The following is a 138,911-nucleotide window of genomic DNA, read 5'->3' as shown; positions in this document are numbered from 1 at the left end:
GTAACTTGAGCACAATTTTTGTTTTTGTTTCAGATAATTGAAACCATTAGCGTTGGATTGAAGATATTTTTCCTCTCGAGGTACGCTGTCTGTAGTTAGAGGATGGTGTTTTGTACATTTTGTATGAGCGAGTGCTGTAGCCTATCCTGATGGTGTTACATCTACACACTTCCTGTCAGCTGACACACACTGTTTTACATCACATCCAGTCAGGTGACTTTGCCCGTTTGATCACCATCTTGCCCCGACCCAGTCTGAAAAAAAAAATAATAATATAGAAACAATATTGATGTTGTTGTTCTGTGATGTTTGTCATTTGTACAGAAGAAAAAGGGTGAAAAAAATCCTTTTTATTATTATTTCCTGTACATAAACTGACCGTGTCAGGTCGTATTTTGTAAAGATGTTTTTGTTAATCTGTAGGATTGTTACGATCCGTTTGGACCTGTTTGCCTGCTGTAAAACCTGGATATGTTTTGGTATCAGTTTAAGTGTTTCAGGGGATTACCCCGCTCCCCCTCTTCCCCTTCAGAGGAAACGACAGGGAGAGTCGGCGACATCAACAGAGGTGGAACGTGGGGTATTGTGACTGCGCTGTGCCATTTTCATGTTCACGTCATGTGGAAATGTGATGATAAATGTGAAAACCCACTTGCTGAGTGTGTAATGTGTCTGTCCCTGCTTCCCTGTTATGTTACATGGTCACTTCTCTGCAGTACGGTCAACAGTATACAGTATACGCACTGTATAGACAGTATATATTGTTTATATATTATACAAACAAATCTTATTTGGGAAATCAGAGTGACATACTGTACCTGGTTAGCCCTGTAGAAAGCAGACTTATGACTCCCTTTGTGTGCGTACGTGCACACAAACACACCTGCGCACACACACACATGCACACCCCTCTGCTCCTCAACCCACCAGTGAATTGTGACAAAATGTTGTGATTCCATTTCTTTCTTCGTCCCTATTGGACGATAAATCCCCCAGCATGAAGAGAGAACTCCATAATGTTTTATATAGCCATGATTTGTATTATATTCTTGTTATTATCATTGTGATTATGATTGTCCTTTGGTTTACAAAGCAAACAAAAAGAAGGAATTGCGTTTCATTTGAAATGCGGAATTTAATTTTATGTTTTTCTCGGTTTGTCCACAAAATAAATAGTAGCAAAACTTAAGGACATATGGTTTCATTCTTGCTGCAGTCTTTGGTTTACAATACAGAAATACATGTACAACAGAAATACATGTGCACCGCTGCTGTACATGTAGCGCTCGGGTGTCGCAGTGGTACCAGCCTAGTGGTTCGAATCCACTGTGTCCGAACACAATTGACCCGTGTTCGGGGTAGGGAAGCCGGGTACAACAGCAGTGACTACACACAGAAATGTGTGTGGGGAGGTATCAATTAGCATAACTACATTGGAGAGAAAACAGTGGAGAGAAAAAATGAGAGAAAGAAATACATGCACAGTACGCCACTATATAAACTCCTGAGTGCTAAATGAATTGTTGAAGTGCACTAATTTGCAACGCACCTATAGTACTACCCACAATAGTAAAAGGTAAAATCCTCAGTAAATGTATCCATTTGTAACTCGGAGAATGTACAGTACAAATGTACTGTAACCAAATGAACCCGGTTGGGTACATTTGATTACATTTCTTAATCAGCTGAGTAACAGTTACACTTCTGTGTTTCCTTATACAGTATATCACATGAATGCACAAGCATCGCTTTCATCGACTGAGCGCTTTTGACCACAATTTCGGACCCCATTTACTGACGTCTGTCCTGTAGTTTGAAATGCAGATGCCTTTTGAAACACCAGCCTCTTGAGCAGTGTTATTGACTGAAGCTCCTGCCACCCGTGTCCCAATAATGAACCCTCTTTCATAGTCACTTGGATCTTTTAATCTTGCCATCTTGATCCAAACATTGATGACAACTGAGCCTGCTCAGCATCACCATATTTATGCATGCCACTGAGCATGATAGGATATTAATAGCTTAATTATCTCTCCCAGGCCGGAATTGCCGGAGGTGGAGGTTATGTTTTCGCCCCTATGTGTATCTGTGGATCTGGAGCTAATCCCGGAAACTACTTAACCGTGGAGTGGCAAATGTATCGTGCAGGCAGCCAGTAGGCCAAGGAAGCCACTCCACCATCTACTACTTACTTGAACTGTTGATAGTGCAATACACAAACAGACAATTTAGAACTAGTTAGGTGGACTAACTAGTTTTACTATGAAACGTTTGAACTGTTTGTCATAGAAATGCTATATCCCCCATAGCTTCCTCGGGTTCAGATGGCTGCAACCCACAATTTACAAAGTGGAGATACAGTATGTGCTCCACTGAGTGCATCTTTCTAGTTGTATCATGCAGTCCACCTGTATGGAAGCAGATGCATCCGTTACTGTAAGTTTCTCCACTCCGTTATTAGGTTTTTACTTACATTTGTAACCTGTGTGTGTGTATATGTACATATATACAGTAAATATTTTGACAATAGGAACTAATGCATCCTCCTACATTAGGAGCCTACAGGGTCAACCGGCGGTGGACGGTGGGTGGACACCACAAACGTAACATGTGGACCTGCGAGGCGTACCGTTGCTCCGATCCGCACCAAACTTGGCACCAACACTGGTCAGGGGTCTGCCATCAGAATAGCCACACCAGGGACCACATGTGGCGGGGCTCCTGGGTGCCACAGGCGCACCATTGCTCCGGCCCCTCTGTGTTCCTATTGGCTGGGCTTTAAACGGCCATGACTACAGTTCCCGGCATGCTAAGCTTCCCAAACTTGGTAGGTGCTCTTAGACGGCCGATAGGGACAGACTGTAATTGCTTAAGCCCCGCCCCCTCTGTGTTCCTATTGGCTGGGCTTTAAACAGCCATAACGCCAGTTCCCAGCATGCTAAAGGACCCAAACTTGATGGGTGCTCTTGGTGACTATTGCTCTTATCAGCGCAACATAGGACTAGTTTTGAAGGCTGCATGAGAGGCCTGAAAATGTTGTAATTTGAAAAGGGCATGAAAGTAATATACCTTTTATAATTTGTTAAAATTATTGGTACTACAGCAGATTCAAAACATGGCAAGCTAGTAAGCAACGTAGGCATAGCTGCAGCTAAGATTTAAAATAGGTGTCTTAGATTTAGGCGTTTATAGAGCTTGTTGAACGCTATATAAAAAATATCTATAAAAACAATTGATACTATATAAAACAAACATTTAGCCTGTATTTTAACGATTGCTCTTCTCTACATACCGCAAATAAAGCACTTATACATAAGGAGTCTTCGGTAGGATATTCAGTATTTGAGCCAGGGGTGAGCTGAGATGGAAGCTTTACTCCGATCACCATAGTCATACAGCAGCTGCTCTTCTGCCTCAATGTCTCTGGAGGCCATCAGTATCAAATGAGGTCTTCCGTTGATGTCATGAAGCTTTGTCTGGCAATTACCAATTTTACTGTGGTTGATCAGTCGTCCCACACCCATTATTAATTTGTTTAGCTGCAGCTATGTTGCTTACATCATGGTGTACTATAAGGTCAGCATTAAGCAGCCTACCGTGTTTACCCTGCTGTAGTTTTTAAACTGAACTGGAAAACGAACTACAAAATACACGTAGGGATATATCCCCCTTTAAATAATCCTGTACACGTTACCGCTTAAAAAACTCTGATTTAATTAAACGTGCACGCATTCTGTCACAAATACTGAAAATAGATTTAACTGAATTTGTTTATTTGTTTTTCAGTCTATTGCATAGCTCTCACAAAACAGAACGCTTTTTGTATTGTACATCTGAATCAATAGGGTGTGCACTGTAAGGAACTGAAGGTTTTCTCAGTGACATTTTAGATGAAAGAATGACCGTGCATAGAATGCATTGTGATCGCTCGCCTGTGCTGCATCAGCAGCACTCTCGAGCGACGGCTGCTTGCCCTTATAATCCATGATTTCTCTTAAACCTTGCAACACACCTGCGTTATGCTTTTGGAAAGTCATTGGAATGTCCTTACTTTACTCACCCAGTGACCACTTGTAGTGACTTACAACCCCCCTATAATGCATAACAGTGATTATAATGCATTATATAATTATGGTGTGTTACAATTATGAGAATTATAATACACTATGAATGAGTGTCCAGCAATTATGAAGTAATGTGATACTTATTTTTTAGCAAAACTAAACAATAAAAGCCTGGAGATCGAGGCTATGTGATACTTGACCTTATAAGTCATGCTTTATGTGTTATGAGTGCTTATAACTAGAATGATACAGTGTAATAAGCAGAATATAATGCATTCTAAGTATACTGTATATTTAAAATGCATCATAGACACATTCTTGAGGTTCTGTGTGTACAAAGTGTCTCAGCCTATCAGAGGGAGGGTTTTACTACGCTCTCCGCACTTCTGTCCAAACACAAGCAAGTTGTGTCAGACAACAGATTTGACAGAGCAGTTGCTATTCCCGTTGCTATTCAGTTTCACTGTCGATTCATCCTCTTAAAACTACAATCGGCTTTGGCAGTGTTTACTGTATGTCACCCACCAGGAAACACACACACACACACACACACACACACACACACACACACACACACACACACACACACAGAAAGCTGACTACACAGTGTACTTGTGCTCCCATGCTATGTCAGGTATTCATTTCAGCTGTGGCAGCCGGTGCTTACCTTGCAGACAAACACTATGGAAATGGATAAGAATGTGTGTGTGTGTGTGTGCGTGCGTTTCTGGGTGTGAGTGTGTCATGAAATGTGCTCCTTGACATGTTGTTATGCCTGCGAACCAAGGGCCCAGCATCCGGCTTTGAAATTGAGTCTACATAGGAAGTGACAGTTCATATGAATGGCCTGTAGTTTAGACTTTAGACTTGATTTTATTACCTTAATAAACATTGTCATAAATACTATATGCTGCCAGTCGCTAGGTTAAAATCTTCTTTCAATCACCATGATATGCGTTTTGGTAAATGATGGTCCTATATATTTTTAAATTGATGATAAAGTAGGGTATGCTCTAGGAGGGGCGGAATAATTTGATTGACAAGCTACATAACCAATAGCATTCATTCCCCCGCTCTTGATTGACAAGCTACCCAACCAATAGCATTAATTTCCGGTTGCCCAGGATATGACGCGATATGATGCAATATAGAAAGATAGCGGATTTGAAATCGTTGTAAAATAGGCTTCATTTACGGTCTGTAGAAACCAATGGCGTCACTCTGTCCATTCTTTTTTACGGTCTATACTGCGTCACGGTAAGCCATTGGTTCTCAACGTCGGGTCCGGGGACCACCAGGGGTCCGCATGGGCCCTTAAAGGTCTGTAAAGCCTAAGAATGTACAAGTGGAACCAAATGGACCCTCGTTGAGAACCAGTACCCTAAGCCAGTGTTTCTCAACCAGTGGCCCACTGGTGGGCTGTGAGGGTATTGCACATGGGCCCCCAAATAATTGGCAAAACCCATAAGATTTTAACGATAATATAACATTAATATAAAGAAATTACACCAGTAAATAAGAACCTAAAGTATACTGTGTTAGTTCCATTGATCCAAGGTGGAACACAGTCGATTGAACATGCGCTGGCCCGTACAGCTGGAGTAGCGGTCCGGGCACCTAGGCTCAATGTAGCCTGACAGCGTGCTGTGGGTTCGAGTGCCGATCCCGACGGCCTTTGCTGCGTGTCACTCCCCATCTCTCTCTGCCCGTTTCCTGTCAAACTACTGTACTATCAATAAAGACATAAAAGCCCAAAAACAAATCTTTAAAAAACATATAAATAAACATGCTCTGAAAATGCACGAGTCCCACCCATCTGATGATCTGACCAGCAATGGGCTGTGAACATTTTCATGATTTTCAAGTGGGCCCTGATCCAGAAAAGGTTGACAACACTGCCCTAAGCAATATGAGTAAAGGATGCTGCATGGACCAAATATTGATTCTTGGTGAGGAGCACAAAGGTCCCCTGTGAGTGTTGGTTATGTAGACGCCTTCAGGCTGTTTTAGACTAATGGATGTACTTTAGATCAGCCTTGGGCAAGTTGGGCAACCATCTCTTTTTGGTCTTCCAGGTGATCCGGTTGGGCTATTTAGGCGATCAATTGAGACGATCAGAAGCGACCGTTATTAACCATTATTATTTGATGTGCATAAATCTTTTTCTCCCCAGCTAGACAGAATTAGCTTACCTTTATTGTTCATATTAACCACATGAACCCTAGTGTCCCTATTTTGGGCATAGGCAAACATTTTCAAGGATTTTCAAAAATAGTCGATCTACACGATTATAGATTGGCTATTTTTGAATAGGGCTTAAGTGGTTAAATTATTGAGTCGTTCTTTGTTAGTTGTTGTTATTACATTATTTACTTGCTGGTATTCTATTTAGCAGCTTATAATAACGTAAATACAATGGTGCATGGTTTCACTGTCTGGACCTCGGTCATTACGCCAGCCTCGCAAAACATAGAGTAAGTGATCAAAAAAGGTTGCGCACTCCTTTAGATGATAAAACCTGGGCAATCACAGGTGAAGCTTCGTAACCACCTTCTGGAAATATTCCAACAAAGTACATCAAGGTTTACTGTAGCTGCTGATCTGTCTATCGATTGCCTTTCTCTGGTATCAGAAACGCAGTATCAGCACTTGTCTCACTTGATCACAAAGGGTTGCAAGCTCGTTACCAGTCGAGGAGCAAATCTTTCACATCCTTGAGCTTGTCCAAAGATTTTATGATAATCCATGAGAGTGAGTGAGTAAGGGGTTTTGAATGTAGCATAAGCATAGCATGTGAAATACAACGGTAGAGATGTGATTGTGCAACAGCTACAGTATGGTATCATAAAGTTTGGATGTACACCAGAAATAACAAGATTTTAAAAGTAATTCACTCAAGGTCTTAGTAGCAGTTTTTACCAAATGTGGCCCAGGACCCCTGGCACAGCTTGGTTTCAATCCTACTAGGAACTTAATTACATTCACTGCAGGTGGGTGGAATTAACTGCTTGCTAGAGGAGAAACCCAGCGGTACCAGGGGTTCCTGAGAACTAAGGCTGAGAAAGCACTTCCTTGGAGAAATATACTGTTGGAATAGAATTACCCAAATTGTAGAGGTTTAACCACCCTATTTTGGGTGGACATTTGACAAACAAATTAAAATAAATAAATTACATGAATGATGATGATGATAATAATAGTTTTTATTTGTATTATTCAAAAACATTCCAAAATTGCAGATGTACAACCTCACAATGTACAATGTACAACCTCACAATGCATCACATCACAACGCATTGTGAGCTTATAGATCGGCTATTTTGGAAAAATAATTAATAGGGCTTAAAGGTAATGACATCTGGACTGATTTTGAAGTTTGTTTTCCGGTTCCGAATATTACAGAAGGCTGAAAACATTCCAGGCCGCTTAAGACTGATCTTAAACAGCACACCATGATGTGAGCAAAACGGCAGCTAATCAAATTAATAAGAGGTGTGTAAGATTTACGCATGCAAATGTGCAAATACTGTTGTCTGTCTGTTTGCACATTGGCACACCTAGATCTACACACATTTACTTATTCTTTCTTCTGTAGTCGCGTGGCCAGACTGGGGGGACTCGAAAGCTCTGATCATGATGAAAATATAAAGTGGAAGTGAAGCCTGCTCCCCACTTCCGTTTCGTCTTTACAGTCGTGCATATTTATCCTAATATAAATCAAAATCATCTAAGTATATATAGCTTGATGCTAAGCAGAAATAGAAATTAAAAAATCAGATGTAAAGATATTTTTTTAGAAAGGTCATCCTTTCAGAAAAAGGCAGAGCAAGGAATTTTTGCTCTCGCCATCTTATTTTTGAAAGAAAGTCTTTTTGGGATCCTGCTACTCTTTAATTTTAAGGTCCATATAATTTCACATTCTGTTTAATTAAGTATTCCTTTAGACTACATTCTAAATCTTTGCCCTAAGTTCTTTTTGGCTGTTTCCCCTTTCCTAGAGGGAGGGGGGGGGGGGAAGATTCCCAATTAGGGTTAACCATTTTACCTTTCTTTAAGGTTTAGGTTTTTGGGCATGTTTACAAACTATAACATGAAATAGAAATGCCAGTGAACTTTGTGAGAAATGTTCACTGGGGACTGTGCATGGCAGGTAAGTCCAGTCATCCTGAGTCCCACCTGGACCGCATACCAAAAAATCATCCATAATCTCATTATAAGAATGGTACAGGATTAGGACTCAATAAAAGATTTAAGAAAACAAATATAGTTTTGGACCATGACGGAGGCGCGCCGACTCAGCAGACCTTGAGGCTGAGGAGTCGCGCCCGAGCGCCTCCAGGCGCGAGTGCCCGCGACGACCAGCCGATGGGCTGCTAGTCGACTCAGCGCCGTCCGAGTTATGTACCGATAGGCACAGAATCGTAAATGATGTTTGTGGGGACTGCGTGTACCCCAACTAACCTTCCCTGTGACTACTGGTCAATAGTGTGTCTTTGCTGGGACTGATACAATTCTCCATTTCTGCTACAGGGGTTGGGGTTAGAGTAATGAGGGCCTTAAACCCTTTTAATTTTAAGGTCCTTATTATTTCACATTTGTTCATCTAAGTCTTCCTAGGTCCATTGTTTGATTGTGTGTGTCTTAGCCCACTTAGTCCTTTTAAAGGCTTGAGTGGGCATTTGGGTTGATTACCCTCACACCTATTTGGGTCTTTAAGCTATGGGTCAGGAAGAAGCCCCTTGCCTTCGACTAGGGTCGTTGACGTGTCTGTGATTGTCCTTAATGGTCGGGTGTTACTCCTCCTTTCTCTGGTGGGTCTTTGTTCTTTTAGTTCTCTAAGTACCTGGTGGTCTCTTTGTGTGTTTCTGTGAGTTAATTTGAGTGAATTAAGAAGGGTTGGTTTGTGTGTTTCTGGTGTTTGTCATATTCAGTCCTTCTGGAAAAATTGTGTCCAATCTTTTTATCCATTGTCTTTCGTTATATTGTCTCTGTCCTGTTGTCCAATTTGGGTTATGCTCTAAGCCAGTGACTTTTAGGGAGTTTATTCCATGTGTCATAAAGTGAACAATTATCAAATTGGTCTTCTTGCCATTGTTTATATTATATCTATGTTGGTTTAATCTGGTGGCGATTGTGTTTTGTGTTTCACCCACATATTGAAGGCCACACTTGGTGCAGGTGATTAAGTAAATACAGTTTTTAGTGTTAGCCTGCATTCTTTGTTTAATGCCAAACACCCTTTTGTTGTGTCTGTTGGTTACCATTTGGGCTGTTTTAAAGTAATCTGGTCTCTTGTTAGTTGGTCTATTCGTTCCTTTAAGAGTGCTGTGGACTAGGTAATCTTTGACGTTCTTGTTTTTCCTATAGGCTGAAATGATTTTACACCCATTTAAAAGTGTGTTTCCTCTGTTCTGTTGACTTGCGTGGAATTTGTCTGAAAGATTATATAAAGGTAAAAGCCCCAGGTAAAAGTTAGAAAGATGTCCTTGCGAGATTTGAACTCAGGACCTTCAGTGTGTAAGGCCTGAATCTTAACCACTGCTCCATCATGGTACATACTTTCTATGGTGTCTTGCATGCTGTTCAGTGAAAGATCAGATAAAGGTGCAAGAGTCAGGTATTTGTTGGAAACCTGTCCTGGTTGGATTTGAACCGGTAACCTTCTGGTTGCAGGTCCTGTATCTAAACCACTGCACCACAGAGGTTCTGCCTTGTTCTGTTAACTTAGCCTTGACAACTTTGTACCCTTTTCCCTTTAAATATCCATTGCCATTGACAATGCATTAGGCGCTTAAAGTTAAATATTTCAAAAACTACAAATCATTTCAAAGTAAAACATCTCAAGGATGCATGTCCACAGTAAGGGGGAATGTTTGAACTGTGAATGGAGTTTCTAGGTGAAAGTGTTTTTTTGAGGTCCCAAAACCTTCCATCCGCCTCCATTCTAAATCTCTGAACTTTTAAAGGAGTACAATTCTAAAACTATGCAACATTTCAAAGATTCCTTTTCAGGCAAACATGTCCAGAGTAAGACGAACATTTTAAAGTATGAATGAGGTTACTAGGCGTAAGTATGTAGTTGTAAGCCTGCCTTTAAATGTCCATTGCCGCATCGACAATGAATGGGGCGCTTAAAGTTAAATATCTCCAAAACTACAAATGATTTCAAAAGAAAAAATCTCAAGCATGCATGTCCACAGTAAGGTGGAATTTTTGAACTGTGAATGGAGTTTCTAGGTGAACGTGTTTTTTTGAGGTCCCTATAGCCTAACCCTAACCTTCCATCCGCCTCCATTCTAAATCTCTGAACTTTTAAAGGAGTACAATTCTAAAACTATGCAACATTTCAAAGATTCCTTTTCAGGCAAACATGTCCAGAGTAAGACGAACATTTTAAAGTATGAATGAGGTTACTAGGCGTAAGTATGTAGTTGTAAGCCTGCCTTTAAATGTCCATTGCCGCATCGACAATGAATGGGGCGCTTAAAGTTAAATATCTCCAAAACTACAAATGATTTCAAAAGAAAAAATCTCAAGCATGCATGTCCACAGTAAGGTGGGATTTTTGAACTGTGAATGGAGTTTCTAGGTGAACGTGTTTTTTTGAGGTCCCTATAGCCTAACCCTAACCTTCCATCCGCCTCCATTCTAAATCTCTGAACTTTTAAAGGAGTACAATTCTAAAACTCTGCAACATTTCAAAGATTCCTTTTCAGGCAAACATGTCCAGAGTAAGACGAACATTTTAAAGTATGAATGAGGTTACTAGGCGTAAGTATGTAGTTGTAAGCCTGCCTTTAAATGTCCATTGCCGCATCGACAATGAATGGGGCGCTTAAAGTTAAATATCTCCAAAACTACAAATGATTTCAAAAGAAAAAATCTCAAGCATGCATGTCCACAGTAAGGTGGAATTTTTGAACTGTGAATGGAGTTTCTAGGTGAACGTGTTTTTTTGAGGTCCCTATAGCCTAACCCTAACCTTCCATCCGCCTCCATTCTAAATCTCTGAACTTTTAAAGGAGTACAATTCTAAAACTATGCAACATTTCAAAGATTCCTTTTCAGGCAAACATGTCCAGAGTAAGACGAACATTTTAAAGTATGAATGAGGTTACTAGGCGTAAGTATGTAGTTGTAAGCCTGCCTTTAAATGTCCATTGCCGCATCGACAATGAATGGGGCGCTTAAAGTTAAATATCTCCAAAACTACAAATGATTTCAAAAGAAAAAATCTCAAGCATGCATGTCCACAGTAAGGTGGAATTTTTGAACTGTGAATGGAGTTTCTAGGTGAACGTGTTTTTTTGAGGTCCCTATAGCCTAACCCTAACCTTCCATCCGCCTCCATTCTAAATCTCTGAACTTTTAAAGGAGTACAATTCTAAAACTATGCAACATTTCAAAGATTCCTTTTCAGGCAAACATGTCCAGAGTAAGACGAACATTTTAAAGTATGAATGAGGTTACTAGGCGTAAGTATGTAGTTGTAAGCCTGCCTTTAAATGTCCATTGCCGCATCGACAATGAATGGGGCGCTTAAAGTTAAATATCTCCAAAACTACAAATGATTTCAAAAGAAAAAATCTCAAGCATGCATGTCCACAGTAAGGTGGAATTTTTGAACTGTGAATGGAGTTTCTAGGTGAACGTGTTTTTTTGAGGTCCCTATAGCCTAACCCTAACCTTCCATCCGCCTCCATTCTAAATCTCTGAACTTTTAAAGGAGTACAATTCTAAAACTATGCAACATTTCAAAGATTCCTTTTCAGGCAAACATGTCCAGAGTAAGACGAACATTTTAAAGTATGAATGAGGTTACTAGGCGTAAGTATGTAGTTGTAAGCCTGCCTTTAAATGTCCATTGCCGCATCGACAATGAATGGGGCGCTTAAAGTTAAATATCTCCAAAACTACAAATGATTTCAAAAGAAAAAATCTCAAGCATGCATGTCCACAGTAAGGTGGAATTTTTGAACTGTGAATGGAGTTTCTAGGTGAACGTGTTTTTTTGAGGTCCCTATAGCCTAACCCTAACCTTCCATCCGCCTCCATTCTAAATCTCTGAACTTTTAAAGGAGTACAATTCTAAAACTATGCAACATTTCAAAGATTCCTTTTCAGGCAAACATGTCCAGAGTAAGACGAACATTTTAAAGTATGAATGAGGTTACTAGGCGTAAGTATGTAGTTGTAAGCCTGCCTTTAAATGTCCATTGCCGCATCGACAATGAATGGGGCGCTTAAAGTTAAATATCTCCAAAACTACAAATGATTTCAAAAGAAAAAATCTCAAGCATGCATGTCCACAGTAAGGTGGAATTTTTGAACTGTGAATGGAGTTTCTAGGTGAACGTGTTTTTTTGAGGTCCCTATAGCCTAACCCTAACCTTCCATCCGCCTCCATTCTAAATCTCTGAACTTTTAAAGGAGTACAATTCTAAAACTATGCAACATTTCAAAGATTCCTTTTCAGGCAAACATGTCCAGAGTAAGACGAACATTTTAAAGTATGAATGAGGTTACTAGGCGTAAGTATGTAGTTGTAAGCCTGCCTTCAAATGTCCATTGCCGCATCGACAATGAATGGGGCGCTTAAAGTTAAATATCTCCAAAACTACAAATGATTTCAAAAGAAAAAATCTCAAGCATGCATGTCCACAGTAAGGTGGAATTTTTGAACTGTGAATGGAGTTTCTAGGTGAAAGTGTTTTTTTGAGGTCCCAAATTCGTCCATCGACCTCCATTCTAAATCTCTGAACTTTTAAAGGAGTACAATTCTAAAACTATTAAACATTTCAAAGATTCCCTTTCAGGCAAACATGTCCACAGTAAGATGAACATTTTTAAGTTTGAATGGGGTTTCTATTCTATATATGACATTTTGAATCATTACAGTCAGTTCACCTTCTTTTGGGTCTTGAGTCGAACCAATTACTCCCGCGGAGACATCAAATTTCTCTTTTGGGCCTTGAGTCTTGGGACTCATGGCCCAAAAGAGAAATTTGATGTCTCCGCGGGAGTAATTGGTTCGACTCAAGACTCTTTTGGGTCTTGAGTCTTGGGAAAGAAAAAAAAGTGTGCCAGTTGGATTTGAACCAGGAATCTTCTGGTTGCAAGTCCTGTATCTAAACCACTGCACCACAGAGGTCCTTACATGTTTTGTTGACTTGCGTGGAATTTGTCTGAAAGATTATATAAAGGTAAAAGCCCCAGGTAAAAGTTAGAAAGATGTCCTTGCGAGATTTGAACTCAGGACCTTCAGTGTGTAAGGCCTGAATCTTAACCACTGCTCCATCATGGTACATACTTTCTATGGTGTCTTACACGGTGTTCAGTGAAAGATCAGATAAAGGTGCAAGAGTCAGGTATTTGTTGGAGACCTGTCCTGGTTGGATTTGAACCGGTAACCTTCTGGTTGCAGGTCCTGTATCTAAACCACTGCACCACAGAGGTTCTGACTTATTCTGTTAACTTAGCCTTGAAAAATTTGTACCCTTTTCCCTTTAAATATCCATTGCCATTGACAATGCATTAGGCGCTTAAAGTTAAATATTTCAAAAACTACAAATCATTTCAAAGTAAAACATCTCAAGGATGCATGTCCACAGAAGGGGGAATTTTTGAACTGTGAATGGAGTTTCTAGGTGAAAGTGTTTTTTTGAGGTCCCAAAACCTTCCATCCGCCTCCATTCTAAATCTCTGAACTTTTAAAGGAGTACAATTCTAAAACTATGCAACATTTCAAAGATTCCTTTTCAGGCAAACATGTCCAGAGTAAGACGAACATTTTAAAGTATGAATGAGGTTACTAGGCGTAAGTATGTAGTTGTAAGCCTGCCTTTAAATGTCCATTGCCGCATCGACAATGAATGGGGCGCTTAAAGTTAAATATCTCCAAAACTACAAATGATTTCAAAAGAAAAAATCTCAAGCATGCATGTCCACAGTAAGGTGGAATTTTTGAACTGTGAATGGAGTTTCTAGGTGAAAGTGTTTTTTTGAGGTCCCAAATTCGTCCATCGACCTCCATTCTAAATCTCTGAACTTTTAAAGGAGTACAATTCTAAAACTATTAAACATTTCAAAGATTCCCTTTCAGGCAAACATGTCCACAGTAAGATGAACATTTTAAAGTTTGAATGGGGTTTCTAATCTATATATGACATTTTGAATCATTACAGTCAGTTCACCTTCTTTTGGGTCTTGAGTCGAACCAATTACTCCCGCGGAGACATCAAATTTCTCTTTTGGGCCTTGAGTCTTGGGACTCATGGCCCAAAAGAGAAATTTGATGTCTCCGCGGGAGTAATTGGTTCGACTCAAGACTCTTTTGGGTCTTGAGTCTTGGGAAAGAAAAAAAAGTGTGCCAGTTGGATTTGAACCAGGAATCTTCTGGTTGCAAGTCCTGTATCTAAACCACTGCACCACAGAGGTCCTTACATGTTCTGTTGACTTGCGTGGAATTTGTCTGAAAGATTATATAAAGGTAAAAGCCCCAGGTAAAAGTTAGAAAGATGTCCTTGCGAGATTTGAACTCAGGACCTTCAGTGTGTAAGGCCTGAATCTTAACCACTGCTCCATCATGGTACATACTTTCTATGGTGTCTTACACGGTGTTCAGTGAAAGATCAGATAAAGGTGCAAGAGTCAGGTATTTGTTGGAGACCTGTCCTGGTTGGATTTGAACCGGTAACCTTCTGGTTGCAGGTCCTGTATCTAAACCACTGCACCACAGAGGTTCTGACTTATTCTGTTAACTTAGCCTTGAAAAATTTGTACCCTTTTCCCTTTAAATATCCATTGCCATTGACAATGCATTAGGCGCTTAAAGTTAAATATTTCAAAAACTACAAATCATTTCAAAGTAAAACATCTCAAGGATGCATGTCCACAGAAGGGGGAATTTTTGAACTGTGAATGGAGTTTCTAGGTGAAAGTGTTTTTTTGAGGTCCCAAAACCTTCCATCCGCCTCCATTCTAAATCTCTGAACTTTTAAAGGAGTACAATTCTAAAACTATGCAACATTTCAAAGATTCCTTTTCAGGCAAACATGTCCAGAGTAAGACGAACATTTTAAAGTATGAATGAGGTTACTAGGCGTAAGTATGTAGTTGTAAGCCTGCCTTTAAATGTCCATTGCCGCATCGACAATGAATGGGGCGCTTAAAGTTAAATATCTCCAAAACTACAAATGATTTCAAAAGAAAAAATCTCAAGCATGCATGTCCACAGTAAGGTGGAATTTTTGAACTGTGAATGGAGTTTCTAGGTGAACGTGTTTTTTTGAGGTCCCTATAGCCTAACCCTAACCTTCCATCCGCCTCCATTCTAAATCTCTGAACTTTTAAAGGAGTACAATTCTAAAACTATGCAACATTTCAAAGATTCCTTTTCAGGCAAACATGTCCAGAGTAAGACGAACATTTTAAAGTATGAATGAGGTTACTAGGCGTAAGTATGTAGTTGTAAGCCTGCCTTTAAATGTCCATTGCCGCATCGACAATGAATGGGGCGCTTAAAGTTAAATATCTCCAAAACTACAAATGATTTCAAAAGAAAAAATCTCAAGCATGCATGTCCACAGTAAGGTGGAATTTTTGAACTGTGAATGGAGTTTCTAGGTGAACGTGTTTTTTTGAGGTCCCTATAGCCTAACCCTAACCTTCCATCCGCCTCCATTCTAAATCTCTGAACTTTTAAAGGAGTACAATTCTAAAACTCTGCAACATTTCAAAGATTCCTTTTCAGGCAAACATGTCCAGAGTAAGACGAACATTTTAAAGTATGAATGAGGTTACTAGGCGTAAGTATGTAGTTGTAAGCCTGCCTTTAAATGTCCATTGCCGCATCGACAATGAATGGGGCGCTTAAAGTTAAATATCTCCAAAACTACAAATGATTTCAAAAGAAAAAAACTCAAGCATGCATGTCCACAGTAAGGTGGAATTTTTGAACTGTGAATGGAGTTTCTAGGTGAACGTGTTTTTTTGAGGTCCCTATAGCCTAACCCTAACCATCCATCCGCCTCCATTCTAAATCTCTGAACTTTTAAAGGAGTACAATTCTAAAACTATGCAACATTTCAAAGATTCCTTTTCAGGCAAACATGTCCAGAGTAAGACGAACATTTTAAAGTATGAATGAGGTTACTAGGCGTAAGTATGTAGTTGTAAGCCTGCCTTTAAATGTCCATTGCCGCATCGACAATGAATGGGGCGCTTAAAGTTAAATATCTCCAAAACTACAAATGATTTCAAAAGAAAAAATCTCAAGCATGCATGTCCACAGTAAGGTGGAATTTTTGAACTGTGAATGGAGTTTCTAGGTGAAAGTGTTTTTTTGAGGTCCCAAATTCGTCCATCGACCTCCATTCTAAATCTCTGAACTTTTAAAGGAGTACAATTCTAAAACTATTAAACATTTCAAAGATTCCCTTTCAGGCAAACATGTCCACAGTAAGATGAACATTTTAAAGTTTGAATGGGGTTTCTATTCTATATATGACATTTTGAATCATTACAGTCAGTTCACCTTCTTTTGGGTCTTGAGTCGAACCAATTACTCCCGCGGAGACATCAAATTTCTCTTTTGGGCCTTGAGTCTTGGGACTCATGGCCCAAAAGAGAAATTTGATGTCTCCGCGGGAGTAATTGGTTCGACTCAAGACTCTTTTGGGTCTTGAGTCTTGGGAAAGAAAAAAAAGTGTGGCAGTTGGATTTGAACCAGGAATCTTCTGGTTGCAAGTCCTGTATCTAAACCACTGCACCACAGAGGTCCTTACATGTTCTGTTGACTTGCGTGGAATTTGTCTGAAAGATTATATAAAGGTAAAAGCCCCAGGTAAAAGTTAGAAAGATGTCCTTGCGAGATTTGAACTCAGGACCTTCAGTGTGTAAGGCCTGAATCTTAACCACTGCTCCATCATGGTACATACTTTCTATGGTGTCTTGCATGCTGTTCAGTGAAAGATCAGATAAAGGTGCAAGAGTCAGGTATTTGTTGGAAACCTGTCCTGGTTGGATTTGAACCGGTAACCTTCTGGTTGCAGGTCCTGTATCTAAACCACTGCACCACAGAGGTTCTGCCTTGTTCTGTTAACTTAGCCTTGACAACTTTGTACCCTTTTCCCTTTAAATATCCATTGCCATTGACAATGCATTAGGCGCTTAAAGTTAAATATTTCAAAAACTACAAATCATTTCAAAGTAAAACATCTCAAGGATGCATGTCCACAGTAAAGGGGAATTTTTGAACTGTGAATGGAGTTTCTAGGTGAAAGTGTTTTTTTGAGGTCCCAAAACCTTCCATCCGCCTCCATTCTAAATCTCTGAACTTTTAAAGGAGTACAATTCTAAAACTATGCAACATTTCAAAGATTCCTTTTCAGGCAAACATGTCCAGAGTAAGACGAACATTTTAAAGTATGAATGAGGTTACTAGGCGTAAGTATGTAGTTGTAAGCCTGCCTTTAAATGTCCATTGCCGCATCGACAATGAATGGGGCGCTTAAAGTTAAATATCTCCAAAACTACAAATGATTTCAAAAGAAAAAATCTCAAGCATGCATGTCCACAGTAAGGTGGAATTTTTGAACTGTGAATGGAGTTTCTAGGTGAACGTGTTTTTTTGAGGTCCCTATAGCCTAACCCTAACCTTCCATCCGCCTCCATTCTAAATCTCTGAACTTTTAAAGGAGTACAATTCTAAAACTATGCAACATTTCAAAGATTCCTTTTCAGGCAAACATGTCCAGAGTAAGACGAACATTTTAAAGTATGAATGAGGTTACTAGGCGTAAGTATGTAGTTGTAAGCCTGCCTTTAAATGTCCATTGCCGCATCGACAATGAATGGGGCGCTTAAAGTTAAATATCTCCAAAACTACAAATGATTTCAAAAGAAAAAATCTCAAGCATGCATGTCCACAGTAAGGTGGAATTTTTGAACTGTGAATGGAGTTTCTAGGTGAACGTGTTTTTTTGAGGTCCCTATAGCCTAACCCTAACCTTCCATCCGCCTCCATTCTAAATCTCTGAACTTTTAAAGGAGTACAATTCTAAAACTATGCAACATTTCAAAGATTCCTTTTCAGGCAAACATGTCCAGAGTAAGACGAACATTTTAAAGTATGAATGAGGTTACTAGGCGTAAGTATGTAGTTGTAAGCCTGCCTTTAAATGTCCATTGCCGCATCGACAATGAATGGGGCGCTTAAAGTTAAATATCTCCAAAACTACAAATGATTTCAAAAGAAAAAATCTCAAGCATGCATGTCCACAGTAAGGTGGAATTTTTGAACTGTGAATGGAGTTTCTAGGTGAACGTGTTTTTTTGAGGTCCCTATAGCCTAACCCTAACCTTCCATACGCCTCCATTCTAAATCTCTGAACTTTTAAAGGAGTACAATTCTAAAACTATGCAACATTTCAAAGATTCCTTTTCAGGCAAACATGTCCAGAGTAAGACGAACATTTTAAAGTATGAATGAGGTTACTAGGCGTAAGTATGTAGTTGTAAGCCTGCCTTTAAATGTCCATTGCCGCATCGACAATGAATGGGGCGCTTAAAGTTAAATATCTCCAAAACTACAAATGATTTCAAAAGAAAAAATCTCAAGCATGCATGTCCACAGTAAGGTGGAATTTTTGAACTGTGAATGGAGTTTCTAGGTGAAAGTGTTTTTTTGAGGTCCCAAATTCGTCCATCGACCTCCATTCTAAATCTCTGAACTTTTAAAGGAGTACAATTCTAAAACTATTAAACATTTCAAAGATTCCCTTTCAGGCAAACATGTCCACAGTAAGATGAACATTTTAAAGTTTGAATGGGGTTTCTATTCTATATATGACATTTTGAATCATTACAGTCAGTTCACCTTCTTTTGGGTCTTGAGTCGAACCAATTACTCCCGCGGAGACATCAAATTTCTCTTTTGGGCCTTGAGTCTTGGGACTCATGGCCCAAAAGAGAAATTTGATGTCTCCGCGGGAGTAATTGGTTCGACTCAAGACTCTTTTGGGTCTTGAGTCTTGGGAAAGAAAAAAAAGTGTGCCAGTTGGATTTGAACCAGGAATCTTCTGGTTGCAAGTCCTGTATCTAATCCACTGCACCACAGAGGTCCTTACATGTTCTGTTGACTTGCGTGGAATTTGTCTGAAAGATTATATAAAGGTAAAAGCCCCAGGTAAAAGTTAGAAAGATGTCCTTGCGAGATTTGAACTCAGGACCTTCAGTGTGTAAGGCCTGAATCTTAACCACTGCTCCATCATGGTACATACTTTCTATGGTGTCTTACACGGTGTTCAGTGAAAGATCAGATAAAGGTGCAAGAGTCAGGTATTTGTTGGAGACCTGTCCTGGTTGGATTTGAACCGGTAACCTTCTGGTTGCAGGTCCTGTATCTAAACCACTGCACCACAGAGGTTCTGACTTATTCTGTTAACTTAGCCTTGAAAAATTTGTACCCTTTTCCCTTTAAATATCCATTGCCATTGACAATGCATTAGGCGCTTAAAGTTAAATATTTCAAAAACTACAAATCATTTCAAAGTAAAACATCTCAAGGATGCATGTCCACAGAAGGGGGAATTTTTGAACTGTGAATGGAGTTTCTAGGTGAAAGTGTTTTTTTGAGGTCCCAAAACCTTCCATCCGCCTCCATTCTAAATCTCTGAACTTTTAAAGGAGTACAATTCTAAAACTATGCAACATTTCAAAGATTCCTTTTCAGGCAAACATGTCCAGAGTAAGACGAACATTTTAAAGTATGAATGAGGTTACTAGGCGTAAGTATGTAGTTGTAAGCCTGCCTTTAAATGTCCATTGCCGCATCGACAATGAATGGGGCGCTTAAAGTTAAATATCTCCAAAACTACAAATGATTTCAAAAGAAAAAATCTCAAGCATGCATGTCCACAGTAAGGTGGAATTTTTGAACTGTGAATGGAGTTTCTAGGTGAACGTGTTTTTTTGAGGTCCCTATAGCCTAACCCTAACCTTCCATCCGCCTCCATTCTAAATCTCTGAACTTTTAAAGGAGTACAATTCTAAAACTATGCAACATTTCAAAGATTCCTTTTCAGGCAAACATGTCCAGAGTAAGACGAACATTTTAAAGTATGAATGAGGTTACTAGGCGTAAGTATGTAGTTGTAAGCCTGCCTTTAAATGTCCATTGCCGCATTGACAATGAATGGGGCGCTTAAAGTTAAATATCTCCAAAACTACAAATGATTTCAAAAGTAAAAATCTCAAGCATGCATGTCCACAGTAAGGTAGAATTTTTGAACTGTGAATGGAGTTTCTAGGTGAACGTGTTTTTTTGAGGTCCCTATAGCCTAACCCTAACCTTCCATCCGCCTCCATTCTAAATCTCTGAACTTTTAAAGGAGTACAATTCTAAAACTATGCAACATTTCAAAGATTCCTTTTCAGGCAAACATGTCCAGAGTAAGACGAACATTTTAAAGTATGAATGAGGTTACTAGGCGTAAGTATGTAGTTGTAAGCCTGCCTTTAAATGTCCATTGCCGCATCGACAATGAATGGGGCGCTTAAAGTTAAATATCTCCAAAACTACAAATGATTTCAAAAGAAAAAATCTCAAGCATGCATGTCCACAGTAAGGTGGAATTTTTGAACTGTGAATGGAGTTTCTAGGTGAACGTGTTTTTTTGAGGTCCCTATAGCCTAACCCTAACCTTCCATCCGCCTCCATTCTAAATCTCTGAACTTTTAAAGGAGTACAATTCTAAAACTATGCAACATTTCAAAGATTCCTTTTCAGGCAAACATGTCCAGAGTAAGACGAACATTTTAAAGTATGAATGAGGTTACTAGGCGTAAGTATGTAGTTGTAAGCCTGCCTTTAAATGTCCATTGCCGCATCGACAATGAATGGGGCGCTTAAAGTTAAATATCTCCAAAACTACAAATGATTTCAAAAGAAAAAATCTCAAGCATGCATGTCCACAGTAAGGTGGAATTTTTGAACTGTGAATGGAGTTTCTAGGTGAACGTGTTTTTTTGAGGTCCCTATAGCCTAACCCTAACCTTCCATCCGCCTCCATTCTAAATCTCTGAAATTTTAAAGGAGTACAATTCTAAAACTATGCAACATTTCAAAGATTCCTTTTCAGGCAAACATGTCCAGAGTAAGACGAACATTTTAAAGTATGAATGAGGTTACTAGGCGTAAGTATGTAGTTGTAAGCCTGCCTTTAAATGTCCATTGCCGCATCGACAATGAATGGGGCGCTTAAAGTTAAATATCTCCAAAACTACAAATGATTTCAAAAGAAAAAATCTCAAGCATGCATGTCCACAGTAAGGTGGAATTTTTGAACTGTGAATGGAGTTTCTAGGTGAAAGTGTTTTTTTGAGGTCCCAAATTCGTCCATCGACCTCCATTCTAAATCTCTGAACTTTTAAAGGAGTACAATTCTAAAACTATTAAACATTTCAAAGATTCCCTTTCAGGCAAACATGTCCACAGTAAGATGAACATTTTAAAGTTTGAATGGGGTTTCTATTCTATATATGACATTTTGAATCATTACAGTCAGTTCACCTTCTTTTGGGTCTTGAGTCGAACCAATTACTCCCGCGGAGACATCAAATTTCTCTTTTGGGCCTTGAGTCTTGGGACTCATGGCCCAAAAGAGAAATTTGATGTCTCCGCGGGAGTAATTGGTTCGACTCAAGACTCTTTTGGGTCTTGAGTCTTGGGAAAGAAAAAAAAGTGTGGCAGTTGGATTTGAACCAGGAATCTTCTGGTTGCAAGTCCTGTATCTAAACCACTGCACCACAGAGGTCCTTACATGTTCTGTTGACTTGCGTGGAATTTGTCTGAAAGATTATATAAAGGTAAAAGCCCCAGGTAAAAGTTAGAAAGATGTCCTTGCGAGATTTGAACTCAGGACCTTCAGTGTGTAAGGCCTGAATCTTAACCACTGCTCCATCATGGTACATACTTTCTATGGTGTCTTACACGGTGTTCAGTGAAAGATCAGATAAAGGTGCAAGAGTCAGGTATTTGTTGGAAACCTGTCCTGGTTGGATTTGAACCGGTAACCTTCTGGTTGCAGGTCCTGTATCTAAACCACTGCACCACAGAGGTTCTGCCTTGTTCTGTTAACTTAGCCTTGACAACTTTGTACCCTTTTCCCTTTAAATATCCATTGCCATTGACAATGCATTAGGCGCTTAAAGTTAAATATTTCAAAAACTACAAATCATTTCAAAGTAAAACATCTCAAGGATGCATGTCCACAGTAAAGGGGAATTTTTGAACTGTGAATGGAGTTTCTAGGTGAAAGTGTTTTTTTGAGGTCCCAAAACCTTCCATCCGCCTCCATTCTAAATCTCTGAACTTTTAAAGGAGTACAATTCTAAAACTATGCAACATTTCAAAGATTCCTTTTCAGGCAAACATGTCCAGAGTAAGACGAACATTTTAAAGTATGAATGAGGTTACTAGGCGTAAGTATGTAGTTGTAAGCCTGCCTTTAAATGTCCATTGCCGCATCGACAATGAATGGGGCGCTTAAAGTTAAATATCTCCAAAACTACAAATGATTTCAAAAGAAAAAATCTCAAGCATGCATGTCCACAGTAAGGTGGAATTTTTGAACTGTGAATGGAGTTTCTAGGTGAACGTGTTTTTTTGAGGTCCCTATAGCCTAACCCTAACCTTCCATCCGCCTCCATTCTAAATCTCTGAACTTTTAAAGGAGTACAATTCTAAAACTATGCAACATTTCAAAGATTCCTTTTCAGGCAAACATGTCCAGAGTAAGACGAACATTTTAAAGTATGAATGAGGTTACTAGGCGTAAGTATGTAGTTGTAAGCCTGCCTTTAAATGTCCATTGCCGCATCGACAATGAATGGGGCGCTTAAAGTTAAATATCTCCAAAACTACAAATGATTTCAAAAGAAAAAATCTCAAGCATGCATGTCCACAGTAAGGTGGAATTTTTGAACTGTGAATGGAGTTTCTAGGTGAACGTGTTTTTTTGAGGTCCCTATAGCCTAACCCTAACCTTCCATCCGCCTCCATTCTAAATCTCTGAACTTTTAAAGGAGTACAATTCTAAAACTATGCAACATTTCAAAGATTCCTTTTCAGGCAAACATGTCCAGAGTAAGACGAACATTTTAAAGTATGAATGAGGTTACTAGGCGTAAGTATGTAGTTGTAAGCCTGCCTTTAAATGTCCATTGCCGCATCGACAATGAATGGGGCGCTTAAAGTTAAATATCTCCAAAACTACAAATGATTTCAAAAGAAAAAATCTCAAGCATACATGTCCACAGTAAGGTGGAATTTTTGAACTGTGAATGGAGTTTCTAGGTGAACGTGTTTTTTTGAGGTCCCTATAGCCTAACCCTAACCTTCCATCCGCCTCCATTCTAAATCTCTGAAATTTTAAAGGAGTACAATTCTAAAACTATGCAACATTTCAAAGATTCCTTTTCAGGCAAACATGTCCAGAGTAAGACGAACATTTTAAAGTATGAATGAGGTTACTAGGCGTAAGTATGTAGTTGTAAGCCTGCCTTTAAATGTCCATTGCCGCATCGACAATGAATGGGGCGCTTAAAGTTAAATATCTCCAAAACTACAAATGATTTCAAAAGAAAAAATCTCAAGCATGCATGTCCACAGTAAGGTGGAATTTTTGAACTGTGAATGGAGTTTCTAGGTGAAAGTGTTTTTTTGAGGTCCCAAATTCGTCCATCGACCTCCATTCTAAATCTCTGAACTTTTAAAGGAGTACAATTCTAAAACTATTAAACATTTCAAAGATTCCCTTTCAGGCAAACATGTCCACAGTAAGATGAACATTTTAAAGTTTGAATGGGGTTTCTATTCTATATATGACATTTTGAATCATTACAGTCAGTTCACCTTCTTTTGGGTCTTGAGTCGAACCAATTACTCCCGCGGAGACATCAAATTTCTCTTTTGGGCCTTGAGTCTTGGGACTCATGGCCCAAAAGAGAAATTTGATGTCTCCGCGGGAGTAATTGGTTCGACTCAAGACTCTTTTGGGTCTTGAGTCTTGGGAAAGAAAAAAAAGTGTGGCAGTTGGATTTGAACCAGGAATCTTCTGGTTGCAAGTCCTGTATCTAAACCACTGCACCACAGAGGTCCTTACATGTTCTGTTGACTTGCGTGGAATTTGTCTGAAAGATTATATAAAGGTAAAAGCCCCAGGTAAAAGTTAGAAAGATGTCCTTGCGAGATTTGAACTCAGGACCTTCAGTGTGTAAGGCCTGAATCTTAACCACTGCTCCATCATGGTACATACTTTCTATGGTGTCTTACACGGTGTTCAGTGAAAGATCAGATAAAGGTGCAAGAGTCAGGTATTTGTTGGAAACCTGTCCTGGTTGGATTTGAACCGGTAACCTTCTGGTTGCAGGTCCTGTATCTAAACCACTGCACCACAGAGGTTCTGCCTTGTTCTGTTAACTTAGCCTTGACAACTTTGTACCCTTTTCCCTTTAAATATCCATTGCCATTGACAATGCATTAGGCGCTTAAAGTTAAATATTTCAAAAACTACAAATCATTTCAAAGTAAAACATCTCAAGGATGCATGTCCACAGTAAAGGGGAATTTTTGAACTGTGAATGGAGTTTCTAGGTGAAAGTGTTTTTTTGAGGTCCCAAAACCTTCCATCCGCCTCCATTCTAAATCTCTGAACTTTTAAAGGAGTACAATTCTAAAACTATGCAACATTTCAAAGATTCCTTTTCAGGCAAACATGTCCAGAGTAAGACGAACATTTTAAAGTATGAATGAGGTTACTAGGCGTAAGTATGTAGTTGTAAGCCTGCCTTTAAATGTCCATTGCCGCATCGACAATGAATGGGGCGCTTAAAGTTAAATATCTCCAAAACTACAAATGATTTCAAAAGAAAAAATCTCAAGCATGCATGTCCACAGTAAGGTGGAATTTTTGAACTGTGAATGGAGTTTCTAGGTGAACGTGTTTTTTTGAGGTCCCTATAGCCTAACCCTAACCTTCCATCCGCCTCCATTCTAAATCTCTGAACTTTTAAAGGAGTACAATTCTAAAACTATGCAACATTTCAAAGATTCCTTTTCAGGCAAACATGTCCAGAGTAAGACGAACATTTTAAAGTATGAATGAGGTTACTAGGCGTAAGTATGTAGTTGTAAGCCTGCCTTTAAATGTCCATTGCCGCATCGACAATGAATGGGGCGCTTAAAGTTAAATATCTCCAAAACTACAAATGATTTCAAAAGAAAATATAGCTGCAAGCAGCAATGAGCGGTTTCGAGAATAATGGCAGACTGGCAGACTGTGACAGAGTGGCAGACTGGCAGACTGGCAGACTTTGACAGAGTGGCAGACTGGCAGACTGTGACAGAGTGGCAGACTGGCAGACTGGCAGACTGTGACAGACTGTGGCAGACTGGCAGACTGGCAGACAGACAGACTGTGGCAGACTGGCAGACAGACAGACAGTGACAGAGTGGCAGACTGGCAGACTGTGACAGACTGGCAGACTGGCAGACTGTGACAGAGTGGCAGACAGACAAACAGACAGACTGTGACAGAGTGGCAGAGTGGCAGACTGGCAGACAGACAGACAGTGACAGAGTGGCAGACTGGCAGACAGACAGACTGTGGCAGACTGGCAGACAGACAGACAGTGACAGAGTGGCAGACTGGCAGACAGACAGACAGTGACAGAGTGGCAGACTGGCAGACAGACAGACAGTGACAGAGTGGCAGACTGGCAGACAGACAGACTGTGACAGAGTGACAGAGTGGCAGACTGGCAGACAGACAGACAGACAGACAGTGACAGAGTGGCAGACTGGCAGACAGACAGACAGTGACAGAGTGGCAGACTGGCAGACAGACAGACAGTGACAGAGAGAGAGAGAGAGAGAGAGAGAGGGAGAGGGAGAGGGAGAGGGAGAGGGAGAAGGTGAGAGAGAGAGAGAGAGAGAGAGAGAGAGAGAGAGAGAGAGAGAGAGAGAGAGAGAAAAGAAAGAGAGAGAGAGAGAGAGAGAGAGGGAGAGAGAGAGAGAGGCAGTGAGAAAGAGAGGCAGTAAGAGAGAGAGCGAGAGAGAAGAAGTGAACATGCATTAATTAACAAAGTCATGATTTTTGTTCAGTAAATTATATTTGGACCGGTTAAATTGAGGTTTGAACCAGGGACCTATAGACTTGTGGGTAGACAGTGTAAAGGATAAGGATAATTCCAGGTCCGTTCATGAAAGTCCTTGCGGTCTTGTTTCCAATGAGGGCCTGTGAGCAATTAGGGGTTAAGAGTCTTGCTCAGGGACAAATTTCATTTCATCGACACATTTGCTGGCCTGGCCTGGAATCGTACCTGGGGCAACCAGGGCCTCTGGCTCCCTAGGTGGGCTCACTAACCACTCAGCTATGGCCACAGTACAGACTGAGCCATTGGATAGACAGAATTGGATTTCATATGTGGTAAGTTATCATACAGCATGGGTTGCTTATTATATACATACAAGCTCATAACGAGTCACATTGTAGATCGGCTGTATGTGGTTACTGTAGGTATTGTATTAATAATTACATCTGCAAAGTAACAAGTAACTAAAGCTGTCATCTGCTGTAATTGCAGTAGAGTAGAGTAGTAAAGTAAAAGTACCTAAAAATTGTACTGTGCATGTGGCAGGTGTGATTGGTGATGAGTGAGAGGGGTGGATCCAATCCATGGGAATAGGGGGAATTCCAAATGATGATCACCTCAACGCATTGTTGGGGACAGGGATCGAACCAGCGACCTATGGATTCACAGGCTGCCTCTCTTCTCATTGAGCTAGAGATATGGCCTCCCTGATGGTGTCTGTTGACACTCTCACACTCTACTGGTGGAGCTATTGAATCGACAGCATCAGATAGTGAGAAAGGAGAATCCAACAACACAAAACAAAAGGGCAAATGAATTACGTCATACATTGAAAATAACTACTTTCAAGTATGCATTTCTCGTTATCTTTAACAATTGCACATGCATTGATACAGTCATGTTGTGTGCAATGCAATTGAGTTGAGGTCTGCATGAGGTGAGATTTGAACCAGCGACCCTGTGGTATCAAGGCAGATGATTAAGCCATTGAGCCAACAGACCCGAACTGATGAAAAAGGAGTTCACACACATGACACACTTTCACGCAAATTGCTCAGAAATGCTGGATTTAAATGTTTTTCAAACTGCTCAAAATTGCAGACAATCTAAGGGCGGAGCTTACTGGTCAAAGTGATAGATATGTTCCTCATTGATACAGTCATGTTGTGTGCAATGCAATTATAATGAAGTCTACCTGAGGTGGGATTCGAACCAGCAACCTTGTGGTTTCAAGGCAGATGATTAAGCTATCAAGCTATTGAACCTACACACCTGAACTAGTGAAAAAGGAGTTCAAACACATGACACACTTTCACGCAAATTGCTCAGAAATCCTGGATTTAAATGTTTTTCAAACTGCTCAAAATTGCAGACAATCTAAGGGCAGAGCTTACTGGTCAAAGTGATACATGTGTTCCTCATGAGTCAAGGCACATGTGTAAGCAGGTTTAACGGCTGTCGGCCAAACGAGGCATGACTTTTGCCTGTTTAAAGTTTGCATTTTCAAAAAATTGCTATAGCGCCCCCCTTTGACCAATTGGAGTAAGATTGGTTTCAGTGATACTTGGAATGACCTTCTACAATATTGCAAAGTGTCAAACAAATGCAAGTCTGCATGTATGTTTTAGGGGCAGATGAATAATTGTCATAAAACTGCAATTTTCATTGGCTTATAAAAAGCTTAACGTTTTCACTTATGGAAAATCTGCTTGCTCACGTCTGTCGGCATTGGTCATTCATTGATACAGTCATGTTGTGTGCAATGCAATTGAGTTGAGGTCTGCATGAGGTGAGATTTGAACCGGCGACCCTCTGGTATCAAGGCAGATGATTAAGCCATTGGGCCAACAGACCCGAACTGATGAAAAGGGAGTTCACACACATGACACACTTTCACGCAAATTGCTCAGAAATAGTGGATTTAAATGTTTTTCAAACTGCTCAAAATTGCAGACAATCTAAGGGCGGAGTTTACTGGTTAACAATTGCACATGTATTCATTGATACAGTCATGTTGTGTGCAATGCAATTATAATGAATTCTACATGACGTGGGATTCGAACCAGGAACCCTGTGGTTTCAAGGCAGATGATTAAGCCATTGGGCCAACAGACCTGTACTAGTGAAAAGGGAGTTTACACACATGACACACTTTCACGCAAATTGCTCAGAAATCCTTGGTTTAAATGTTTTTCAAACTGCTCAATATATTTCGGAATGGAAACTAGTGGAAAATAGTCGATCTACAAGCTCACAACGCGTTGCTATCTAAAAAGGTGTGAGATTGTAGATCGTCTATTTTCACAAGAAAGTATGTCATACATAAAAAACAACTACTCTCAAAAGCATTTCGTGTTATTGTCTAAACATTGCACATGTCTGAATTAACAGGGTCATGTTTTGTACAATGCAATTTAAATGTGAACTGTAATAAGTGGGATTCGAACCAGGGACCTTTGGCACATGAGACTCACACTCTACTGGTGGAGCTATCCAATACACAGCCTTAGACAGTGAAAAGGGAGAATCCAACAAAACAAAACAAAAGCGCGAATGAAGTACGTCATACATTGAAAATAACTACTTTCAAGTATTCATTTCTCGTCATCTTTAACAATTGCACATGTATTCATTGATATAGTCATGTTGTGTGCAATGCAATTATAATTAAGTCTACCTGAGGTGGGATTCGAACCGGCTACCCTATGGTTTCAAGGCAGATGATTAGGCGATCAAGCTATTGAACCAACACACCTGAACCTGTGAAAAAGGGCCTCAAACATGTATTTGACACAGTTTCATGCAAATTGCTCAGAAATCCTGGATTTAAATGTTTTTCAAACTGCTCAAAATTGCAGACAATCTAAGGGCAGAGCTTACTGGTCAAAGTGATACATGTGTTCCTCATGAGTCAAGGCACATGTGTAAGCAGGTTTAACGGCTGTCGGCCAAACGAGGCATGACTTTTGCCTGTTTAAAGTTTGCATTTTCAAAAAATTGCTATAGCGCCCCCCTTTGACCAATTGGAGTAAGATTGGTTTCAGTGATACTTGGAAGGACCCTCTACAATATTGCAAAGTGTCAAACAAATGTGAGTCTGCATGTATGTGTTAGGGGCAGATGAATAATTTAAAAAAAGCTGCAATTTTCATTGGCTTATAAAAGCTTAACGTTTTCACTTATGGAAAATCCGCTAAGTTACGTTTGTCGGCATTGGTCCAAAGTTCATGTGTATACAGTTTCGTACAGATTGCTCATAAATCCCAGGAGGAGTAGGCTTTTTACTGCTTTTTACTGCTTTTCATAGAATTCGAAATGGTGGGAGATCTAAAGGTCAGAGGTCAAAAGTCAAACAGCGAAAGTTGTTAGGCATGAGGAGACGCATGTGTGTATCGAAGTTTCATGGCTGTAGGTCGAACAGGGCATGAGCTGTACCTGTTCAAAGTTGGCATGTTCAATTGAGTGCTACAGCGCCACCCTTTGGCCAATGGTTGTGAGTTTCGGGTTTTCGCCGTTTGGCATAGCCCTCTACCATATTGCCGAATTTCATAAGAAGTGACCAGGCGGTTAGGCCAGAACTGGCAAAAACGGCGGAAGAATAATAATAATAAATATAGCTGCAAGCAGCAATTAGCGGTTTCGAGAATAATGGCAGACTGGCAGACTGTGACAAGAGTGGCAGACTGGCAGACTGGCAGACTTTGACAGAGTGGCAGACTGGCAGACTGGCAGACTTTGACAGAGTGGCAGACTGGCAGACTGTGACAGAGTGGCAGACTGGCAGACTGGCAGACTGTGACAGACTGTGGCAGACTGGCAGACTGGCAGACAGACAGACTGTGGCAGACTGGCAGACTGGCAGACAGACAGACAGACAGTGACAGAGTGGCAGACTGGCAGACTGTGACAGACTGGCAGACTGGCAGACTGTGACAGAGTGGCAGACAGACAAACAGACAGACTGTGACAGAGTGGCAGAGTGGCAGACTGGCAGACAGACAGACAGTGACAGAGTGGCAGACTGGCAGACTGGCAGACAGACAGACTGTGGCAGACTGGCAGACTGGCAGACAGACAGACAGTGACAGAGTGGCAGACTGGCAGACAGACAGACAGACTGTGACAGAGTGGCAGACTGGCAGACAGACAGACAGACAGTGACAGAGTGGCAGACTGGCAGACAGACAGACAGTGACAGAGTGGCAGACAGGCAGACAGACAGACTGTGACAGAGTGACAGAGTGACAGAGTGGCAGACTGGCAGACAGACAGACAGACAGACAGTGACAGAGTGGCAGACTGGCAGACAGACAGACAGACAGTGACAGAGTGGCAGACAGGCAGACAGACAGACTGTGACAGAGTGAGAGAGAGAGAGAGAGAGAGAGAGAGAGAGAGAGAGAGAGAGAGAGAGAGAGAGAGAGAGAGAGAGAGAGAGAGAAGAGAGAGAGAGAGCAAAGTGCACATGTCTGAATTAACAGGGTCATGTTTTGCATAATGCAATTTAAATGTAAACTGTGACAAGTGGGGTTTGAGCCGTGGACCTTTGGCACATGAGACTAACACTGTATTGATCAAGCTATTCAATCCACAGCCTTGGTCAGTGAGAAGGGAGAATCCAACAAAACAAAACAAAACAAAAGAGGGAATGAAGTACATCATACATTGAAAACAACTACTCTCAATAAGCGTTTCATTTAACAATTGCATGTTTATTCATTGATACAGTCATGTTGTGTGTAATGCAATTGAGTTGAGGTCTGCATGAGGTGAGATTTGAACCGGCGACGCTCTGGTATCAAGGCAGATGATTAAGCCATTGGGCCAACAGACCCGAACTGATGAAAAGGGAGTTCACACACATGACACACTTTCACGCAAATTGCTCAGAAATACTGGATTTAAATGTTTTTCAAAATGCTCAAAATTGCAGACAATCTAAGGGCGGAGTTTACTGGTTAACAATTGCACATGCATTCATTGATACAGTCATGTTGTGTGCAATGCAATTATAATGAATTCTACATGACGTGGGATTCGAACCAGGAACCCTGTGGTTTCAAGGCAGATGATTAAGCCATTGGGCCAACAGACCTGTACTAGTGAAAAGGGAGTTCAAACACATGACACAATTTCACGCAAATTGCTCAGAAATCCTTGGTTTAAATGTTTTTCAAACTGCTCAATATATTTCGGAATGGAAACTAGTGGAAAATAGTCGATCTACAAGCTCACAACGCGTTGCTATCTAAAAAGGTGTGAGATTGTAGATCGGCTATTTTCACAAGAAAGTATGTCATACATAAAAAAAAACTACTCTCAAAAGCATTTCGTGTTATTGTCTAAACATTGCACTTGTCTGAATTAACAGGGTCATGTTTTGTACAATGCAATTTAAATGTGAACTGTAATAAGTGGGATTCGAACCGGGGACCTTCGGCACATGAGACTCACACTCTACTGGTGGAGCTATCCAATACACAGCCTTAGACAGTGAAAAGGGAGAATCCAACAAAACAAAACAAAAGCGCGAATGAAGTACGTCATACATTGAAAATAACTACTTTCAAGTATGCATTTCTCGTCATCTTTAACAATTGCACATGTATTCATTGATATAGTCATGTTGTGTGCAATGCAATTATAATTAAGTCTACCTGAGGTGGGATTCGAACCGGCTACCCTATGGTTTCAAGGCAGATGATTAAGCGATCAAGCTATTGAACCAACACACCTGAACCTGTGAAAAAGGGCCTCAAACATGTATTTGACACAGTTTCATGCAAATTGCTCAGAAATCCTGGATTTAAATGTTTTTCAAACTGCTCAAAATTGCAGACAATCTAAGGGCAGAGCTTACTGGTCAAAGTGATACATGTGTTCCTCATGAGTCAAGGCACATGTGTAAGCAGGTTTAACGGCTGTCGGCCAAACGAGGCATGACTTTTGCCTGTTTAAAGTTTGCATTTTCAAAAAATTGCTATAGCGCCCCCCTTTGACCAATTGGAGTAAGATTGGTTTCAGTGATACTTGGAAGGACCCTCTACAATATTGCAAAGTGTCAAACAAATGTGAGTCTGCATGTATGTGTTAGGGGCAGATGAATAATTTAAAAAAAGCTGCAATTTTCATTGGCTTATAAAAGCTTAACGTTTTCACTTATGGAAAATCCGCTAAGTTACGTCTGTCGGCATTGGTCCAAAGTTCATGTGTATACAGTTTCGTACAGATTGCTCATAAATCCCAGGAGGAGTAGGCTTTTTACTGCTTTTTACTGCTTTTCATAGAATTCGAAATGGTGGGAGATCTAAAGGTCAGAGGTCAAAAGTCAAACAGTGAAAGTTGTTAGGCATGAGGAGACGCATGTGTGTATCGAAGTTTCATGGCTGTAGGTCGAACAGGGCATGAGCTGTACCTGTTCAAAGTTGGCATGTTCAATTGAGTGCTACAGCGCCACCCTTTGGCCAATGGTTGTGAGTTTCGGGTTTTCGCCGTTTGGCATAGCCCTCTACCATATTGCCGAATTTCATAAGAAGTGACCAGGCGGTTAGGCCAGAACTGGCAAAACCGGCGGAAGAATAATAATAATAATAATGAAAGCCAAGGAATGTAATAGGGTTCGAAGCCTTACAGGCTCTCGAAACCTAATAATAATGAAAGCCAAGGAATGTAATAGGGTTCGAAGCCTTACAGGCTCTCGAAACCTAAAAATCTCAAGCATGCATGTCCACAGTAAGGTGGAATTTTTGAACTGTGAATGGAGTTTCTAGGTGAACGTGTTTTTTTGAGGTCCCTATAGCCTAACCCTAACCTTCCATCCGCCTCCATTCTAAATCTCTGAACTTTTAAAGGAGTACAATTCTAAAACTCTGCAACATTTCAAAGATTCCTTTTCAGGCAAACATGTCCAGAGTAAGACGAACATTTTAAAGTATGAATGAGGTTACTAGGCGTAAGTATGTAGTTGTAAGCCTGCCTTTAAATGTCCATTGCCGCATCGACAATGAATGGGGCGCTTAAAGTTAAATATCTCCAAAACTACAAATGATTTCAAAAGAAAAAATCTCAAGCATGCATGTCCACAGTAAGGTGGAATTTTTGAACTGTGAATGGAGTTTCTAGGTGAACGTGTTTTTTTGAGGTCCCTATAGCCTAACCCTAACCTTCCATCCGCCTCCATTCTAAATCTCTGAACTTTTAAAGGAGTACAATTCTAAAACTCTGCAACATTTCAAAGATTCCTTTTCAGGCAAACATGTCCAGAGTAAGACGAACATTTTAAAGTATGAATGAGGTTACTAGGCGTAAGTATGTAGTTGTAAGCCTGCCTTTAAATGTCCATTGCCGCATCGACAATGAATGGGGCGCTTAAAGTTAAATATCTCCAAAACTACAAATGATTTCAAAAGAAAAAATCTCAAGCATGCATGTCCACAGTAAGGTGGAATTTTTGAACTGTGAATGGAGTTTCTAGGTGAACGTGGTTTTTTGAGGTCCCTATAGCCTAACCCTAACCTTCCATCCGCCTCCATTCTAAATCTCTGAACTTTTAAAGGAGTACAATTCTAAAACTATGCAACATTTCAAAGATTCCTTTTCAGGCAAACATGTCCAGAGTAAGACGAACATTTTAAAGTATGAATGAGGTTACTAGGCGTAAGTATGTAGTTGTAAGCCTGCCTTTAAATGTCCATTGCCGCATCGACAATGAATGGGGCGCTTAAAGTTAAATATCTCCAAAACTACAAATGATTTCAAAAGAAAAAATCTCAAGCATGCATGTCCACAGTAAGGTGGAATTTTTGAACTGTGAATGGAGTTTCTAGGTGAAAGTGTTTTTTTGAGGTCCCAAATTCGTCCATCGACCTCCATTCTAAATCTCTGAACTTTTAAAGGAGTACAATTCTAAAACTATTAAACATTTCAAAGATTCCCTTTCAGGCAAACATGTCCACAGTAAGATGAACATTTTAAAGTTTGAATGGGGTTTCTATTCTATATATGACATTTTGAATCATTACAGTCAGTTCACCTTCTTTTGGGTCTTGAGTCGAACCAATTACTCCCGCGGAGACATCAAATTTCTCTTTTGGGCCTTGAGTCTTGGGACTCATGGCCCAAAAGAGAAATTTGATGTCTCCGCGGGAGTAATTGGTTCGACTCAAGACTCTTTTGGGTCTTGAGTCTTGGGAAAGAAAAAAAAGTGTGCCAGTTGGATTTGAACCAGGAATCTTCTGGTTGCAAGTCCTGTATCTAAACCACTGCACCACAGAGGTCCTTACATGTTCTGTTGACTTGCGTGGAATTTGTCTGAAAGATTATATAAAGGTAAAAGCCCCAGGTAAAAGTTAGAAAGATGTCCTTGCGAGATTTGAACTCAGGACCTTCAGTGTGTAAGGCCTGAATCTTAACCACTGCTCCATCATGGTACATACTTTCTATGGTGTCTTACACGGTGTTCAGTGAAAGATCAGATAAAGGTGCAAGAGTCAGGTATTTGTTGGAGACCTGTCCTGGTTGGATTTGAACCGGTAACCTTCTGGTTGCAGGTCCTGTATCTAAACCACTGCACCACAGAGGTTCTGACTTATTCTGTTAACTTAGCCTTGAAAAATGTGTACCCTTTTCCCTTTAAATATCCATTGCCATTGACAATGCATTAGGCGCTTAAAGTTAAATATTTCAAAAACTACAAATCATTTCAAAGTAAAACATCTCAAGGATGCATGTCCACAGAAGGGGGAATTTTTGAACTGTGAATGGAGTTTCTAGGTGAAAGTGTTTTTTTGAGGTCCCAAAACCTTCCATCCGCCTCCATTCTAAATCTCTGAACTTTTAAAGGAGTACAATTCTAAAACTATGCAACATTTCAAAGATTCCTTTTCAGGCAAACATGTCCAGAGTAAGACGAACATTTTAAAGTATGAATGAGGTTACTAGGCGTAAGTATGTAGTTGTAAGCCTGCCTTTAAATGTCCATTGCCGCATCGACAATGAATGGGGCGCTTAAAGTTAAATATCTCCAAAACTACAAATGATTTCAAAAGAAAAAATCTCAAGCATGCATGTCCACAGTAAGGTGGAATTTTTGAACTGTGAATGGAGTTTCTAGGTGAACGTGTTTTTTTGAGGTCCCTATAGCCTAACCCTAACCTTCCATCCGCCTCCATTCTAAATCTCTGAACTTTTAAAGGAGTACAATTCTAAAACTATGCAACATTTCAAAGATTCCTTTTCAGGCAAACATGTCCAGAGTAAGACGAACATTTTAAAGTATGAATGAGGTTACTAGGCGTAAGTATGTAGTTGTAAGCCTGCCTTTAAATGTCCATTGCCGCATCGACAATGAATGGGGCGCTTAAAGTTAAATATCTCCAAAACTACAAATGATTTCAAAAGAAAAAATCTCAAGCATGCATGTCCACAGTAAGGTGGAATTTTTGAACTGTGAATGGAGTTTCTAGGTGAACGTGTTTTTTTGAGGTCCCTATAGCCTAACCCTAACCTTCCATCCGCCTCCATTCTAAATCTCTGAACTTTTAAAGGAGTACAATTCTAAAACTATGCAACATTTCAAAGATTCCTTTTCAGGCAAACATGTCCAGAGTAAGACGAACATTTTAAAGTATGAATGAGGTTACTAGGCGTAAGTATGTAGTTGTAAGCCTGCCTTTAAATGTCCATTGCCGCATCGACAATGAATGGGGCGCTTAAAGTTAAATATCTCCAAAACTACAAATGATTTCAAAAGAAAAAATCTCAAGCATGCATGTCCACAGTAAGGTGGAATTTTTGAACTGTGAATGGAGTTTCTAGGTGAAAGTGTTTTTTTGAGGTCCCAAATTCGTCCATCGACCTCCATTCTAAATCTCTGAACTTTTAAAGGAGTACAATTCTAAAACTATGCAACATTTCAAAGATTCCTTTTCAGGCAAACATGTCCAGAGTAAGACGAACATTTTAAAGTATGAATGAGGTTACTAGGCGTAAGTATGTAGTTGTAAGCCTGCCTTTAAATGTCCATTGCCGCATCGACAATGAATGGGGCGCTTAAAGTTAAATATCTCCAAAACTACAAATGATTTCAAAAGAAAAAATCTCAAGCATGCATGTCCACAGTAAGGTGGAATTTTTGAACTGTGAATGGAGTTTCTAGGTGAACGTGTTTTTTTGAGGTCCCTATAGCCTAACCCTAACCTTCCATCCGCCTCCATTCTAAATCTCTGAACTTTTAAAGGAGTACAATTCTAAAACTCTGCAACATTTCAAAGATTCCTTTTCAGGCAAACATGTCCAGAGTAAGACGAACATTTTAAAGTATGAATGAGGTTACTAGGCGTAAGTATGTAGTTGTAAGCCTGCCTTTAAATGTCCATTGCCGCATCGACAATGAATGGGGCGCTTAAAGTTAAATATCTCCAAAACTACAAATGATTTCAAAAGAAAAAATCTCAAGCATGCATGTCCACAGTAAGGTGGAATTTTTGAACTGTGAATGGAGTTTCTAGGTGAAAGTGTTTTTTTGAGGTCCCAAATTCGTCCATCGACCTCCATTCTAAATCTCTGAACTTTTAAAGGAGTACAATTCTAAAACTATTAAACATTTCAAAGATTCCCTTTCAGGCAAACATGTCCACAGTAAGATGAACATTTTAAAGTTTGAATGGGGTTTCTATTCTATATATGACATTTTGAATCATTACAGTCAGTTCACCTTCTTTTGGGTCTTGAGTCGAACCAATTACTCCCGCGGAGACATCAAATTTCTCTTTTGGGCCTTGAGTCTTGGGACTCATGGCCCAAAAGAGAAATTTGATGTCTCCGCGGGAGTAATTGGTTCGACTCAAGACTCTTTTGGGTCTTGAGTCTTGGGAAAGAAAAAAAAGTGTGGCAGTTGGATTTGAACCAGGAATCTTCTGGTTGCAAGTCCTGTATCTAAACCACTGCACCACAGAGGTCCTTACATGTTCTGTTGACTTGCGTGGAATTTGTCTGAAAGATTATATAAAGGTAAAAGCCCCAGGTAAAAGTTAGAAAGATGTCCTTGCGAGATTTGAACTCAGGACCTTCAGTGTGTAAGGCCTGAATCTTAACCACTGCTCCATCATGGTACATACTTTCTATGGTGTCTTGCATGCTGTTCAGTGAAAGATCAGATAAAGGTGCAAGAGTCAGGTATTTGTTGGAAACCTGTCCTGGTTGGATTTGAACCGGTAACCTTCTGGTTGCAGGTCCTGTATCTAAACCACTGCATCACAGAGGTTCTGCCTTGTTCTGTTAACTTAGCCTTGACAACTTTGTACCCTTTTCCCTTTAAATATCCATTGCCATTGACAATGCATTAGGCGCTTAAAGTTAAATATTTCAAAAACTACAAATCATTTCAAAGTAAAACATCTCAAGGATGCATGTCCACAGTAAAGGGGAATTTTTGAACTGTGAATGGAGTTTCTAGGTGAAAGTGTTTTTTTGAGGTCCCAAAACCTTCCATCCGCCTCCATTCTAAATCTCTGAACTTTTAAAGGAGTACAATTCTAAAACTATGCAACATTTCAAAGATTCCTTTTCAGGCAAACATGTCCAGAGTAAGACGAACATTTTAAAGTATGAATGAGGTTACTAGGCGTAAGTATGTAGTTGTAAGCCTGCCTTTAAATGTCCATTGCCGCATCGACAATGAATGGGGCGCTTAAAGTTAAATATCTCCAAAACTACAAATGATTTCAAAAGAAAAAATCTCAAGCATATATGTCCACAGTAAGGTGGAATTTTTGAACTGTGAATGGAGTTTCTAGGTGAACGTGTTTTTTTGAGGTCCCTATAGCCTAACCCTAACCTTCCATCCACCTCCATTCTAAATCTCTGAACTTTTAAAGGAGTACAATTCTAAAACTATGCAACATTTCAAAGATTCCTTTTCAGGCAAACATGTCCAGAGTAAGACGAACATTTTAAAGTATGAATGAGGTTACTAGGCGTAAGTATGTAGTTGTAAACCTGCCTTTAAATGTCCATTGCCGCATCGACAATGAATGGGGCGCTTAAAGTTAAATATCTCCAAAACTACAAATGATTTCAAAAGAAAAAATCTCAAGCATGCATGTCCACAGTAAGGTGGAATTTTTGAACTGTGAATGGAGTTTCTAGGTGAACGTGTTTTTTTGAGGTCCCTATAGCCTAACCCTAACCTTCCATCCGCCTCCATTCTAAATCTCTGAACTTTTAAAGGAGTACAATTCTAAAACTCTGCAACATTTCAAAGATTCCTTTTCAGGCAAACATGTCCAGAGTAAGACGAACATTTTAAAGTATGAATGAGGTTACTAGGCGTAAGTATGTAGTTGTAAGCCTGCCTTTAAATGTCCATTGCCGCATCGACAATGAATGGGGCGCTTAAAGTTAAATATCTCCAAAACTACAAATGATTTCAAAAGAAAAAATCTCAAGCATGCATGTCCACAGTAAGGTGGAATTTTTGAACTGTGAATGGAGTTTCTAGGTGAACGTGGTTTTTTGAGGTCCCTATAGCCTAACCCTAACCTTCCATCCGCCTCCATTCTAAATCTCTGAACTTTTAAAGGAGTACAATTCTAAAACTATGCAACATTTCAAAGATTCCTTTTCAGGCAAACATGTCCAGAGTAAGACGAACATTTTAAAGTATGAATGAGGTTACTAGGCGTAAGTATGTAGTTGTAAGCCTGCCTTTAAATGTCCATTGCCGCATCGACAATGAATGGGGCGCTTAAAGTTAAATATCTCCAAAACTACAAATGATTTCAAAAGAAAAAATCTCAAGCATGCATGTCCACAGTAAGGTGGAATTTTTGAACTGTGAATGGAGTTTCTAGGTGAAAGTGTTTTTTTGAGGTCCCAAATTCGTCCATCGACCTCCATTCCAAATCTCTGAACTTTTAAAGGAGTACAATTCTAAAACTATGCAACATTTCAAAGATTCCTTTTCAGGCAAACATGTCCAGAGTAAGACGAACATTTTAAAGTATGAATGAGGTTACTAGGCGTAAGTATGTAGTTGTAAGCCTGCCTTTAAATGTCCATTGCCGCATCGACAATGAATGGGGCGCTTAAAGTTAAATATCTCCAAAACTACAAATGATTTCAAAAGAAAAAATCTCAAGCATGCATGTCCACAGTAAGGTGGAATTTTTGAACTGTGAATGGAGTTTCTAGGTGAAAGTGTTTTTTTGAGGTCCCAAATTCGTCCATCGACCTCCATTCTAAATCTCTGAACTTTTAAAGGAGTACAATTCTAAAACTATTAAACATTTCAAAGATTCCCTTTCAGGCAAACATGTCCACAGTAAGATGAACATTTTAAAGTTTGAATGGGGTTTCTATTCTATATATGACATTTTGAATCATTACAGTCAGTTCACCTTCTTTTGGGTCTTGAGTCGAACCAATTACTCCCGCGGAGACATCAAATTTCTCTTTTGGGCCTTGAGTCTTGGGACTCATGGCCCAAAAGAGAAATTTGATGTCTCCGCGGGAGTAATTGGTTCGACTCAAGACTCTTTTGGGTCTTGAGTCTTGGGAAAGAAAAAAAAGTGTGGCAGTTGGATTTGAACCAGGAATCTTCTGGTTGCAAGTCCTGTATCTAAACCACTGCACCACAGAGGTCCTTACATGTTCTGTTGACTTGCGTGGAATTTGTCTGAAAGATTATATAAAGGTAAAAGCCCCAGGTAAAAGTTAGAAAGATGTCCTTGCGAGATTTGAACTCAGGACCTTCAGTGTGTAAGGCCTGAATCTTAACCACTGCTCCATCATGGTACATACTTTCTATGGTGTCTTACACGGTGTTCAGTGAAAGATCAGATAAAGGTGCAAGAGTCAGGTATTTGTTGGAGACCTGTCCTGGTTGGATTTGAACCGGTAACCTTCTGGTTGCAGGTCCTGTATCTAAACCACTGCACCACAGAGGTTCTGACTTATTCTGTTAACTTAGCCTTGAAAAATGTGTACCCTTTTCCCTTTAAATATCCATTGCCATTGACAATGCATTAGGCGCTTAAAGTTAAATATTTCAAAAACTACAAATCATTTCAAAGTAAAACATCTCAAGGATGCATGTCCACAGAAGGGGGAATTTTTGAACTGTGAATGGAGTTTCTAGGTGAAAGTGTTTTTTTGAGGTCCCAAAACCTTCCATCCGCCTCCATTCTAAATCTCTGAACTTTTAAAGGAGTACAATTCTAAAACTATGCAACATTTCAAAGATTCCTTTTCAGGCAAACATGTCCAGAGTAAGACGAACATTTTAAAGTATGAATGAGGTTACTAGGCGTAAGTATGTAGTTGTAAGCCTGCCTTTAAATGTCCATTGCCGCATCGACAATGAATGGGGCGCTTAAAGTTAAATATCTCCAAAACTACAAATGATTTCAAAAGAAAAAATCTCAAGCATGCATGTCCACAGTAAGGTGGAATTTTTGAACTGTGAATGGAGTTTCTAGGTGAACGTGTTTTTTTGAGGTCCCTATAGCCTAACCCTAACCTTCCATCCGCCTCCATTCTAAATCTCTGAACTTTTAAAGGAGTACAATTCTAAAACTATGCAACATTTCAAAGATTCCTTTTCAGGCAAACATGTCCAGAGTAAGACGAACATTTTAAAGTATGAATGAGGTTACTAGGCGTAAGTATGTAGTTGTAAGCCTGCCTTTAAATGTCCATTGCCGCATCGACAATGAATGGGGCGCTTAAAGTTAAATATCTCCAAAACTACAAATGATTTCAAAAGAAAAAATCTCAAGCATGCATGTCCACAGTAAGGTGGAATTTTTGAACTGTGAATGGAGTTTCTAGGTGAACGTGTTTTTTTGAGGTCCCTATAGCCTAACCCTAACCTTCCATCCGCCTCCATTCTAAATCTCTGAACTTTTAAAGGAGTACAATTCTAAAACTATGCAACATTTCAAAGATTCCTTTTCAGGCAAACATGTCCAGAGTAAGACGAACATTTTAAAGTATGAATGAGGTTACTAGGCGTAAGTATGTAGTTGTAAGCCTGCCTTTAAATGTCCATTGCCGCATCGACAATGAATGGGGCGCTTAAAGTTAAATATCTCCAAAACTACAAATGATTTCAAAAGAAAAAATCTCAAGCATGCATGTCCACAGTAAGGTGGAATTTTTGAACTGTGAATGGAGTTTCTAGGTGAAAGTGTTTTTTTGAGGTCCCAAATTCGTCCATCGACCTCCATTCTAAATCTCTGAACTTTTAAAGGAGTACAATTCTAAAACTATGCAACATTTCAAAGATTCCTTTTCAGGCAAACATGTCCAGAGTAAGACGAACATTTTAAAGTATGAATGAGGTTACTAGGCGTAAGTATGTAGTTGTAAGCCTGCCTTTAAATGTCCATTGCCGCATCGACAATGAATGGGGCGCTTAAAGTTAAATATCTCCAAAACTACAAATGATTTCAAAAGAAAAAATCTCAAGCATGCATGTCCACAGTAAGGTGGAATTTTTGAACTGTGAATGGAGTTTCTAGGTGAACGTGTTTTTTTGAGGTCCCTATAGCCTAACCCTAACCTTCCATCCGCCTCCATTCTAAATCTCTGAACTTTTAAAGGAGTACAATTCTAAAACTATGCAACATTTCAAAGATTCCTTTTCAGGCAAACATGTCCAGAGTAAGACGAACATTTTAAAGTATGAATGAGGTTACTAGGCGTAAGTATGTAGTTGTAAGCCTGCCTTTAAATGTCCATTGCCGCATCGACAATGAATGGGGCGCTTAAAGTTAGATATCTCCAAAACTACAAATGATTTCAAAAGAAAAAATCTCAAGCATGCATGTCCACAGTAAGGTGGAATTTTTGAACTGTGAATGGAGTTTCTAGGTGAACGTGTTTTTTTGAGGTCCCTATAGCCTAACCCTAACCTTCCATCCGCCTCCATTCTAAATCTCTGAACTTTTAAAGGAGTACAATTCTAAAACTATGCAACATTTCAAAGATTCCTTTTCAGGCAAACATGTCCAGAGTAAGACGAACATTTTAAAGTATGAATGAGGTTACTAGGCGTAAGTATGTAGTTGTAAGCCTGCCTTTAAATGTCCATTGCCGCATCGACAATGAATGGGGCGCTTAAAGTTAAATATCTCCAAAACTACAAATGATTTCAAAAGAAAAAATCTCAAGCATGCATGTCCACAGTAAGGTGGAATTTTTGAACTGTGAATGGAGTTTCTAGGTGAAAGTGTATTTTTGAGGTCCCAAATTCGTCCATCGACCTCCATTCTAAATCTCTGAACTTTTAAAGGAGTACAATTCTAAAACTATTAAACATTTCAAAGATTCCCTTTCAGGCAAACATGTCCACAGTAAGATGAACATTTTAAAGTTTGAATGGGGTTTCTATTCTATATATGACATTTTGAATCATTACAGTCAGTTCACCTTCTTTTGGGTCTTGAGTCGAACCAATTACTCCCGCGGAGACATCAAATTTCTCTTTTGGGCCTTGAGTCTTGGGACTCATGGCCCAAAAGAGAAATTTGATGTCTCCGCGGGAGTAATTGGTTCGACTCAAGACTCTTTTGGGTCTTGAGTCTTGGGAAAGAAAAAAAAGTGTGCCAGTTGGATTTGAACCAGGAATCTTCTGGTTGCAAGTCCTGTATCTAAACCACTGCACCACAGAGGTCCTTACATGTTCTGTTGACTTGCGTGGAATTTGTCTGAAAGATTATATAAAGGTAAAAGCCCCAGGTAAAAGTTAGAAAGATGTCCTTGCGAGATTTGAACTCAGGACCTTCAGTGTGTAAGGCCTGAATCTTAACCACTGCTCCATCATGGTACATACTTTCTATGGTGTCTTACACGGTGTTCAGTGAAAGATCAGATAAAGGTGCAAGAGTCAGGTATTTGTTGGAGACCTGTCCTGGTTGGATTTGAACCGGTAACCTTCTGGTTGCAGGTCCTGTATCTAAACCACTGCACCACAGAGGTTCTGACTTATTCTGTTAACTTAGCCTTGAAAAATTTGTACCCTTTTCCCTTTAAATATCCATTACCATTGACAATGCATTAGGCGCTTAAAGTTAAATATTTCAAAAACTACAAATCATTTCAAAGTAAAACATCTCAAGGATGCATGTCCACAGAAGGGGGAATTTTTGAACTGTGAATGGAGTTTCTAGGTGAAAGTGTTTTTTTGAGGTCCCAAAACCTTCCATCCGCCTCCATTCTAAATCTCTGAACTTTTAAAGGAGTACAATTCTAAAACTATGCAACATTTCAAAGATTCCTTTTCAGGCAAACATGTCCAGAGTAAGACGAACATTTTAAAGTATGAATGAGGTTACTAGGCGTAAGTATGTAGTTGTAAGCCTGCCTTTAAATGTCCATTGCCGCATCGACAATGAATGGGGCGCTTAAAGTTAAATATCTCCAAAACTACAAATGATTTCAAAAGAAAAAATCTCAAGCATGCATGTCCACAGTAAGGTGGAATTTTTGAACTGTGAATGGAGTTTCTAGGTGAACGTGTTTTTTTGAGGTCCCTATAGCCTAACCCTAACCTTCCATCCGCCTCCATTCTAAATCTCTGAACTTTTAAAGGAGTACAATTCTAAAACTATGCAACATTTCAAAGATTCCTTTTCAGGCAAACATGTCCAGAGTAAGACGAACATTTTAAAGTATGAATGAGGTTACTAGGCGTAAGTATGTAGTTGTAAGCCTGCCTTTAAATGTCCATTGCCGCATCGACAATGAATGGGGCGCTTAAAGTTAAATATCTCCAAAACTACAAATGATTTCAAAAGAAAAAATCTCAAGCATGCATGTCCACAGTAAGGTGGAATTTTTGAACTGTGAATGGAGTTTCTAGGTGAAAGTGTTTTTTTGAGGTCCCAAATTCGTCCATCGACCTCCATTCTAAATCTCTGAACTTTTAAAGGAGTACAATTCTAAAACTATTAAACATTTCAAAGATTCCCTTTCAGTTAAACATGTCCACAGTAAGATGAACATTTTAAAGTTTGAATGGGGTTTCTATTCTATATATGACATTTTGAATCATTACAGTCAGTTCACCTTCTTTTGGGTCTTGAGTCGAACCAGTTACTCCCGCGGAGACATCAAATTTCTCTTTTGGGCCTTGAGTCTTGGGACTCATGGCCCAAAAGAGAAATTTGATGTCTCCGCGGGAGTAATTGGTTCGACTCAAGACTCTTTTGGGTCTTGAGTCTTGGGAAAGAAAAAAAAGTGTGCCAGTTGAACCAGGAATCTTCTGGTTGCAAGTCCTGTATCTAAACCACTGCACCACAGAGGTCCTTACATGTTCTGTTGACTTGCGTGGGATTTGTCTGAAAGATTATATAAAGGTAAAAGCCCCAGGTAAAAGTTAGAAAGATGTCCTTGCGAGATTTGAACTCAGGACCTTCAGTGTGTAAGGCCTGAATCTTAACCACTGCTCCATCATGGTACATACTTTTTATGGTGTCTTACACGCTCTTCAGTGAAATATCAGATAAAGGTGCAAGAGTCAGGTATTTGTTGGAAACCTGTCCTGGTTGAATTTGAACCGGTAACCTTCTGGTTGCAGGTCCTGTATCTAAACCACTGCACCACAGAGGTTCTGACTTGTTCTGTTAACTTAGCCTTGAAAAGTTTGTCCATGTCCACAGGAACGTGATAACTTACCTGAATTTTGATGCATGGATAATGTATAAAATAGGGCTAAACTGGTTAATGTATGTTTAATAATATCATAATTTATATCTGAAAACTTTTTTTTACCACACTCTTGGCTGACTTATGTGCTTTCATCCATCTGGACTAGTGTTCAATTATGACAAAACATGTACTGTATGTGTTGCTTTTTCCTGGTTCCAATGTTTCAGTAAGGTCAATCTGTATTCATGAGTAGATTTAAACATGGACTGTGAGGGGGTTGCTTATTTTTACATACAGTTTTTGGCTACTGGTTGACTGGGTTGTGTTCTGGCATACTATACAATTATTCCCACAATCTTGTGTGGCATGATCAAATCCAAAATTAAGTGGTTTGTTTGATATTCGAGGAAGCCAGTGTATTAAATGAATGTCATTACAGTATGGAAATCTACTAGCAACATTTTTGAGATGTGTAACCATGTTATAATACCTATAGCATGTTCTGTATGCACAAGACATCACATGTTTTGGTTGAAGAGTAATATAAGGATGGCTCAATAACATGAAGTTCAAACAAGAGAGGTAATTTTCTTTTTTAATAACAGAAAACATCTCATGAACAGAATTGATGCAAGAAAGCAACAGAACAGGTTCCGTTCATGATAGCAGGTCCAGTTCTAGTTTTTGTGACATCTCAGAAAGGTCTTTGGACCCATTCACAAAATAATATAATTATGGATCCCTTTGCAGCTATATTCTGTGTTTTTCCCAGCATGTTTTTCTTAAACTATCAGTTGGTACTTCAAAGATTTGTGGGCATACTTACTGTGGGGTCCCCTTGTGACCAGAGCACCGACATCAATTTAATTCAAGAGGCTGAACCCCAAGGAAAGAGCCTATACTGTAGCTTTCTCAGGTGGGTCCTGGGTTGAAAAGTTGAAGGCCTGTGGTTTAATTTTCATTTCATTGTGTAACTTGCATGTATTTCAGTTCAAGAGGTGTTAAACATTGAACTGTCAATCATTATGAACAGAAGAATACAAAACAGGGATCATACATGAGAGTCGTACCCTGATACGTCATATTATGAATAGGTTTCGGTACAAAACCTTTGAGTGCAGGATTGAAGTGCAGGAGAAAAGTAGTACAGACTGAGGTCCATAAAAACAGAGTGGTTTTTGGCATTTTCCAACAATCCACCATAGATGCCAATGAGCCATTCTTGCAGAATATAGTTGTCTTGCTAAAGCATATTATCTCAGATTATCCCCCTGTTAATCTTAGCCAACATTACAACTCCCATAGAAAAAAACAGTATGACCTTAAGACCAAGCCAAACAATTGGTAATGCACTGTCAAATATCCAAAAATACTGTGGCATCAGTGGTGAAATTAACCAGCAATGCATATTTTTTTGTCTTTTTCTTTTTTAGATTCTCACGGTGCTGACACTGTTTCTTCAGTACGCAAACAATACAGAGGTGTAGCTGGCTGGGTTTATACACTGAGAATACATGGAAGTCATACTCAAGTGAGTTAGCCCATCAAGCTTAAATACTAAGGTGCCTTTATGTCTAGGTGTCTTCATGTTCATGGAAAGATCAATACTCCTGGAGAGCAATGTGTGGAGGACATTGCAGGGAGAGGACACACAGGAAGCAACAGAAAAGAATGGGAGGACTGAAAAAGAAAAAAGAAAAAACAAAACATGTAGAGATAGAATGGGAAGAAGTATAGAGATGGAGGAAAAGGAGAAGAATGTCGAGATGAAGGGATGTAGAGGAGCGAAAGCACAGCTCTTCCATAGGAGGAAGTGACCAGCTCAGTGAGGGTCTCGGAAGGGTCTGAGTTCAGGTTCCCTGGCTTGCTCTTTCCCAAACATGCCGAAACCCTCTAACAGTCTAGAAAATGCTTAGTTCCAGACGCATTGGGAGTGGTCCGTTGGAAATCCTTGTGTCTGAGATAACTCTATTCCCTGGAGAACGTTTCATTCCAACATTCAGTCGGGAGCATTCTAAGTTCCAGAGCCCTGAGGAGATTCTGATTCTAGAACTCTGGGGAGAATCTAACATCAGTACTCCTTTTCTTTTAGGACCTTGTTGCGGTCTGTAGTTAACCAAGCTCCTCTAGAACAGAGGAGTTTTTTCAACTCAAGGAGTGTTGGTGTGTGGGTTTGTCTGCTGGTGGGGTTGGCTATACTGAGCAAACTGGTTAGCTTGGTTGGACTGGTTCGCTATGGGCTGGATGGCCTGGGTCGTTGGCTGGTTCGCCGACTGATATTGTTCCATCTCTAGTTCCCTCTTCCTCCTCATGGCCGACTGCAGCTGCTGCTTGATTATGAGAATCTGTCCTTCCAGTTCCGACAGCTCCTGAACGAGTGGGTTGCGGCCCACCGTGACCCCGAGGCCAGGGCCACAGTCTCCAACACCCAGACCCAGACATTGTCCCGGGGCTAGGCCCTGCCCAGAGACCCCCTGACCTAGTCCAGGACAAGACCCCGGTCCCTGCCCCAAACCCAGCCCCAGCAGGTCAGAGCGACCGTTGGAAGTGGTCACCAGGGGCAGGTGTTTGTCCAGCTTGGTTAGGGAGCGGGAGTGAGACAGTGGCGAAGGAGGAGGAGGAGGAGGGAGGTCCTGGGAAGGAAGACGCTCCAGGTCATTCTGCTGCACTTCCTGTGGGAGGATCCTCCGCCTGTTGCAGTGGGAGGACTCTGAGCGATTCCAGGATGCTGATTGGTTGTTACCTTCGTTGCACCTGGAGATCAGATAGACAGAAAAACATGTTCATGTATGGTTGTCTTTATTGCCTTCTCTTACTTAGTAGCATTCTGCTTCTCCAAGCAGAATTCCAAGAAACCCATTGGTGTATCCCACTCTTTCTGTTGAAGAAATATGCTGATGATCTAGTCCTGGTGTTCAAACAACTTGTAAGTGCTCTTATTGTATAGGTTCTAGAGATGCGCGGATGTTTTTTTTGTCACCCTAATCCGCGTTAACAAATTCATTATCCATCCGCCATCCACCCGCGGTAATTATATCATCCTATTTATAGATCCGCACCAACCGCACCAAATAATTGTTATTTTCCTGACGTTAGTTTTCTTATAAACAATGTCACTCACCACTGTCGCGATGCAGTGACTGTATACAATCCACAACCATGGTAACAAGCGCACGTCTTCATGAGTTACTTTCGCTTTCAACCACTTTGTTGCCATGTCGGCTTTTTATAAGCTTTTTATTAGCGACTTTTGGGCTTGTTTGGCACATAGACTGTAAAGGTTTGGCACGTGTTTTGGGCTTGTTTTCATAGACCTGGCTGATTATTTCTCTCGCAACCTGGCAACACCGGCTGGCTGCAAAGCAACATGTAGTGAGCGGCTATTTTGTGCCTGGTGTAAAATGACGTAATATTAAAATACTACAAACGCAGTTAACTCACACACGGTGAAATTTAGTGCTTTTTAAAAGCTATTATAGCCCTATAGATTGATATCATTAATTTAATTCCCACATTATTTCACCCGCGGTTTATCCAATATTAATTAATAATTATATTTGATTGACCCAAATCCACCCAAACTGCGCTTAACTGCGGAAACCGCGGCTAAAACCGCGATCTGCACATCTCTAATAGGTTCTCTAGTTTGGGTATGAGAGTAGACCACTAAACCCAGCCAGAGAGGGGAATAGACCCTCATTTCGTGTATTAATCCTAATAACGTCACATCTGCATGGGAAAGATCCAAGAAAACCTCATGCTAAGGAAAATGTCCTGAAGATTGTAAAACCAGGCTCACAACACGCCGAAATGTGACGCATTGTGAGCTTGTAGATTGTCTATTTTCACTATTTTAAATGTTTTTTAAATAACAATAAAATAATACAATTATATTGTGCCAACATAATGTATAATATTATATTATATACAGTGTGCCATTATAGTTGCATCGCAACGCTTTGAGAGCTAATAGATTGGTTATTTTCTAAATATTTTAGATTTATTTGTGCTTAAAGGGGAATACCACTCATTTTCAAAATTGAACTATGTCTTTAATACACCTTAGAGCTGTTGTGTGGAAATAAGAAAAAAGTCCCCCCCCTTTATGTTGCCTAGAACTGGATAATTTATTGAGGTCATGTGATAGTTCAATGTTGAAAATGAGTGGTATTCCCCTTTAAATCTTTGAAGCAAATTGAGTGCTCCAGTGCCTTTGTGAAGTGGCCCATAGTACTATTTTTCATATTACAAGATTATCTACTGTGCCGTACTCTACTCCCAACAAGGCCTCTCAACATGGGGAATATCTGGAAGAAAATAATCAGTGAGTAGCAATCATCGTAAAAGCATGCTTATTGATGGGGAAAATAAATTAAATCAATAATGTGCCTGCTGGGAACCCTCCTTAACCATTCTTAGCCCAGGTGAACACACTGTGTTGAAAAGCTAAACGTATAATTTGACAGAATAATTTAGAATACTTCGATCTCCCCTGCTTATATTTGTGTTACGTGTATCTTAGTCTGGGAGTATTCGGCTTGGAGCCTGGACAACAGGGGCGCGGCCACTGCGTTGTGATTCAAATCAACAGCCAATGAAGAAAAGGGGGCGGGATCCACATGCAGTGGGTGTTGCATCTAAATAGAATCGACGGGAACGAATTTCCCCTTGAGAAATTTCGGCCGCCATTGTTGTGTATTGCTGTTTGCCTCTCGTCTGACTTTTTAGACGAGTTGCACAGCTCTCAGACCAGTAAGAGGCGTGTCCGCTCAGATTCTGAGCGTAAATTACATCCCGCCCACAAATACCAGGGCTCTGGCCCAGAAGTTCCTCGCCAGAGCTGGCGAAAACTTCTGGGAACTCAGATTACGTGTATCTATGATTGTTCTGTTCATTGTCTTCTGGCTTCTGAATAAATTTACATCTGTACGAGTAACTTTAAGGCTAGAAACATTTTAGACTTTGTACTAGATTTGATAGCTGGAAAAAAATACTCTCCAATATTACTAACGGCATTGAGAGATTTATCTGAAAAGTGAATTCTTCACAAATAAGACATAACATGGCGAGCTGCATGAGATGAGACCATCAGCATTTTCAACATAGTGGATAATTCTGAAATGAATTACCTACAATACAAATAAAATGTTTGCTCCTGTTCTTATACAGCAATTGCTAAGGTAACCATGTTATGAATACTTCACTGCCAGCTGTCAAAAGACCGTTTGCAATCCTCTGTGCTTTTTTGAAATCATGATTAATGCTACGGTATTTGAGTTTTCTTTCTTTCTTTGAAAGAAATCATTGAAATGAAGCCCTTCAGATACAATCTCACCTCTTCTGTATCTCTCCCTACATTCAACCAGCAGTACTATTGCGTTTTGTGTATATTGTGTCACAACATACACAGTTTGATGAATGCATATGTTCAAAGCGCAATTAGTCTTTCAGAACAAATGAACAAACAAGCAAACAAACAAACGAAAAACATGTATCTACAGTTCAAATTGGTCTTGTCACTGTAATTTATGAGTTATTTTGTCTCACATGAGAACACATGGTTTCATTACCAAGCAGCAACCAAGCCAACCGGTTGACAATTTAGTGTAAAAATTGATTTGAGCGGAGATACCAGGTTCTTGCAGGACAATATGACAGTAATCGTTTCCGACTCTCTGACCGAGTGTGAGGTAGGATTCTGCAGAGTTCAACTGACTGGGCATAATTATACCAGAGTAGGTAATCTATCCTCGTTACCACAGGCATCCCTCGCATGGCCCTGCCTTCCTAATTATAACACATATTTTACTAATTCCAATTCCGGCCACAGTGCAAAAGCATAAATTCAGTATTTCGCAGTATGTGGCATTTCATATGGCAGTGATATAGTATATGTAATAGAGTAGAAGGGAAGGCAATTCATTAAAATAAAGTAAAGGAGTTACTTTGCTTAACAAAGGCTAACACAGGCTAATATACTCAGCAGTAAACTCACTTGGGTCAGTAATTTCCCTTCAGGCACATAATAACTGACAGTTAGGATTCTTCATCTGTTCCTACTTTGTCAGTCCTACTTCTGGCATCGTATCTAATTTGAAAACCAATATTTCCCTTCAGGCACATAATAACTGACAGTTAAGATTCTTCATCTGTTCCTACTTTGTCGGTCCTACTGCTGGCATCGTATCTAATATGAAAACCAATAGGAACCTTCCACTTGATGCTGTATTAATGCCATGTGAGAAATGGCCATTTGTGAATTTCGGCTGCTACAGAGAAGCGTAAAAAGAAAAAAAAAACATAATTAACACTGCTGTCATTCTTGAAATGCCCTTGGATGAGGCAACGCATATTGGGCTTAAAGTGCCGTATGGTTCTGAAACACTATTTCACTCAATGCAGTTCTTGGAAAAACACTGAAAGAAAATGAGAAAATAGCTCTTAGGGTTTACTAATAGAAATCTATCTCTCTGTCTCTCATACACACTCTGTTTATTTATTTCTCTAATTCTCTCAATGTCTCTCTCTCCCTCCCACATCGTCGGACTTTCTCACACTCTCCCTTTCTCTATCTCGTTTTCTCAGTTTAAACAGTTTGAGGTTATGTCAATGTGCGATTATTCACCCAATTTTCTGAGCTGATAATTGCTCTCCAACAGACTCTGACCATTTAATTTAGCTCCAGATTAAAAGCTGCTCCGTTAACTGCTACTTACTTGGATGTTAATTGATGTCACTAACTCCCAACCCGCTAATTTTCACAAGTGCTCCAAAAATATGTAGCCTACCCAATGTTAGAGAGTGCCTGTGTGCATTTTAAGTGAAGCAGTGTGTGTGTGTGTGTGTGTGTGTGTGTGTGTGTGTGTGTGTGTGTGTGTGTGTGTGTGTGTGTGTGTGTGTGTGTGTGTGTGTGTGTGTGTGAGTGTGTGCATGTGTGTGCGTGCGCGTCTGTGTGCGTGTATGTATTTTCGTTGTGTTCAATTCCATCGTAGGTGTCACCCAGTAATGTAACAATCTCCTTTGGTGTTTTATGTGTAATTGAAGCTAAAAGCATGTGCATATATCTGCATATTGGTATGTGTGTGTGTGTGTGTGTGTGTGTGTGTGTGTGTGTGTGTGTGTGTGTGTGTGTGTGTGTGTGTGTGTGTGTGTGTGTGTGCTTGCATATGCATGTGTGTGAGGACCGAGGTGCAAGATACAGAGCATAAGGTCCTACATCTTCTGATGATAATGTAATACTGTACATATGAGGAGGCAACCCATCGGCGCACTGTGGGTGCACGGTAGGAGAAATTGAACTTTATTTAAGGGATCACTGCTAGTGCTGATGTGACCCCAGCTGTTGTTGACCATCGGCCTGGTCTAACTTGGCTTAACTCTCTGGCATCCACATTTTGTTTTAAAACACAAAATTACTATTTTTGTCAGGGCTGGTATGGTAGACTTGAATGGTTTAAGGGAAACTCTTGGCATGCACTGTTCTCACAGTAATGGTGAAATCAAGGTATACTAAGGTAATGCTTTTCATACTTTTTTCATTGTAATTTCAAACCCACCAGAATCCACTTCAAATAAAGAAATGCATAATGGTGGAGTGATCAAAAGCAACAGATGTCCATACGAACAATTATTTTTACCTTCCCATAACAATCCCCATATTAGAACGAAACAAGCTTGGATCCAGAATCCCTTAATTGGGATAAACAAAATGATGATACATTTTACTAATCTATCGTTCACTCTTCACATGAGACTAATCAAGGGCGATGTGCATGAATGTGTGAGGTAGCACCCGCTGATTTTAGAATTACTACATTCAGGATGCAGCATCTGCATGTGGTACTACACACACCGAGTTTAATTACACTCCTGTCAGTTTAGTCAATTGAGCAAGTAGACTTTTTCAAAATAGATTATCCATGCTACTACTGAAAGCCTAATATATATTGCACAGAGTGAAGCAAGAGAGAATAGAATAGGAAAAGAAGAGAGAAAAGACAGACAGACAGACAGACAGACAGACAGACAGACAGACAGACAGACAGACAGACAGACAGACAGACAGACAGCCCTCAGGGGCCAGGACATGAGATTGTTGTCATAACTATGTATTTTAAATAACTAATAATTAATGCTCTGCAATTCATTTAAATCATTTGCATGTCATATCTAATTGACTGAATTGGAAGTATAGATGATACCTTTTTTCTGGCTTGGTTATGGTTGGTAGCTTGTCATCGGTGAAGACAGAGTTGAGGGCTCGGTGTAACCTCTGCAAAAGAAGCCACACATTATATTACATGTTATAATAAAAAGGTAACAGAACAAAACAAAATGTCACTTTTTAAAATGTATTATTTAATGCATGTCCTTTTAAATGTGCAACATGTCTCAGTATGCAACATACTTTTCTTCGTGTACGCGTGTGTGTCATAGACTGTATAAATGAGATGGACAAACCCCCTCCGCTGCTTTCTACAGACCGAAAATGAAGCCGATTGCTGCAAGACTGTAGGTCCGCCATCTTTCAATACGCGTCAGAATGAGTTCAGACCATTATTGGTTGGGTAACTTGTCAATCAAGAGCGGGGGGCGGGGAATGAATGCTATTGGTTGTGTAGCGTGTCAATCAAATCATCCCGCCCCTCCTAGAGAATAGCCTACTTTATCGTCAATTTTATAATAAATAGAACCATAATTTAGCAAAACGCATATCCTGATGATTGAAAGGAGACTTTAAACTAGCGACTGGAAGCATATAGAATTTATGACAATTTTTATTACAGTAAGAAAATCTAGTCTAAAGTTTGTCAAAAAACCCATTCACTTGCGCTAAAATAAATTCTTTCTGAACTCACAGGTCGGCGCAGGGTAAAACTGCGCCACTCTGGCCATTTTGTCGGCCTCATCGTAAATATCTCAGCCTTGCCCCTTGGTGTGTGTGTGTGTGTGTGCGTGCGTGCGTGCGTGCGTGCGTGCGTGCGTGCGTGCGTGCGTGCGTGCGTTCAGTGTTTTAATGAATGAGAGATGAGGTAAGAGAAGAGTTCAGCTGAGGTCCCCAGTTGCAATCTCTTTCCATGGTGCATTGATCCGTCCTTCCTCAAAACAATCAGAGATAGCGCAGACATCACGTGTGTGTGTGTGTGTGTGTGTGTGTGTGTGTGTGTGTGTGTGTGTGTGTGTGTGTGTGTGTGTGTGTGTGTGTGTGTGTGTGTGTGTGTGTGTGTGTGTGCGTGCGCGTTCGTGCATACCTGGCTGGTGTGCAGCCAGTATCTGAAGCGTGGTTCCTTGACCCTCGGGATGACAAATCTATAGACGATGTGTTCGGCTACGGTGGTCACCAGTGACAAGGCTACGCCCACACACAGCATCACGAACAGGCCGGAAAAGTGCTTTATACCCATCTGTAACGTCTGTGGAGAGAAAGAGAGGGTGGGGGGGGGGCAGGAGGAGGGAGAGGAATGATGATGAAGGAGAGAAAGAGATGGAAAGATGGAGGAAGACAGCGAAGAGGCAGAGAGAGAGAGATTGAGACAAGGCAAAAGACACGAGGGATGGAGTCAGATGAGGAGATGCAGGGGAGAGAGAGAGAGAGAGAGAGAGAGAGAGAGAGAGAGAGAGAGAGATGGACAGATAGAAAGCATCATAGATAGACAGGAACGGAGGAGATGCAGGGGTGCACGAGTCAGACAGAATGACGGAGATAGAGGGAGAGTGAGGACAGAAGGGCAGAGGGGTAGAAGGGCAATCATGAAAGAGATGAAGGGTGAGATTGTAGGGACAGAGGTAAAAACAGAAGAGAAAGAAATAAGATGAGATGCATAATTACCACTTAAAATAAAACATTTTCTAGTTCACTATGCATTCTACATAATGCCTAACAGGCGAGTGCTCTCATCGGAAGAACAGTCACATTACGCTACTAACCAATAATCATCGGCTATGGAGCGCATTCGCCAATTGACATTATGCTTTCTGAGTGCGATACACAGCATCCAGAACATTACTAACAACAGTAACAACTACAACCAAACTTTTCAGAAAACCTCGGAGGCTACTTTTGCTACTATTTCAGATTTTGTCCAAACCTACCAAGTGCTCCAAGGAAGGAGCACACTTTTCTAGTATTTGTAGTTAGAAAGTAAAAGTGGTGTTTGAACTCTTAACCTTGGGAGCATCAAACATTAAAGACAAGTGTCCAAGATGGGGATTTGAACCCATGTTTCTCTTATCCCTGGCAGCTGCACTAACCTAGTTGGCTAAAGTGTTGGTTCTCAAAGTGGGGTTCGGGGACCCCTACCGGTCCTTGGGGGGGTACCAGGGGGTCCCCAGCAAAATTTGTCAATATAGCGTCACAATTGTTTTAACCACTTTAACCATAATTTATACTTTGGCTATATAAAAGCAGATATATGCTTTTTTTTTTTTTTTAAATCTGCAGGCAAATACATATCATTTTGGGGGTCCTTGACATGAAAACGTTTGAGAACCACTGGGCTAAAGCACCAGCCCAGAGCTGACATTTTCTGAGAGGGGGTGGGACTGGGACTTAAAAAAAGGAGGAAGGGAAACAGAGTGAGAGAAACAGGTGAAAACAGAGACGTTTAAGTGCTGGTTATAAACTCAATAATCTGGTTAATGTTGTCACCAAATTAAGAGCCAAGGATCAATGCAGAGCCCTCACATGAATATCAATGCAATGCTACTAGTGTCAGCCCATAGCAGTCACTTCAATTCTCTAATGATGTCAGAGAGGGAGAGAGAGAGAGAGAGAGAGAGAGAGAGAGAGAGAGAGAGAGAGAGAGAGAGAGAGAGAGAGAGAGAGAGAGAGAGAGAGAGGAATGACGGTGCCAATGTGTTGCTTAATTCAGTAGTTCTTAAACCTTTTCGTGCCAAGGACCCCCAAATTGTATGTATTTGGCCACAGACCACCCATCTGAATTGTTTTTGTGCCAGGGACCCCCCCCCCCCCAGAAGAGATGATTTATGTAAAAACAATAAAAAATAGCAGATGTACAAGCTCGCAGCGCAGCACAAAGTGCTCGCTTGGAGCTTCACTCAGTATTTCTACCAAAAAAAAAAATGTTCTACAGCGGACATTTACAACTACAAGGTGGGCTGTGGCTGGTCAACTAACACGCCTGGAGGAGAAGAGTGTGTGTGAGACAGTTCAACCAGATTCTGAGTAAGTATGGACGCTACCTGAGAACTGTAATGATATGGACATTAATAGTTGAAGGACAGGACGTTTAATCCATTCATTTTAAGATTTCTTTGGCTATTAAAAAATAGCAGATATAAAGCTCATAGCACAGAACAGAGTGCCGTGCTATGAGCTTGTAGATCTTCTATTTATGTATGTATATACATGTATATATTTTGAGATGGGGGGGTATAAATGAGAACCTCTGATATTATAGCAACACAAAAAACTGTAAGGATTTAGAAGACATTTGTAGAATCCCCAGGAGCGAAGCAAAACAAATTAAACAATATATTCAAAGATTTGCACAAATATTCACGATTTAAAAAAAAAAAAATCTGCTATCCAGCTTGTATATCTGCTATTTTTGAATAGCTAAAGTATAAAATAATGGTTAAAGTGGTTACACAGATGCGTTCCCGGTTTTGAATGGGTTAATAGTTGAAGGATAAGACGTTTAATAGTGTTGTGTGTGTTTTGGATAGTGTGCTTCAGGGCCTATAGCTGCTCCCAAAGCTGTTGCAGTAGAGGTGATACAGGTCACTGCATACCAGAGGATCCAGGTGCACACGTAGGATAAGATTTTGGCGCTGTATCTTGCAATACAAAAGTATTTCTTTCATTTTTGGCCAGGCGCCTGGTACACCCCAGAGCTTGGTGACCAGGGCTGTAGCCCCTGAAGACATGTGCATTAAGCTGGGGCTGCCTGAGCACTGTAACAACTTTTATGTTCAATCAAAAAAATCTACTAAAACAAACAAATCAACTAAAAAAAGACATCAATATGAATACAGGCACACAGTTTACTGCTATACTGAATTACTATATGAGCATGTGGGTTCTATACCTTTCCAACACACTGTGTTCTCTGTTGCTGTGGCAAGCTAATTGAGTGCACGGGGAAAGTTGGGAAAGTCCCGGAAAAGACGTGCTGTGATTGGCCAGTAGTCACTTTGAGTGGCAGTTGGGGCAAACTCTCACCCCAAAACATGATTTACGATTCTGTGCCTATGGGTACATAACTCGGACGGCGCTGAGTCGGCTCAAGGCGGCGCGCCCCCGTCGCGGTCCAAAACTATACTTTATTGGCGAAAAAATGTGTCTGCGGTTGTTGGAAAAATAGTGGTGGCAGCAGGATTTGATCCCAGGAAGATGAGGTTGGCAGTCTAATGATCAGCGAGCCACACTACCCAGGCAGGTGCTATAATGTGTTTTTTGGGCTGTATTAGAATGTGACAATGCCCCCACAGAAGGAGCTTCCCTAGTCCAGTATAGGGCAAAAGCCCTGCCCAGTGGCAAGGAAGCCCCGTCCGCGTATAGTTCCATATATAGCGTTGCTGTGGGGTGGTCTCATGATAACTCCAGAAAGCAGGATGTAATCAGATTGATTGAGAACATGCAGGCTCAGACATTACTGGCACAACAAGCATGACTGGGAATGACACACTTAACCTTTTAGAACTTAGGTGGAGAGTGAAAGACAGAAAATGTTCCTTAATGGTATTGAACCACCAACCTCCTTTTAACAAACCGGTGACATTTCCTCTGTGCTACGGAAACATGGAACACTCTGGGGACATCAACGTTTTAAGCTCATAGGAAAAATGTTCTGTGCGGACATAAAATGTTCCTTATTGGTCTTGAATCACAATCCTTCTGTTAACAAACCACTGACATTTCCTCTGTGCTACAGAGACATGGACGATACTGGGGACAACAAAATTCTTAAGCTCATAGGATTTAGAAGCAGAACATGTTCCGTGACCATGTGCATTTCCGGAAGTCCTTCCTTTCAAATGAGAGTTCACACTCAATCAGCACTCTTGCACGCTCTTCAGTTAAAGATTAGAGCCAAATACAAACTGGGAAAACATTGTTGGTTTTTAACCAAGAACCGTCTGTTAACAAAGCACTGACTTAGACTAATTACTTAGTCTAATAGGGATTTGGAGTGAAAATGTTCAAAATAGTGGATTAAAACCAGGGACCCTGTGTTTATAAGAGACTGAAATAAAACACAGACAATGTATGCTGGCTGAGCCGGCAGGAACTACTTCATGTCTTGTTTGCCAACAAGACCTGCAGCCACATCATGATTTTAAAACATGCACCTTAACCATCAAGCCATACATCAAGCCACAATTCTTGATGTGTCTCTCTCAAGCGTGGAGATGGGGAATGCACCTCTCATACAGACTGGGTCCATTTTTACTAACTAGATTTTCTGTGCATGGCCTATATGGGGAGTCTCGGTTTGATCCAAGGAATGCAGGGGAAAACATTTGCTTGTACGACCTATATATATATATATATATATATATATATATATATATATATATATATTCTCTCCAGATATCCTGGCAGGTAAAACAAATATACTGTATATATATATACACAATATACAGTATATATATTATTATTATTATCAGCGCAAATCATGGTCTGTTGGGGTTCCTCAGGCCCTCTGCGTCATCAACAACTGCCAAAAGAATCAGGCTACGTGATCATTAATCACTTGTCAACAGTGCTTTTAGTTTAATGACTGAAGTTCAGTGAACATGAATGGATATAAAACACAAATGAAGCTCCAAAAACGGAAAGAAACAAAAAAGCATTCAAGTCTCAATTAATATTCTGGTGCCATGTCATTAAAAAGAAAACTAAAGCCTGATTTATAGCTAGTTGCACGTCGTGTCGTGCACCGTAAATAGCAGATCTACAAGCTACACAACACGCTGTGAGCTTTAGATTTCCGTGTGCCCAACACTGTGCACAACCGAGGATAAATCAGGCTTAACAGCACTGTAGTTGCTGTTTCATGCTGCCTGACAACAGCTTTCACTCTTCACTCCCAGAGAATCGAAACCTGTCGCCCTCCTCGTGTGAACACACAGAACCAAAGCTTAGCCACAACAGAAGCTGAGGACACAAGACATTTATATAATTTGTATAATGCCCAACTGCCTGACATCCAAAACCAAAGAAGCTAGGTCAGCTTTTTTCTCTGTCCAAAAAAATCCCCACCATGGGGTTTCCTCCGTGGATCAGCAGATTAACCCATTAAAACCGGTAAAGCGTCCCGTGTCATTTTAGATTTAAGCATTGGCTATTCAAAAATCGCAGATATCTACAAGCTCACACCACAGCTTGTACATCTGCATTTTCTTTTTAACATTTTTGTGTTTGAAAAATGTTGAATAATAAAAACAATACTGTATATATATATACAAATCTTCTCTTCTGGTGGTCCCTGGCACAAAACATTTTCAGAGGGGGGGGGGGGGGTCCGTGGCCAAATACATATACATTTGGGGGTCCTTGGCAGGAAAAAGTTTGAGAACTACTGATTTAGAAGGCATGTGTAGAATCTGCCTCAGGTCTTAATGGGTTAAAGCAATGTGCACCATAACTGTACACACAGCATATTTGGTTCATGGCCGGCTCATGACCTGTGTTTTGTGTAATATTGAAACGTGCATGCACGCAACACACACACACACACACACACACACACACACACACACACACACACACACACACACACACACACACACACACACACACACACACACACACACACACACACACACACACACACACACACACACACACACACACACCACACACCACACAATCCCCCCAGCTTTCATGTCGTTCTTTCTAGTATGTGCTGTATGACGTAATAAGGCAATTCCATAAATCTTCTTTTTGGTCTCTCTCGGTCTCTCTCACTTGATGGTAACCAAATCAATAGGGGATGGTTTATTCTGCATGTTAATATGCAGACAATACACAAACACAAAATAATAATAATAATAATAAGAATAATAAGGGTAATAATAATAAGGGTAATAATAAGGGTAATAATAATAATAATAATAATAATAATAATAATAATAATAATAATAATAATAATAATAATAATAATAATAAATGAATAATCCCATAAAGAAATTATTTGTTATGTAAGAGTACGTATGACCTTAAAAATGTTAATGGAGTAATGAATCATTTATCTGCACTAGTTCATTACTTCACCTCCTGGGGTTTGATAGAGCTGGTTGTGTGGCAGTAGATATATCTTTGTCAGTGAAGACAATCCATCAGATTGCTTTCATATCTCCATATTTGGGGTTTTATTTTTTCCCCCTATTATTCTGGTGTGAACATTCGGCGAAAATAGTACAAGCTCACAGGTGTCACATTGCAACACTATTTATTATACTACATAGATAGTTTATTAATTACATTAGCTCTTCTCTAGACAACGTTTCCCGAACTGAACACAAAACTTAACTGTTAGCTCAATTTCATTGTAATTAAGATATCCGATAGCAAGTCCCAAGGCAAACTGCTAGCCTAGCCACTTACCCGGCTCTGCTATGATCCTGACAATGATCCTGACATGATACTGACCATGACTAAACATGATACTGACATGATATTGACAGGATGCTGGCCCTGCTACTGACCATGATGATGACCATGACCATGATAGCCCCTCCACCCACTCAGCTACAACCGCCCCGGTATAGACCTGGCCAGTAAGGTTCCACCGTCATTTCCCCCATAGTAACCGCCCATCACACTATCTGTTTACAGACAAACCGTATCGTGTACGTTCATAATCTTTGACAGTGGTATAGATTATTTGAATTATTTTGCTGTTACAACTAATAAAGGTGCATGTCTGAACTTAATTTGTTAGAAAGTATGTGTTATATCATACTTGTATCAATACCATCTACTACACAATACATACTGTACTGTAAAAACCCTGCCAATTTTCTGAAAATCACAAGAGCACAACAATTGACATTTTCAGTTGAATGCCATAGCTGCGGCACCAGTTCAAGCTGTCAAGGATAAAAGTATATACTAGTTGGCTCAACAGAAACAAAACACTGCAGCATCACATGTGCTACTTGCTCTTTCTATCAGCATTCAACCATGAAGTCTATGCTAGAAAGTGGTCTCGAAATTAATGATGTTAAGTGTAGCTTCTGCATTGTGTTACATTCATGCCATAAGATATAGAGGTAATATTCTACAGTCATGACATGAGAGGGGTGGGGTGGTGGTGGGGGCTATTCTATCAAGCAGGAGGGATAAGAACTAAGGCCAGGTGAAGTGTCAGCCATTTTGCCATGGAGAAAGACAGCCGTAGTGCCTGGCAGGACCACAGAAACATAGGTTAGAGTGCAAGGTTGGAGCATGGCCTGGAGCTGTTGCCATTCAGCTTCCTTGTAGCCTTGTTCACCAGTGAGTGGGTTTTCAATTCCATATGAGCAGCCAGATTGAGCCGGTGCAGTGATAGATAGGAAGACGAATGGCATGGAATAATTTAGACAGGTTGGAAACTCAGGGGACAGGCTGCAGCATTCTCTCTTTTTTTTTTTAAAGATTATGTTTAAGGAATGAACATTTTATTGGCCAGCACAGGAGAAAAACAGACAGGAAAGATATGACAGAGAGAGCGGGGATGTCATGTGACGCAGAGGTAGATTTGCAGGATATCATGATAATATCGAGAGGGAAGGCTGAAGGCTGAAAAATAAGGTATACTGTATTGTGCTGAAGAAAGTCGAACAGCGAGGAGAGAGTTGGCTGGGCGACTTGACTTTCATTTTGTGGGTTTTCCACACATTCTGTTGAAAGAAACATGGGCCCGATTCGCTAAGCTGTTTACGCCCAATCGCCCATATTTTCATAATTTTGGAATGTACCAGCATTTACGCTACGTGTCTGATTCATCAATCTATTTCTGTCGGTCTATTTTGCGGGAGATTAGAACGCCTCATCTTCATACAAAATCAATTGCAATCGTGCCAAAACTCAAATTTATATGCCCAAATTAAACCAATTTTTTTTCTTTTCAGTTGACGTATTTAGAGCTGAATTATTAGGCGTGTTTGCCGCTTTTGCAAGTGTGGCCTCAGTTTCGCCTATTGGACAGATTACCCTCAGTAATCAATAAAGATTAAAGCTGATAAAAAATATCGGATTTTGGCAGAGTCCAGAATAATCTTTTTTAACTCAGTAAAGGTGATGTTCAGTAGAAAGGCCATATATAATATCCATTCCAAGTTGTATTAGCCTTTGCTCGTGAGGTTGAAGTTTATCAATTAACTTCTTATTCTCATTACACACTATAACTTTATTAACGTGCAGTGGATCCATCGCGTGAGGGACTCACTTGCCAAAATAAGCTGATCTACAAGTTGTCAAGGCGGTGCGTACAGATGCGTTGTCAGCTTGTAGATCTGTCCATTTTGAAGCGTGATGACGTTTATGGTCTCACGTTAGAGTTCCCGGTTGCTTTTTATGATGTTAAAGTAGGACGTGGATGATCTACACAGGAGCGTGCTCCTGACTGTCAGGCTAAAATGAGCTACACACGTGATACACACAAATGAAGGCAGTACACAGCGTTTGGTGGATTGCACGTTAGACTGTGATTATCGAAAATACACCCTTCTTTAGAAACTTTATTTACACATTATTTACGACCAGCTTAGTGAATCGGGCCAATGGTTAATAAAAATGTCTCATAATTATTTTTTACACTTCCTTAGTTAAACAATCCAAACGTGTACCTCCGTATGTGTGTGTGTGTGTGTGTGTGTGTGTGTGTAAAAGTCCATGGCCGCTGATAAAAACGACGCTGCCGTAAAGCTCAGCAACATCAAGCAGACAGCTGCAATGGACAAACGTACTCGTCGAAAGGCTGACAAATCCTCCCAGACCTCTACCGCAGCCACATCAGGCCAGGAGTTCAAGTGCACCGGTTGCCAGAAAATCTGTCGGTCAAGGATCGGCTTATATGGTCATCAACGTGCCTGCCTCAAAGCAAAGCAAAAGGACTCCAAACTCCTCCTAAGAACCAGCCATCGTGTGTGTGTGTGTGTGTGTGTGTGTGTATGTAGGGACACATATTAGATGGTGAGGTGTATTGTACAGTATGTAAGTGTCCGCTTTATTTTGGACGGAAGAACGCAGAGAGACAGGAAACCAAGGGCAGAGAGAGACACGCAAGACAAGACAGGGGTCACATTCAAACCCAGGTTCTCATGCTCACTGGGAGCATATGACCTTGCATTTTCACACGGCGCAAAGCCTGGTTTTCGTTTCAAACTGACGAGTGTGATCTGGTCTCGACCACAGCTACTCCCCAACTAGTATCCGGTTATATATTCGGTTGAGCATCGCAATGTTATTGTTCCCCCACATGAATGCCGAATCATAGCTTGTTCTTGCCAGTTAGAACAGTACACTCACATTTATAGTTATTTTTGTATTTCTATAAGATGATATAACGTGCACTGCATCACAGGTTTATGGGTGGGCGGAGTGGGTCTTGTTTCCGCTCTTGTTTCAGCCCGCCTGGTGCCGCACATTTATATCCTTTCTATACCAGATCAGAAAACTGCTAAACGAGTTGATCCCAGTCTACTAGGAGCAAAGGGTCTGTGCACTATCTGCCTGAGCCAGTCTCCTCTACTGTTCCTGACCTGAAATGCAAATGTCCTTCGTGTGCTCATTAAGCAAAGCTTGTTTATTGTTATGAAGCATTTTAAGTTTTGTTTTTTTGTGAACATAATTCTCATTAAGTTTCATGTCCCTACAGGGCTGGAGATAGCCCTTTGAAAATCTGTTGTAAAACGATATGAGCGTTGAATAGGAAATGCAGGACACACGCACACGCACACACACACACACACACACACACACACACACACACACACACACACACACACACACCCACACACACAGTCACACATCCCCCACAATTTTTATTATTATTTATTTTGAGTGCTGTTTTTATTATGTATACTGCAAGAGCAGGGTGTTAATTACCTCAGTTACAGCGAAGCTGCGTTTTCCACAGGGTACCACCTTGTACCACTTATCATGCAGCGTGTCCATGAAGCCGTCTGATTTGTACTGACTGACCAGCTCTGAGATGTTGGAGGTGAAAGGAGAGTTCTGGGGAAGGCCAATGCCATAGCCTGGGTGAAAGGACACAGACAGACAAGACAGACAGACAGACAGACAGACAGACAGACAGACAGACAGACAGACAGACAGACAGACAGACAGACAGACAGACAGACAGACAGACAGACGGATGTAGACACAAACACACAAGACACACAGTTGTACAGTATTGTTTAGCAATTATTCTTTGGTATCAACAGTAAGCTTATTTTCTACAGACTCACATAAGACAGACACACAATTGTACATGATGTCATGTAATGCCATTCCTATATCAACGGTTAAAGGAGTAGTTCACCCCAAAAATGACGTATTTTCTATCAATTACACACCCCATGAAGCCTTAAATTCATGGAGATTTTTTGTCTCTGTCATTGAATTATTGGCTCAGTAATGCATTCGTGGTAATGCCATGAATTTAAGGTTTCTTGGGCTGTGTAATTGATAGAAAATAAGTAACTTTTTACGTGTGTCCATTCCAAAGTGTCCATTTCAATATCCCAGCCTCGCACGGTGTCCTTTTTCAATGGCTCTTAGCTGTTGTGTGTAAGAGTAAAGAGAATCCTTGTCAGGAGCAGGGTGACCATTAGCAAGGCTGTCGCTGCTAATAACCAAACATCACGGTTAGGAAAGACACAGCCATTTAATTAGAAATGTCAGAGGGTATCTCAGGACCTGTTAGCATGTTCGCTAAGTGTGACAGATTTAGCAAATCCTTCCCTGTTTGGTAATGGGACGGAACCACTCACAGATGCATCTCCGTTCTGTCCCAAAGATTCCATCTGCACTAAAGTTTTGTTGTCTTGGCTTGTAAATCTTTCTTTCTTTCTCTCTTTTTAACTATTTTTAATTCAAAAAGTTCAAATAGCCAATCTACAAGCTCACAACGTGTCGATGTAGATCGGCTAGTTGAACAACAGTACTTAGTACAGTAAATAGTTAAACATGGCAAAGAAGTTTAGGGATAATGGGGCACGGGCGAAAATAGGGCCCTTGGTGTAGATGGGAAAAAGCGGTATACAGTAGATGCGCTCCCCCACTTCTAAAGGTACAGTAGCACTACACACCTGTATTATCCCCCCCTATGTAGGCCTACATTAGTAATTGATTTCCCTCTAATGTTCCTTTTTTTGTTGTTGGTACTGCAGTACATAAATTCAAAATTTGACATAAAAAAAAAGTAAAGTTAATTCAAAATGGTCTCATGTTGGCACCTAGTTTGGAATATAAAATGTACAGCACCTACAGTACAGTTACTTAATGCTTCCCTAAACTCAGTAATGTGTGTTAATGTTCTTCAATGGCAAATGATTCACTTAAGTCAGTAAGTGTGTTAAAGTTCTATAGTAAATATTTAGCTAAAGTCAGTAAGTGTATTAATGTTCTATAGTAAATTATTCTATAAAGTCAGTAATGTGCGTTAATGTTCTTCAATAGCAAATGATTTCATAGTCAGTAATGTGCGTTAATGTTCAATGGCAAAAGTTTCCCGCAACAACTCAGTAATTTGTTCTGTTGTATGGCAAAGGCTTCCATAGACTCAGTAATGTGTGTTAATCTTCTGTGTTGATTTACCTTCAATAGCAAAGGGCTTTCCAACGGTGAGTGTCTTACAGTCTGCATCAATGGAGACCTCATAGTCCAGCAGAGCTTTATCCATGATGAAAGCATCCAGTTTCTGAGGGTCAGCTCTGGAAATGATACAAGAACTCACACTAAGTATTTTGTTGGCATGTCCACTGTATTAGGTCAGTGAAGCGAGACAATAATGGCAGAGAGGGGGGATAACAGCCAATACAAGGATATTGTTATTATAGTATATGGGACAATAAGTGATTCCAAGCTGACACATGAATCAAACTTAAAGTACTGCATGTAACCACTCAAATTTGGATTGGAGATAGGGTTATGTTTTCAGCTTGTTTTCGTCTGTCTGTAAGTCTCTAAGCACAATTACTTGAGAAGGGAAGGACATAATGTCCATGAAACTGGAATTGGAAACTTGGAATTATCATTCAGCAGAGTTGATTAACTTTGGTGTTGAAAAGGTAAAGGTCACAATGAAGATCAACGTTAAAATCAAGAACGCATGGTCACATTTCTCTGAAACTGTGAGAATCATCAATAGGCTGCCCTGCAAGAGATAACCTTTGGGTCAAACCGGTCAAAGTTCAAGGTCACAACTAAGGTCACGGTTTCAGCTGGAAATGACATATTTTGACAAATGCATATAGTGTTGGTGGAGGTACTCTATGCCCTCTACTGAGTACAACAATTGCACTTCAATTAGCGTTCTAGTTTTTTAAGACATTGATCTTTTTGAGCTCCTGAATGAATGCTGCTTCTTTTTGGGCTTTCTAGAAACCCCTAGTTGTGTAAACAATAAGAGAAGGCAAAGGAAATGTTTGTCTGATAGTGAAGAAAGACAGATTTCTTATTAGATTTGAAAACCCCTTTCAGATGGCTACAGCCAGTCTAGACATAATCAATCTCACAGCTCTTTCTTTCATAAGCAACATACTAGATGCTGGTCTAAAGCTGCTTCAACTTTGATTCTACTATACTGTCAAAATATTTAAAGTTAAGGACCAACGATGTGCTATAAACTAGCCAAGTCTGAGACCTCAGTGGACAGACAAAAATGCTGACGTCCAGAGCATTAGTCAAAAGTCAGCCCCAGACTACAGTCTGCTTTTTGTAAATGTATTGCTAATGAGTCTCTATTGGTTTAAAATTACAATTATCATTGGACAGCCCTGTTGTTGTTGTTTTTTAACAACTGGTTATTTATTTTCTTTTTCTCCCCAATTTTCTAATTGCCAATTCTCCCGTTGTGTACTGTGATCTGTGTTGCATCACATGCCTCCACTGATACACATTGGGTCACTAGGGGTGCAGCAGTTAATTTAGTAGCAACAATAACAAAAAAAGCAGAACTACAAGCTTACAACATGTCACAATGTGACGCATTGTGAGCTTGTTGATCGGCTATTTTTGCACGACACCATCGTACAATTAGGCTAATTGATCAGATTTTTCACATTGATTTCTCACCTGACAGTATTTTGTTCTGACAGAGTTTCAACATTGGGGTGTAATATGTGTTACGGGCGCAGCAGTTAATTAAACTAATCAATTTAATTGAAAATAAAATAATAATTGATAATTTAATAAAATAATGTTGGGCCTGAGTGGGCATTTTTGGGACAATTATAGGTGAAAAAAAAAGTTCAAATAGTTAAAATATTTTTTGCACGACAGCTTTCTGTGGCGAAGTATAAGATAAGGGTAATCGTTTTGTTGATTTAAAAATAAATAAAAAATACACAAAACACACCTCTCTAATATTCACTTAATCAAAAAAGTAATCGATAGAATAATAGCTAAGAAAATATTCGATACTTGCAGCGATAATGGTTGTTGAGGTTCAAACTATCTTCCCCAGATCCCCTCCCCACTGAAGAGGCACCATGGCCAAGTGCAATGACAAGGACACAATGCCCTTCCAACTTCCTTAACACTGCCAATTATGTTTGTTGGAGGACCCGGCCAAGCCAGATTAAATTAAAATTAAGATGCATGAATAGGGAAAGTCTATAATGGCTATCACTTAATACAATTTCAGCACTGCCAGATGCTTCCATAAGTAGTCAGTAGTCAGAGGTTTGCAAACTGTTTCAGCTCTAGACCCAAAAGAGAAATTTGGTGTCTTACAGTAGATACATTATGAATTAAATACATATTAAGCCCTTGTTAAAAAATAGAAGAAGGGTTAAAAAAGAAGAAGGAAATATTTACTTGTGAATCACGACCCATAACAATGTGTCGGTGACCCAAAATGGGTCGCTACCCTATATTTGGGAAACAGTAGTACCATCCCTGTAGTATCAGGGCATATAGGGTAGTGTTTAGAGTCAGATCATAGCCTGGAGGTGTGGACATACTGTATAACTCCCATAGCATCAGACACTTGTAGCCGTTTTGAATTTGATATCAGCATCCACAGCCCGGCAAACAAAGTCTGTTTATCTCCGTGTCTCTCTCCACTAGCTTGAATCATGAAGAATGACATAAGCTACAAACGACTGCTCCTGGTGTGCAACCGCAGACTAGACTTAAGAGTGACCTTCCTCAGGATGTTATGCTGTTACATCATGCTGAAAAAATATATTTAAAATTATTCCTAACTCACCGCTTTGATGTAAGGATGTTTTGTTGCCACATACACCTAACATATTACAGCAGCCACATCAAGACAGACTTAGATGCTACAGTACCAGCAGGCTGTTTCAGTTTCTTTTAATCACGTCAAGCAAAGAGATACAGTAAGTAGTTTAAAGGTAACTAGCAATTAAACTAATTAGCAAAAATAACCGATCCACAAGCTTATACATTTTCACACAGCTCTACCTCCCCTCCTCAATAATCACTGCTACCACCCCCTCCACCCTCACCTGACATACACAAATGGATGCAAATAAACTCACTAAAAACTCAACGGCAATAACCAATGAAGTCCCCATAATTGATCCAGACTCTCTCACACGCTCCACTCAAAATGTCTCCCTCGACATTGATGGCTCCATCGTCACCCTAGCCACCAAAGTCCGTAACCTTGGAGCCATTCTCGACCCCACATCACATTATGCTGTAACGCCTCAATTTCCCATTGGAAATTAATAAAGTATATCTCATCTCATCTCACCCTCTCCTTCCAGCCCCATATCAAGCAGATCACCAAAACAGACTTTTTCCACCTCTGCAACATTGCCCGCCTTCGACCCAAACTGTCACACACTGCTGCAGAAACACTCATTCACGCCTTCATCACATCCAGACTTGAACACTGAAATAGCCTCAGGGCCTCAGTGACAGGGCCTTCTCAGTTGCTGCCCTCTCCCTATGGACCTCACTCCCAACTCGCATCAAAGCTGTGCCCCACCATCTTTAAAACCACCCTCAAAACCCACCTCTTCAGACTTGCCTTCCCCGCCAAATCTATTTCCCTTTTTTTTCTCCATTCCAATTAAATGTACTGTTTTTTGTTTTTTTACCCTTATTTTCTCTTTCTAACCATCACACACATTCATAGGAACCAAACGATCTGTAACAAATAAAACACAGCAGGCCACGCTGAGTAGACACTACATTATTGGCATACTAATGTGTACGTTTCTGTCATGTTGCAGTGCCGTTTTGACAGCAACAAGGGCAGAATGACGTGTTTGGCATTTGAGGAATATACATTATGCTTCCGTTGTCCCGTCGTGATGTGATGAGATGTGAGTTTGTGAAACAAAACACATTTGAAAAATTCTAGAAAATCTTTGAAAACTTTTGAAAGTTTTTGCCTATGAACAAAATAGGGATGCCAGCGTTAATGTGTACGAACACGGAAAGGATTAGATTTCCCATGACTCCTCTAGTCAGCACAATGCGAGTTAAATAAGAATTCCTGTCAAGACTCCATGCTTTCCGGCCCTAAGCCTACCACACCCCAGTCCTGTATCCCCCCACATTCTGCTGTGCTCCACAAGGATGTGAGGTGAATGCGGAAGCGGGTTTAGATGACAGCATACACAGGGGGGGGGAAATCATGGTGCCATTAGGACGGGAACAGCTGTAGTGATAGATGACAACGGGGGTGGGGGGGACATATTTATTTATTTATTTACCAATACTTGTTTTTGGAAAAATGCCTTAGTTTGAACTCTAGTTATGTTTTTCTTTTATGTTTTTTTTATAGAATTCACTCATCTATTGCTGAGTGTTGCGTGGACCTTGGTTCTATACAGCTGCTGGGAACTGTTTGTTTGTGTGTGCGTGTGTGTGTGTGCGTGTGTGTGGGCGTGCGTGCGTGCAAGCAAGCGTGTGTGTGTGTGTGTGTGTGTGTGTGTGTGTGTGTGAGAGAGAGAGATAGATTTGTGTTCATGAATACATCCACAGTAGCAGGGAAAAGTAGATTTTCGGTGAGAGATTAAAGCGAGGGTATATAGGTATCAGAGGAGGTGGCAGTACCGTAGGAGAAAAAGCAGTGGTGTACTATAGGGGTGTGTGTGTGTGTGTGTGTGTGTGTGTGTGTGTGTGTGTGTGTGTGTGTGTGTGTGTGTGTGTGTGTGTGTGTGTGTGTGTGTGTGTGTGTGTGTGAATGCACTTAAGGATTATTCTAGAGATTCCTTTAATTGAATTAAACTATTATCTTAAACTTTCATCTACAATGACATGCCCAACATTGGGATACATTATTCAATAATTGTATTGAACTATCAATATTTCTTATATTATTTATATTGCATCAATTAAAAAAATGCAATGTCACACTAACTTGTATTTAACCATTTAATCTGTCTTTGTATACTCTCTTTGTATTATTTGAATCATTATACAGTAGAAGATCATAAATATACACTGTTTCTACAGTACCGGTACCTGAAATCCAGAGAATACCAGGAGTGGCAGCCCTGGTCTCTCATTCATAAGCATTGCTTATTCCCTTTGATACCACATTCTACACAATGAAAGTGAAAAGGCACAGGTAGTGCTGTTCACTGCCTATATGCCTAAAAGTCTTGGTAATGAATTCACTTGTTATATTTACATAAGCGTCTGCGCAAATGTAAATCTGATACTGAACATAATATCCCACGGTATACGTTCCCTCTGATTCACTTGCTACAAGATAGTTTTATTTAGCTAGCTACCCCGATAGTAGAATTGGAATAAACCAATTGAAACGTCAAAACTAGATTTTCAAATGGAAAGGGAAAGTTGTGGGAGACAGGGAGATAAGGCCGTTGCAGTGATCGTGAAAAGAATATAATATCTGCACACCATCCTGGCTGCTCCCAAAGTTATCAATCCTCTGACTTGGGCCCTGCCCATGTACTGATCGTTTATATACGCCCATCCCCCACATGTTCACATTTATGATTAACCCGTTAAAACCGGGAAAGCATCCGTGTCATTTTTGATTTTAGCTATTCAAAAATAGCAGATCTACTGTACAAGCTCATAGTGTGTCACTTCGTGCCGTGCTATGAGTTTGTAGATCTGACATTTTTGAAAAATCTTGAAAAGTTGAGCAAATCTTAGAATATATATATATATTTTAAAGCAAACATTTTTAACTCAAATCTTTGCTTCTGGGGGTCCCTGGAACACAATATTTTGAGATGGGGGTATGCAGCCACATTTATACAGTATAATTGTGGGGGTCCTTGACATGACACCACTGATAGAGCAACATACATTTTTCAGAAAACTGTTAGGATTTAGAAGACTTTTTTTTCCCTGCCTCAGGTCTTAATGGGTTACGAACACACCAAATGTTCTACTAATGAAATTCACTTTGGGAGCGGCAAGAACGGGTGTGCAGATTTTCTATTCTTTGCTTGAACTCTATTCTTTTATCCTGCGCCCTTTGAAATCATTCATTTGGACGTGCGAGTGCTCCTGGACTGCATCTGTCACAGTAATTGTACCACCGCAAAATTGCAGCAGTGTCATAAAACCTGCGAGGAATGGAAAACAGCCTACACAACCGCTACAGCACGTCACATTTTCATTACATATTGGCCTACTTGTATACTTTATAGGTGTTATACTTTATGAATGTTAAAGGGACAGAGAGTCTTTTCATTTCCAGCTAATGGTGTGTTGACAAAACTTGCAAAACATGAGGATCATTTGGATACCGTTCTGCATAACATTTACTCATTATTAATGCTGTGTTCAGTGTGTACACCCTGATGATTTATAAACATCATTTGGATCCTGTTCTGCGTAGCATTTAATCGTTAATGTTGTGTTCAGTGTGAAACCAGATCTATGATTCATAAAGTTCATTTTCTGCCTTGCATTTAGTCATAAACACTATTTACTTCGTTGACCGGGGTCCCCCAGGAGTCTAACACTTTGTTCCCGCCTATTCCCCTTTACAACAAGTTTCTTCTGCAAAAATAGCTGAGCTTGCAGATTCTATTTTTGCCAAATGACATGCCCAGAATAGGGACACTACAAATTCCTTGCACATTCATGTTAATGCATGACATCGTGGAAATCATAAGGCACTAGAACAAATGGTGCTCTTAATGCAATGATGACAGTTCAAGGAGGTTTAATGATGGAGATCTAGAAGCCACTTTCATATTATAAGGGCAGAAAGGTTGGTGTGCAAGGAAGATAATAATACCTGGGCACTTCAGAAGAGACTACCCAAATAAAATATACTGGAGCACTCGACTGGTCTGCAGAGACAGAGTCAAACTGTTTGACTCTGAGGAAGACGCAAGTCGAAACGTCGGCCACCCTGCAAAACAATAAAAAACGTGCAGACCAGTCGAGTGCTCCAGTATATTTTATTTGGGTAGTGTCTCCTGAAGTGCCCAGGTATTATTATCTTCTCTGATGCAAGTTGTCCCTGTTGAGCACTGACGAGCCCTTCTGCCTTCTACTGGCTGACGCGCGTAGGACTTCTCTTTCCCTAGGTTGGTGTGCAAGTTTGGGCGTAGAGAAAAAAACATGTCACAGGAGTATTCAGTAATAAGTGATGATGCAGCCATACATTAAAATAGCGTTATCTAGTGCGCTCGGGTGACACAGGCATAAAGTTGTTGCCCACCACCATCAGACTAAGGCAGTGGTCCTCAAATATTTTATTTTCAAGGACCCCCATAACTCAAATGGAAATGGAAAACACAAATGGAAACAATTGACACATAAGAGTCCATTTGGTTCAAACCGCTGGACTAGGGGTTCGAACCCTAGGCTGGGAGCTGCAGCGAACACAATAGGCTCTATGCACAGCAGCCATATTGGAAAGAAATTGGGCCGCTTCCTTACTTCCTTCACAGGTATTACTAATGATACTAATGAAGGCTCTGTTCAATTTAGGGTAGCACAGTGGTTCTTAAACATTTGAATTTCAAGGACCACCATAACTCTGAGAGTGTACAAATGTAACCAAATGGACCCATTTGGTTCCATTTGTACAAGCTCAGTTACACATCCGCAAGGGGCCATTAGGAACCCCCTCAAGGAACCAGGCATGAGGGTCCCTGGACCCCACTTTGTGACCCACTGATGTAGCAGAGTGTTTCCAGTGAGCCACCATGCACAATATCAGCACTCAGACCAGAATGGAACAGAGCCTTCATTAGTATAATTGGTAAGACCTGTGAAGGAAGTAAGGAAGAGGCCCAATTTCTTTCCAGTATGGCTGCTCTGCATAGAGCCTATTGGCCGTGTTCGAGGGTGGAATGCCAGGCGGGGAGGGGGATCTCTGTCACTATAGACGAATCCACAGTCCGCACCGAGACACTGCAACACCGCAGCTATGGCTAGGAGTCGTCTATAGCGACTCCTTCAGGTTGGTCTGAAATGGGCAGAATAGCATGTCCCTCCACATGCATGAAACAGCTTCTGACTTCACGTGTATCAGAGGAGACATGTGCTCATCACCCTCCTTAATGAGCCAAACAGTGGGGGTGAGCAGCAAGAAGGGACTACAGCACAAGGGGAAGTAAGAATAGGCAGAATGGCTAAATTAGGAGAAAACGAGGGAAAAGATAAAAAATAATTGAAAAAAATAACACATTATCTAATCCTGACACCACAGCCCAGTAAAAAAAAGAAAAAGAAAATATTCTCAGCTCTTTACCGTTCTGCGGAGGTCCATGGCGCTGCGATAAGGCCAGACACACACAGGCACGCGTCGTTCACAAACTGCACAGCTGGTAACTTGCTATGATCCATAGCCACCGATTGCACAGGGAAGCCATGCTGTTATTAGACCCTGCCTTGGTTTTTTTATCACTTTGGCACGGTCATGTACCGTGAATTGACAACAATGGGAACTGTCAGAGTGAGGAGCTCAGAGAACAAACGTGAAGAGTGCTGTGAGACTGCTTCAACACATGACCCACTTCCACAACTGCGGGTGAGCCATTCTTAACCGCAAGTGCGCTATGGAGACCCACACCACCGTTAGCAAAGGAAGCAAAGGAAGGGGTGGAAAATCTTCATGAAAAGCTTCATGGGGTGTGCAATTGATATAAAATTGATATACAATTGGGTGAACTCCTCCTTTAAGTTTCCCAGGGGGACTCTCTACTCATTCAGCTATGACCACCCTAGACCAAAGGAGCGTCAACTTTTACAAGCTTAAGGAAAGCAGTCTTTTTGCAAACACCAAAAATCTGAGAAGTTATCAATTGCACACCCCATGAAGCCTTGAATACATGGATATATTTTGTTTTTTGTCGCAATAATTTGATGCCCGGGTGTATTTCCGGTAGGAGACACAAAGATTCTACTTTGTGTCTCCTACCGGATACATTAGCCGGTAGGTAGTGATAACTGCCATTAAGCTACAAGATTGGAAGGGTTATCATACCAAAATATAAACTAGAGACATGTAGGAAGACAAAAATACAAAAACTTTTCGGTCACCTTAGGTGGTACCAATTTGTGAAAATATCAGTGTTGGCCCCTGGACTAAACTTCATTAGGAAGTACACAGACATCTTCAACCTCCTCTGCCAACATTTTCTTAACCACTGAAGCCCTGTGTATACTACTTCGACCAACAAATAGCAATCAAACGATCTACAAGCTCCCAATGTGTTGCATCACGATGTGTTGTGAGCGTGTAGATCTGGTATTTTCACAGTTACCTAATTAAAAAAGGACAAATTACTGTGGTTAACATATATTTTTTAATTAAAATGTAAAATTGTGATCAACATATCAGACTACAGTCTACATTTCCCAAAAGAAAATGCATGGATTTAATTAAGTTTGCCAAAAAGCAGGGATAAATCATATCTCCACCGGCAATAAAAAGTAATAACCAGAGGGGGGGTTCTAAAAAGCATGAAACCCAGCAAATCAAACCTTGCTCACACCAGTCACCATGAAGTACTTTGTGTGGCCACTGGCCAGTCAAAGCACATAATCTCCTCCCTTTACAGACAGCACAGGTGCATGGATGCACTGACCCTCACCATCCACACTGCCCTCTCTCCCACCTGGAACTGAGCAACACATTTAGAATGCTGTTCATTGACTACAGTTCAGCATTCAACACCACTACTCTCAGCTTATCACCAAGCTCAGAGATCTAGGACTCAACAGCACCCTGTGTAGCTGGATCCTGGACTTCCTGACAGACAGACCAGCCCTGGGGGCCCCTCCTGTACTCCCTGTTCACTCACGACTGCGTGGCCACACATAGCTCAAAATACATCATACATTTTGCCGAAGGCACCACCATCACGGGCGGCTAGTGGCTCAGGAGGTAAAGCGGGCCACTTGAGAATCGGAAGATTCCCATTTTGATCCGCACGGCTCCCCATGGCTTCATGTTGAAGTGTCCTTGAGCAAGACACTGAACCGCTTAACTGCTTCCGATGAGCAGGTTGGTGCATGTGTGAATGTAAAGTGCTTTGGATAAAGGAGCTATATGGTTGCTCCATTTACCATTTATCATCGGCCTGATTATAGACAACAATGAGTAGGCCTGTCACAATTATTATATAATCGTCTAATCGCAATAATTTTTATATAATCGCAATTATTTTTGCATAATCGTCATAATCAATTCCATGTTAAAAAATGTCATATATTTTCAAAAAATTACAAAAAATGTGGAAATAGCTGATCTACAAGCTCAAAGCTCATTTTGAGCTTATAGATCGGCTATATCAATTTTTGTTTTTAAGTATAAAGTAATTAAATATGTGTTATTTGTCATATCTGTCCTGTGCAACTTTCGTTTACGAAGGCTAAAAGCCAAACAGAAATGTAATTTTTAATATGTAATGCTCCATTCATTTTCAACGACACAAACACTGTCGTTGAAAATCGCTAATCGCTATTATTTGAGTGACAATTAATCGCCAACTTAAATTTGTAATCGTGACAAGCCCTAACAATGGGTTGAAAACTTTAGTTGACCTGAAGTGAGCTGAAGTGAGCAGTGAGCAGCTTTAGCTTCCTTGGGAGTTCAGGAACTGGACCTGGGCTCGACATGTCACGTGGGTGCTGTCAAGGCGGCGATACAAGGAGCTTATCTTCCTCTAGGCAGGCTGAAGAGGTTTGGAATGGACTACTACAGGATACTGTGCAACTTCTACCGGAGTACCACAGAGAGTTTACTGATTACCTGCATCACTGCCAGATGCTCAACACACGTTCACGAGGCTCTACAGAGGGTGGTTGAAACAGCACAACACAACACAGCACTTTACCCCGAACCAAGTTGCCAGCCGTGCAATACGGCTACACCCAGAGTGAAAGGCCCAGAGGATCAAGATTCGTGCTGCCCCTTTAATGGACTGTTCACTTTGAAACCATTTGACAAACTCAGGGGTAGTCTCTATTCCCACGCCATAAGACTTCTTAAGAGACATAATAAATTGCATGGTGCTGTCTGCCTTGTTTATATTCCGGATTGTTTTATATTCAGACATTTCTTTATCTTATTTTATTATTTTTTATTTTATTGCTCTTTTCCCACTTTTGAGGTAAACTCAAGAGTTCCCTACCTGCAATGTTGAGCATTGCTGTAATGGTGTGCATGTGACAATAAAACACCTTGAAAAGGACTGCTTGCGAGGCTGCTTTTGCAGTGGCAGGCTTTTCTGCTATCCGGGCCTATACTTCTTTTCCACCAACAACGGCATGTGGATGAAAGCTGGATACTGCAACCTCTTAAAAGTAAGCCTATTACGATACCCTGGCTGTTTTATTAGCATCATGTTGGTGTTATATTGGCCTGTAACGTCTTGTCTGTGTCTGTGACACACACAATACTACGTATTCACAGAACCAAGTCCTGTTAAACACACTGGAGTTTATTGGAGACATTTAACATTGTTTGGCCTGAGTTTTTGCATCTCGTGTTCATTCAGATTACCCTCGCAAGACCTGACCCAACCTGGTGTTTAGAATCTGTATAATGGACAGTAACATTGTCCTACTTTGTTTATTTAGCCCATATGTTGAAAGATTGTTGAAAAATAATGTGATAAGTGGGCTAGGTGCTGGTCATCATCAGGTCATCAAAGGTTGGAATCGCATGTGAATCTAATGGTGTTAAAATTCTATATTCTATAACGTAGCTGTTAGCAAGGTTTATCATGACTAAATATGGCTTTCATAACGGCCAGTGTGATACACCGAGCTCACTTAACATTACTGATCTGTGTGCATGCGTAATATATGCTTGTGAAGGCTACATGTATCCATGATGTGGTGCATACTGTATATCTGCCTGCATGCGTAATATTATGCTTGTGTAGGCTACATGTGTCCATGATGTGGTGCATACTGCATCTCTGTATGCACAGTGATAATACAGCTGTCTTACTTAAGCTGATCTATCCCGTCAGGCGTAGCAGGAACATTGTAGCGTCTCATGTACTCGTGCATCTCCGGGAAGCTCTTTTTGAGGTAGTCCTCAGCGCTGCTCTCCTTCACGGTGGCAAAGCGGAAACCCTGCGAGGGGTGGTGAAGCTGCAAACACAAACAAACACACCCAAGGTGTGGTTTTTCATTATGTTTTGAGTGCATCGTTTAATTTTTGTACATATGCATTTTGCATGAATGAAATGCATCGTATGGTGAAAGTCTGCTGCAACAGCCAGTGGTGGAAAAAGTACTCAGATATTTTACCTAAGTAAAAGTAGCAATACCACAATGTAGAAATGCAGCGTTACAAGTAAAAGGCCTGTGTTCAAAATGTCACTTGAGTAAAAGTACAAAAGTATTGGCATCAAAATATGCTTTGAGTATCAAAAGTAAAAGTACTAAAATGTTAGAAAATAGCAGATCTACAAGCTCACAACGCGTCGCGATGTGACGCGTTGTGAGCTTGTAGATCTGCTATTTTCAAATAGCCTCTGTATAAAATAGGGCTAAAGTGGTTAATGTATGTTTTATAATGCAATCATTTATATCCGCAAAGTAACTAGTAACTAAAGTTTTCAAATAATTGTAGTGGAGTAAAAGTACAATATTTGCCTCGGAGATGTAGTGGAGTAGAGGTAGAAGTATTGAAAATACTCCAGTAAAGTAAAAAAAATGCCTCAAAATTAAGTACAGTACTTGAGTAAATGTACTTAGTTACTTTCCACCACTGGCAACAGCACATGCTGAACGGAATGGATGCACAGGCTGTACAGCATTACTGTTTGGATTGCAAGCCTTCAAATCAAATCATGTTTTGTAACCAAGCTCTTGCTGCTGCATTAGAAGGGAGTTTCTATAACACTTATTTAGCTGACTCAGATATTTGGTCTTTTTCCTTTTTATATATTAACTAATTACATTTCCTTCCAGCAGCATGCATTTATCAAGAAATAGGCCTAATAATAAAAACTTTATTATCCCCAACGGGCGCACTTTGTTTTACAGCAGCAGTACAAACAGCAACAAACAATGGAGCAACAACATACAATAATAGACAAACAGAATATGTCCATAATTGTTATTACTACACAATGTTAGCACACTAGGGGTTAATTAGAGTACAAAAATGCAATAATTAAAAACATTGGCTTAGGGACAGGGGGGACTGTTGAGTATCAGTAAATGGTCTGGATGCAGATATTTTTTAAATGCAAATCAATCAATCAATCAATCAATCAATCAATCAATCAATCCCTTTTGAAAACGTTCTCTGTACAGTACATTACAAAAATGCAAAGATTAAAAAAACAAAATATATCGTTGCTGTCAGGCAGAACATATTTCAACTGTTGCCCTATTTCATCATACAAGACAAGAGTGTTGCACAAAAGTAGTGAAAATAGCATATCTACAGGCGTTTCACTGTTTTGAATTATTATTATTTTTGTAATAATAATATATAAAAGGAACGGTTTATGGACATAGGCTACAGCAGCGATATCTTGTATAATATAGCATGACATAGACAGGGCCATAACAACCACTGTGTCTCTGTGATAAGCATGCTGGCACCGTGATGCAGGAAGTTCTGTCATACAGTCAGTGCAGCAAAACGTAAACAGCGGTTTCAAACAATTCCACTCTGGAGAGCGTTTCCAAAAAAGTTTACATTTGAAAGTGTGATTTCATACGATGCCCCTTTCATAACATCCAAGATACATGTCGATGTCTAGGCGTATCCATCTCTCTCCCACTTCTATGTCTCTCTACACTGTCCTGTCAAATGAGACAGAAAAGTCATACTAAACTAAAATGTCTTTAAATAGGTCACATCAACAAAAACAGAACTCTGAACACTTATTAATCCCCTCACGCCAACCACAGGCTGACAAAACGGTGGCATAATTAAAGATCAAATCGAAATAGTTTAAAAGGCCTTTCAATATTATATTATTTAATTCTTTTCAGCTGACCTTGCTTTATATAAAGCAAGGCCGGGCTTTTTCAGCTAAATATTATCAGATTGATAGACATACAGATCTCAGCCAGTCTTACAGACACACAATAGAGTCTAGCCGAATGATCTTGACCTACAGATCTACATTGGTTCTCAAAGTGGGGTCCGGGGACCCCCAGGGGTCTTTGGGGGGATACCAGGGGGTCCCCAGCAAAATGAGTTAGTAAAGCGTCACAATCATCTTAACCCCTTTATCCATATTTTATACGTATAAAGTTTGAGAACCGCTTCTTACCTACACATAGCCTACTGTACAGCTTAAAGTTGTACTTCTAGTCTAGTCCAGTCTATAGGGTTTGTTATTTTTTGTCCAATTTAAATGATTCAAATAGCACTTAAAGGTTGAGCACACTTATCAAAACTTTATGAAGGTCCTCTTTTGTGATTATTATTATTTATGATGATATAGGGCTTTCAGTTAATTAGCTAATTGTGGCCTCGTCCCCAACCTCAGCCCACTGTTCTGTGCACAGTGCGGCATGCTTTGTTTTGTTTGTCTTTGTCTGTTGGACAGCACAAAGGAGGGGGGGAGGGGCGGGGGTGCTTTGGGAATTGCATGTTTAACAATCCAGTTGTTAAAATGTTTGCACTGTGCACAAAATACAAAAAGAAGAACAAACTTTAACTCTTTTGGTGGCTATCTAGACCAGTGGTTTTCAACCTATTTCATGTCAAGAACCATTATTTATTCGCCATTTGAGCCACGGACCACTGATGAGATTTAGCCTCTCAGACCCAAAACGTAGAATATTTTGTTTTCGTTTTTTGTCAAAATAACAATTCTTCTACATTCTCTAATTGTGTAGACTTCTTGTAAATTAAGTAATGCAGATGTTTAACAATACTTTTAGTCTTGAGAGCGTAAAATGAAACCAAATGGACCCCGTAAGGGTCCATTTGGTTTCGTTTTACACTCTCAAGAGTTAAATATCCATTTGGGTCCATTTGGTTACCAACTCTCCATCATTTAGCTGGGGTACCACCTGGAAACTCCTCAAGGACCACTGGTGGTCCCCGGACCACTGGTTGAGAGAACCACTGATCTAGACAGTTGTGTTTCTTACCTTGGGGTCATGTATTCCGGACAGCTGCTCGTAGGTCTTCTCCCCGACCATGACGGCGGCCAGGTTGGCGGTGTAGGTCGACAGACAGAACAGGCAGAAGATGGCCCAGAGGTTCATCAGCAGACGCCCCGTCCAGCACTTGGGGGGTTTGATGGCCACGGTGCGCCCAAAGAGGATGGCGTAGCACACGTTGAGCGCGGAGGAGAAGGAGAACACGCGGTCCCGGTTGCGCCCGCGCGGCGTCATGCCAAAGGGGCTGGTCCACTCGTACAGGGTGAGGAAGACGGCGGTGACGTGGAGGGCGACGAAGATGCCGAGCCACATGGACCAGTGGAGAGGCCACATGAAGGCCCCGATGGGTGCTGCTGTGTCACGGGTACGCACCTGGAAAATATATAAACAGAATAGAACGACCTTAATGTTGGTTATAGATTGTTTCAAAAAGGTCTTCAACGTTTTTCAGGCCAAGGACCCCCTAGCTGAGAGAGAGATGAAGCAGGGACCCCCTCTATATTGTATAAAATTGTGTTTCAGATTAACTTTTTTTTTTTTTACTTGTTCTGCTATTTTTCCCTCTACACACCAAACCTCTTTGACAAAAATAGCTGATCTACAAGCTCACACGAGGCGTTGTGAGCTTGTAGATCTGCTATTTTTGGCTAAAGTTCTCCTCAGAATAGGGATGCTAGGGTTCAAGTGGTTAATGTAAAAAAAAAAAATCAAATAACACAAAGATTTGGCAGCCACCATGTAGTAACTCTGACCCCCTGTTGAGGACCCCCTGTTGAGGACCCCTGGTCTATAAGTCAGCTGTGTACACCACTAGGCAGGGGTGGACGAGACTCAACAGTACATTTAAAACAACCTGTTCAGGTAATAAAGAATACAAATATGGACAGTTTTTGACCCTCACCCTTTTGGACAGTTGTTGTTGCTGTTTCTGTGATTTATGTATTTTCGAGGGCAATGGGTTCACAAAGGTTGGAATGTTCAGGGCAGCTGTGTTATTGTTTACAGCATTAAAACAACAGCTCAACTAGACTCAGTAATTTGTCACTTTTCCAGCTACCTCTCTCTTTCTTCTCTCCCACTTCTGTTCCTTGACCCCACAATATTTCCTCTAGACCAAGGGTGCAGATCTCATTACAACAAACATGGAATTTTCTAAAGTGCTCACAGAAAAAACAAACAAACCTAACAACAAAAAGTGCTGCATTGTGCACACAGTAGCAGCTTCTGCCATTTGGAGGACCATTTCAGAAACCATAGCACACTGCACTCTTGTGACATAAACATGTACACTATAATCACAGTGTATTTATAGCTCCTATCTACCCCTATTATGCACCCTTATGCACCATGGACAGCAACGATGTCGCAAAACGCACGTCATCCAAGTTTGAACTCCTAATTAATTACTAGGCTTTAGTTTTACTCAAATACATAAGCATTGACTTTTTAATAAGATGGGCAATAATAATACCTCAAATCACCTAATCTCTCTCTGCATCTCTCTCTCTGCATCTCTCTCTCTCTCTCTCTGCATCTCTCTCTCTCTCTCTCTCTCTCTCTCTCATATGAGAGGAATCTGTTATGTGAGGATCTGGGGATGTGTCATGTTATTATGAATGATTTCAATAGTGGAGTCGGTTTCTGTTAAATATATATTTCAAATTGCATAATTTATTTTAAATTAATGTATTGGGGGTGACTCGTCCTCTACGACCCCCCGGGGTCTGTGCCGGTGTGCTAGACAGAGAGATATCTATCTATCTAGTAGACAGACAGACAGACAGACGGACGGACGGACGGACACAAACGGCAGACAGACAGACAGACAGACAGACAGACAGACAGACGGACGGACATAAACGCTGACAAACGCTGAGGATGAGTGCTTCATATTTGTTGGTGAATTGATTGATTGACTGGCTTAATGATTTGATCGATCGATCAATCAAAAATCAATCGTCACAGCAAGGTATTCTTTTTCAATATCACACTTGATTATCTTATACTTCTGATATAGACAAACTCCATCATGAGAAATCAATGCTGTGACTGAGTTAATACGTTCACACAGGAAAGCTGCATGCTCTCAATTCTGTTGTCATTAAGATAAAAATTTGCATTGGAATCCAATAATGCGTGGCTTGCTGAAAGCGAACAGCTGAACCATATAAGTCTGGACCAGAGTGCCATGGAAAAGAAGGTGAGGTGATGTCATTGAGAGCCAGGAGGAATAAAAAATAACAGAAGTCGGACCCACACAAAAGAGAATGCAAAGGTAAGAGAAAGATAACGAGAGAGTACTAAGAAAGACTGACAGAGTCTGAAAGGGACAGATAGAGGAAGAGAGAGAGAGAATAGGGGTTGGAAAAGGGGGGAGAGAGTGAGATAAAGAGAGGAACAGAAAACAACACCGAAAAAAGTGGAGGAAAGCAAAGGACAGTGGTGGAAAGTAACTACATTTACTTAAGTACTGTACTTATATACAATACTTGTTTTGATACCAATACTTTTGTACTTTTACTCCAGACTTTTACTTGTAACAGAGTATTTCTACATTGCAGTATTGATACTTTTTAGTACTTTTTCCACCACTGGCAAAGGGGATGGGGATAAGAGAGAGAGAGGAGAGAGAGAAAAAGAGAGAGAATGTGTGTGTGTGTGTGTGGCAGAGAGGCACTGTACCAGAATCCCCAAGCTGGTGGAGAAGAATGGAGAGGTGAAATCGATGACCTGGCTCCTGGCGGAGTTGATGCTGAACGACGTCAGGGCCAGGTGCGCGGCGCCACTGAGCAGGTCGCCCACCAGCCCCGTCCAGCGGCCGTTCTTGTACCCTCCGTACTTCCCGTCGCCGACGATGTAGAGGTCATAGGTGAAGCCCATGTCCTCCGCCAGCTTCGCCAGCAGGTCGATGCAGTATCCATAGCAGCACTTCTTCAGCTCCGTGGGCACGGTGCCGTTGGGCCTCCTGAGGTTCTGGAAGTAAGCCTCCAGCACCGACGACTCGTTGGCGAACGGGTCCAGGCACAGCGTGCCCGCCGGGCACAGCCCGTCCGCGTCCACGTCCCGCGTGAACACGAACGGGTGCTCGACCAGCGTGACGACCCGCATGTGGAGCCGGGCGCGCCGCCAGTCCCCGCCGCCCCCGGACCCCTGGTGGCTCGGCCAGACCCCGTGGTCCATCAGGACCTTGCCCTGCCGCCAGCGGCCGAGCCGTGTCCAGGTCGGCTGGCCCAGGGGGTCCAGCTGGAGGGACCAGATGAAGTGGTGGGCCTCCGAGATGACGCTCTGGCTCTGCTCGTCGCTCGACATGAAGCCGCTCTGGCCCTCGAATGATGTGTTGGCTAGAAACCTGAGAGGGTTGGATAGAGAATAATAATTCATTCATGAAGCAAATTCATGAATGAATTACAATAACACGGATGCTTTTTGAATCTTAAATCCTCAATTTTGCATGTTTTTTTTCATCTCCAAATATACATTCTAGAGCAATGGCGAGAGTTCAGATATCTGACAGAGAGAAAGAGAAACACTATTAACAACACTAGTAGTACTAAAAGCCCCACTAACAGCCCCTAGAGGCCATGCAGCTCCTTACACCCAACAAGTGGTTTGAACCAACTTTCCTGCTCTCACTTGTGGGGCTAAAGAAGAATAAGAAGAACATTTTGGTCTGAGGGTGGTACTAGAGGCAAGCTCATGCAGTCAATCAAATCAGGAGGGTTCATCTTCCAAGGAACATGAATTTACTCTGCAAGTTCCGTGGCAATCAGCCTTTGAGATACTATATGTGCTAGTAGGACTTTTGGCCTACGGGCGGTGCCAGAGGAAAGGTCATGGGGTCATCAAAATCAGGGTTCATCCTTCGAGGAGCACCCTAACCCTAGTTTTGGGCATATGACGGGATATACTCTATCCATAGAGCCCTGCCACTAGCAGGCAGAAAGATAACCCAAATAGATGCCTTTGTGTCCAAATGGCTATGAGTCTCTTTGCAGATGTCTGTAGTTTGGTTATAGTAAGTTGGTAGCCCCTGACATTATCGCAATTCAGAATGACAAAAAAGAAGTAATTCATAGGAGAGGGACTGCAGTATGAAGAGAATGGAAAACAAAAGAAAAGACTTTTGGTAGGGGGACTATTGGAAGAACTGGGAAGAGAGTGGAAGACAGATTGAGAGAGGAGAGAAGGGGAACATGGGGAGAGACGGGCAGGGGAGGGTGGGTCAGGGAGATAAATTGAGTCATCCGTGGATACACTTGGGCCATCTGGGTATTTGCAGGGTACAGATAGCTCGCTAGCAATACTATCAATCTCTCTTTATACCTGTTAGCATTACAGATTCATCAAGTCCTGCCATTTTACAGTCTGCTGACTAAGTGTAAAGCAGGAGATATCAAGGCAGAACCAGCCAACATGAGGCCAGGCTACAAAATAGATGTTTCGGGTTGTATTGCCAATAATCCCATTTTGTCACTTAAATGGGAGTTTACAGCTGGGGAGTTGTTATACCCCACTAGAGTCCAATCTGTCTCAAACTCCTTATCTCTTACTGTCATGCATGTACATATAAACATACGCACACACACACACACACACACACACACACACACACACACACACACACACACACACACACACACACACTCTCTCTAACTCTCACTCATATGTCATAAATATTATTATGTGACATAGAACAGAGATAAAAAATAATAATTTTGTCAAGTCATCTGCAAACTGCACAGGTTTTAATGAGGGATTCTGCTGTCATGCATTTTTTATTCATGTGCCGTGAAAAACATATTACTTTTCCCAGATGTTTTGTTGTTGTTGTTATCAACAGCAGTACAAAAAAGGTGTTATATTAGAGGTCTTAGTGTCAGAGAGAGAGCGAGAGAGCGAGAGAGAGTGTGTGTGTGTGTGTGTGTGTGTGTGTGTGTGTGTGTGTGTGTGTGTGTGTGTGTGTGTGTGTGTGTGTGTGTGTGTGTGTGTGTGTGTGTGTGTGTGTGTGTGTGTGTGTGTGTGTGTGCGCGTGTGTGTGTGTGTGACAGCGTCAGACAGCCCATGGTTCAGTGATCATGCCATCTCTCTCACTGAGCCATGCTACTGGCTGTCTGAAGGTGTCAGATACCAGAGCGTGCGCTCACACACAGACACACACACACACACACGCACACACACACACACACACTTGCACACGCACATGCACACACACACATTACTAACATCAGCAAACCGACGCAGCATTTGGAAGGGGAATATTCTGATTCATAGAAAATGTGGGCACCACTTCATCACAAGCAGATTCACACCATTTTGATATACCTTCAGGTAGTGATGTGACCTTTCTGAAATATCTATTTCGTGTGTCACCTCACTCTCAAAATGCTTCCCGCCAAAGCTACATCTACAAGCCTATCCCTTTAGTGGTCTGTAATCCAACCAGACAGGCCGGCCAGCCTGTTTAAAAGTCAACCTACGTGTTCCGAAGACAGCCGAGACTCCGAGAGAGGCTAAGCTACTTGAGAAATATCATTAAGAGTGCAGGCATCTTTCTCTCCGTCAGTCCTGCTTCACCCTGAAGGGGTTTATTTGACAATAATCGCTCACGCACTGTACATTATGCCACATTCAGATACTTGAAGTATGAACAAAATCAATCATTTGTCATATTGATTTAAAAATGTGCTTCCATAGCAGAGCAGGCATCTGTTATTCAGAACAGAATGCCTTTGAACTGATCAGAATCAAGTGTTCAACCAAGTCATGTAATAAAGACTCTTGTAAGTACATCACCTGTACTCACACAGTAACCTCACTTTGAAACGGAAATAGTATTTATGTTGCTAACTGCCCTTCGAAATGACATATATACGCTATTAGAGAGCTCAACAGCCACCTATTGAACAGCCTAGTTTCCAGAAGTGATTTCCCATTAATTTACTCCATAGATGTTTCAGAAAATCCTTGTAATTGTAAAGAGCTGTAAGTCTGGTTTCAAGCAGGTCAACAAGACAAATTGTGACAATAAACCATTTGATTCGAAAAACACAAAAAAAACTAAGGTGCAAGACAATGTGGCTTCTACAGGAACATATGCCACCATTTCATAACCTCAGCTTATTAGATGGTCACGACATTATGTCTAATAATAGTCCCGTATGCAGAATTTCGATGGGATTTTTACTTCCGGAGAGCATCCTGCTGAGCTCTATTATCAGCTCCGGATATTTTCAATTTTGTGTCGTTTGGTTTGCATTGCATCTTCTGTTTTGTACTGCATTAAATTCCTCTTCTATTCTCCCCAAGGCCCTTGCTGTGACACATTACATGAAAGTTACTGTATGACATCCACCTTTGGCTCACTGGAAAACATGACTCACTTCCACTCAACAAAAGGGTAAAATGATAGTTACAGAAATGATGGATAAAATGATCTAGTCTTTGAAGCTGAAGAGCAGGAATGGTATTTTAACAAGACTAGGGCAAAACCTAGTATATGGCTGGACCATGGATGAAACGCTGGAGGGCTTTTACAGATACTGAGCAGCGACCCTTATAACTTAATTTTAACATAGGTGAAAGGACGACTTCAGCCATTTTCAACCCATCTTCATGTAATTGGTGCTCACTAATGCTCATTTTAATATGGCACCATTTTTGTCTATTCACTCTGTGTCTCAGAGGAGGGCTGTGGACAGTTCAGAAACCCACCTACCAGTGACATTATCGGTATGGAGGTTTGGTTATTTCAAACACGATTAAAACATATATACATATTATATATAAGGCGAGAACAATGTCTTCTAACTTAGAATAATAGCATGCTAACTTTCCAGGAATAGAAAGCCTGGAGTTTCTATTATCTTGGATTCCCCGCTGGTAGGCGGGTTTCTGAACACAGCTCTAAGACACGGAGTGAGTAGACAAAAATGATACCATATCATAATGAGCATTAGTGAGGATTAATTATATGAAGATACTGTAGGGTTGAAAATGTCTCACGTCATCCTTTAAGTCAATGATGTTTGTGTTTTTTATGTTATTCCTAGCAGTCAAACTTACTGGGCAAAATGTGACTTCATGTGGGCCAGACCAGTTGTGTGTGCGCAAAGTGCTATTGTTTTTTCAACCAGCCGCCTCACTCAGACCCTGCTATAATTACTGTGTCTCAGTTTTGTTTATTATTAATTGCTTTTATGATTGGTACTACAGTCGTAGGCTTCAAGAAAGTTGGGACGAGAAATGGGGAAAAAACAATGTTAGTTTTAGTTTCAGGAGCCCCACCCTTTCTAAACCATATGAATCACAATATTTCATAATGCATTGTCCTTACATGTCACAGCTAGTGCATCCAACAGTGTGTAACTACTGTAATTTCTCGTTCTTCCAGACACCTGAGATTTCTTGGCTTTAACCAGCCTGTCAAAGTCAGGACCCCATTTCTGGGGCAATTTCCATGTCATTTAGATATCTATGAGTATGTGCCACCTGCGAGTGCAGTTTGGATTTGTTCATGTTCATTATGTAGAAAGCCTGCTCTTAGAGATTTTCTGCTGAACATGCAAAGGATCTTTCTCAGGGCACACCAGCTCAGCCACCATCAGCATGCATGCATTGATGATTTCCCTCTCTGAGTATGGTTTTGACACAGCAGTTATTATGGGCAATAATATCACTGGCCTTGACAGGAGTCTCCCGGCTTTATGGTGAATATGGATTGCTGTTTTTCAGTCATTCTGTGTCTTCCTGCAAACTTGTCATGTTTTTGTCATTTCTCATAGAGTCGTAGTGTCGTTGTATTCTTTTGCCATAGTCACTTGTTGCGAGCATTGAATATCAGACTCAAAACAAAACAAACAAAAATCACCCACTTCTTTACACCTGTAAACCTGTGACGTCACAATAAAGATTCTGAATCTGATTATTTACGTCAACTTTAGTTTTCCTGGACAGCATTTTGAACCACAGCAGCAAACAGTCTCAGATTGGCTACAGCCTGAGTACCCTATTGGTCTTTATGCAAAGCAGGTGGGTAACCATCTATTGTTATACTGTTTACTAGGGGTGTAACGATACGTTTTAACAACGATTCGATACATATCACGATACTTGGTTGTCGATACGATACATGAACGATACAGGTTAATATAGAACGATACGATACGTTTCGATTCAGGGATTTAGTTTGAACGATACATGAACGATACAGGACAGGTTATTTTAGAACGATACGATTCCATTCAATGATTTAAAATCGATATAGTAACTATTTATTTACCCAAAAATTCTGTGTGAAAAATAAATACCTGGATACTGGATATAAACCCCTCTTTCCCTTTTTTCTTCTTAAAAGTACTTAGTATTGATAAAATTGATTATTTGCATTGCAAAACGATTCGATACGATACAAAGTCAAACGATACGATATTTTTAAGTTTGCATAACGATATAGTAGATCGTTGAAAATTGAAAACGATTTTTCGATGCAGTTACTGTATCGTTACATCCCTACTGTTTACAGGTGTTTTTTAGGCCAAGGACCCCTTAGCTGAGAGAGAGATGACGCAGGGAGGGACCCCCACAACATTGTGTAATAGGCTATGTTGGATTCATGTTAATGTTTTCAGGCATTTAACCACTTAAACCCTCAATGCTTGGTCAAATTTATCAAATACTTTTGGCTCTGTACTTGGTCTGCTCTTTTTTCCATCTACACCGAACCGTTTTGCCAAAAATAGCAGATCTACACGCTCACAGCCCCTTCGGGGCTGCGGGTCGTGCCAGTTTAATAGATCATCCTGGCTGACTGGGAACAAGGGTCAGAGATACGTACGGGACTACATGGCCACCTGTAGTATCAGATCCCAGCGTCAAATGATAAGAAAAGGTCAGTCATTGGATGTTTTGTTTTAGTTTGCAATGCTGTGTCTGTGTCTGTGTGTGTGTGTGTGTGTGTGTGTGTGTGTGTGTGTGTGTGTGTGTGTGTGTGTGTGTGTGTGTGTGTGTGTGTGTGTGTGTGTGTGTGTGCGCGTGCGTGCCTGCGTGCGTGCGTGCGTGCGTGTGAGAGAGACTGTACGTCGGTGCTGACTTGATAAATGATCGTGTGTATGTGGTTGAGTTGATAAATGATAATGCATGTGTGTGTGTGTGTACTCAGTGTATGTGTGTGGCTGATAAATGGATGCACACACTAACAAATTACCCCACACTCTCAATCATGCGCAGTTCCACACAGCGTTATGGAAGGCAACTAATGATGATCACTATGAAAGGTCTTATACTGTACCTCCCGTATCTTATAATCTAAAAAGGGGAGGTTACGCCAAAGCTGTCTCATCTACCTAATACATTGATTCTCAACCTTTTTTAATTTCAAGGACCCGAAGTTTGATAGGCATTAGTCCACAGACGCCCATTTTTCTTTCTTTTTTCTTCTTCAAAATCTCTGACCCAATCACTGTAGAATCAAATCCGAAAAGTTCAATTTGGTTCCTAACTATATAATAATTTAGCTGGGGACCCCCTGGAACCCCCTCAAAGATTGAGAACCAGTGATCTAATACTAATACTAGTTATTCTGCACTGTAATTTTCTTCTGCACTGTAATTTGGTGTTTATGTGGTTCATGCTGTGTCTTGATGTTTTAATGCTTACTGTTTTATGTAAAGCACTTTGAATTGCCTTGTTGATGAAATGTGCCAGACAAATAAACTTTGCCTTGCAAAGAAATCTTTCAAAGCAAGAGCTTGCTTGCCCCGGACGGCTGACGTAGCGGTCCGGGCACCTAGGCTCATTGCAGTCTGACGGCGTGTCGCGGGTTTGAGTCCCGTTCCCGACGAGCTTTGCAGCGTGTCACTCCCCATCTCTCTCCCCCCATTTCCTGTCTGTATACTGTATACTATCATTAAACAAAGCCAAAAGAACCCCCCCCCCCAAAAAAAAACAAGAGCTTACCAATTTAGGGAAAGTTGGCGCACACACATGCACACACACACGCACCCACCCACGCACACTCCCTGATAAGAGTTTTGAGCTGTGATTTTGTTTTTTGAGCAGTGAGCTTGTTAGTGCAGCTGTCTGTATTTTAACACTACAGCTCCCACAGCCGTTAATAGTTGTGCTTATCCCACTACCTCATAAGAAGCGTGTAAGTAGGATACTTAAAATCGACTTACTTACAGTCTAAGTATATATCATTACTAGCTGTAATGATATTTTGTCTGCATTGTTAAGTAATGCTACATCTATCTTGTCCCAAACTGGACAATGTGTTTCGGTATTGTAATAACTTCCTCCATGGTGTTCTTCCTTGATAAATCAATGCCCACTTCCACCAAGCAGGGAACATTAACTTTTAATGCTGCAGTGAATATTTAAGACCTCTGCCGAGTCATTCATTACATAGCATTATTCTGTCTTTATAAAGTCTGCGGGCCAAAAGATTTTGTTTAACTGGGCGGCATAGGCGTCACTCTAAAAACAAGATTCCTGTCAAGGATTGTCAATGGTGGAAACAAAACATGATTAAGATAAGCCAAATGAAATGTTCCCAGGCGGCATCTTATCTTTATGGCCCCTATCCCCCTGTAGGTCATCTGAGCGTCTCCAGGTGTTGCCACTATACGATTAAGTGAAAGTATCTGCCTCTCTCTCCCACCCCAATCTGTCTGGATGCCTCTTTCAGTCTAAGTTGTTTCATTCTCTCCCCCTCCCTCCCTGTCATCTCTCTATCTATTTAATTCTCTCTCTCTCCCTCCCTCTCTCTCTCTCTCCCCCTCTCCCTCTCTCTCTCTCTCTCTCTCATATATACATATACCCCCCCCCCTCTCCCACCCACAACCTGTCTATATATCTCCCTGTCTACCTGCTACCTTCCCAGCCACTCTCCAACAGCTTTCTCAGTCTGGTGGGCAAGGCTTATTATCAGCCCTTCTCCCTGGCTTAATGGCATAATGTCAGGGCAGCAGCGTGTACACACATCCTGTAAACAGACAGGTTGAAATAATACAGGTGTTGCTGTTCTATTTATAGACACGATCTGTAATGTATACTGTAATTGAAATATATCACTAGGTTTGGTGAAATAGAATAGATTTCTGCAAGTGTCTGACCTGTTAGTGCAAGGTTTTGTCAATGGTTTTATGAAGTACCTGTTGCAACAACATAGAGGTCTGTTTTACCCTAGACTTTGTTACAGCCTTGGTTCACATATACAGTATTCATGTCAAGCTTTGCTGTCGAGAAACCTTCTATACACTTAAAAACTCATATTATGCAGTGACAGATAACAGTAACAACAATGGAGTCACACTGCTACCAGTTTAAACATCTTTGTATAGAAGCTGAAATAACAAGCCATGTTATTGATAAAAAACTTTGTAAATGATTCCATGTTACCAAAAGCTTTCAGCACCACAGTCTACTGCTGTATATATTTATGTATGAGCACTGAATCCCTTCACAAAACATGCATTGTGCTTTCTGTGGCTGTGTGAGGAGAGTAATGTAATCTGCCATTCTAGGGCTATGTTACATAAGTAAATAGGATATATTTGTGCTTGCAAAAGCAATTTAACATTTTGACATGACATTAAGTTATCTGAGTTTTATCAATGTCCGCGGTACCTGTGGTGCACTGTTTGAAGCAGTCAGTGATGGAAGGAGTGCTCCATTTTTTTTTACTTAAGTAAAAGTATAAATACCCTATTATTATTAACCCTAGAAATAGTCTGTTACAAGTACAAGTTTGGTATTCAAAATTTACTTGAGCAAAGTACAAAAGTATTGGCATCAAAATATACTTACAGTACCAAAAGTAAAAGTGCTCATTATGCAGAATGTCCCATTTCACAAGTTTTCAAATGTATACAAATACTTTGAAAATAGCAGATCTACAAGCTCACAACATGTCGCTTTGTGGCGCGTTGTGAGCTTGCAGATCAGCTATTTTCAAATTGCTAAATTATATATACAGTGGGGCAAAAAAGTATTTAGTCAGCCACCATTGTGCAAGTTCTCCCACTTAAAAAGATGAGAGAGGCCTGTAATTTTCATCATAGTTATACATCAACTATGAGAGACAAAATTAGGAAAAGAAATCCAGAAAATCACATTGTCTGATTTTTAAAGAATTTATTTGCAAATTATGAGGAAAATAAGTATTTGGTCAATAACAAAAGTTCATCTCAATACTTTGTTATATACCCTTTGTTGGCAATGACAGAGGTCAAACGTTTTCTGTAAGTCTTCACAAGGTTACCACACACTGCTGCTGGTATGTTGGCCCATTTCTCCATGCAGATCTCCTCTAGAGCAGTGATGTTTCGGGGCTGCCGCTGGGCAACACAGACTTTCAACTCCCTCCTAAGATTTTCTATGGGGTTGAGATCTGGAGACTGGCTAGGCCACTCCAGGACCTTGAAATGCTTCTTACGAAGCCACTCCTTCGTTGCCCGGGCGGTGTGTTTGGGATCATGGTCATGCTGAAAGACCTAGCCATGTTTCATCTTCAATGCCCTTGCTGATGGAAGGAGGTTTTCACTCAAAATCTCACGATACATGGCCCCGTTCATTATTCCCTTTACACGGATCAGTCGTCCTGGTCCCTTTGCAGAAAAACAGCCCCAAAGCATTATGTTTCCACCCCCATGCTTCACAGTAGGTATGGTGTTCCTTGGTTGCAACTCAGCATTCTTTCTCCTCCAAACACGAGTTGAGTTTCTACCAAAAAGTTCTATTTTGGTTTCATCTGACCATATGACATTCTCCCAATCCTCTTCTGGATCATCCAAATGCTCTCTAGCAAACCTCAGACGGGCCTGGACATCTACTGGCTTAAGCATGGGGACACGTCTGGCACTACAGGATTTGAGTCCCTGGCGGCGTAGTGTGTTACTGATGGTAGCCTTTGTTACTTTGGTCCCAGCTCTCTGCAGGTCGCAGCAACAGTGCGTAGCAACAGTGCGTGGTAACCTTGTGAAGACTTACAGAAAATGTTTGACCTCTGTCATTGCCAACAAAGGGTATATAACAAAGTATTGAGATGAACTTTTGTTATTGACCAAATACTTATTTTCCTCATAATTTGCAAATAAATTCTTTAAAAATCAGACAATGTGATTTTCTGGATTTTTTCCCCTAATTTTGTCTCTCATAGTTGATGTATAACTATGATGAAAATTACAGGCCTCTCTCATCTTTTTAAGTGGGAGAACTTGCACAATGGTGGCTGACTAAATACTTTTTTGCCCCACTGTAGGTCTGAAGTGGTTTTGTAATAATAATCAAAATTGAAATGTAGTAAAATTATTGAAAATTGGAAATACTCCAGTAAAGTAAAAAATACCTCCAAATTGTACTGAAGTACAGTACTTGAGTAAATGTACTTAGTTACTTTCCACCACTGGAAGCAGTCTTTGTTATTGTTGTTAGACATACAGTATAATCAAATGTTTTGTGTCCCTCCATGGATTGTTGCATGGAGGGACATTCAACAAACTGTATTTTCTTCTGGCACTGAGCTTGGTGTGTGTGTGCGACAAGAGACTGCATGTTGTTGTTGTTATTGTTGTGGTTTAACATGGAATACTTTGTTATGTCACCCCCTTTGGTTTTTCAAAAGCCCCCTCACTGATACTCTGGCACCGGGCCTGGACTTCAGACCGCAGGAGGGCTACGTAGCTGCCTGGTGGCATTGGCAACAACTAACAACAACTAATGGGGACCCTTTTTAATAAACAAAGGGCATTTTCAAGTGCATAGAGGAGTAGAAAGTAACACAACACACAACAAACTTTCGCTCACAGGCAGCAACAGCAAAAGTTTAGTGATGCTTTGAGGGGAATCGTGTCGTCACAGAACTATATAGCCTACCACTGACAATAAAAAAAAGACAAAAGAAAAAACATTGGATGGATGGGTGGACCCATCCATCCGTATGTCTGTCTATCCACCATGTTGGCCCCAAGTAACAATGAACCAGGTCACACAGCGCCACCATTAGGCCACAGTTTCCAATTCCACATCACCTTAAAATCGAATGGGCAAATTGCTCACAAAACTTCACGTGCTCAGCATGAATGAAGTCCAACGAACCACTGCTTTTGGTGACCCCATGGCCTTTCCTCTAGCACCACCCTTAGGCCAAACTCTCTACTTGCAGACTTGTGGTTTTCTCAAAATCCAAAGGGCAGATTGCCCAGAAACTTGCCGAGTGCATCCACGCTCCCTGTGGGATGAACCCTAACCCATGACATTTCCTATCGCACCACCCTGGGGCCAAAATGTCATCTTCGCACACACACTATCTCATAATGTAATAATATTACAGACAGATCCATAATGCTTTTTGGGCCTCATGGCCATTTACAGTTGGGTGTAAGGAATAGCACAGTCTCTAGAAAGCTGCTAGCAGGGCTTTTAGGCTGAACTCGAGACAACTCTACTCGACTTTTTCTTTTAAATCAGGCAAAAAGTATCTGGCGCCTGGTACTTTTTTGGCATCGCCTCGGTCAAGGCTCCAAATGAGACGCCAAAAGGTAACACATTGCAGACCACTGATTGGCCAGAAAGAATTGTCACTAGCATGAATGTGTCATTGAGTCATGACGGACAACCCTACACGGCTCCTGAAAGCTTAATACAACTTCAGTCATTGTAAATAAAATGTGAAATTAATCAGTATTGAGCAATTGTCTGGGTAATTTCTCGCCTAAAGTGTTATCAGAAACAGTTTTTGTGGACTGTACAGGTGAAACAGATAATTGTTTCCAGACAATATTAGACCAGAGAGAGAGAGAGAGAGAGGAGAGAGAGAGAGAGGGAAAAGAGAGAGAGAGAGAGGAAAAGAAAGAGAGAGAGAGAGAGAGAGAGCGAGAGAGAGAGAGAGAGAGAGAGAGAGAGAGAGAGAGAGACTATTTAACCAACACAATAACCCAGTCAATGCTAGGTACCAAAACCTGGAAACCTTGATAGCCGCGTCGCTTGTTAGCACAATAACCATGGTAAAGCCAGGCGAGCTGCTTGTGGTAATATAATTGCCAATCACCACCCCTCCTCCTTAAAGTGTCAGCTAGATTTTGTTCATTTACTTGAAAATGGCGCTCGCCTATATTTGCACAGGGGACAGTCACTTTTCTTCCTGTGTATTGGTAAGTGACGGCTCCATCTCCATTTACATTTTAGTCACGTAGTTCAAGCTCTTATCCAGACCGACATGCATTCTGTGCGTGTCTTGGTCAAGGACACAAGGCAGGGATTAAACCTGGGACCTTTTAATGAATGGGACAGTCGCTCTAATGACTTGGCCACCCTGTTTTCCAATATTCCACTTGTACCTGCAACCTCTGTTCTGGTTTGATCACAGGCTCGGGCAGAAAATCAGACCGAATCTGTTGACAGGCCAGACAGTCTACCTGCCACCAGCTGCCATGCTGTCTCTGCATTTGTCAATTCCTGGTGACAACACTTCCTGCTGCAAAGTCTCTCACGCTGGGACTAGTTCAAACGACCAACAACCCCCCCCTACCATTTCCTCCTGCCAGTGTTATCATTTTCTGATGCCAGCCAATCTCCGTATCTTGTCAGTTATTCCAGCTATCTTGCTGGATTTAATGTCAGGGTAGGAATTTCTCCAACCACAACTCCCCCACTTGTCATTCTACCTGCCATTTACTGTCTACGTTCATCACTTTGTCCACTGATAGCATCTTAAAAAAGGTGCTCCTGTTTCTGTCGCTTTCTCCACCCTCCGTAGTTTGTACAACAAACTACAAGGTCTGATTTGTTCTTGAGATTGTTGGCAAAAATAGTTTTGCAATCCATTTGGCATAAAAGAAAAGGGTATCTGGCTCTAAGTAATGCATTTGGATCTTGGCACTACAGAAGGTGGAGAAAAGTGAATGTAGGTTTGCAACAAATTACTTTTTCTCATTACATTTCAGTTTGGTCCATATTGATACTGCAGAAAAAAGGGAAAACCCAAGAGACTGTTAATATTTGTCACTTCGCTTCATTTTTAGATGCAGATCATTACCGTCTGCATTTATATGTTGCTCAAGGACACAATACCAGGAGGAGCCATGGATCAAACTCTGGGATTAGACAGATATGAAGAAATACTGACCATTTAAGTGATCTAAAAAAAAACACTGGCTGGATTGCTATGGCATTCATTGCGCCCCTTCATGTTCCCTGGACAGATTTTGGTGATGCCATGGCCTTTCCTCTAGCACCACCACCATTAGGTCATATTTTCCACTTAAACACATTTATGTAAACATCGAACGGGTGGATTACCGTGAAACCTGCTCAGCATATTCATGCTCCCTGGAGAATGAAGACAAACCCTAGTGCTTTTGGTGACCCCACAGCGTTTCCTCTAGTACCAGCCGAAGACCAACATTTCCACTTGTAAACAAAATAATTTATCTCAAAATCCAATGGTCAGATTGCTTGAGATTTGTCCATTTGGTCTCTTAGACTCTTAGTCTTGTTGATAGTCATAATGCTTGAAAATAATACAGCCTGTATGAATGTTTCATTGCGAAATATGCTTTACCAGTCAACTGATACGTGCTTCTGTCTCATCCTCACCACCCTCGTGGTTTATGCCAAACCCAGCTCTGTATTTGCCAGCGTCTCTTCTAACCACCTGGTTTTGTTTTGTGTTTTCTCGAGGGACATTGTTGAAGTTTTTATAGAGAACCACTTGTCTTCCTAACACATCTCCATACACACCGCTCGTCTTCCAGCATGGAAGCCCTCTTTCAACACGGCTGCATCTGTTGTGATTTGACATCTTTTGTCACATCACAAGATCGGAGGTGTAACAAATCTTCAGTACAACCTCCAAATGTTTTGCGGTTGCACAAAATAGTCAGAACAGAGAAAGAAACAAAGAGGGGAAAGGTCAAAAACAGGACAACACTATCAGATACTGTATATATAAGGTGAATGCTCATAAAAGGAAGTACAAAAGATGCAGAATATCAGTCTCTGGTGTGAGTATAAGGCATCACTTAGCAGGAAATATGTACAGTAGCAGATCCAGAATCACCTGTATGTTTTAACTTTCTCTCATTCACTCTCCTCTGTATTCTCTCTGTTTTCACGCAACAGGAGGGCCTATTTTTTTATGTCTATTTTGCAGTGGTGGAAAAAGTACTCACATTTGTTACTTAAGTAAAAGCATCAATACTGCAATGTAGAAATACTCTTTTACTTTAAGTACTTTACTTTAAGTAAAAGTACGGAACTTGAGTAAAAGTACAAAAGTATTGGTTTCAAAATGTACTTGTAGATCGGCTATTTTCAAATGGCCGAAATATACATAGGGCTGAAGTGGTTAATATATGTTTTGCAATAATAATCAAAATCTACAAATCTACAACTAACTAGTAACTAAAGTAATTCAAGTAATTGAAGTGGAGTAAAAGTGCAATATTTGCCTCTGAGATGTAGTGGAGTAGAAACAAAAGTACTGAGAAATACTCCAGTAAAATAAAAATAAATACCTCAAATTTGTACTTAAGTTTACCACTGCTATTTTGCCAAACTTATGACACATCTGCAGCTTACGATACAGTTATGATACATTTGCAGCACAGTCATTGTTGTTGATGGACATTGTTTTGAGAAGCAACACAAATTATTGTTGTCCTCAAGTAGACAGCGTTGAAAACTTGGTGCCTTGGGATTCTCTGGGTGAGGGTGCACCTGATTTAATGGCTGTCTCCCTCAGCGAGCCTCATTACATTACACAATCTACAGTACTGCCATTTTGGCACTTTGGCACTTATCCATGTATGGGGAGGGAAGAAATTCAAAAAATATATTCAGCAGTTTGACTTTGACACAAATCAAAATATGACAATGTGGAACAACATACACTTGACTGGTGACAAAGTAAATACAAAAAACTTGACTAAATCAGTGAGGAAAAATAATGAATATAGACGCTTACACACAGGTGTAATGCATCATACAACTAATAAACCCATAGCATTCCTATCCTGGGGTTAAAATGTAGCATGAAATGTGCCCAAAAAAGCAGAAGTAGCAAGATCGACAATTTTCTGCAAAGATATTTAGTGAAGCGTGAACACAGCAGGGGACCTCGTATAGAGCCCTTGAGAATGTGGTAAATTAAGTATAGGGTTTATGTGGGTTTTAAACACCATGCTCTGTGGCATGTATAAAAACGCTGATGCTCAGAGTGACTGAGAATCAAGATAAGTACTACCCGGTATAACATAATCATAACCCAAATATCTTTGCTTGCAGCCACATAATCTGATACAGTATGTCACATCATGGCACTAATTTCTGACATATCACCTTTTTCCAAGTGAAGAGTGAAAACTTGGAAAAGGACCTCGTATAGAGCCCTTGAGAATGAGGTAAATTAAGTATAGGGTTTATGTGGGTTTTAAACATCATGCTCAGTGGCATGTATAAAAATGCTGATGCTCAGAGTGACTGAGAATCAATGTGGGACATGATCATACCGTGTCAGCAAGAACAGTACATCGACAACTAGAGAGGGACGTTATAGTAGGATTATAGTGCATAAAGCCCTCATTACAAAGACAAATTCACATCTGAGACTTCAGCGGTGCAAAAGCCTAAAGTGATAAGGTCAGATGAGTCATCTTTCACCATATTATCCACAAGCTCACAATGCGTCGCATCGCGATGTTTCCTTTTCTGTCGCCCGGGTACTAGGGAGGTAAAATGGTTTAATTGTTTTGTAGGTAGTTAATTTAAAGTTTTTTTTTGCATTGTGAGCTTGTAGATCGGCTATTTTAAATGGCCAAAATGTAAACAGGGCTGAAGTTGGTAATGTATGTTTTGTAATAATAATCAAAAATTACAAAAAAATGAAAGTTAAATTGTATATCTTTTGTGAGTGGCAAATGTTTCACAACACCCACTCCATGAATTTCACCACAAAAGTCTTTTATAAACATATTTTCTATTGAAACGGTGGTGGGGCGCCCTTCCCACGAAAACAACGTCATCCGGCCGGAAACGGAAACGCACTGGTTTCCTGTTTGGCCAGGAACTAGCACGCTATTAACAAAAAGGAATCTCACGCTGTTTTTATGGAATTATAGGATTTGAAGATGGAAAAACAACAGCAAAAGAAAGCACAGCTCACGGTAACTAAAGCTCCACTGGCTAAGAGAAACGATCCGTAGATAGTATAAAACAATTAAAAGAACGCTTTTTGAAACGCTTCCGCCTTCCGGTGAAAACAAATGGAATTCTGGGTAATGCAGGACTCAGCAATGGACCTGGAATGACGGTAGCGACCAGCAGAGGCTGCTAAAAATATATATATTTTTACCTGCCTCCAAGTACAACATTTGCCTCTGAGATGTAGTGGAGTAGAAGTAAACATACAAAAAATTGGAAATACTCCAGTAAAGTAAAATACCTCAACATTGTACTCAAGTATGCTGTGGGGGCATTTTGCTGGCATGGTTTGGTCACTTCTCCTTTTAGAGGGAAGGGTCACTGCAAATCAATACAAAGAGTGATCACCTTTATCCGATGATGAAACGCATCTATCCTGATGGGACTGGTCTCTTCCATGATGACAAAGCTCCCTCAGGCCACGAGGGAGGGTCAGGGATACTTTGATGAGTATGAACATTACATGAATCATATGCTATGGCCTTAGCAATTTCAACCCAATCAAACGTGTTAGACAGCACTCTCTACCATCATCAGAAAAACACCAAATGAGGGAATATCTTTTGTTAGAATGGCGTTACATCACTCCAGTAGACTTCCAGAGACTTACTGCAATCTATGCCAAGGCACTTTGAAGCTGTTCTGAGGATTTGTGGTGGCCTGACAACATCAAGTCACTTGATGTTGGTTTTGAAACACAGAACGTGATGTTATGATCCAGAGTGCTGGGACTCTGCATCAGTCTGCATGTAATCTCTCAAGAAAGGATTCCTAGCTGCGCTACTGCATCTGTCGGGAGGGCCATTCATTCAACGTGTGAACATTGGCCTACAAGTGGGCAGGCCTTAGATCAGGAAGCAAGCCGCGCTTCACCCAATCAAATGTAGTGGGCGGGATTTACATCTGTGCGTTTGCTTTCTAATGTGTTCCCACTGGAAACTCAACGATCTATTAAATACTTACAATACAAACAAACAAATGTGCTGAAGAGGTTTTACATGTTCAATATTGTGTAATTGAGCAACTCTCGTAAGTACGCTAGCAAGATGCTCGTCGACTATAACATACATGATGTTCTGTGGGAGAAATGTTGATAGTTGGAATGAAAACATAGGCGCCCCACAGGAAGAGAAGGGCTGAGGGCGGACCAAACGGACCAACATCCTGTTATCAACATTCTATTGGACGGTCCCCCAGTCAAATTCAAAGGAAAAAAACAGCAGAGGGCACTGTTTTTTCCTTTTTTTTTTGGACAATGGGTTCCCAGATTGGTCTACATGATATATGCATCAGTCTGATGTATAATCAACATGGACACAATTATGCAATTCATGTATGCTGAGTGTATTCTACAGATAACTGTTACAGATAACAGATAACTACTACCCGGTATAACATAATCTTAATCCTAATATCATTGCTTGCAGTCACATTATGGCACTAATTTCTGACATATCACCTTTCTCCTATTATCGGATCATATATGATCACTAGAACATTTTCTAGGTGCTATTAATTCCAACCAATCTATGAATTATACTGTATGACGTTAGTGCATCACCTAAAGGTCTCAAATTTAAATAGAATTGTCCTTGTAAACCAACCCTGTACTAGGAACTGAAGCTTATTGTACACACAGTCTGGATTTGAAGGTGTAATACAGATTACCCTGTACTAGGAACTGAAGCTTATTGTATACAGTCTGGATTTGAAGGTGTAATACAGATTACGTGAAAAAAATAAACATTGACTGTAGTAACAGTCAAAACAAAAGATTAGATGAGTAATCAGATTAAATATAGTAATTGTTTTACAAATATAATTTTCCAAATCATACATTACTCCCCAAAAGTGTTCCTCTCTGTGACCTCTTCCTCACAATCCACACACAACACATATTCAAATAAATAATAACATAAATAATAAAACTTAACTGAATCTGCAGCTCTACAGTACATTTCCAATCATTCATTCAATTTAATGTAGTAGTTTAGTTTATGTATCAGAGATAATGTACATAATATTGATCTCAAGCAAAGACAAAATATGTTTTGCGCCATATTTACGTGACTACAGTACTAGCACATTCTGACCTGTAAACCTGGGCAAGTGAACAGAAACAAAAAAAAAAAGTGCAAAACCTACCCTCTCTACAACAAATGGACCAATAACCTCTACTTAAAAGGGATAGTTCACCCAAAAAAGATATAATCTATCGATTAGTCACCCCATGGAGACTTGAATTCATGGATATTTGTTTGTTTTTGTCACATTCCTAACTCCACACACACACACACACACACACACACACACACACACACACACACACACACACACACACACACACACACACACACACACACACACACACACACACACAGCTGGACCAAACACAAAGCGGAATACAACAAACCAAACACCACCTAGGCAACACATGCTGTACACAGACTCAGAGTTATAAAAACTAAAATGAAAATGAATGCTGACAAGACTGGTTGCTTTCTTTTTTGCCTAACGGGAGAAAATATGGTAATCTGTACAGGTTTTCAGATTGACTGGGAGTTCATTCCATTATTTAATGGCTTTAAAAGAAAAGGCGCAGTGTGCAAGCCTTGTTTAGGGACGCTACAGTCTCCCCTTGAAGCAGACCTTGAAGCTCTGCCCATTTCGTTGCCGTCGGGTGGAAACTGTTACTTTTCAGAATTCTAATTCAAAAATAGCAAAAATAGCAGATCTACGAGCTCAAAACGCGTTTTGAGTCTGTACATCAGCAATTTTTAAATAGGGCAAAAAACATAAAAAGTTGTAATATGGAGATAAGAGGTTTCTGCGTGAGTGTTGCTGAACAAAGCACTATGGATTATCTTAGGCACAAAACGGATGTCAGAATACAAAATTAATTGTCAACGCTCAACATTTTATGTCAAGTATATCAACATTTTTATGTCAAGTATATCACAATGATGATACTGTAATCATTTCCTGTCAAGAACTTTCACGGCTTATTAGCTGGAGACCAACATGATATGCAGTAATGAAAATAATAAGAACAAAACTAAATCATAGCATTCATATGTCTTAGAGGCCTCAACTGCTGCTAATGAATCCCTAATACAGTATGTTTAAAGTTTCAAAAAATAGCAGATCTACAAGCTCACAGCGCGTCACATCGTGCCGTGCTGCGAGCTTGTAGATCTGCTATTTTTGATTTTTTTTTAATATATACATTTTTTAAAGTGAAAATGTTTAACTCAAATTTGCTTCTGGGGGTCCCTGGAACAAAATATTTTTTAAGAGCCAAATCCTTGAGGGGTCCTTGACATGAAAAGGTTTGAGAACCACTGACATTTTTCAGAAAACTGTTAGAAGGCATTTGTAGAATCGGCCTCAGGTCTTAATGGGTTAACAGAGAGTTTCAATTTCGACAAATATTTTTTAGAGAATTTAGAGGAGCATTGAGCTGACCATATCAAAGGCCTTGTACAGATCCAGAAATACATCACCCTACACCCACAACACACTCATTTATCGAGACTAGCCTTGATGACTTCAAGGAAGTAACAACATTCAGCAGAATAGTTAGCTCTAAACCCAAGTTGCGTGGGTGCAATGGGTTTAAATGTCTGACAGCCCCGAGGCAAAACTATGCTCACAACCGTTTTCAAACATTTCATTTGACTTGCATGAACTTTCATGTGGTGAAGAGCAACTTGTTTTCAGTTCAGCACGGTGACCTCCGAAACTTTGACATAAGCTGCTTCTTGTACAATCTCTTATGTCCCCTGTGTCTGACATGGGTAAACCAAACAAAAACGGTGTGTAGTGATGCCCTTTGGCTATATGGCTTGGTGAAGAAACTTGTTCTTAATGTTTCTTAATGTCTCTTTCTGCCTTTATTTGCTATTGTTGAACCACTTCAGTCAGATCTTTCTGTGTGATTAATGTTACTAAAGGGATAGTTCACCCCAACAAAATATTTTTGGGGGTGAACTATACCTTTAAAGCAGTAAAATGAAAACAATTCAAACGAGATAATGATGGTAGGCGGCGACTCCTGAATCGCTGCCGTCCATGCCGCTCTACAGTGTTGCTAGCTCCACGGTCGCAGGTGGATGTAGCATATTACATAAAGTAGTATTACAGTAATGTAGCTCAAACAAGACTAGGCAAGTCACTTCTGTCTCAATTTATCCGTCTTTCAAACATTACGTTCTCTCATGTGTTTATGTTGAACCATGAACTAACTCCCAAACTTCCTAAACTTACAATATTTATACATTTATATTCATGTTTGTCAGTGTTTACAGGCGTAAAAAGCAGTGTTTGTCAGTGTTTACAGGCGTAAAAAGCAGTGTTTGTCAGTGTTTACAGGCTTAAAAAGTAGAGCAAGAGAGAGAGAGAAGAGAGAGAGAGAGAGAGAGAGAGAGAGAGAGAGAGAGAGAGAGAGAGAGAGAGAGAGAGAGAGAGAGAGAGAGATGCTCTAAAAGAAATGGAGGCAGAAGGACATATAAAGTGGTCCGATTAAACTCTTGTCACCATTTGGAAAACACAGTGGTGTTTACCAAGTGGCCACATTCCTGAGCCATGACATTCCATAATAAAAGCTTGGTTACTGTCCATCACCAGTTTGAACGGAAGAAAACAACCTGAACATCACTGGCTGTGGGATCATGAAATGCGTTTCTGTGTCGATAACTTGAGTTGGAAAAGCACAATACTGGGGTGTCTGCACATCCCGGTTTGTACAGTACACATAGTGATTGTCAGTCACACGTGTGTTTCAACAATGTGGACTCAAACAGTCAATCACTCACTCAGTAATGGACCAGGGTCTGGCAAAACAACAACAACAACAGGGTTCCAGGAAGTTAAAATCTACACGTTCCAACAATTTTTACTTTTGGTCTTAACTTAAATGTCATTCAATCTCATTTCAATATTTTGTTAAAACGTGGGGGAAAAGTTCTGACAACCTAATAATAATGATTCCGTGTTTTCTAGAACGCCAGGGTTTTTCCTGCATAGATAAATGTTTGCCACCTCCCATAGGGTTTTAGCCACCCTAAAAGGAAAATCCCCCGCACCAAGATTATAACAATTGAGAGTAAAATATATATCCTGGATGCTCAAGTAAGACAAGCTGTTATTAAGCTATCAACAAATCAATCACTGAGATTGTATGTAGCCAGTCACCTGCCCCTTTGAATGGTTTACGGCATGCCACTCCCCTCCCCCACCTATTGTTCTAGTATTTAATTATATAATTTCATTAATTATATTAATTAATTTGTAACCATTTCATGGGTAATTATGATTTACTCAATTAAGATTGTCAGAAATAACAGGAAAATGCATAGCTTTCTGTTAACGTAACACAGGCCTTGTTGTGCATCGTTGCAACACAGACATACATGCTTTTAAATGTCATTATAATGATGCATGAGAGAATAAGTTGTGGAGAGATGCGTGGTGAATACTGCCAGTTCGTTTGCAGGTGGTATGAGCAACAATAGGCTTAGCCAGCTGGACTCCCTCCTGTCCTTAGTTAGCCCTTATGAATCCAGACACATATTGACTTAAACATTGATCATTTACAGCAGCATCTGGGGAACATCAATGTACTGGGAGTGAGGGTCACACACACACACACACACACACACACACACACACACACACACACACACACACACACACACACACACACACACACACACACACACACACACACACACACACACACACACACACACACACACACACACACACACACACACACACACACACACACACACAGGTTAAATGCCTTGCTCAAGACAATGTTGACTGGAGCCACTGAGGGTGAAGAGGGTAAAGCATCTCTAATTAATTTAGTCTCAAGATCAATTAACTTTGTTCTGGGATTTGAATCAGCAACATTCTTGTTATGAGCTTATACTTCCTAGTCTCCTGCTGCCAGCATGTTCATACAAATCAACTGTCACCGTGCCTATCTATTCCTATTGCGTATTTATTTACTTTAATATGCTTATGGCTGGTGTTTTTATCCGGGATTACTGAAACAGCAAACAGAAGAATAAGTCAACATTTAAATGCATACCTCTAAATGCAATTTGGCCCACTTTTAAAGAAGTGCAAAGGACAGCAGTACACTGAGAACGGTGCTTTCTGCATCTCCTACTAAACAGGCCTGAGGCTTGACAGAGAAAATAATATTTCAGGCAGAGAATAATACTGTGTGTGATACACATTCACAACCAACTTTCCTATTCCCCAGCATGCCCTGATATCTTTATCAAGTGTTATTATCTCATACCTATGTATACCTTTCCTACGGCTGCCTGTGGCTGACAACCAATTCCCACAGCATGCATAACAGTTTGAAGTTGGACACTGGACTCATACGCAGGAATATAAACATAATTCTATTGTTTCCGGTTGTGGGTGCTTTGTTACAAAGCACCTTAGACTAGAATGACTACATATACTGTCGTTTTTTTATGAGGAATTACACCTCCCTAAACTTGATAGTGTTAGTATTCTGCTCTATTCTCCAAGCTTAATCTGTTCAAAGTAAACCTCTCTAGTGCTTTGTTTTGATTTACAAGGTCACAGACAGGGCTATTCTAATATGCCATAAAAATGTATTATACCCCCAAGTGGAAAAGTATGTATTACACTAGCTAACGATAGATATAATGGCCATAGAATAGTGGAATACATAAATCCACAAAATCAACAATTCAGCACAAAATGTAATCTCTAAAATCTCTAAAAGCTTGAGTATGAGAACAAAAGGTCTTGCTTCCTCCTGGTCTGAAGTTCTCCAGTCTATAAAAACTCTCACAGATCAATCAAAGCAACCCTTTATAAGCAGCTTATACTAAACAGAGCATAAACACCTGGCAGGGTTCTCCATCAGCCCTCCAACCTACGCCTTCCAAATAAATCCTGTTCCTGGAGAGGAAGGTACTTCTGGGACGTTTGTTCTGCTGATTCGAGTGTTTTTGGGGAGAGGATCACAGTAGGAAAGGTCAGACTCTAATTGTAATGCAGTGGTGTGTGATCGGCGCTGATCGCGGCCTCATAGCCCATATCTCCCCGCTGTGTAGAAGTGGAATGCAGCAGCTACACACTTCACAGTGCTGCTGCTAAATGCAATTCAACACATTATTCTGCCATCACATCGCTACAGTTAGAAAGCTGTGTGCATGTGTGTGTGCATGCATGTGAGTGTGAGTGTGAGTGCTTTGGGGAGGGTTGGCACACATATATGCAGTTTTGCTGTAGCGTTTACCAGCTGTCATGTCAGTTGTGTGTTGTTCGACTGAGACAGAGAAAAAGAGAGACAGAGAGGAGGACCAAAAGACAGAAGAGAGAGAGAGCGAACATCTATCCCAGTGGTGCTCAACCTGTGGGTCGGGACTCCCAGGGGGTCCCCAGATGACAGTGAAGTGACAATTTAAGGACTTGTAAGACCTTTTTGATACCTCACTTTTTTTAAATGAAAAAAAAAAAATACTAAAAAAAATAGCATTACTTTGATGCAGTAATGCTATATATATATATATATATATATATATTATTTTTTTTGTTTTGTTTTCATTTAAAAAAAAATGAGTAAGTAACAACAACAAACTATACTATAAAAACTGGTGAAACAAGCCAAATTGTCAAATAATATAAGAAAGAAAATTGAAAATAGACAATCTACAAGCTCGCATTGCGAGGCGTTGTGAGCCTGCTATTTTCACAATATTTATCTGTGGAATCAGGGTGCGGGGTCCCCAGTTCAAATATGATTATTTTTGGGGGTCGTGGCCTGAAAAGGTTGAGAACCACTGATCTATCCAAGCACCTGTGCACATACAAGCATGTTATGATCTCGTTGATTGAACTTCTTACCTGGCCAGGTATGTCCCTGAGTTGCTTTTGCTCTCCTGTACATCCATACAGTTGGTGGTGCCGGGTATGAGCGCCAGGGCCGGGTTCTCTCGAGCCGCGGTTCCCACTGCCCGCGCCACCAGCTCCAGGGAGTCCTGCACGTAATGGTCCAAAGTCGGGGAGCCCATCAGCCCGTGCGCCAGCAGCCCCAGGGGCAGCCCCTCTGTCCTCAGCTCCACCACGTTCTGGCTGTCCCCGAGGACCCAGTGAAAGTCCGGGAGCGCCATCCTGGCGGTCAGCGTCCAGAGGCGTCGCACCTCGCGGATCTCGCACCCGAACGTGATCACAGCCCTGGTGGCCGTGTCCCGCAGGGCCTCCAGCTGCTTCATGAGGACCTGCTGCTGGTCCAACTTCGACGAGGCGGGAGAGGAGGGAGACGAGGAGGACGTGGCGGAGGAGGAAGAGGACGAGAAGTAGGGGAAAGAGGCCGACGACGACAGTGATGTATCTGATGCTGTCGCTGGCGATGATGACGAGGAAGACCCAGAGGACCCGGTCGCAGCGGATGAAACGGCAGTCAGGTTGACCTGGGCACCCAGGTGAAAACGAGTGTTGTTCTTGATGAGGAAAAGGAACTCGGCCACGTTCCACTCCTGGCAGAGGAGAACGCTGAGGTCCCACCAGCCATTCATCATCAGCAGGGAGTAGAGGAGACGCGCCGGTGGAGCCTCCGCTGTCCGCATGGCCAACTGGAAATGGAGGGGGTTCTGGCAGGGTGAATGGGGGCAGAGGGTGGAAGAGAAAAGGTAGTGGACCGAGTGAGTGGCGGAGAGAGGGAATGGAAGAAATGGACACACAGGGAAGGTGAAAAAGGATAGGGTTTGGGCGTATAGACCGTAGAGGAGAGAGGGATGATAAAGAAGGGTGGAGGAGAAATGGAATGGTGCGAGAAGGGAGAGAATGACAGAGACGAGAGAAAAGGAAGAACAAGATGGATGGAGGGGAGAGGCGATAAAAGGTGGACGAGTGGAATGGGGAGAGGGGAGAGAGAGAGATAGAAGGAAGAAAAATATGAGTGTAGGTGCCATGAAAGTGGGGATATGAAGGCAGAAGTAAGAGGGGAGAAAGAGAGAGGAATAGGTAGCAAAGGTTAAAGAGGATGAAGCGAAGGTAGAGGGGTGTGTGTGTGTGTGTGTGTGTGTGTGGGGGGGGGGGGGGGGGCAGGTGAGGTGAATTTGGGAAAAGAAATGGAAGTGGTAAGATGGGAGGGTAAGATGAAGGTTGTGAAGTGGAAAGATGGTGTAGGTGGATTCGGGAGGATGAAAGGAGAGAAGGAGGGAGGGGAAAAGGTAGAGTGATTTTTGTGTTTTGGAGACGGGAGGGAGGCCAGGGAGAGGTGGAGTGTGTGGGGAGGAGAAGAGAGAAGGTGAGGTAGATTTGGAGAGAGAGAGGAGAGAGAGAACAATGGATAAAGAGATGGGGACAAATGGGGGACGGATTTGGGAAAGGATAGAGATGAAAGAGAGGCGGCGGGAAGAATGGAGTAGGGGGAATTGGATAGGACAATGACAAAGAGAGAAGAGAAGAGAAGAGAAGAGAAGAGAAGAGAAGAGAAGAGAAGAGAAGAGAAGAGAAGAGAAGAGAAGAGAAGAGAAGAGAAGAGAAGAGAAGAGAAGAGAAGAGAAATATAACCGGTTAGTACGGATGGAAAATGTAAGATATTGGTAGCAGGAGAGATTAGAGATTGGAGAAGCGTAGAAGGTTGTTTTTGGGGTAAGAAGACAGAGGTGTGAAGAAGTGGTAGGATGTAGGAGCATTGTGGGTAAAAAAGAAACAAAGAGAAGAGATGGAGAGAGATAATGGGATTCCATGGAAAGAAAGAAAGAAAGAACATTTTAACCAATTCTGCGTCACAATTCACCTTCGTTGCTTTAAAAGTGAAGAACACCACACACAGTTCGCTGCATATAATGGATTTCAAACTCCACTGGCTTACCTGCACCCATGAATATCATTATACACATCAAGAACAGTGTTACCTTTATCTGCATGGAAATTGATATCACTTACACACTGTATGGATCGACCGGCCCCTTATAGAAAACACCCTGCCTCTTCAGTTTCAAAAGGTTCTCTCAAACACATTTTTTGCTCTCTCAACAAAAGCCGCAGCCAAACTTATGAGTTATGAAGAATTGATTTCGGTGTCAAGAATGAGTGCTTTGTATTCCCCGCTCGCCAAACTGATACATTGATAGCAAAAGCTTATTTCTGCGAGACAAATTCACTGATATAATAATATGTTTAGATTATTTATTTATTTTTGTTTTCATTCTATTCCGTCTTTGTTGGTACCCTGACAACACATCTTTTGGACGTACTGAATTGTAGGCAGTGTTTCCACAATTCTTTTCAGCAATACTTTTAATTTAATGCAGATATGACCACCAAAACCATGAAACAATTCTGTTAAATTAATGAGCTGTCGACTGAATGAGTACTGTCAAATTTTGGCTTGACAAAATTGATAAGTTGTTATAAAATGAGGAAAAATAAGATATTGAAAAATAATTTAGGAAATAATTAATCCCCCCACACACACACACACACACACACACACACACACACACACACACACACACACACACACACACACACACACACACACACACACACACACACACACACCCCTCTACCATACATCATGAAAAAGTAATATTACCGGTATGTATAATAACTAAGTACAATTTTCACGATTAATAAACAAGCAATGCATTTGCTCTAATGTCATGGTTAGCTATAGATTTCTCCTACTATCATTGCCTGCAGCTGCTCTGGCAGGCCATCCCCTTAGCCAGCATGACCATCATTTTAATTTGGCCGCGTCATAATCACACAATAGGTACTTTTGCAGGGCTCAGAGTCTAAAGAAATTCTCTGTCATTTTTAGTGAGGTTCCATTTGCCAGCTCTGATCTTACCTCTGAAAGGGGCTATACTTCACATACAAAATGTGCACAGTCAACCTGGGAATCAGCTACCGGAGCAGGGAGTAGGGCTTAACTATGTCCCCTTAGAGTAGAATATATCTATTCACTCTCTATCATTATGCAGATGTCTAGTGATTCTCATCAGACTTTATCCGCATACTTTGCATATTAATGAAGTATACATTGTTGAGACATTTTAATTACTTGTTTCTCTTTATGCACCGACAAGTAAAGTGGAGAATCGTATTTATACTATTAATTATAGGTAAAGTGGAGAACAACATCAATATCATAATTTAACCCATTCAAACCGGGAACATGTCTCTGTCATTTTTAGATTTCTTTGGGCTATTCAAAAATAGCAGATATACAGTACAAGCTCATAGCGCTGCACTGAGTGCCTCGCTATGAGCTTGTAGATCTGCTATTTTTGGGGAAAATCGTGAAAAATGTGTGCAAATCTTTGAACACATTTTAAGAGGATATTTGTAAGTCAAATCTTTGCTTCTGGGGATTCTACAAATGTCTTCTAAATCCTAACTGTTTAAAATATATATATATTTGGCCGTGGACCCCCATCTAAAAATATTTTGTTTCAGGGACCCCCAGAAGATTTGCACGAATTTTCACAATTTTACAAAAATAGCAGATCTACAAGCTCATAACGCAGCACTCGGTGCCACGCTATGAGCTTGTACATCTGCTATTTTTGAATAGCCAAAGAAATCTTAAAATGACACGGATGCGTTCCCGGTCTTAATGGGTTAAAATGGAATGTCTCTTACTTCTTAGTTAAATATTAAGCCACTGATGAATCCAAAGACAATATCTGGACTCATATCATGGCCATACACGCAAGACTCTCCAACATCCAACATTCCCTTGAAATCCCAGCTAGCTGCACAACAGTTTTCACAAAGCCGCTTGGGGACCTCAGCCTTGTGTGAGTCACAGTTTTGGCATGACACTAATGAAGGCCTGGGGCTGAAAAGTCTGTCTGTTCTCTCCATGAATGACTTAAAATATATATTCTATGAGCGTGTATCCTGTTTTGATGTCCACATTCTTGTCAAACACAAGACATCATCGCTGTGAGTTGTTTAATGATTTTTAAGGACAAGACAGCAATCATGATGCCACCCACAGTCTTGGATGTCCAGAAGTACAACAGAAAACAAGATTGGACAGTTTCGTAGTGATGAAAATGGATCTTATGCCATGGATCTTTAAGCAGAACTGATGTTTGAAATCTGTCGACCAACCACTGGCCTACTCGCATCAGATAGTGGTTGCTCCAAAAGGTTTTCTGATTGCTAGAAAATTGGAGTAAAGGTGATCCCAGGTCAGGCATCGAGGTGATGTGCTGGTGCCGCGCAATACTTTCAGTGCCTGTGTAGCAATTGTATGCTAATGCATTCCACAGTTGGTTTGACAATAAAGCCTTAAATACTTCTTCATACCCAGAGTTGCACCGCAACAGGCCCACCCAGTTACCGTACCCTCCAACACCTGTCAATGGATCACTAACTAGCACCTATAGCATGAGACTGTGCCTCCATCTGTATGAGAGACACACACACACACACACACACACACACACACACACACACACACACACACACACACACACACACACACACACACACACACACACACACACACACACACACACACACACACACACACACACACACACACACACATTGCCGGTGTTTCTCCCAGGTTGACGTGGTTTTGAGGTTAGGTTTAGGCATAGTTTCTGTGAGGTTAGGGTTAAGGTTAGGTTTAGGCATAGTTTTGGTAAGTTAAAGGTTAGGGTTTAGTCGCCACGTGGGCAACACACTAAAGGAAGGGGAAGTCCCGTGTTCTCTCCCCCGTCTTATACTCACTCTACACAAACAAATGCAGCCTAACTCCTGACACATCCACCAAAATCCTGACACAACTGTAGTGGTTGTCTTCTCTAAAAACAACGAGTCCTCCCTTCAAATGGAGGACGGTGCACACATAACAGCCTTGAGATCAACACCACCAAGTGGCTCAAGTTCTTCCTGCACGAGCTGAGGAAGCTTGGTCAGTTGAAGCTCAACTGACCGATCCCACGGGCCATCCCAGTGAAGTTCTCCTCAGCCACCAGAGTCCATCATCGTCTTGTTACAGTATACCTCGACTCCTCACTCTACAAGACCAGGCTTCAATGTGTAGTCTGCTCTGTTGAGAGGATCATTGGTTGTCAGCTACCAATAATCAATGGTCTGCACTCCATCAGGGAGAGGGTGACGGACCCCACCCACCCAATGGGAACTACCTCTTCATGAATACGAACTGTATTGTTTTAATAACCAGATCTTCTGTTCTATAAGATTGTATTTTCTTCTTTCTTGTGCACATTCTGTACCTGTTTTTTTCTTTCTTGGCAACTGTAACACTAGAATTTCCCCTTGGAGATCAATACATTTAATCTAATTTAATTAGACAGGCATTTACTAGTCTCATCATATTCAGTGTTTCCCATTAATTACTTGTCCTCCTAGACTATGGCTGGCCGCCATAGTCTAATTTGTCCCGCCACACTTTCATAATGAACAGAACATATTTTCACACTTCTCATAATAATAGGGTTGGGACCTGGTGACGTTATAGTTTACATAAATACATGGATTGGCGTGTCACAACATGGCTGCGCCCCCCGTCAAAGCCTGATTCCCCTGGGGAATAAGCTGCAGCAGGAAAAAAAAAACTAAAACACAAACAAACAAAAACCTTGAAAACCGTGGGAGTATTTTAGACAGGGACCCAACAATGTGGTGCTCTGTAAACTCTGAGCTTGGAAATAGCTTATCACAGCCATACAACGTGCTTCGTCAAGACAGCAGCAAGAGAGCACCATAAGTCCTGTTTATTTGTTGTCCCCACCCAAGCATGACATATTAGCATTATAAACATGCTGTGTTTTCTGTTAGTAGCAGTCACTTAGAATTGATTTTCAAAAGGCTTCTTCATCGCAGTCATGTCAAAAGTAATTTCTGCAGCCATTCGTAGCATGCAATGCGCACGCGATGCCCATGCTCACGGCCAATCAAACGGATAAATTCAAGCGATCTCACCGGGATTGTAACCTCGTTCCCAGGCTTTTCTCATCTCACGAGGAGAAAAGCCTGGTAACGACCTACGGCAAAACGTATTGGGTGGGACTTTCATTGTAGGCCTAATCTATGCACTTCCCCTGGAAGCTGTCATTTTTGACCAATCACAACATGCTTTTCATGCCTGGGGAAAGTAAGCAGATCTGCACAGCATCAATGTAATTTCCTTGGACTTCCACATAGGCACTTTCTGTACCAGCCAAAGAGAAACGTGCATCCAGAAACAGTCGGCAAGTGTACAAAATCATGCAAAATAAAAAGTGTTTTAAAGCATTCTTTTTTTCATGAATAAAATATAATTTTGTCCGATCTGTATGGTAGAGTATGTTAATACAATATAACGTATTGTTGTATTTTGTTTCCCTGCTCTGCTATTGAGACATTTAGATTGTGTCGAAGGTCATGTCTCACCTAGACACAGGATCTGACACGAAGTTTGACCTGAAGGTCTCAAGAGTCTAAAGAAATTCTCTGTAATTTTTCCAGTTCCAGGTTCCAGTAGCCAGTATCCCTTGAGCAAGCAGGCAGGCTCTATTAGCTCAATAGTAAAACTTTCAGCACTTAGGCAGGAAATCAGGTTCAAATCCAGGGTAGATGAGGAAAGTTGCGATTCGAAACGTTGTTAGCAGGTAGATCAGTTATTTATGGAACGTAACACTATGGAGAAAGCAGCACTCACTGACAACACTGTTTACAAAGGGGCTGCACACACACACACACACACACACACACACACACACACACACACACACACACACACACACACACACACACACACACACACACACACACACACACACACACACACACACACACACACACACACACACACACACACACACAGACTACAAAGATGTAGGAGAGTTCAGTTGGGGAAGACAAGTGATAGATGTCCAGGAAGTCATGTTTATAAAGTAAATGTCTTGAAATGCAGAGCCTTTAGGGCAGTTGTAAATTAGCATTGCCTCTCTTTGCCCAGTATTACCTCACTCTGCTACAGCCCATCAATCACCAGTGGCTTTTCTGACTGTGTTTCTTTCCTCTTTCCGGTACTTGCTGCCAGGGTAGGATCCAAGCAAAACGAACGTTGAAACAATGATGGTCAAGCATTGCAGCTTTTGTGTACGTTACATTACTCAAAACAATTAAATTATTAGTCATATTAATTGATTTCAACACAATACATCAAGAAACGTTTTTTTTTTGCAATCAGAATCTGTTTATTTATTTATTTTTATCATGTAAAATGTTTAATATATGCCGCTTACTTTAAGTTACATTAAGTTATGTTTTTGTCTTCTGGGTAAAAATACAAAGCAATTTCAAGGTGTCAAGATGTCTGTTTGGGTTCAGATAACTTGGGATGAGCATTTCCCATACTTTTGTACTTTATGACCATATTGCCCCGTTGTATGTAAAATTATATATGTAAATTCATTGCATAGATTAACTGAATAATCAAACAATAATGCTTCATGTGTCTGCACTTACACTTGATAACTTAGTCATATACAGTGGTTACTTTGTACAGATTTATACTCAGGACACCTAGAAGACTAGCGGTTCACAGCTTATTGGGATCCTAATGAACAATGAGCGCTAATGATTGATTATAGCCAAAGTACGAAGCACATAAAACACCTGTCACTCATCTACCTGATGACACATGTACACTGCGTCGCTAACACACATAAACATAATGTATAATACGCTTAAATACACAAATAAACATGTGCACATAATACACAAACAACTACACAAACATGCACAGTCATCCTTCTCAACTGTTTCGTTTTAATTAATTCCACAACTTTTACACAAGCTATGCACAAAAATCCCTGAGAGTCTATTGGTTAATTTCATTTATCTCATTAATCACTTTGCTCATTAAGCATGCAAATTGGACAATCTTTATTCCTCTCCATAATCTGCTGATTGTCTACAATGGGAAGCATTGCCGTTGCAGGAGAAAACAGAAACACCCATCAGAACCAATTATATGCCAGATTCATTTCAGATCTTGAACTTATCAGTTCTTTGGTCGGAAAAAAAAGGCCACATGGCACCACGGTCTGTAAGGCATTTGACTCTCTACTCTCTCTACCCCAGGGTCAGGGATTTATTGTTGGCTGTGATCCCGTGGTACTGTGATCCAGCTAAATCTGCAACCCTCTCTTTGTTCAGCTCTCTAAATAACGAGGGGGAAGATTTTTCACAATGAGGCAATTAGACTCACTGCCCTGACTCTGTTCTAGTGTTCTACATCAAGGGTTCCCAAACTTTTCAGGCCGCGACCCCCCAAAATAATCATATTTGAACTGGGGACCCCCCACCCTGACAAGCACTTGGAACTGTGGGCATTACATTTAGTTTGACTCGGTTCCACAGATAAATATTGTGAAAATAGCCGAACTACACGCTCACTGCGCCTGTGAGCTTGTAGATCGGCTATTTTCACAATGTTTGCCTCTTTCTTAGGTAATATTTCACAATTTGGCCAATTTGGTATTAAAAAGGTCTTAAAAGTCCTTAAATTGTCACTTTATAAATGTGCAGATACCCTGTATATGTTGGTTGTTTACTGTTGAGTGAATGTTGCACATTAAGCTAATGATCTGGGAACCCCCCAAAATACCCTGGGGGTCCTGACCACCAGTTTGGGAACTACTGTTCTACATAACAAACAAATAACATGTTTTAATTGGGTCCACACCACCTGGGGTCTTTGGAGTGTGTGTAGAATATTGATTGGATAAGTTGATATGGCTAAAATGTGCCAGATTTTTCTGGTGTTATTTTCTGTGCTGATTTTTTTCCATCTTGTCGAATTCTCACAAATTATATTTGTATTTATTTATAACTTTTTGATCAGGAATCACAATTTGTTGTATGTGTGTGTGTGTGTGTGTGTGTGTGTGTGTGTGTGTGTGTGTGTGTACGGTTGGCATAAAGCCTGGAAAGTCTAACACAGGCTGTGATATGTTACAGTGTCCTTGTGTCTTGTTCATGAATGTTCACAAAAGACAAATTCTATGTCTACTTACAGTAAAGGTGACCAACGGACTAGAACGATCAGCTGCATGTTGGTCTTGCTTTGATTCGATCATTAACCAAAGTAAACAGCATTCAAATGGTTGGTGAATATTTGTGATATTATCTCTAGAAAATAATCACAATATAAAGTAATACTTTTTGACTTTGACTGAAATTACATCTAGACAATCTGTTTGACAATGCTGACTGCAGCTGACTTCCAGTCAGTTTGTGTAGAGTAGAGTAGACTCAACAACTTGTTGAACACTGATGGCTAGACATTGTGGGTTAATTCATCTGTGGTAGTTAAAAGTAAAAAAGATAAAAGTCCAAATGTACTTAAAAGCTTCAGGCTAAACGGTCTGAGTAATTCACTTAAGTGTTAATTATTAATCAAGCAAGGCTGGCATATACTGTAATTCAATGATTTACCTGAAATAAAGTGGACTCTGTTGATCCATTAACTTTTCTTTAGTCTTATTACACGTTTTACTAATATATGGTGACCACATTGATTTAATGTATAACAACAAACATGAGTGTCATCTATATAGGCACAGCTGTTATACAACATTCCACTGAAACATCTAAATGTAAGCAAAATTACAGATTCCCCAGAGGAACTGACTATTGTGTTTTCATCAGCAGGAAATCCTATGAAGCATAGCCCCCAACTCACTATTCTGCTGCACAGTCAAATAGTGCAGAGTTCAATTAACCCTGAGGATTTTACTGTGTGAACTCTTTGTATCAACCATCACACTCTTTGTCTATTAACCCATTCAATCCGAGAACGCGTCCATGTAATTTTTTTGATTAGTTAAAATCAAACTATTTACATTTTTTAATAATACATATTTTTTTTAGATATAGGAAACCTAACAGGGGGGGGGGGGGTTACTTGTGACCCATAAAAAATTGTGTGTGGTCCAAAAATGGCTCCCGCACCCATTATTTGGGACACTGGTATAAAATGTACATTCCAGCTGGCTGGAAATAGTAGCCAGCCAGGGACTGGGGACCTGGGGGGAGCCTGGGTGGTATGAAGGGTTGGCAGATGTACCAAGGGTCTGAAATGGTTTATCACACACCTCAGGGCTGAATTGTTGAAATTTGCAGCTGCCCTATCATCATGCATAATGTGTAGTTGGAAGAAAAAATACCAATGGTGTGGGCGCTGAATCATTTTGGCTCTACTTTACTTTGTAAAAGTGTATAAGTGCCTATTGTGAACTAATGATTAGGTGTCTTGTTAGCCGAACATTCTGCAAAAATAAGCCAAAAGTTGGTGAAAATAGCAAATCTACAAGCTCTACAAGAATGTAAATGTTACAATGCTAATTCAAGAGTCTCAATTGCGCGCGCACACACACACACACACACACACACACACACACACACACACACACACACACACACACACACACACACACACACACACACACACACACACACACACACACACACACACACACACACACACACACACACACACACACCAAACAAGTATTTTGCTTGTTTCTTTTTACAATGTTTAATTGGAAGGGGGCGGGGGGATACCATGAATTACTGTATTCTGTAGTATATCGATAGAGAACACACAATACTGTGAAATTTCACACCATTACATGGTCAGAGTCAGGAAGAAGCTAGAGGAAAAAAAGCCAATAAAGTAACAGGCTGGAAATACCCTCCCTTAAAGTGGAATAATTGATACATTAAAACACAAAAGCAGTGGGGGGAAATGCAGGTGTGTGTGTGTGTGTGTGTGTGTGTGTGTGTGTGTGTGTGTCTGTGTGTGTGTGCGCGCATGCGCATGCGTGAAAACAACAGCATCAGCAGCTTCCCATACCCTGGCACGTACTCATGGCAAACATTTTGAGTCCGAAAAAACACGAAAAGGGTCTTTTGTTGTCTGGTCTAAATGATTTATTGCTGTTCTTCCCCCATCTTTTGTTCAGAACCCGCACTTATGGTGAAGTTAGGAGGACCAAATGAAAATCAATGCAACATAATTGCATATGATTCCACGGAAATTTAAACATCTGCTTTGAAGATTATCCTGCACATTGAGTGTCAAAAACTCTCTTCATCTCTTCAATTTGTGAGACCAATACTGTACCATGTGGATACAAAAACAAATGCATCATTTTAGGAATAGTGCCACTTCAAACACATAGTTTTGGCATTGTTTTAGACATTGACACTACACTACACAAATCCTTAATGGTGTAGTGTCAAAGAGTTTCCATTCGTATGCTCTACATGTTTTACTGCGTTGTGAAACTGATTGGTTCAAAGCATGAACCGTTAGATCACTTACAGCATCTATACTGCAATCTACGACGGGTCTGAGTCACTTGATGAAGTTAGGAAGCTTTTCCAATTGGTGTTGAGTGTATAGCGGCTATACTTCTTTTTTTTGTGCTTTATTTACCCAGGGAAGTAGCTGAGCACAATGCTCATTTTCAGCAACGCCCTACACATACAGTAGAAACACACAGACAGACACGCACATTAAAACCAGGGAGCTGACTAGTACAACCACAGTATATAACCACAGTTGGCCACAAAGCAGCTCCATTGGAGCAGCTGGGGGTTGAGTGCCTTGCTCAAGGGCACTTCAGGGGTGTTGGGGGAGGGGTGAGTGGTGGCCATTCACTTCCCCACCCAGATTTGTCCAGCCGGTCCGGGGGAATCGAACCAAGAACCATCCGGCAACAAGTGCGCTCCTCTAACCTTTAGGCCATCGCTGCCCAAAACTACCATATGTGATATAGTTATATAGTCATCTTTCTAAACGTACTCCCATTATGTGATGACGTCCGGGTGCTTTTCAACTTGGTAGTGAGCTTATAGGGGCTATACCATGTGATATAGAAATAAATGATAGTCATCCCTCTAAACTTACTCCCAATAACACACACCAGAGAGAGCCCAGCTGGAGAGCTGGGCTTATTTATCTGGGTCACAGCACTGGAGTAACTGACAGTGGGTGCTTGGACACTGGCAGGCACTTTGTGTTCAACATTTCACTGCGTGCCAGGCTGGAACTGTGACGCCTCGCGATGCACCGCATGACCATGCAAGTTGAATATAACCGCTGTGGGGCGGAAACCGTTACTTTTCAGGAAATAGGAAAAAGCGTGTTAACACTTTTCATAGGCTAAATGAAACCCACAGAAACTTTCACTTTCAAAATTTCCAAATTCATAAAATTCAGATGTACAAGCTCGCAACGCATTTTGACCTTGTAGACTGGCTATTTTCTCTACTTTTGCGAGACACTCTTGCACGACAAAGTATGGCATTAATTTACAAACAAAGAAGAAAAGAAAACTAGTTGAAATATGGAGATACAAGGTTTCTTCTGCTGCCTTACAGCAATGATATGCTCTCCTTGCTTTATCACAGCCAGCCACCTGAAAAGGGTCCAATTTAAGTGGTCAAGTGAGCGAACATCAAGTGAGTTTCAACACATTCAATCCAGGAACGCATCTGTGTCACTTTAGATTTCTTTGGCTATTCAAAAATAGCAGATCTACAAGCTCATAGTGCGGCACTGAGTGCCGCACTATGAGCTTGTAGATCTGCTATTTTTGAAAAATTGTGAACATTTTTGCAAATCTTTGAATATATATTCTACAAATGTCTTCTAAATCCTTTTTTTTATTTTTTTTTTTTTTATACTTATGTTGCTATATCAGTGGTGCTCCAACTTTTCCATGTCAACAACAATATGTTGTTCCAGGGACCCCCAGAAGCACAGATCGGAGTTAAAAATGTTCGTTTAAAACATATATATATATTCAAAGATCTTCACAAATTTTCTACATTTTCAAAAATAGCAGATAAGCTCAAATTGCGGCACTCTGTGCCACGCTATGACCTTTATATCTGCTATTTTTGAATAGTAGATCTGCAAGCTCAAAGTGCGGCACTCTGTGCCACGCTATGAGCTTGTATATCTGCTATTTTTGAATAGTCAAAGAAATCTAAAATGACACAGATGCGTTCCCGGTCTTAAAGGTCTTAAACAAATGGGGTATAAGCCAAGCGATATCAACCGTCACTGAGACTGTATTTTATCTGTATTTGCGGAAGAAATAACCTACTTGAAACTGAAGAAGAAGTATTGGAAAATGTTTTGGCAAGGATTTCCCAACTTGTAGAACTCGAAGTGAACAATTAGACATAATCTATTGTTAACTTCTACTGCAGTGCTCTTCTGTGAGCATCTACCGACACTGCATGCAAGTGTGGTATGATAGTGAACACAGCACAAGACGTCATCGGGACCTATCTGGTACTCAAACTACACCTCACAGTGCCTGCGGCACCTCGCGGCAGTCTCACAACATCATTAAAGATCCATCCCACCCCAGCCATCACTCGTTCAACCTCCTGCCGTCTGGAAGTAGATACAGGAAGATTGCAGCTAGGACTTCCAAGAAGAAAAACAACTTACCCAGGGCTGTGGTACAATTAAGCAATGCTGCTTTCACCCCGATTCCCTCCCACCCAGTGTGCAGTAACTGGGTGTCCTTTTTAAACATCTAATTTCGTTACTTTTGCTACATGTGCTCTTGTGCTGTGCAAAAGATGATTAGATCTATTACATGGCATATGCAAATTTGACTTAACCCTGATGCAATTTACACATTGCAAAAATCTGCATTTGTTTCCAGTGAGAAATATATTCAAGCTGTTTAACTGAGTGGCGTTGTGTAGAAATCACCCCCCCCCCCCATTTCTAACCATCAACTCTCCTGCTAACCGTTATTGGGACATTAAGTGCTAAAAAATAAACAATATTGTTAATGTTCTGTAAAGATGGGTCGCAGTTCAAATCCTCTTCGGAATATTGAGTGAAATTATCACATAATTGTTTGTTGTTTTCTTGTAAAACTGTGCAAAGCTAGATAGTAGATGAAAAGCACATTTAGTTTCAATTTGAGATGTGATCTGATGACCTATTCTAAAAAGAAAAAGAAAAACCCATCACCTGCGCCAAAAAAAGAAAAAAAGTCCTGTAGTGGCAATAGAGGGTAAATAAAAATTAATGTAAACATTTAAAGGGATAGTTCACCCCAAAAGATATATTTTTTCTATCGATTAGTCACCCCATTGAGACTTGAATTAATGGTAATTTTTTAGTTTTTGTCGGATTCCTAAGCCAATAATTTGATGACCAGCGGACCGGTAGGCAGTGGTTCTGCTAGGAGATACAAAGGAGACTCTTTGTGTATCCTACCGGAACCGGAAATTATTGGCTTAGGAATGCGCCAAAAACAAAAACATAACCATGAATTCTAGTCTCCATGGGGTGACTAATGGATAGAAAAAGTCATTTTGGGGGTGAACTATCCCTTTAAGCCGATATTGTTTGTCATCTGACGAATAGTTAAATCCACAAGCTCACAACCCGTCGCGATGAGACGGGTAGGCTATTTTTGAAATGTTCGAATCATTTTGCCTAGAATGAAAAAATGAACTTCTGTTTGAAAGTGGTTAAGTGCCAGCATTGCGCATCCTCATCAGTGCCAGATGTTTGGTAATCATTGTATTTGTACGATAATTTTACCCTCTGAGCAATGTACGATCAACAATGCCAAATAATGCCCAAACATATGATAATTGTGCCATTAAAAAAGAAAGTGCATGCATTTACTAAATTCCCTGGCTGCTGATTCAGGATCTACTTTAGCTTTAACACATTATATGGATTAAGATAAGGACATCTGATCCTAGATTTGTACTTAGAGGCAAAGTCGGTCTTTCTAGTCAATCGTTATGCTTGATGCATGACGTGCATGCCCCCATACAGGAGCGAGCATGGCTGCAGTTCTCCATCAGAGTGTGTGAAGAAGATAGCGGGAGGATACATCCAAGTTTACAGTAAAGTACAGTACAGTAAGTGTTACGCAACTGTACACTCGCTTTGACCAGTAATGACCGCAACACACTTGTATCAGAAACTGACTGCCCCAGCCCATTAAACCTCTGATATACGGAGGTTGAAGTTGAAGTCACATACTGTACACAGGTCCTGTTATGCACTGAGATACTTTTTGGATGATTTTGAAAAGAGATAGCATTACTTTCACAAGTACAAATATTGCTACAGCAAGCATATTGAATGCATAGACAGCATTACATCATTACATACTGATGGCTTATACAACTGTTGTTTCCATGTTTGAGCAATTCATTTACACTTATCTGTAGACCAGATTTGTTTTATCTAAGTATAGTGTCCAGGACGTCGCCTGCTTCCACGCAGCCTATGTGCTGTGTTTTTCTCAAGTAGGCATCTCGAACAAGGTTGTTGCTTACAATAAATATGCAGTTTTTGGAACAAATTACTGCGATTTCTCTTCTTTTGGCTGTGTACGATAATCTTCTTTAAAATTTGAAGCCTCTGGTTCAATAGTTTAACATTTCTCATCTGGCAACAGTGTTCCTTCTTTCACATCCCTCCCTCGACAGCAACTCGTCTCCAGGTGTTCTCAAGCTTTTCCAGATCCCTATAGCCTCTTACCTGCTAAACCATTCACCCCTCGCTGCCTCCAAACTTCTCGACACTCTGTGCCCAAACCACAAATTCTCCATTCCTTTTGTGCCACACACACACACACACACACACACACACACACACACACACACACACACACACACACACACACACACACACACACACACACACACACACACACACACACACACACACACACACACACACACACACACACACACACACACACACACACACGTACGTTACTGTAGCTCAGTCGGTGGCAAGTGTCCCAGAAGCCTTCAGGCTAACTAATGGTGGGGTGAGTGTATGTGTGTGTGCTCGCTTGCGTGCATCCGTTCGTGTGTGTTCGCGTGAGAGGGTGTATATGTGCAAAATGTACACAATGTGGTTGACTGTTACCAAGGAGGTCTCTGCTCAAGTATCCACGCACACACGCGCACACACACAGACACCCTTAGTGGCTAGGGGGGCTCTAGCCACTAACATGTAGACCGCAAACCAGTAAGCTAAATTAAATTCAGACAGAGCAGCAGTGACTTCATTGGACGGACACTCACTCGCCTAATGGTGCACCTGCCTTGTTGTCAAATTATTTAAAAAAACCTTGCACTTGTGCTTACGCAGAACGTTGATTGAACCCAAACAAGCACTCTCAAGCTTAACTGTGGTGGGAATTCCTTACACGCCAACAGACAATAATAGTAATAAATCACGATTATGGATGACCGTCTGTCTATCATGATTATGAAATAACCAGCCCAGCCCCAGTTCTCACACGTGCATGCCCCCGCACGCACGCACACGCACATACTTGAGCAATACCAGTGATGAATCCAGAGTGTTTCCAACCTAAAGGCATTTCCCTATCTCTCCCATTGTGTGCGTGCGTGCGTATGTGTGACTGTGCACACATACGCAAAAAACACTTTTTCTGCAAGCCTTCAATTTGAGAGTGGATTAGCATAAAAGAATGTCTAATTATCCTAATGTCATTGTTTGGCATTCCAGTGGTGAATTCAACAGATAATCTTAAATAGGCATATTTGGCACATTACTGGTTTACATTGCCACTGAGGCAGATGGGATTATAGGAACAGCATGATTGAGTGTGTTGCAGTTTTATTTTATTTATTTTTTCATATTCACACATTCTTTAGTTTGTATTCTTTTTTCCCCTATGATTTATTATCTTGAGGGGCTATCATTGTGAAAAGTCCAATATAGCATCAGTATAGCATCAAAAGGAAAAACAAAGCAAATCACAACATATACGGTATTTCCCATAATTGCTTCCTACTGTTAGCCTGCTGCCAACTAGTCAAACAGCACATCTTCTAGAATGTGCATCACAGTAATGTGAATCCTGTACTGTGGGTCATTTTAACGTCTACTCTGGATTTTGTGAGCACTCCAGACAGTTTTTAAGTTGCTTGATTCAGTATTTAGATATTTGATATTAATTTTATCAGGCACGCCCCCTTCCTATACAAACCCATTGCAACTTCAAACTTCATTTTAATCATGATAGATTCATCAATTGTTAAATACAATGGGTTTCTATCAAGGTGCTAGCATCCGGTTTCTAAATTGAGGCCATATAGGAAGTGACAGTGGATGGCCGCTAGTTTCGCTATTTCCCCCATGATTTCCCCCTGCTGGCTACAGAAGCAATAACTCTCTATTAAAGCGAATGGGTTTTTGGCCAGACTTTACACTTGATTTTATTACCTTAATAAATATTGTCATAAATACATCATGGTTTCAATCGCTAGTTTTAAAGTCTTCTTTCAATTACCATGATAGCGTTTGATGATGATGATGCGTTTAGTAAATCATGGTCCCATTAATATTTTTAATTAATGAGAAAGTGGGGTACGTTTGTAGCTTCTGGCTCCTACTGGTTCTACCAAGTGAAGACCCGCCCTCGCTGCGGTTGCAGCCAATAACAGTCGTTTCCGGTTTCTTTTCGGGACCGGAAGTTCAAAGATGCCGGATGTCAATTCAATGTCAAAACGGTCTGTAAAAAATATCTAAATACTGAATCAAGCTACTTTGGTGCTGTCTGGTGAATCAAGCTGTCTGGTGTGTTCACAAAAGCCTGAGGAGACGTTAAAATTACCCCAAACTTGTTTTAAAGTGAAATATCCCTTTAACCTGTTTTACGTTGGGGCTACCACAGGAGCAAAGTGAATTCTATTTGTAACCTAAAGTTAGCAGTAGAGAATTCCAATCCTCAATGCACTTTAACAAATGACCCAAGGGGACCTGTTTCGTGTTCTGATCCCAATGACCACACGTGCCATTGGACATTTTATCATATTCAACAGCATAATCTTTATGGACTCTTTGCGGTTCGACATCAGCACACAGGATCTTGGAATATTTTAAATGTTTCAGCCTTTTTTGGAAATACATTGTCCCAGGGAGACTACACTTTGTATTCTGGGCCCCATGACATACTCTGAATGTTTCATAATATTGAAATAAATAATCAAATCTATTAGCCATTAGCCTTATCTTATCTCATCTTCTCTGGTTTTCTGTTATGTTCCATCTCTTCTCTGCACAGTAAAATCCTCAGTGTTCATTTAACTTATGGTTACATTTTGGCACACTCTGTGTGGTCTACAATGTAGACAGTGTATCTGGTCTTGATTTGTTTAAAATTGTCAGGGAGACATCAGGTCTCTGCAGCATAGCGTCAGTGTGCTGCTTTGGAACAGATGAATGCAACTCATCCAAGACCTTTTACATTGAAGAGCTCCATTAATTTCACTCCCCAAAAATGAGACACCTACATTTATCTACAAAATGATTTACGACACTAAATTAGCTTATATCACACTATGGCTCTTTTTATGACAATAGTTAACACAACCTGAGCCATTGATCGATAATGATAGTACTTTCACAATATAGATCAGCCAAAAGAGTAATTGAGTGATTCAGGTGATTTTAGAAGGAGATGGGTGTAGGAAAGAGGCTATTTGTAGCAGAATGTAAAAGCAAATCAATCTTTCTCAAAAGATTAAAAAGGAAAAACGAATGAAATACCAAAGTTACACATTGCTGCCTTTCATGACATAAAGAAAAACCTGTCATTATGTATTATGGATTTGTAAACATTATAAAAAGCTGTTTAACTCCTGTTTAATCCAGCAACCCCACTATCTCTCAGAATGCACTAGTTTGAATTTGAGGGTAAACAACTGGCAACAGGAATCTACATCCATGACCAGAGTTTGGGCACCTGTTCGGTGCACTCGCCAATATCCATGGTGCTGAATTTCCACTGGGAAAGAATCCATCTCAAATTATACACGCACACCCTCTGTGTAACATTGCTTGATTCTCTCATCCCTTCAACTCTTCCCTTGGGGACAGCATAGCTCTATACTCAGACAAACAAGGTAGGCTATTACTTTAACATTAACATTAAGTAGGACTACATCTAGGAGGTTCACAGCACCTTGTGCAGCGCTCGAGCACACAACCACGCGCACACACACACACACACACACACACACACACACACACACACACACACACACACACACACACACACACACACACACACACACACACACAGGCTGGGAGTGAGAGGAAAAGTGAAACTGGATCCACTGAATTAATCCCAGAGACGGGCACCCATTAAGTTGCAATAATAGGCTACAATGAATCAACAGGCATATAGTTGTGAGCATGCTTGCATTTTTGCTTACATTTTTTTGTGATTGTTATTATGGTATAGCATTGGTTCTCAAAGTGGGGTCCGGGGACCCCCAGGGGACAGGGTCCTGAGTGGGGGTGGGGGGGTACCAGGGGGTCCCATGCAAAATGTGTTAATGTAGTGTCACAATCATTTTAACCACTTTAACCATATTTGTATACTTTGGCCATTACAAAAATGCAGATCTACAAGCTCATCGACATCACTTAGTGCCTCCATGAGCTTGTAGATCTGTTATTTTTGAAAATTCCCTGGCACAAAACATTTTTTGAGATAGGGGGAGGTCCGCAGCCAAATACATATCATTTTGGGGGTCCTTGACATGAAAAAGTTTGAGAACCACTATAGGACAGGCCTGTGTGTGTTTACCCGTACCTCACTGTTGCGCGTGAACTCCCTCTGCACCACGCTGATTACAGGCACCTGGAGCGCCTGCGAGATGAACTCCAGCTTCACCAGCTCGTCGCGGTTCCGCGGGAACGCGAGCATGGCGGAGACCCCCTGCACCACCACGGTGTGACACACACTCTCCAAGAAGGACAGCGGGTCCTCGGGCTCCTCCTCGGCGCCGCCGCCCGGCGTCGAGGAGGACGAGGAGGAAGAAGAAGAGGAGAGGAAGGGGAAGGAGGCGGGCAGCTCGCCCAGCCCGGACCCCACGGCCATGACGAGCTCCAGGGTCAGGTTGTAGGGCAGCACGTTGCCGGCCCGGTTCAGAGCCTCGGCGGCCAGGAGCACCGAGTCCCGCGGCGCGAACACGCGGCTCTCCCTCGAGGCGTTCTCCTTCTCCTCGCGCTGCCGCGCCAGGTTCTTGCTCCTGCTCCCCGCGCCCCGCTGGCCGTTGTTACCCGAGCCTCTGGTCCTGAGGCTCCCCATGCCTCCGACACTTGTTGTCTCCCCGCTCCTCTCCTCCAACAACCCCCTCGTCTCCCCGCTCCTCTCCGTCTCCAATAACTCCCGCAGGTCACGCGTCACCCTTGAAGATCCAGATCCAGATCCACCACCGCCGCCAGCTGTTGCCGTTTCGCCCCGATCCCCGTCGTCGTACGATCCGCCGGCGGGGGAGGAGGAGGAGGGGAGCAGCCGGGGCTGGACGTGCAGAGCCCCGACTCGGACCGTGTGGCCGATGCGTCTCAGCACCTGGCAGGGCTGCGGGTGGGACAGGGCGCCCGGCAGCAGCAGCAGCACCACCACCAGAGCGCACAGCAGCGGCAGCAACAGCAGTGATGGAGCCCCCCGCCGCCGCCGCCTCGGACCCATGGCTCCCATTATCAGGCTGCCGGTCGTCATGATCAGCGCTCCCCGGGAACCGGTGTCCTCCTCCCCCGGTGACAACAACAACATCCACCGCGTGCGTGCGCCCGCCGTCGCTCAGACCGGTCTCCGGCTCCGCTCGCGGCAAAACTTGTGCGTTATCCCCCGCCGACAACAACAGGCTGCGCGAGACTCATGGGCACAAGCCGCGCACATGCAAAAGAGAATGAATCCAAAGTCGTGCCGACGTCGTTTTTCATCTCAAAGGATTTTCATCAGCAAAACCTGTTTGAACATAGTATACGGATTAAGATTCCCACAGAATAGAAAATTGGAAGAAAAAAAAACCTCTGGAAAAACAAGCATAAAACAAAATATTGTGATTTTAAAAAAACACATTCCAGATACTGAAATCCATCGCCCACAAATGAAAAAAATATATTTTTTCTTTTTTTTCCAATATCCAATTTCACTGATGGGGAAAAGAAAAATATTCCATAATATACCATCCAGAGTGCAGCAGGCGCACTGTAACTGTTTGGTTTCCTCAGTTTAAAACATGAAGCAGGAGGCTTTTTTCCCAGACCTCCCTCCTCCTCACCCTGATGACACTGTCTTGTTCTGCTCAGCTCAGACCCTCCTGCACGAGACCGCGGTACGCGCCCCCCGTCATCACCATCTCCACCACACTGCACTGTCACAGAGGATGATCGATAAGTAATAGGCTAATAAAATAACTTCACCACTTAAACCCCATATGGGTAACGCGGAGTCCCTCAGGGACAAGCTCACAAGTGTTAGCAGATGGACAAGATCACAATGCCACCCGTTGCGGCGTTGTGAGCTTGTCGATCCGTTTTCAGCGAAATACCGATGCTTGGGTTTAAGTGGTTAAAGAAGTTAGCCTGTTGTAGCACCACACAGACGAAAAATAAAGTTGTTGTTTTTTGCACCTTATGTATTATTATGCACATAGCCTACCTGCCACTACTTGGACCTACCACTTTTGCACCTTATGCTAAGCCTCATGTTACTGTATCTGCTGATCTTGTGTAGGCCTAAACATGTCTATCTTGATTTTTGTATTATGTTCTGTTTGACAAGCTTAGGCCTATTTAATATTTCATTTTTTCCCCTCCCTGCTCTCCCTCTCCCTGCCTGCCTCCTTTTTCTTCTTCTGCCTTTCTGGAAAACAACAAAATTGATGGAGCTTATGCAAAAACGAATTTCACCCAATTCTTTCACACCTGTAAACAAGTGATGTGACAATAACGGTGATTCTCATTCTGATTCTTAAAATAAATGCAGTGCCACATTGACAGAAAACCTAAAAGAAGCCTATATAATTACACAACACAATGACAGATTATACCGATAAATAGCCTATCAGAGGAAGAAGAGACAGGGAAAAGAAAAATATACCCTGGTACAAAAACATCTGTGAGTGACAAATCCGATTCACCTGTTTGTCAGTGAAATTCACACAGTGCCAACAGCTTTGAGACACCAGCACATTGCCTCGCATTGCGTTACATCATCTAACACTGTCTAAGCCATAGGCTTTTGTACCAAAAGAAACCAAAGGTTATTGTGTGTGTAGGGTATAGGCCTAGAGGGCGGCGCACTGTGTTTTATGGAAATATAAAGCATACAGTATAGGGCAAATCTGTTACTGTTCATAGCCAAGTTACTGCCCGTACTGTAGTTCTCCCTGCTTGGCTGAGGGATAAAAAAAACAAGATCTTTCTGTGTGTGTGCGTGTGCGTGTGCGTGTGTGTGTGTGTGTGTGTGTGTGTGTGTGTGCGTGCCATGTGAGCAAGAGCGAGACAGAGAGATAGAGATACAGTACAGTATAAAATCGGCTACTGTACCCTGTTGTAAGTAATTCTATATAATCTTTATTTTAGACATTAGGTCCATAATACAAAATAAAAAGCAGCATACTGCATAACATCACAAAAAAGATAAAAAATAAATAAAAAGTATAATTTATTTATATACAGCATGTATATTTAAATTGTTCTCCCTATATTTCAGGGTCTAGTTTTGGTGAGATAAATCTATTATGAAGAAGATACGAATAATTAAACATTCCTCACGGTAATAGTCTTTATTTAACAACTCCTCATAGCAGCCAATTAGCTGTTAAACAGCAGCTGACAGATGGAATGTAGTGTGACTAATGCAATTCCTGTTGCTGCGGCAACCAACAGGTCAAAGGTTACTGCTGACCCAATCATCGGGCTCGGCGACACAGATTAATGATTCGCTAATGGTCTGATCTAGATTAATGGTGGAGTAATAGTCTGGCTTAATAATGAGAGACACGCCCACTAAAATACAGAAAGATCAATGACCCCTGATTGATCCGATACAGTATGACATCAGAGGATTGGATTGGCAGAGGCTGAGGGAGGAGAGAAGAGGCAGAGCAGATGTAGAGGAGTGGGGAGGCAGAGGAGAAAAGCAGAGCGTTGGGGAGAGAAGCAAGGAGAGGGTGAGAGGAAAAACTAAAGGATAAGAAAGGAGAGGAAATACAATGTAGAAGAGGGGTGAAGAGAGGAGAGGAGATGGGGAAAGGAGATGGATTGATGAGGAGAGGATAGGAGAGGAGGAGAGAAAAGAGGAGAGGAGAAGAGATGTCCAGAGGGGAGGGAGGGAAACCAATGGTTGGGAGGCAGGGTACACTGTAAAATCCTCAGTGTTCATTCATACATTTGTAACCCTTAAAGAGGTGCTGCCATGGTTTTGCACTTTTTCTGTTTTTCATGTGTCTATGAGGTTGATAGAACTTCATTAAGCCCCCTGGTGGTGTTTTTATGGTGTTTTATGTCTTCTCTGACCATTTTGAGTTTCTACCTGGAGGCTGAAACCTTGAGGGTCAAACGTGCCAATAGAGAAACAGCGCTTTAGTGACATAAGGGTAAAAACATACCCTCCCCCTCATTATCATAACATAACAGGTGTGGGCATGAGGAGGAGGCGGGACTAGAACAGGTGGGTGGTGCTAAGGTGGTGGAGGAGGTGCTAAGGTGAGAACCAGGTATACTTAATGATCTGGAGGCGTGTCCACATAAAAACGTAATTTTAGCAATTTCTGTACACTTTTTTGAAAAAAATCTTCCTCCTAGTATAACCATGATACCAGATGATTATGTTTTAGGGGGGGGGATCACTGAAAATCACGGTACCCCGTCTTTAAGAGCAGATACAAACAAATTACATCATGTGAATCTCAGGATCCACATGGGAACAGTGAGCCTGATCAGAGCATCTTCTTAAAAAATAAGTAAAATATTTCAAAAAGTATAAAACATATGTGGAAAACAAATATTGTAAGTACTTATGTGACCTACTGGCAGTGTGAACACTCAGATGTTACACTCAGACCACCCCTCATATCGAGGGTTGGACTCCTGCAGTTCCACACACCGTAAAAACAAAAGCAAGATAAGTCGTCAGTTAAAGAAGAAAATAAAATGTTGGAATACAAAACCACAGTACGAGAAAATAACAGGCAGGAAGGGGATAGAGAGGGATGCAAAGTGAGATAAGAGACTGCATCTTTCAAACAGCCACTGTCATCGCTGTTGCTGGGCCAAAAAGCAATTCCATACATACTTACACTTACGTGTGTGTGTGTGTGTGTGTGTGTGTGTGTGTGTGTGTGTGTGTGTGTGTGTGTGTGTGAGAGATGTAAATGCATTGTAATTGTGCCAAATTATCCCTGCTACAGTAAGTGAAAAAGAGGGTCTTTGAGGAATTACTTTTTCATGTGTATAACACCACATGGTAATTGAACTCTTAGTTAAATTAACACTTTGTATAGGAGGACTCCACCAGAATGACATTATTAATTATTTCCGCCAGGTCAAAAGCAAAGGGGGGGGGGGTTTGTCCTCCAGGTGTTTTCATTTTTAATTATGTAACTTAAATGTTATAATGGAAGTCAATAGATAATGGACCGGGCTGAAACATTGCCCAAATATAGTCATGCTGTAGATACGTCAACGTTGAGTGATGTAATAGACTGAACACGCTTCGTGGCGGAGATAGGCACTCTACACAGTGCATGAACCTCTAGTTATAAAAATAAGGTTTCATATATCATCATTGCCTCTATCCATCTGACAACCTAGCGGCAACTTCCCTGATGTCTTCATGCCCTCATTATCTCCTTGGTTTGTTGTTCCTTTAATCAATCTACCGGTAATTTCCTATTTCTCTCTTTGCTGTCCACCCACTTGTATGCATCCAAGTCCTGCGGCTGTCCTGTGCCTCCCTGTCTATCTGCTTGACCGGTTTTATTTGTTTGTTTGGCTGCACACATCCACCCCTTGTTTGTCTCCGTGGGTGGTTGTCTGCACCCCTGTCCCAGTTGTTTCTCCTATAGTTTTGTCTGCCCTCCTCCTTTCTCATCTGCTAATCTTTCTATCGACCTGATTTGAGGTTTGCCAAATCGTCTGCATGGCTGTATCCATGTTTATCTGTCTGTCTCTCTGCCTGCCTGTCACGCAACGGTTACAGCTGACTACCTAGTTGTCCATACATCCTGCTGTTTGCTGGTTTGTTAGTCTCCCTTTCCATTTTCTGCTATGCACTGTAGAAGCCTGGATATTAATTTAACCAAGAGTGCACAATTGTAAATTTGTATACATTCTCTGTATACAAATCAATAAATGAACACTGAGGACCTTACTGTGTCTGTCTGTCCCTCAGTGTGACTGACTGTGTACTTCTATTCTATTGTGTGTCCCTTTGCCTGTCTCTTTGTCGCTCTGTCAGTGAAGCTGTAGACTTAACTGACCCTTTGACCTTCCATCTAGGATCCTCCATGGTTCAATTCCCCCTCCAGTGACACACAGGACTCGGGAGCAGATAAAACCTGAAGGCATAAACCAAGGTTAAAGCAGTTATCAGACAGACAACTGGTGGTGACACACGCCTACAGAGAAGTGCACATTCGCACACACACAAACACACACACACACACACACACACACACACACACACACACACACACACACACACACACACACACACACACACACACACACACACACACACACACACACACACACACACACACACACACACACACACACACACACACACACACCTCCAATTTCCCTACTAGGTTTCGAGGTATGCATTCCTATGCATTAGATTAGATGAACCCTATAGATGAATTTCATTGTTTGTATACAGTTTTTATCTGGTTATGCTTGCTTCTTATGACATGGATTCTTCTGCTTTTTAGGATTTATTTATTTAGATTGATAGAGTATTTTTCTGCAATATTTATCTTATTCTTTTATTTATTTTTTGCTGTCTTTAACTAGTAGAAACATAATTTAATGTTTTTTCCGAAGCTGCTTGCAGATGGAAAACAAATGACAACTAAAGCAATCTTGATGCAAAAGTGCACACACACACACACACACACACACACACACACACACACACACACACACACACACACACACACACACACACACACACACACACACACACACACACACAAACACACAACCACTTGATAAATGTGAAGTGAGATTTTTTTATTTTTCATTTTTTACTAACACAAATCAAATCATATTTTTAAATAACCAAATCTACATTTTCCAAAATTAACTACTCTGCTGCATTGATGCGGCAAAATTGTGCAGTTAGAGAATCAACATGGTTCCCAATTTCCCACACTTTTTGAAAGCATTCCAGAGGTTGTCTCACAGCATGTTTCACTATTTCCAATGCTCCCACTGGTTACATGGTGAAAAGTCATCAGTGCAAGCTAATGTCACCACATGCAAAACTGTTGATGTGAGCAAAGACACTGTGGAACATATTCAACATGTCCAGCAGGGATGGAAATTGTCCCCCAAACCCAGTCGGTGTGGTAGAATTCATGGCTGAGGAGACGGGAGTTTATCCCATAACTACTTAAAAATCCTGCCCTGTACTTCTTCATACTACAAATAGCAATAATAGCCGATCTACAAGCTCAAGATGCAATGTGATCTTGTAGATCTGCTATTTTGTTTTAATATTTATGACACATTTTGAAAATGTGCACAAAATAGGGATACCAGGGCTAAAAAATATCAAACTATATTTCCCCAAATGTAATATATGTACTGTATTTAATTCAGTCTTAGCAGAACCAGGGATAAAACATATTCCCACTGGAGATAAAAAATGAATGACCAGAGGGGTAATATCAGAAGCAGGGGCATGGATTTCCCCTCATACTCCACAGCAAATCAAACCCTGAGGTTATACAAAGGAACCAAACCACAGAGCGGAAAACAGCTAGTGAACTATGCCGTATTCACAACATGGTTGCATTTCAACAAGGCCGAGGCCTACAAAGTAGCACCGGCCATGCTCTCGTCCAACTCCTTCTTCACACTAGCAAACAGAAAAAAATAAAATAATCGAAGTTCTCACGGTATTAAACTACTTTCCAGGTGAATGCAAGGTATTCACAATGTCAAATTTGTAGACTAGAAAGGAGAAGCCCTTGGGCTTTAGCCATACTAATATTCACACTGTCGGGAAAGCCCAGCAGGACTACAGTACCTTTCCGTTCGCCAGGACAGTTTGCCCACGGCGGAATGTGGATGTTTTGATAGAACAGATAACCAATGACCAATGCCTCCTCACAAGCTGATTGCATTCTAACTCTAACACACTCTGCAGGACATCTCCTTTACTGACGGTTACTGTGAAGGCGTCAAAGCCTTTTACTACACATGCCCTGGTTCCATCGCATGCTCTAGGACAGAAGACATTGTGACAATGGCATCAACCCGTGGTGCTTCAGAGGCCAGTGCGTCTGCCCATGTCAATCTCTCCCCACCACTGAGCGTCTGCGACAAAGCTGCTCCTACCGAGCTTGAAGCATCAGTGCTCTGGGCTGCCCCGTTCTCTCATATTCAACTCCTGTCTCCACTGCCTCAGATTCAACGTCTTTCTAACAACTTCAATGACTGCTGTTGCGATAACCTCAGTCTTCATATTTACATGACCTGCCACAGCCTCAGCCTCATTGGTGGTCACCCCAGCAACATCAGTTGTTGTCAATTTGGCCTTCCAAGCAACCGCCACTATGGTTCTCCGCCAGCTGGGGGGGGAAAAAACAATCAGCATCGTCTCTTGCACCTGTGCACAACCAGCTGTCACCACTGCCGCCTGCACACATTAGATACAACTGCCTCTCTTGTGACCTTAGCCACACACTCAAGAGGAGGTGAATGGTGACTCCACTTTCTCATGGCACACTGCAGCTTCTGTCTCCCTGCCAAACATCTGCCACAATGGCCTCCGACTCAGTAACCTCTACGGCCCTCAAACTCCAGCTTGGCTAACGCACCGACTGGCTCATCTCAGCTGATGACCACAGCCTTCTGCTCTACAAGCTCCATTGTTTCTCCCCAGGGAGCTCTTCTCACTGGCTGACAACTGTGTCTGCCAGGTCGACAAGCTCACAGAACCTCTCCTTCTTTCTCTTGTCCTTTTTGAACTTTTCTTCGAGCTCATCCAACCACTCCTGATGTTCCTGCTCCCTTGCCTGAGTTCCCCACACAAAAAAAGGACGAAAAAAAGCCATTTATTAGAGAAAGAGACATGCATGTTCCCGGATATGGTAAATTTACTCCTCTGCTATAGACACCAGCTGAGCCCTTTTCAAATGGTTAAACGAAGCTAACAAACGATTTGGCGATGTTACTAACACTACATGCCAACCAATTTATTCAGAACCCGGATGAGCCGCCCATTTATGTCATGGCTAAATCCCCAGCTACTCATTATTAACAATCAGTAACAGTCAGAGCTTGTGTCTAGATATGATAGCTAGGACCTTCATCAGTGAACATAGTTAGTTTAATCAGTTACAATAGCACATCAGAAAGCAGGCTTAATGTTGAGGGCATGTGGACATTATGTCGCAAGCGAATATGCAGTCTTGTGTATCTAGGATTGTTACTGTCGGTTATTCCAACAGTAGCAATCCTTGCTTCACACATAGAAAACAGGGGAACGAGATACAAATCTGAACATCACTGTTATATGTCCAAACATCTAGTGGGCACCTTCTCTCACTAGGGCTTAAGACACACATGTCAGCATGATAAGCCGTTTCCAATTCCCTTACATCAGACTCTTGGCTGAATTCTACACAACTCTGGTCTGACGTACTAACCAGTGCCATCGAAGGAAACTCCCCTCACTCAGGAACAAGACAGCAAGATACTTGAACTCCTTTACTTTGGGTAAAGACTCATTTGCTACCCGGAGGGGACAGTCCATCCGTTTCCTACTGAGAACCATGGCCTCAGATTTGGAGATGCTGATCCTCATCCCAGCCGCTTCACACTTGACTGCGAAGCGATCCATTGAGAGCTGGACCGAGGTCACAGACCGATGAAGCCATCAGGACCACATCATCTGCAAAAAGCAGTGAGCTCACCAAACTGTAAACACTCTACTCCATGAGTGCACCTCAAGATGCTGTCCATGAATATCGCAAACAGGATAGGTAAAAATGCGTATTGGTATCAAAATGTACTTAAAGTACCAAAAGTAGAAAGTAGTCATTATGCAGGATGTCCAATTTCACAAGTTTTCAAAGTATAAAATGTAAAAAATCTTTTGAAAATAGATCTACAAGCTCACAATGCGTCGCATCGTGACGCATTTTGAGCTTGTAGATCTGCTATTTTCAAATGGCCGAAATGTATATAGGGCTGAACTGGGTAATGTATGTTTTGTAATAATAATCAAAATCTACAAAGTAAATAGTAACTCATGTTTTCAAATCATTGTAGTGGAGTAAAAGTATAATATTTGCCTCTGAGATGTAGTGGATTAGAAGTAAAAATACTGAACTGAATACTCCAGTAGAGTAAAAATACCTCAAAATTGTACTTTACACCACTGCTCTCCAGGATCCTTGCAAGAGTTCCACGACCAGGACAGACTCTGCATCGTTTCCCCTGGATCTAGTTTGACTATTGGCTGGCCCCTCCTTTTCAGCACATTAGCATAGACTTTCCCAGGGTGAAAAAGGCTGAGGATGCATCTATGAACACATGGCTTCATTCAGCTAATGGCTTATTTTCTTTTTTAATTAGACAATGTCTGTCTCCTAAATATATTATGCAGTTTAAGTTTATATTCATGATTCCAGGAGGACATGAGGAGATGTAGTTATATTCAAAGAAGAAGCTAGCCTCCGCTCTATCTTTCACTTTTTGCCAAAGCAACAACATAAAACATGGCAACATCTTGAAAAATCAATGATTGTTTTTTTTCTCCCCCAGCTGTGTTCAAGGCTAAGCGTATGTATAATGTCTCCAGCAAGGCTTCAATTTGGTTGAGTTCCTCCAGTGTGTTTTTGAGCTGTTTAAGTAGCTCTGAGGGGACCTTGATGAAGGACATTCGTGGGCTGTAATGAATTAGCCATTTGGTTGTCTGACTTAATAAATGCTAAGCAAAAGTATCTTGGTATTCATATTTCATCTATCATATTTCTTACTATAACCTACATATTAAAGTAGGATATCGTAAGAGAAGTAAAAATAAAATAACATTATTATAACATTTACTCAATTTAGTACTGCATTTACTATGTATCCTTATACTCTAGATATGCGCTCTGTGAAGCGCACCTTTCAGATTACATATTGTTTTTGTATGATTTGTTTCACTTTAACTGTTTACCCTTTAAGCAGTAAAAGTTAACCAAAAATGTAATAATTACAACAATACAATTCAGATAAATAAATGTATTGAGAATACTATTAATCATACAACCTTGTACACCAAGCCGTAGCAGAGAGATGTATGATATAGTATGATCCATGTCTGCATGTCTCCAAATCTTCATTAGCACCTCACCGTGGCTCACTTGACCCACAATAATGTTCACCATTTCATTGAGGTCCCGTCTGTACCATACAGAACCTAATGACCAGAATATACAGATACATATTGTACTCCAGATTAATCTGATCCTTGAATAAAATAAAACGTGACTGTTGATCCCTTTGATAGGGGGAAAAATATATATCATTTAATACACTAACAAGTCAAAAAGATATGGACCGAAAGAACCAGCTGGTCAGAGCAAAAGAAAGAAAGAAAGACAGAAAGAGAAACAAACGAACAAAGAAAGATAGAACAAATTAAGAATAAGGTAAAAACAAAATCACTTGCCTTTCTGATCAATCAATCCACTGCTATGCAACTTTGGCAGTGCAACTCTGCCAAGGTCGGGCTCTGGAAATACTGGAGTGGTTTCCAATAGCTTTATTCATGCCCCTTAATTATGCAGTTCAGTTGCCAACAACTCCAACAACTCACATCAGGTATTCAAACACTAAGCTGTTTTACTGGACCTGCTTAGTATTTTTCCCCCTTTTCTTTCGTCAGATTGCAAACATATTAATACTATAGCGTGCTGGATTTGCTGATGCAGGGACTTCAGCGGTTGTGTTGGGCTGACACAATGACCAGGCTGTTTCTTCAGTTTCTTAGTTTATTTACATTTTGTGTGAACCCCTCTGG

The 138,911-nt window shown here is 41.0% G+C and overlaps 1 protein-coding gene across 1 annotated transcript; it reads right to left on the bottom strand.

Annotated features, from left to right (window-relative positions):
* Positions 1 to 46,443: 46,443 nt before the first annotated feature.
* grin3a (glutamate receptor, ionotropic, N-methyl-D-aspartate 3A) lies at positions 46,444 to 128,345 on the bottom strand (the record flags this gene model as incomplete). The annotated part of the gene is made up of 11 exons (XM_084047196.1): positions 46,444 to 47,624; positions 53,072 to 53,142; positions 54,122 to 54,283; positions 63,931 to 64,082; positions 65,647 to 65,762; positions 77,441 to 77,586; positions 80,563 to 80,946; positions 83,257 to 83,923; positions 107,674 to 108,419; positions 127,464 to 128,007; positions 128,134 to 128,345. 11 exons carry the CDS (start codon positions 128,343 to 128,345, stop codon positions 47,021 to 47,023), a joined length of 3,804 nt encoding a protein of 1,267 aa, XP_083903322.1. The 3' UTR covers positions 46,444 to 47,020.
* Between the last annotated feature and the right edge of the window lie 10,566 nt (positions 128,346 to 138,911).

Source organism: Gymnoscopelus microlampas (genome assembly GCF_963454915.1).
Source record: "Gymnoscopelus microlampas genome assembly, chromosome: 21".
NCBI lineage: Eukaryota > Metazoa > Chordata > Actinopteri > Myctophiformes > Myctophidae > Gymnoscopelus > Gymnoscopelus microlampas.
This window is presented reverse-complemented; position numbering and strand designations above follow the sequence as displayed.